Here is a 144,179-nt window from a genome sequence, read left to right as displayed (position 1 = left end):
GTATCCCAGTGAACCTTTTTGGATTTTTGTTTTTGTTTATTTGTTTGAAACAGGGTCTGGCTCTGTCACCCAGGCCGGAGTGCAGTGAAGTGATCTCAGCTCAATGCCACACCCCCTTCCCGGGCTCAAGCCATCCTCCCACCTCAGCCTCCTGAGTAACTAGGACTACGAGTGCATGCCACCAAGCCTGGATAATTTTTGTGTGTATTTTTTGTAGAGACAAATTTCACCCATGTTGCCCAGGATGGTCTCAGATTCCTGGGCTCAAGCAATTCTCCCACTTCAGGCTCCCAAAGTGCTGGGATTACAGGCATGAGTCACCGCACCCAGCCTCCAGTGAACTTTTAAAGATTTAATGACTGTTCTTTTTTTAAATGTGTGGTAGAATTAGACATAGACACTCTCTGGGCCTCAGCTTTTCTTTGAGGTTACTATTATTATTGTTACTAATTCAGTCTCCTAACTTGTCGATTCTGATTCTCCATTTGTTCTTGAGTTAGTTTTGGTAGTTTGTGTCTTATGAGGCATTTGTCCCTTTCATCAAAGTTACTTAATTTTTAACATGAGTTTGCTTCTGCTATTCTTTCACTATTTTATTTCTTTATAAAAGGTAGGTAGTAATGTCTTCTCCTTTTACTGATTTTAATATTGGAGTGATTTTTTTCTTCAACTCTCATTTTATGTATTAGACCAATTAAAGGTTTGTCGATTTTGTTAAACTTTAAAACACCTTTGGTTTTGATATTTTTCTAACTGTTTTTAGAGTTCTCTTTAATTAATGTCTACTCTAATCTTCACTTCCTTCCTTCTGCTTGCATTCATTATATTTCGTTTGCCTTTCTGTTTTTCTAGATTTTTAAAGTAGAAATTGAGGTTACTTATTTGAGACCTGTCTTTTTATTAATAGGGGCATATATAACTATAACTGTATCTCTAAACAGTGCTTTTGCTGGGCATGGTGGCTCATGTCTGTAATCTCAATCCTGATGTTTTGGGAGGCCCTCGTAGGAGGGTTGCTTGAGGCCAGGAGTTCAAGACCAGCCGAGGCAGCACAAGGAGATCCCCATCTCTACAAAAACAAAAACAAAAAAACCCACAATGCTTTAGTTGCAGCACATAAGTTTAGCATTTAAATTTTTTTTATATATCAAGGCAATTCTTTCGCCTATGGTTATTTCCATGGCCTGTGTGATATTTCAGAATATTCTGTTGTGTTAGTCCATTTTATGCTGGAAAAGACAAAAGTCTCATCTAGGAACTGCAGAGACAAACACACCCCTGCAGACACATTGGGTTTACCCCCACTGAGTTCTGCATTAAACTTCTGACCTACAGATCTGTAAGGAAATATGTTTCTGTTGTTTTAGGGCACCCTATTAGTTACAGAAGCAATAGGAAATGGATACAACTAGTTTTGGCAAACAGGACCTGTATCGTGGTGTGTTGGGTTTTGAAGACCATCCACAGGCTCCATGACAAACCTTGGGACTCACAGAACTCATAAAAGCTGTTCTCCTAGTTGTGGTTTTTGTTGCTTTATTGTAATGTGATCACATACGTTAAACATCAGCAGAAAGAAAGGCCCATGACGAAGTCTGAGAGACATCGGGGCAAGCTTCCAGGCACCCTCTCCAGAGTCCGTGTGGACAAACACAATTCCCAGCATGTGTGTGTGACAACACGAGTGTAGTGTTTCAACCAAGGAAGTTACATGAGGCCTTGATGCGCAGGGCTGTCAATGGGGGTCAGGCATGTAGACATGCAGGGATGCAGTGTGAACACTTGGACCCAGCAGGCACCAAGCCAGCTGCTCCTCTGACCAGCTCCAGGGATGGCTCTTTACCCACATCCATCCCACCGCCCCCAGCCCTGCTCACTTTGCTCCTTGTGAGGTGCATGAGAGGGTGGAAAAGCTGTGGCTTTTGCGGAGCCATTCTTGTAATCTTCCCTCAATCAAGGCCATTTTGTGTCATGATCACGTGACTTTGTGGTGTTTGCATTTGCAGGTGATACCCAGTGAGGAAAATGGCTTCTCTTGAATGTGAGCTTTTGGTAGCGTGGACCACCTGAGCCATTCTGGGGGCAGGAGGCACCCCCTTTATGTTGGTGGAAGCTTTATTGGTTGAAATCGTCACTGCCAAACTGGTGAGGGGAATATGTTGAGTATCTCAGAAGTCCAGACCCTTTGAAGTACTTGAGAACATGAATGAAACAACAGAGCTGATCTCTTAGATGCTCGTCTCTATCATGAAAGTTCTTCTGGGAAAATTCAAAAAGAAAGTGGAAAAATACACCCTTTTCAGTCTGCTTTTTTATGGATGGAGCATCCTGGCCCTTTAGGTCCAAAGCCAGTCATCAGGCAACCCCTGCCAAGGACACATTTATGGAAATATTGAGCTTGTTTGCCATCACAGAAGGGACTTTTCTGAGGACTAAATCCAAACTGGGACATGAAGCACCCCACAAAGACAGTCACCACTTTGCCACACTTGTCTATGTGGCCTCTTGATGTCAGTGTCCTGACTGGGAGGGCAAAACTTCCCTGCACTTCAGTCATTTTTCATGGACTGAGGAATGCAGGTGGGTTTGACACAGGAGCGATTCCTAAGAAAAGAATGGCCCAACTTTATTCCTCAGCCTGAGGATATCAGTAGGAATAGGACAGACTTTGCAGCCTCTATATATCTTGTTCCAGAGACAAGACACCAGAAAACAGACCATACTTTTACCCATGGCTGAAATAGTCTTCCAAAATGGCATCCCAGAAAATCTACTTCTGGATAGTACAACACGCTATTTGTTTAGGATGATAATATAGGTGACATCATTCAAACGGAAACTTGGAAATGATCCTTAACATTGCAAAATCATGTCTTTTGTTTCATCGGACATCTCCTTGGATAGGAAAAAATGGCTGGGGCAAGGAAACCCACAGGGAAGAATTTTTGGGAACTGTGCTCACCTGTGCAGGTGCTTCCTCCCTTTGGGGTCTCTGTATCAAACTTAGTTCCAGCACCCCGACACTGTTTGGATCAGGTGGGTGGTGGATTACATTAATCAGGGCAATCAAGTAAGGAACTGGATTTCACCACAAGAGTTTTTTTTTTTTTCTTTCTTTTTTTCAAAACTGTGAAATTTAGGGCTTGGATAGACTTAGGAGATTTACAATTTAAGGGGAAAAAAGGACTCTGAAAAGCAGACTGTGACTGTAGCTGGTAATAATAGAGTAAGAGGTAGTAGAAGTCTTCTCACCATAAACCATAAGAGGAAGGACACAGTAATAAAATACAACTCTTTAGAACACCAGAAATTAGGCCGCTCATGACTGTGATCCCGCAGATAGAGTGAGAATGAGGCCAGCCCTGTGATCACCCTGGTGTTCTGCCTGAAGCAATTCCCAGACTACACCTCAAGTGGTAAGAAGAACAGGCTGGTCTCGCGGCACTGATTTCAAATCTTGCAACTGAAATGACTGGTGTATCAGCAGCAGAGTAGGAGAGAAGAGGCAGCCAGGCAGAGAAAAGGCCCCACATATATGCACAGGGTCCCCTGGCCTTCGGATGCATCTTAAGAAATGTAAAAATAATTAAACTTCATAAAGTAAACAAAAAACTGCTATCAAAGAATTAACTTCCATTGGTGGATAGTAACCCAATAAATGACTAGAGCTCAGATGAAACAGAGACTTCCGGGTTTTCACCCACTAGAGTGGAAAAAGCCTATTGAACCCAGCAGCTGAACGGGCAGGAAGGCTAAAGTAGACATAGCATGTAGGCTCCCTTAGAACAACTGTTAGGAATAATGAAAAGCAGTCCTCTAAAGGATCAAGCTGAAAGGCACACACAGTACAGGACAAATCATAGCAGCATTAAAAGAAAGACCATAAATCAGCCAGGCGCAGCAGCTCATGCTTGTAATCCCAGCACTTTGGGAGGCTGAGGCGGGCGGATCATGAGGTCAGGAGATCGAGACCATCCTGGCTCACACAGTGAAACCCCGTCTCTACTAAAAAACACAAAAAATTAGCCGGACGTGGTGGTAGGTGCCTGTAGTCCCAGCTACTCGGGAGGCTGAGGCAGAAGAATGGCATGAACCCAGGAGGCGGAACTTGCAGCGAGGCCACTGCACTCCAGCCTGGGTGACAGTGCGAGGCTCCGTCTCAAAAAAAAAAAAAAAAAGAAAGACCATAAATCAGAAATATGCAACATAATATTAAAATAATCCAGACTGCATAAAAGTAATTAGATGTTTAAAGAAGCATAAAAATATATTTTTATCTCTGGGGAAATTTATTTGATTTGTATTATTTTGTATAATGTACATATTAATATACATTATATAATATATAAATGATTTATACACATCTTATTTGTATGTATGTTATATACTTACAATTATATCATCAATAAATATTTATAAATAAATATCAAAATATTTGTTAGACATCTGGGGTACTGCAAATTAAAATACCAAGACAACAATAGGCTCCTATTAGAAAGCTTAAAATTCAATATACTGACAACAGCAGATGCTTTACAGGATGTGAAGTAACAGGAATCCATGCATTGCTGTGAGAAGTGAAAAATGCTATGGCCACTTTTGAAAACAGGTTAGCAGTTTCTGACAAAGTTAAACAAATTCTTAACATGCAATTCAGAAACAACATTCCTAGATATTTACCTGCATGAGATGCTTGCATCACACAAGAACCTGCACAGAAATGTTGATAGCTGCTTGGAACACAATTGCCAAAACATGAAAAGAGTGAATCCTTAAATAGGTGAATGGGATACACAAGCCCTGATAATGCATACAATGAAATGTCATTCTGCAAGAAAAAGGTGTTATAAGGCCACAAGAAGACATGGAGGAAGACTATATGCATATTGCTAAGTGAAAGAAACCAATCTGAAAAGGCTGGAATTGTGAGGGGAGCAGCAGGGAGGGGCATGAGTCCTGAGCACTAGCCCCAGCCCAGGGTCCACGTGTCTCCTGAATCCACCAGATGGCGCTGTGACCTAAGCACCTGCTCACCTGCTCAAGCTCCCCAGCTCCGCAGATGTGAGCCCCTTTCCCCCTGCATCTGGCAGGTGTTTCTGTGCCCTCTCTGGGTCCCCTCCTTCCTACAGTCTTTCTTTTCCTCAGCTGAAGATCGTACTGAGGTCGAAGGTGGGGCTTGCACCACCTCTAAAATGGGGAAGATTTGCATGGGGATTTCCCACCCTGAGCATTATAGTGAAAGATAAGAAGGGCTGGTGGCTCATTCCTGGCTGTGGCTCAGGAAGCAGAGCCTGGAGCGTCTCCACCATGGCCTGGGCTCCACTCCTCCTCACCCGCCTCGCTCACTGCACAGGTGGCTGCCCGCAGGGAATTCAGGGAGGGCTCCTGGATATCACCTGGGATGATGACCTCTGCCTTCTCCCTGGGAACCAGCCTGACCTGTCCTCACTGATCTCTGTTTTGCTTCCTCTTGCAGGGTCTTGGGCTGAGGTTGTGTTCACTCAGCCCCATTCTGTGTCGGGGTCTCCGGGGCAGACGGTCACCATCTCCTGCACCCACAGCAGTGGCAGCATTGACAACAGCTATGTGTACTGGTACCAGCAGCGCCCGGGCAGCGCCCCCACCACTGTGATCTACAATGATGACCAAAGACCCTCTGGGGTCCCTGATCGGTTCTCTGGCTCCATCGACAGCTCCTCCAACTCTGCCTCCCTCACCATCTCTGGACTGAAGTCTGAGGACGAGGCTGACTATTACTGTCAGTCTTATGACAGCAGCGGTTATCACACAGTGCTCCAGCCTCATGGGGAAGTGAGACAAAATCTCCCCTGAATGTCCCTATCTTGATCTGCCCTCAGCCTGTCCCCACCAGCGAGGGCTGCATTTTCCTGTCTCCTGCTTGAACTTTGGAGTTAAAATTTTCTGTTCATAGTTCCTGTATTTTCTTTCCAAAACACAAATATATTCTCCCAAGTCTTGAAGGGTAATCCTCTAATCCCTTTGTGATCACTTCATGGAACACACGTAGTTCAAAACTGTGTTTCTAAACATCGGCGCTATTGACACTGTGGGCTGGATCATCCCTTGTGATGAGGGAAGCTCTCTGCATTACAGTTCATTTAGAAACATCTTTTGTGTCCACAAGTCAGACGCCAGTAGCAACCTGCTCCCTGTCATGACAAACAATAATGAATCACTATTTCCCTATATGCCCAGGGAGGGTCACACTAGTTTGAGAACAGGAGAACGTGCAAAAGCTGCATCTATTAAGAAGGCTTTGGCAGGGAATCCCATTCATGCCAGTCAGCTGGACATGAGGCTGCAGGCATTAGCTCTCTGCCTCTGCTTTCCCATCTGGTAGGAAAACAGGTGCCTAGAACTCAAATTACGGTCTCCGTGGATGGATCATGTTCTGCGCAAAATGGGGTCAGAAAACCCATTACCTATTCAAATGGAATCTTCTCTCACCCACTGTGGAGTATAACTTTTGGCAAACCAGATGTGCCATACATACTTTAAATTTTTAGAGAAAGTTCATGAAAATATATAGACCTATCTTTATTTATTCTTCTAGAGAGTACCTCTCAAGCACAGGATACAAAGATGAATAATAATCTAACACAGGTTCTTGTATCCTCAGAGTTTAGATTTTAGAATATATGAGACGACAAACAAGAGCAGTCACAGAGCTGAGTGGACAATGATGTCCTTCCTTTTCCCATAGGGCTGGATCAAATTTGGTCCCACCTCTACTTTTTTACCCTCGAACCTACAGTGTCCAGTACACCCCCACTAAATACATGTGGATGTCTAAATTTAAATTACCTGAATGAGATTAAAAATTATATTTCTCAGTCCCACCGGCTGTGTTTTAATTGCATCATTAACTCACGTGCCCCGTGGTTCCCATGCCAGAGTGCAGACACCGGACATTCCCATCATGGCAGAGGATCTTACTGGACGGTGCTGACTTGGACAATTTACTTAGCATAACTTTACCTCTGTTTCCTCACCTTCAAAATGGGAATCAAGTAAGACTCTAACTTATAAATAATGGGCAACACCCCTCTTTGTTGGAAATGCATGTCATGCCTTCTCACCCTGCTGTCCTCAGGCTTGGCCATGTGACTAGCTTTGGCCAATGAGATAAAGAGACAGGACATGGCTCATTTCTGAGCAGGAGGCGGGAGACAGGCTGGTGCTTTTCCAAGTTCTCCTGTCTCTCCGACATGACGTCATCAGGGTTCTCAGGAGAATTTGGTTTGCCGGCCCACATCCTGGAGTGAAGATGGAGTAAACCAGAGCCACAGCCAGTCACTGCCTGGGACAGCAAGGGGTGCCATGCAGCAGCTCCTTCAGAGGTCTGATGGGTGTGCTCTCAGCGGGAACCAGCCATCGGGCTCCCAGTGTGGGTCCTACTGCCCGATGTTCCCTCGAGCCCCTGGGAGTGCCAGGCCAGGCACTTCCCATCTTTCATTTTTCAAATAAACACCCTAAAATGACAGACTTAGGGCACAGGCTTGGGCTGAGACAGTCAGGGGAAGAATAGATTTACACGAAGGCCACTTCCCTCCCCTAGGGTATGGGCAGCAACCAAAGCAACTAGAGGTGTTCTGTCTACGCGAAGAATCTCAGAAGGTAGAGCCCAGTAGTGCCCTGCCATGGCTTGGACCCCTCTCCTCCTCTCCCTTCTCACTCCCTACAGAGGTGCCTGACCCTTCAGATTCTAGGAACATGGCCCAAGGAGGACGCAGGAGCTCTGCCCTTCCCCAGGTGCCCAGGCTATGCTCTTGGCTGGAACTCCAGAATCACCCTCCCTGTGTCCTTCTCTTCTTTACTCCGGGTCCTGGGCACTACCTGGGCTGACCCAGGAAGCCTTGGTGTTAGGGTCTCTGAGTCAGATGGTCACCATCGCCTGCACTGGGAACAGCAACAACACTGGATACAATGGTGCTGACTGGTTGCAAGTTTCTTGGTGCTGCCTCCAAACTCCTCATGTACGGTAGCACCGATCAGCCTTCAGGATTCTGGCTCTGTTCTCAAGCTCTCATTCAGGCAACAGAGCCTCCTTGACCATCTGCGGGCTCAGCCTGAGGATGAGACTGATTATTATTGTTCAACTTTGGGCAAAAGCATGAACACTCACACAGTGCTCCAGACACACGGAAAACTGAGACACAAACCCGCCCTCTGCTTCCCTGAGTTGTCAATCATTCACTGTAATAGCCTGTGAACAACAGCAGCTGAAGGATCCATTTCTCTGTCACCTTTTCCCTAAGAATTGAGGGGTCTGATGCTGTTATGTCAGCCATCACTTAATGTAAACTGCAACAAGGCCCACTCTCGCCCTGTCCTCACAGGTCCACTAGAACGCCGGGAGCTGTGGCACTCCCCTGAGTCTCTGGTGAGGAAATTGTCCCGCAAGCACACACCCAACTTTGCAAGCCATAGTCTAGGCACATTGCAGACCACAGTGGGATGAAGAACTTCACGTCTCCAAAAAGTAGGCCTGGCCCTTGCCCATGGCTCCTGAGATGCCTTCTCTAAGCCCCCAAGGACTCTCCTACCTGTTAGGAGTTTCTGTGTTTGCTTGGAGACCTAGGACTGGTCAGATGGTGACAGCATAATGTGATACCGGCTGGGGTCTTTGGCCCAACCCCAAGGGCCTTCTGAATAAAGAGCCAAAAATAAAAATAAAGATTACAGTAAAGGAGATTTGTCAAATTATTTATACTTATTTAATCTTGGTGATAAGTGTGTGAAGATTCAATATAATATTCTATTTATATACATGTTAAATTTTTGTTTTTCTAAATGCCTTAAATAATGAGAGTTTCTAAATTCATTCCTCTTATGGTACTTTTATATTTACTGTTACTGATTTCTAGTGAGTTTTTAAATTGGCAAATTACATAGTTTATTGGTTAGAAATCATTCAGGATAAATAAAAATTCTTAAGATTAAGCACCAATAAGTCAATACTAGATTATAGTCAGCATATTAGTTATCTATTACTGTGTAACGAGCAGCTTAAAACAACCCAAATTCATCACTTCACAGTTCCTGCAGGTCAGGAGTCTGGGTATGGTTTAGTTGAGTCTCTTGCTCCAGCCTCACAAGGCTGCGGTCAGGATGCCAACTGGAGCTGCAGGCTCAGCTAAAGCTTGACTGAGAAACGTCTGCATCCAAGCCCCTTGGTTACTGGCAGAACTCAGTTCCTTGGGGCCTGCTAGAGCCAGGGCCTTGGTTTACGGTGATTGCTGGTGGGAGGTCACTCTCAGTTCCTATTACATGGCCCTCCCCAGCGTGTTCACGTGCTTCCTCCAAGCCAGTAAGGGGAAGTTTCCTTGCAAGAAGCTGCTACAATCTTTTGTGATATAATTACATATATTCCATCATTGTCATCATATTCTATTTATTAGAAGTAAGTCGTAGGTCCTGCTCACACTCAAGGGGATGAGATTCCTGGTGAACCTTTACTTTGAAATTATAAATCTCTCAAAAACACAGATCCCATTTATGTGAACTATATTAGCTGAACTCAGTGCTTGCAATCAAATGTTGTAATAAATATGTATGGATTCACAGTGAAAACATGAATGGCAAAGACCAGACTCATGCGCTCCACAGGGGCAATCAGGGAGCAGCTGCTGAGGGCCCAGAAAGTGTGTTCACAGATGGAGAAATCCCATAGAAACTGCAAATCTGGATGGATGTGGGCAGAGGGAGGTGGGCCCTGTGGTCACTAATGTGGACTCAGCAGCTGTGTCCTCTCTGTGTGTGGTCTGTGTGGCTCTACCATCTGCCTCCTCCCAGGTCCTTCCCTTCAGATAAACAGGAGCCTTGCTGATCCTGCATCCAGTTGTGCCCAGCCTCAGACTCTGAATACGTGGAGGAGAGAGAGACGTTGCAAGGAAACACATTTGCATAAGCATCCCCTTCTTTGGGGGACAAACGGGCCAGGGATAAGAGAGGCCTGAGGCAACCCAGGTCCACGTGGGTAGGGCCATAGAAGCCTACGTCCACCATGGCCTGGGCTCCTCTTCTCCTTGTGCTCCTCTCTCACTGCAGAGACACTTAGAACCCATGAGTGTCTGTGTTTCCAGGTTCTGTCTCCCAGACTGTTCCCTCTTCCCACGCAGCCTCCCTCCCTCTCTGCACCTCTGGGAGCACCAGCCAGACTCCTGCACCCTGCACAGAAGCCTCAATACTGGTATCTATGCAATACACTCTCATCAGCAGAAGCCAGCGAGCCCTTCCAGCTATCTCCTGACCTACTACTCAGACTCAAATATGTACCAGGGCTTCAGGCTCCCCAGCCACTTCTCTGGATCCAAAATTGCCTCGGATAATGCAGAGCTTTTGCTCATCTCTGGGCTGCAGCCTGGGGATGAGGCTATTACTGTGCGATCTGGTACCATCCTGACTCTCAGAATTGCACAGGAAGATGGGGAAACGTAACACAAATACAATCTCTGCAGGTGCTAGCTTATGATGGTTATTTTATGAATGTTAACAACATGTATTTCTACTATTACAAAAAGTAAATATCCATGTGAAAAACTGTCATCCAATATTTCATCAAATAAACACAAAGTAGTTTTAAAACTTCTAATTGAATGCAACCATACAATTGCAAGAGTCTGAGAAGAATTTTACCCTAATGTATATAGGATGCTGACGTTCAATCACACCCAGCAGGCAGCCTGCACTGAAGGGTCTCGTTCAATCTGTCCCTGAGCTGACTGATTTGGGTCAAGCCAAGCTTAGTTTGAAAAGTCTAAAAAAAAAAAAATCGAAGTAAAACTTAAGTACTGAAAGAATCCTGTTCTGGGTCCACATGACTTCCTTGTATCTGAGGAAGGGGAGGTGAAGGATGCTGGTGGAAAGTTACAGGAACCAGAAAGGGTGAGCCAAGGAGCAAGCACAGCTGCAGTCAGGGAAGAGGCACAGACCCGTGCAAGACACACGGCTCTGGGGCTGATGGGCAGAGTGTGGGTGCAGCTGGCCTGGGGCTGAGCATTGCTGAGCTAAAACCGTGCTGTCACCTATAACATGGACCTGGGGTGACATGGATCTGCTAGGGCTCTTACCCAAGCATTGTCTCTGTCATCTCACCTGGGTGATGTGTTTCTTATTGTCATCTCAGAGGTAACAGCTCAGTTGTCATCTTATTTCTATCAAGGCTGTCAACTGTTTGGGTAAAGGACATGACTCACATTGTAAATGATGAACTTGGCCAGGTGCGGTGGCTCACACCCGTAATCCCAGCAATTTGGAAGGCTGAGGTGGGTGGATCACTTGAGCTCAGGAATTGGAGACCAGCTTGGGCAACATGGCAAAACCCAGTCTCTACAAAAAATAAAATAAAATAATTAGCCACTTGTGGGGCTGTACACCTGTGGTCCCAGCTACTCAGGAGGTGGAGGTGGGTGGATTGTTTGAGCCTAGGAGGTTGAGGCTGCAGTGAGCCATGATTGCACTCCTACACTCCAGCCTGAGTAACAGAGCAAGACCCTGTCTCAAAACAAAAACAAAAAAACAAAAACAAAACAAAACAACAACAACAAAAAAAGCAAAAAACTGATGAAGGCTAATCAAGGTCTAAGGCTTTAAATGTGAACTGTATCTTAAAAAATACCCTCACGGACACATCTAGAATTCTGTTTGAGTGTATGACTGGGTTCTGTGGCCTACCTAATTTGACACACAAAATGAACTGTCATATGGAAAGATTTGAGGCAGCTCTGCCTTCTCTTTGGGTCCTCAGGAGGAGGGTCATGGGTGTCCCCATCCTGCCTGGGTGCCCTCTTCCTCACTGTCCTCGCACATGACCCAAGCACAGGCCCCCGCATGCCTCTCTCCCAGCTCTGCCATGCCAGGGTGGACCTTCCCCTGTGTTCACAGGTCTTTGCATTTCTCTGTGCTGGTCCAGTCTCCTGCAGGGGCTCAGCCCCCAGGACAGAAACCACCATCTCCTGCCCTTGGAGACACAGCACTGGACACAACGGTGTGATTTTGTCACATCAGCGCCGGGGGTGTCTCAGTAGAAACCCAGATCTGTTAAAACCACCACACGCCTCAGACCCAGGCTCTCTCTTTTGTTCCACATCACCCTTCCTCAGCAGCTGCTGGCTCCCACCTGGGGAGAAGCCGAACATCACCGTCCAGCACAGCACACAGGCCGTCCTCCTCTGGGACCCAGGCCTGGGGAATGAAGTTCCACCTCCTTGAGCACCCACAGCCACTCTCCTCCCCAAGCAGTGCTGACTGTAGAGACTTTGCGTTTTCCCCAGAGTTTCCTCATTTGACCAAGTGAGTTGGAAGCTGGGCTCCGTACATCTTCCCCCACACACAGAGTGCAGGGGCAGCCAGGGCTTTGTCCTCAGTTGTATTTAGAATTTGGGATTCCTACAATCAGTGACTCTCTCCTTTTTGCACTTTCTCCCTCATTTTCCAGCCTCTCTTCCAGCCACAAACTTTTACCTCAAGTGAGTTAAGCTCCAGACAAAATGAGCAGGGCCCCAGCCCTCTCCTATCTCTGTTATCAATACTTTTTAGGTTCCTGTTTCCAGGCTGGGCTGCCTCATCCATTTTCAGTGCTGGGCTCAGGTCTAAATACATCATCTCTAGCAGGAAACGCAGAGACAGAGAAAAACGAAATGGCCCCAAACAGAAGGCACCAGGCAGAAGCCGTAGATGTGTGGGACCTGTGAGTGACTGCCTCACTGGCTCCCAGGCTAGTAATAAATGCTTCCTGCGGATCCTTTGCATCCTCTCCCAGGAGGAGGCTGACCGTGATGACTAGACACGGGACAGTCTTGACACAGTCCTTGGACCCTGGAGGAGGGGACACTCAGCCTCCCCCATTCTCCCTGTGTGTCCCTCATTCTCTGGTCATGTCTGTGTCCAGCATCACCTCAGGAGACCCTGCTCTTGTCTCATATCTGCTGCCAACACCTAAGGATCTGAGGCCCTGTCAGGAGTCTGTGGCTTGAAGCATGGCTGAGGCACTCCTGACAGCACATCCTCAGCCTGGTCACCTCTCCACGGGCAGCGACTTTATGCTTAGGGCACAGAGCCCTTCAGGATAAGCAATGAAATGGTCAGAGGGAGGATGACACCAGCTGTGCCTGGGTCAGCAGTTAAGAACCTACAAAATTCGGCTGGGTGTGGTGGCTCACTCCTGTAATCCCAGCACTTTGGGAGATTGAGGTGAGCGGATCACCTGAGGTCAGGAGTTCGAGACTGGCGTGGCCAACATGGCAAAACCCCATCTCTACTAAAAATGCAAAAATAAAGACAAAAATTAGATGGGCGTGGTGGCACGCACCTGCAGTCCCACCTACTCAGGAGGCTGAGGCGCAAGAATCACCTGAACCTGGGTGGTGCAGGTTGCAGTGAGCTGAGATCCCACCTGGGCAACAGAGCCAGACTCCGCCTCAATTAAAAAAAAAAAAAGAAAGAAAAAGGACCTATAGAATCCAACCACAGGAAGCCATGGAATCTCCTCCCAGGCTTGCATCTGTCAAGAACCCAAAGCTATACCTGCTTTTCCCTGTCTGCCCCCAGCCCCAGGCTGGCATCCCTCTTCTTGCCCTTTGAGGCCATGAGCCATCACCTTCTAACCTGGTCTGCTGGGCGTGACCCTCAGCTGTAGCTAAACATGCTCCCTGCTGGTCTCCTGCCCTCCGGACCCCAGGTTCCCTGGTGAGGGCTGATCTTCCTGGAGGAACAGGAAACCAGGGGGAGATGCTGTTCTGAGCAGAAATACACTCAGGATGGAGGGAGGTGAAGAGAGCTGGATGTCTGTGGATCCTTGAGCTCCTGTGTGAGACTGCCAGGGTGTGGTTTGTTACCCAGATCAGGGGACACCTAAACAGTTGATGAGGGCAGAAGACAACAACCCTCATTTCTTAATCACTCAGTTACAGCGCCAGCCTAAGCCCCGTGTGCTCCTTGGGAGATTCTGAGTACGAGAAAAGGGAATGAAGATCGCTGGCTGTGCTGGGACTGAAATCAGATGATCAATGATCAAACCACACGGAACTCCCCAGAGCCTCCCTGCCATGGGTCTGTTCTCAGCCTGGCCCCACCATGGAGGGTCGCCCTTTCCTGACAGGTTGAGCAGGACTTGTCTGCTCAAGACTTTCTGAGTTTTCTTTCCTTTTTTCTTTTTCTTTTTCTTTTTTTTGAAACGGAGTCTCGCTCTGTCGCCCAGGCTGGAGTGCAGTGGCGTGATCTCGGCTCACTGCAAGCTCCGCCTCCTGGGTTCATGCCATTCTCCTGCCTCAGCCTCCCGAGTAGCTGGGACTACAGGCGCCCGCCACCACACCCGGCTATTTTTTTTTTTTTTTTGTATTTTTAGTAGAGACGGGGTTTCACTGTGTTAGCCAGGATGGTCTCGATCTCCTGACCTTGTGATCCTTCCACCTCGGCCTCCCAAAGTGCTGGGATTACAAGCGTGAGCCATTGCGCCCAGCCACACCTGGACCCTGAGTTTTCTTTTCAAAATACCAATTTCTTCTTCCACATCTGATGGCTGATCTTCCAATATATTCACAATCTTTGGGGTGATATAGTCTAAAGCAGGGTTTCTGACCCCCACACTGTTGGTATTCTGTGGTTGGAGCTGTTCTGCTCATGGTAGGAGGGGTTTATGTAGGGGGTAGCAGCATCTCTTGCCTCTACCCAGTAGTTTCCTGTAACACCTTCCTCTCAGTTCTGACAACAAAACTGTCTCCAGATGCTGTTAAATGCTCCCTGCCTGGAGGGAAAAATCAGCCCACACGGACTGTCCATCACGGACACAGGGAAAGGAGGATGGATGAAGGAGAGGTAGGTTCCCCATCGGGGGTGAGTCTCAGACATCACAACTGGGTCTGCCACATCAGCCCAGTGGAGACCACTCAGTTAAAGAGCTTCCCTGAGCATCAGTAGTCTCTGGCCTGAGGACTAACCTGATGACCACCGCCAGTCCTAGGACAGCAGGCTGATGCTCCCACAGGGCTCCAGGCCCACAGGGAAGTGAGACAAGCTCCCTTTTCCTCCTGTTCCTGGAGATGAGCTAAGTCCTGGCCCGTGGCTTCTGCTGCTGCTGCTGTTCCCATGGGCCCAGGGGCATTTATGGCCCCTCCTGGGGATGGAGGTTCCTCCTCTCCTTCTGTCCTCAGAGTCACACAGCTTCATAGTAAAAGGACTTCCAGGAAACAGAACATCTTGCTTCCTGCAGCTTAGGATATAGGGTCTCTCTGCACTGAAGTTCATGGTCTGAGGCAGCAGGTGCAGCTCTGACATCTGAGACCCACCTCTGATGGGGAACCTGTGTCTCCATCCTCCTCCTTTCCCTATGTCTATGATTTTCCAGAACAGTGTCTTTCTCTTTCTCTCATTGATCCTCAGTGAATTCCTGTATTTTTTTCATCCCAGACTATTCTTTTTAAGTAAAATTCTCTTCACGGAGACATACAATAAGCCGCCCATACCTTTAGTGTCAAGTTGGACACATACTGACATTTTCGACTATTCTCAAAAACTTCCCACCACTGAGCCATCCAATCTGTGCCAAACTCCAGCAGGGCCTCAGAACCTTTCCATCCACCCTCCCTTCCTCTAGCGTCCTCCTAAACAGCCAGAAACATGCCCTCCTTCACTGCCGTGTGGTTTCCTTTCTTACAGTTTATAGATGGACCCACGCATCCTCCTCCCATGTTCTCAGCTGATCTGACTCCACCTGCTTCTTCTGAGAGTCACTCTGTTGGTGAATTTCATTCCACACCATAAAGGGCTTATTAATAGCTTTCTAGGTGGTTCCTAGCTCCTTTTGAGACAATTTTTTTCTTCCATGATCATTTCTCCATTAAAAAAACCCTAGATTATATTCATTTCATCTCATTTAAGCTGTATGTATTTTTTCTTGAGCTCCTAAAAGTGCAGAGTCGGCTTGGTGCTGGGTCTTCTGTCTGGAGGGGTCTCAGCCTTGTGGCCTCTCGTGGCTCAGCACGAACCAGTGCTGACACTCCCAGCGAGGGTCTATGTAGAAACACAGAGGTCCATCCCTGCCTGTGCATCCACATTATATCTTCCTTACTACAACTGCAGCCTTTCCGCTGTCTGATCGATTTTTTAATTGATTGCTTTATTGTATATGTTGAAGGTATACACAATGATTTTATGGGATACACATAGTTAAGAGTTTACTAGAGTGACACAAATGAACATGATCCTCATCTCACATAGTTACCCAGTTTTGGTATTTTTGTGGCAAGAGCAGCTAACATCTCATTTTGTCTGAATCCCATATGCAGTACAATTTTAGTGCCTAGAGTCATTATACGTCCTTGGAGGAAGCACTGATGCTCATCAAAGAACGGGATTCATTAGATCTCTGGACCTGCTCAGCTTGCGTATCAGCTACATGGTGTCTTCTGACCTACACTGCCCGTTTCCTACCCTTCCCCCGTTCACTGTTCTGTTCTCCAGCTCTGTATGTTTGAGTTGACTGACAGTATTTTTCGGTTCTTGAGCTTGTGGCCTTCTTTAATCCTGACAACAGCTCTCTTGCTACTTCCCAGGGAGTGGATCCTGAACTGAGAGGGGGTGCACGTGTCCTGAGATAGGTCCCCAATTCATCAAATGAAAACAACGTAGGACAGTTATCATTGATTGAATTCAGTAAAACTGATGCAGAATGAATATGTGTGCCCTCCATATAATGTTGTTTATTTGAAATTCATTTAAGTAGGCATCCTATAGTTTATCTGGCAACGTCACACAAGTGTCACAGCCTGGAGGAGGCAGAGCTGGGCCTGGGCTCCCCGCCTGACACTAGGTCTAGGTTGTCACCCTCTTTATCAGGGTTTATCTGACACAGCTACCCCAAGCAAGCACGTCAGCCAGCACTAAATGCACGAGATATGATTCCCATTCAATGGCACCTACTCATTTCCCCAATTCATCATTTTATTGCCCTTCAAGTCTGCAGACTCAGGTTCTCCCCAGGGGCTGCCACAGCTTGAGCTCCGGACCAGGGACCCCGTGTGCTGTCCCAACCAGATGCAAGGGGCTCCTCATTCCTCTAACGGGGTGTTCCTCCAGGGGTGCATTGGGAGCTCAGGACACTCAGCCCAGCTCTCCCTCTGTCCAGTGAGAAACCAGACTCCAGGGTCCATGGTGTACTGGAGGCCGGTGGGCTGGGAGCAGGGGGAGACCCAGCCTGAGTGCCCAGGCCTTCCAGGACAGGGCTTGACAGCCTGGAAGGGGGACCACACTCTGAGTAGGGGACAGGAAAGTAGGACGCAGTTCTGGGAACAGCTTTCAGTTCTGGTGGCCACCCTGTTACCGCACTGGCCTCCCAACACTGTTGCTCATCAGAGAATCTCCTCCAGGGCGGGGGAGTTCCCAGGACTTCCCTAAAGATGACAGAGTGAGTTGGACAGGTGTATCACAGGCAGGAGCCCCGTGCACAACTGTAAGGATAGAGGCATCTCAACAAAGGCCTCAGTTTGCTCTTTTCTGGAGGAGGAAATAGACAAAAGCAGGAGAGAAGCTGAGGGACTCGGTGGGTGTGGGCCCTGGAGCAGCGCTGGGTTCTGTGTCCTGTCCCTGAGGGTTCTGTGGGTGATCATACCTGGGAAGCCAGCCCCTGTTACAACCCTGTGTCATCTGCTCGCTGGGCTCAGCTGCTGTGTCCTCATAGCGCACCTGGGCACCCCTAGCCTGGCCTTCTCCCCCCACCTGGGTAATGTGTTCAGGGGACTGTCAGTACTCAGGGCCTGTGGAGGGGCTGGGAGACAAGGGGAGGAGCTGATGGGCACGACAGGATGTCTCCACACCATTTTCTTTACTCTAAAACCTACTAAAGGGAACTCAAGGGCCACCCATAGAAGTCCAGCTGGTCCCTGACATTTTGGAGGCACAATAGATTGACACCTGATCAATCTTAAGACTAGGAGGCTACTGGCAAGTGATGGTCACAGTGACAAATGAACCAGCTACATTGGGAGCTCACTCTATCCAACTCTGGAGCAAATGGTTGGACTCCCTGTAACTGTCACCCATGCGAACCACGCAAACCTGGGCCTGGCCCCTCATCCTATTGCTTCTGATTCTGTTCCTCTCCCTCTGCCCTCTTTTGACTTCTTGATCAAGTCTGAGTCCAGTGTGGCAGGGGGACAGTTCCATCCAAATCAACATCTATTTAGAGTAACAGCTACTAGAGTTTGAAACCAAGTCCTCAGTCGCACCCAAGTTATGGACATCTGGGGCCTCTCCCCATGGCCTCTCCTCCTCCTTGACCTCACTCATACAGGTGACAACTGCTGGGAGTCAGGTGGGGTGACCTTTGGCTTATGAGACACACAGGTGTCCCTTTTCCTCCTTTACCAGGCATCCTGTAAGCTGTGACCTCAGACTTTGCATCGTATGTCACCCTGTCCTGGGTCTGAGGTTCAGTGGCCCCTCTGTGCTGACTCAGAGGTCTTCAGTGCCTGGTCATCTGGTCAGAGGGTCACCCATGCGTCTCCCCAGAGCACCAGCAATGTGGCTGCTGTGATGGGAACTGACACCAGCAGCTCCCAGGAGCATCCTTGACCTGTGGGGATGAATGGTCCTCAACCCTCAGGCTCTAGACCAGTCCTCAAGTTCCAGCCTGGCAGCTCAACTCCTGCTCCAAGTCCTGGGAGAAGAGACAGACCCCCATTCCCCAGCCCAGCCCAACCCCAGGTGTCACTGTCCTGCCTGTGTCTGTGAGTCCACTGCCACTTCTGTCCCCAGCCCCTGAGTGGGGGAAGGTCTCTGTTACCTGAGGATGTGTGAAAGTGCCTCAGAGGTTTTCAGCTGGGTCAACCTAACACAGCAATATCCTCCTGCTCTCGGCCAAAACCCAGCTTGGGAAAAATGGTAAGGAGAGAAGAAAGTGTGCTTAAATTCTGAGAGGTCCAGAGGTGAAAATTATTTTGAGCCCTGGGGCTTGGGATCCAGGCTCAGACCAGCTCCTGAGAACAACCTGGCCAGGCCCAGTTGCCTCTGTACATCTCCCAGGTACATGCCTTCTGTTTTTACTTCTGCCTGCCAGGGACTTCTAGTTTCAGCACAAAAATGTTGAAACATAAATACAATAAAATCTTAAAAGAAGCCAGATAAAATTCTAAACTAATTATATTTTATGTAATAACTCGATGTAATTCAATACTGGTTTGTGATTTTCAAAATATCAGAAAATTAAAATGTGTGTGTGTATCTGGAGGCACTCTGCTACATTTCTGGGTCATAAGGAAGTCACAGGCTCTGGAAGCCTCACCTGGTGCAGAAGCAGGCAGGGACCAACAAGCCTGAGGTCTCAGAGAAGGGCAGGTCCCTAGTCTTCAACCCTAGGTCAGGGAGCACTCCCTGTGGGCCTGAACAGGGAGAAGCTCCTGGAACATGATGGGTTCAGGATGTGCGCTGAGGGACAGGGAAAGTTCTGGAACTTGTGCAAAGAAGATTTACAAGTGCTTTTCTATGGTTTTATTTTGGGACCAGGAAAAGATGGCTCATATCAAATTCCTAAGCTACGTCCTGAGGCTTTGTTCTTAAATTGCCACAAAGGATCATATTACAAATAACTTCAACAATTATTATTGTAGGCATTTTTGTGACAAATGTCTTTTCCATATTAAACCATTGGACACTGAGGCTCAGGGAGTTGGAATCACTCACTCAGCCCCAGTCCTCCAGGCTAAATGAGTCTTGTATTTCCTATGCTTGAGCTGAGCTTCTCAGTACAGGACAGGGGCTGCCCCCAGGGCGTGCACTCACCAGCTCCACCTGGATGACCACCGAGTCCAGGGAGCGACCCCTCTCCTTTCATCACCTGGAATCTCATTCTCATCTTTACACAGGTCTTCCCCAGTGTCTCACTGACAGTAACCCTGTGTGTTACAGACGATAGTTCAGGACCTTTTGATCCCAGGGTCCTTCCAGGACAATCTCATCCTGATGCAGTAGTGAGGAAGGACTGGGGAGGCCACGCTCAGGGTGCTCAGGAAACCTCACACACAGGACCCTGGAGGAGGCCCTGGGGTGCCCAAGACAAAGCCAAAATGGACAGAGAATTCCTCTAAAGGGAGAATAGTGAGATGTGGTCTTGTTACACTTGGGACACACGGGCACTACTGCCCTCAAAAAAAAGCTCAAATTCAACACGGAGCCCCCATTTCACTTCTGTCTCAAGGTCTTAGGACAGTAGACCTAGGGCTGAGGCTCTTCCAAGAAAACAGGACTGGTCTAGACTCATAAGGGGAAGGACTCCCAGGGATGGAGGGGACATGGGTGTCCTTGTGGGCCACACTTTGCCGATGTCCTCAAAGAGGCTCAGCCAGCCCTTACCTCAGCACCCTTACTAATCTTAGTGCCAGTCCTTGGGGACAATTCCGAGGGGCAGAAGCCCCTGTTGCATACCCAGATGTGCCTGCTCACTGATCTGTCATATGGTGAGGTTCTGACCACAGGAGCATGCCACGCAGATGTACTTGAGCCAACTGCTGGCCCCTGCCTGATTTGCCTCTGCACAGAACTCACTGCATATGTCTTCTGAGACTGCTGGGAAGAAAGAAAAGCAGAAGTCAGAGGCGCCCTGTCTGCTAGAGTCTGCACACTGCGTCTGTCCACCCAGAAACCTGGCTGTTTGGGCTCCAGTGGAAAGGCTAGTTGGCATCCAGATCTCAGCCCATCCTCTGGGCATCAGCAGGGCTCCTGGCCCACCCTACTCACCCATGCCCAGGAGCTTCCAGGAGCCCAACGAAAAGGCAGGGAATTGGCCTTTTCTTTTCTCATCAAGTAGATCATTGTCCTGGCCCAGCGATCAAATGAGCCTTCAGGGTTGCAACCCCCATGTCCCACAGCAAAGCTCTCTCACATATGAGAAGGCAGGGGCCACTGCGTCTGGCAGTAGAGCCCTCTGCTATGGAGCTGGAGCACTGGGTCAGAGAAAAGCATGTCTGAAGGTAAAGGTTTTGCTGGGGGTGTGTGTGCGCATGTGTGGGTGTGCGTTTGCGTGTGCATGCTCATGGCAACCGCACATCACCCTGAGAGTAAGAAAAACATTTCTTTTTTTAAAAACTGAAGAGTTTGACACCCAGCAGTGTGCCAAAGGGCACACAGGACACCTCTGACTCCTGTTTTTCTTTCTTCCCAGTAGTTACACTCACGCTGACTTGGCTTTACGTTGTTGTAGCTGTTGCCTCTGAATGGGCAGAGTGGCAGCTTCTAGGGCTTGTTTTTCATATTTGCCATCACCCCACTTCTCTGAGAGGATCATTTATGAGAATATACTGTCCACTGTGGAGAAAGGGCGTCCCCTAGACCAGCCTGACCATGAGTTTTGGCTGCAGGTGGAGGCCAGCCCCCAGCCTCCCTCGCTCTACCCAGTGCCTACTCTGGGTTCTGAATCCAAACCAGCAGTGTCTTGGGTGAGTTTTCTGGGCAGCTCAACCTGGCTCAGACTGAGCAGAAGGGAGGGCAGGGGCAGGGGCTGTCACACCACACTCAGGTCTTGAAAGTAGAAAGGCTGTCTTGGCGGACAGATGTGTCCATTTGGGCAGGTGTGTCCTGGTGGGCAGGCATCTCTTGGTGGGCAGGTGTGTCCTGCTGACAGGTATGTCCTTGGACAGGTGTGTCCTTGGGCATGTGTGCACTGGTGGGCAGGTGTGTGGGGGGTTGGTGTGTCCTGATGAACAGGTGTGTCCTGAGTAGACAGGTGAGTCCATGGACAAGTGTATCCTTGGGCAAGTGTATCTTGGTGGGCATGTGTGTCCTGGCAAGCAAATTTGTCAGGGTGGGTAGGTGTGTTTTTGGGTAGTTGTGTCTGGGTGAGCAGGTGTTATCTTGGGTAGATGTGTCCTTGGGCAGGTGTGTCCTGGTAGATAGGTGTGTTCTGGTGGATAGGTGTGTCCTGGGGAGCAGATGTGTCCTGGTGGATGGCTGTGTCCTGGTGGATAGGTGTGTCCTGGTGGATAGGTGTGTTCTGGTGGGTAGGTGTGTCCTGGTGGGTAGGTGTGTTCTGGTGGATAGGTGTGTCCTGGTAGATAGGTGTGTTCTGGTGGATAGGTGTGTCCTGGGGAGCAGATGTGTCCTGGTGGATGGCTGTGTCCTGGTGGATAGGTGTGTCCTGGTGGATAGGTGTGTCCTGGTGGGTAGGTGTGTTCTGGTGGATAGGTGTGTCCTGGTGGGTGGGTGTGTTCTGGTGGATGGGTGTGTTCTGGTGGGTAGGTGTGTTCTGGTGGATGGGTGTGTTCTGGTGGGTAGGTGTGTTCTGGTGGATGGGTGTGTCCTGGTGGATGGGTGTGTTCTGGTGGATAGGTGTGTTCTGGTGGATAGGTGTGTCCTGGTGGATGGGTGTGTTCTGGTGGGTAGGTGTGTTCTGGTGGATAGGTGTGTTCTGGTGGGTAGGTGTGTCCTGGGGAGCAGATGTGTCCTGGTGGATGGCTGTGTCCTGGTGGATAGGTGTGTCCTGGTGGATAGGTGTGTTCTGATGGATAGGTGTGTCCTGGTAGATAGGTGTGTTCTGGTGAGCAGGTGTGTCCTGGTGGATGGATGTGTCCTGGTGGATAGGTGTGTCCTGGTGGATAGGTGTGCCCTGGTGAGCAGGTGTGTCCTGGTGGATGGGTGTGTCCTGGTGGATAGGTGTGTCCTGGTGGATGGATGTGTCCTGGTGGATAGGTGTGTCCTGGTGGATGGATGTGTCCTGGTGGATAGGTGTGTTCTGGTGGATAGGTGTGCCCTGGTGAGCAGGTGTGTCCTGGTGGATAGGTGTGTCCTGGTGGATGGGTGTGTCCTGGTGGATAGGTGTGTCCTGGTGAGAAGGTGTGTCCTGGTGGATGGGTGTGTTCTGGTGGATAGGTGTGTTCTGGTGGATGGATGTGTCCTGGTGGATAGGTGTGTCCTGGTGGATAGGTGTGTCCTGGTGGATACGTGCGTTCTGGGGAGCAGGTGTGTCCTGGTGGATAGGTGTGTCCTGGTGGAAAGATGTGTCCTGGTGGATAGGTGTGTCCTGGTGGATAGGTGTGTCCTGGTGGATAGGTGTGCCCTGGTGAGCAGGTGTGTCCTGGTGGATAGGTGTGTCCTGGTGGATGGGTGTGTCCTGGTGGATAGGTGTGTCCTGGTGAGAAGGTGTGTCCTGGTGGATGGGTGTGTTCTGGTGGATAGGTGTGTTCTGGTGGATGGATGTGTCCTGGTGGATAGGTGTGTCCTGGTGGATAGGTGTGTCCTGGTGGATACGTGTGTTCTGGGGAGCAGGTGTGTCCTGGTGGATAGGTGTGTCCTGGTGGAAAGATGTGTCCTGGTGGATAGGTGTGTCCTGGTGGATAGGTGTGTTCTGGGGAGCAGGTGTGTCCTGGTGGATAGGTGTGTCCTGGTGGATAGGTGTGTCCTGGTGGATGGATGTGTCCTGGTGGATAGGTGTGTCCTGGTGGATAGGTGTGCCCTGGTGAGCAGGTGTGTCCTGGTGGATGGGTGTGTCCTGGTGGATAGGTGTGTCCTGGTGGATAGGTGTGTTCTGGGGAGCAGGTGTGTCCTGGTGGATAGGTGTGTCCTGGTGGATAGGTGTGTTCTGGTGAGCAGGTGTGTCCTGGTGGATGGATGTGTCCTGGTGGATAGGTGTGTCCTGGTGGATAGGTGTGTTCTGGTGGATGGATGTGTTCTGGTGGATGGGTGTGTTCTGGTGGATGGGTGTGTTCTGGTGGATAGGTGTGCCCTGGTGAGCAGGTGTGTCCTGGTGGATAGGTGTGTCCTGGTGGATAGGTGTGTCCTGGTGGATAGGTGTGCCCTGGTGAGCAGGTGTGTCCTGGTGGATAGGTGTGTTCAGGGGAGCAGGTGTGTCCTGGTGGATAGGTGTGTTCAGGGGAGCAGGTGTGTCCTGGTGGATAGGTGTGTTCGGGGGAGCAGGTGTGTCCTGGTGGATAGGTGTGTCCTGGTGGATAGGTGTGTTCAGGGGAGCAGGTGTGTCCTGGTGGATGGGTGTGTTCGGGGGAGCAGGTGTGTTCTGGTGGGCAGGTGTGTCCTTGAGGAGCTGTAGTCAGGTGGGCAGGTGTGTCCTTGGGCAGGTGTGTCGGGGTAGGCAAAGGTGATGGAGCAGGGAGTCAGAAGGACTCAGTGATGTCAGGACAGGGACGATGACCTGTCCAAACGAAAATAGCGGAGGTTGACTCTGGGTACCATGGGCTTCTTATTCTCTGGAGTTTTGACTGCTCTATTGTGAACACTAAGACCTGGCAGAGGGGAAGGAGCCTTCCACCTGAGGTTGGGAACTGCCCACTTCTGGCTAGAGAGTCAGATGCTTTGTAAACAGTTCAGGTGTTCCCTGGACATCCACAGATGTTTCCTAAAAGACCAAGTGCCCAGCTGGCCTTAGAGTCAGGGATTTCAGGAGGTGGCTGCTGAGTGCAGGGATGCACAGAAGCTGCTGTGGAGTTCACTGTGCGTCTGTGCCCCATCACCCCCAAAACCACGCCCCTCCTGAAGCCCATGGGGAGCTGCCGTGGCAGCCCCAACCTACAAGTGACAAGTCTGAGCAGATACGGCCCAGCTCTGCCAGACACCTCAAAGGACTAATCTGGAAACAGTCTGTGAACCCAGGAGCCTCAATTCTGAGATTCCTTTGCTGTTTGGGGACTTTGTTATTCACGCCAAGAGGAAGATGAAATGGGTCTAATTGTGAAAGAGAGGAGATAGACCAGAGAGAGCCAGGTATAGCCTGGGCAAGACAGGGATGGAGAAAGGCATGGATGGGGATACAGGGAGAGATGGCTGAAAGAGCCTGCCAGGGCACAGGAGTGTTCTCCTGCCCAGCCTCTGTCCTCAGTTGCCAACATCCGGAACCTCAGGAGGCCGAGGCCAAGGGCGTCCACCCCCTCGTGCACAAGCCTCCATGATCCCAGTGCCTGACCCTCAATACTCAGCGCGTACTTTCCTGGGTTCTTAGCCATCTCAGGGCTAATGCAAGAGTTCTTTTGGTGCAGGGTGTGAGGAGAAGGTAAATGATACTGTGAGCTATCACAGTCGTTGCATGGGCTTCTCCTGGCATGTGGCTGACAAGGGTGTTAACTTCACCTTGACTTCCAGGGCTTGGGACCTGTCTCCCCTGGAATAACAATCTGCATTACTGGCTGGCTCTCCAACCACTATTTTAAGTGCTTCAAAGCTCTTCGCCATCCAGGTATGCAGGTATGTGGGTGTGAGTGTGTGCATGTGCATGCGTGTGCACCTGCACGTGTACGTATGTATATGTGTGTTCATGTATGTTTGCTTGTCCTAGGGGAAAGGGGGTGAGCCGCACGGGAGGCAAAATCCAACAGGAAGAGGAAATTGAAACAGAGGCCGGTTCCCTCTCAAAACTCCTAATGTGGATTCTGTGTCATGTCAGGACTGCTGGAAGAGAACCAAGGCCCCTTCCATCCAGCCCCACATCTGAAACCTCAGTGTCTCTGATCCAGCCAGGCACAGCAGCAGGCCTTGGAACCCACACTGTGCACTCAGACAGCCAACCTCCAGAGTATGCACCATCGTGCTCTGTGGAGCACACACTACCGTGCTCCCAAACAACCAGTGTATTGTTGAACGCATCACATCCTTGGGAATTGCTTTTGGGGGGACCGATCCTCCATTCCCTTAAGGCCCCCCTCACCTTGCAGAATAAGCCTCTCTTTTGCACACGACGGCCCTGAAAGTATTTGCATGTAGCCTGAGTCCTAGCCCTCTACGTGCCGGGGTAAACACCTGTAGCTCTCTCAAGTGTGTCTGAAGAAGGACATGGCTGGTTTTTCATCCTCATAGGACAGCGTTCTGGAGCCCTGGTGTGTCCCTGTCCCTCTAGGGGTGCAGAGGCCTGGAGACCAGAGACAGCAAATCCCCCAGGGGTCCTGGTCCCGAGTACCCGCCCATGCTTCTCTGCTCTGCAGGTGGGTCCCCTCTCCAGCTTGACAGCCTCTCCTCCCTTGTCACTCCTGTTTCCCAGGCCATTTCTCCTCATCCCTGGAAGAGGCTGGTCCCCAAACCCTGACAAATTGGATGGTCATAGGGTGGGAGTTACACCTGGTAGCTCCTAAAGGGAGAAGTTTCACTTCTTCCTGGTGGGTTCCTTGGGGTGACTGAGGTGGTGTTGGTTAACTCCTTCCTTCAACGGAGGGGAGCCTGTGAGGGGAGCCCAGGAAAGCCAAGAGAAGCCCTGGTCTCAGGGTCCAATCAGCAAGGGTGCACTGGGAGGAAGCATGGTGGGAGGGGTGTGCTGGGAGGAGTGAGCTGGGAGGGTACACCGGGAAGGGGCTGGGAAGGGTGTGCTGGGAGGGGACTGTGTGGGGTGCACTGGGAGAGTTGAACTGAGGGGGTGTGTGCTGGGAGGGGTGTACTGGAAGGACTGCGTTAGGAGGGGCACGATGGGAGGGGGCTGGGTGGGGTGTGTTGGGAAGGGTGAGTTGGGAGGGGGCTGGGAGGGGTGTGCCTGAAGGGGTGAGTTGGGAGGCAGTGTGCTGGGAGGGGTTCATTAGGAGGCATCTGGGAGGTGGTGCACTGGGGAGGGGTGCACTGAAAGCTGGAAGGTGGTGCACTGGGAAGGGTGCGTTGGGAGGAGTGTGCTGGGAGGCGGCTGGGAGAGGGCAGGGCCTGTGTCTATTATCACAGTTAGGCTGCTAGCAGAGAGCTTGGACAGAGCCTCAGAAGCTGCTGCTTTTCTGTCTCAGACCAGAGAAATGCTCCTGTAGTGGCCCTGGGCCCATTCATTGTTCTGGTCTGGCAGGTGGCTGCAGGCCTGGCTGCTTGTGCCTGTCTGTCTCTGATTCCAGAAAAGACAGATGGCTGCACAGACCGCTGCTTCCTCCTGCCACCTTTCCTCTCCTCTCTCGCCTTCCTCCCCAGGGTCTCTGTGCACTCAGGGACACGCTGGGTGCGATCAAGGACCCTCATTCATCGCCACGGATCTATAAGCTGGGTATTGTGTTGCCTCATTTTGCAGAAGAGGACATGGAAGCCCCTAGATACACAGCTGCCCCAGGAGCAGGGCCAGCTACCAGCCCAGGCCTCTGGACTCCAGAGCTGTGCCATCAGCTGCTGCCATGCCTGCTCTCTGGAGCTGACTCAAGGACTGGAGGGAGTGTGCCAGCGCGCTATTCTGAGAGCCACAGGATTTCCCATGGTCTGGACTCCACAGAGCAGGCCTGAGCAGTCTCAGGTCCCGGTCCCTGCTTCCTTGGGAGTGAGACTTGCCAGCACCCATGATGGCAGTGGCGGGTTGTCCAAAGCGGCAGTTGCCACGGCTCCGGCTGCAGTGGGGCGCGGGCGCAGGCTGTGGGTCCGCCGGTGCGGGGTCCCAGTCACCCACCGGCGAGGAAACTGCACGGTCCGCTGCGGAGGGGACCCGGGACGGAGATGCGCCCAGGACGGTGTCGCGCTTGTGCTCGGAGCGCAGGGGCCGGGCCCCGAACACGAAAGCGGACCTGTGGCCTAGCTTCAGTGGCCCGGGGTGGGGAGCCGGAGTCGTCCGCTTCCCAGACCCGGCCACCTACGCGGCCGCTGCGCCTTCCCTGCCGTGGGAGCCGGGTTCCTGTGCCCAGGTGGGAGACTTCAGCGCGGGGCCACCTGAGGCTGCGTCCCCAGGATCCAGTCCGCATTGGAGTGACCGCCGAGCCTGGTGCTCCCCGCAGCAGCCAGGTCCGGGGCCGCAATCCATTCCCGGTGGCGCTCCCTGGCAGAGTCGCCAGCCAAGCCCGGCTGCAGCCGGGATCTTGTGGCGATGTCGCCCCCGCTCCGGACTCCCGCCCGGGCCCAGCAAGGGCTTGGAGCCCTGCCCCAGGCTGCAAGGCGGCAGAGAGGGCAGCGGGGGCAGCTGTGGGAGCAATGGCGGCAGTGGGTTCTCTGTTCCCCACGTCCCCAAGGCAGCCGATTGTACCACCTCTGCCCTCGCACCGCCGGGCAAGATCCTCTCCAGGCCCTGAGCCTCCGCGGCAGCCTCAGCCTCGCTCCCTGCCGTGCCCCTGGAGCTCTCGAGCACCTGGCCAAGGCGCACTCGGCATTCGCGGGACCCGCCCTGGGAGCGGCAAGTTCGTGTTGAAGTGGCCAGGGCCGTCGTGCCACTTGCACCTCGCTCGCCGCCACTGCGGGGAGATACAGAGAAGGTGCAAGGCCGGCCGGCAGAGGCTGTGCACGCTGTGCAGAGCCGGGGACAGGAGGGAGCTCCGCCCCTGCCAGTTGGCAGGGCTGGAGTTGCCCAGGCACTGCTGCAGCCACCCCGGTCTCAGTTGTGAGCCCAGACCTCCTGGTGCTCTCTGGGGGAGAGGGCCACCCCCCATCACAGCAGACTCAGGGATGTCTGCTGCCACTGCCTGGCATCTCCCTGCTCCTGGGCTGGCTTACATCTCAGAGAGGACCAAGCCCAGGCCCTGTTGCAGCCCTAGGCTCAGGGCAGTGTTGACACGCTGGCCTCCTCCTATCTCGGTCCCTCCAGTATTTTAGCCCTGACACCTCCAAGGTCATCTGGGAGCCTCTTGGGGCAGGGCCTGAGGCCTGGTGTGGTCTCCGTGGCACAGGAGACGCCAAGACGGATGAGAAGCGGGAAGACAAATGCATGGATGAATGCAGAGCACCTGACCCAGGCTGCATTGTTCACTTCTATTCACACGAAACCAGTGAATGCAGGAGACAGCCAGAGAGAGGAGATGGTCCAGCCACGGTGTCTCTTCGTGGAGGTCACTGTGTCCTCGGGGCTGCATCTCTCTCCAGATTTGGAATTCCACTCCCTGCCTGATTGCTGCTTGAAAGCCTGGTTCTGAGACTGTTTGGTGCTGAGCCTCAGGAATTCTAGAACCTCCAAAGCATACTGCCCTCCTGCCCACTCTTTCCCCCTCAGCCCCCCTGCCAGCTCTCTCAGCCCATAAATCATCCTCATCAGAAATGCGGAGTTGTGAAGCAAAGTGATAGAAAAATTCTCAAGTTTGATAAATGTTTTGCACATCATTTGAGGTTTTCTGAACTTCTAATTTGTGAGTGCTCTGCTGGGCTTGTCCTCTACCTTTAGTGGGCATGGCTGGCCACCAGCCCCGTCCAGGGTGTGTTTGCAGACAGGAACACCGAGTCATCTGTGGCAGTTCGCCTGATGGATTCTGCGCAGGCAAAAAGGAGCAGAGCCCTGGGAGGCTTCCTCCTTGGTTCTGTGTCCTGCTGCTGCCACGCAACTCCCAAGAAGCTCACGGTGTGGTGCCCACCTCTTACAGCCAGGAGTTAGTGTGAGCCACGGGGAGAGTCACCCTAACCCCCTTTGTTTAAGGAGCCATGAGGTGATTCAGAACAAGGAGCCCTAGCTGTGAAGCCCTGTCCATGGGCACATGTGTGCGCGTGCGCACGCGCGCACACACACACACACACACACGTTGTAATTTATAGCATCTATGAATAGCCAAAACAGAAAGTCCATTCTTGTGATGGAAGGAGGTGGGGGAGAGGCATTCTGGAAACACCTTGGCCTGGTGCAGACATAAAGCCTGGGTGAGCTCATAAATCCCTCATCCTGATGGTCATGATGCCGCTGGGTGGTGATGTGACCCAGTGCTAACTAGAAATGTGGCAGATGGGATAGGGCCACTGCCAGGCATGCAGCAGGCTTGGAGCCCACCTGCTTAGGCTGAGGAGGAGGTGGGAGAAGGAAAAGAAAGGAAGGCGGTTGAGAGGGTTGGAGTAAAGGGGGAGGGAGGGAGAGAGAGAGAGAGGAGAGAGAGGAGGGGGGGGAGAGAGAGAGAGAGAGAGAGAGAGAGAGAGAGAGCTGTTGCCAGGAAAAACAGGCAATTCTTGGAAACCATTTCTCCAAGATGGAAGCCAGCCTCTCTCTTAAGCTCATGGAGAGAGACAGAGAGCAAGCGTGGGCTTTTTGGGGCTTGTCCGTGGAAGAAGCTGGAGGGTGACGCTCTTAGCCCCTGGCTGGCCATGGTTATTTTGGACGGTCCTCAGGCAGTGGTGCGTGTGCCAAGGGAGAGATGAGGGCTAGAGTCCCAGGATCTCATGAGCCCCAAAAGCACGACCCAGATTCCGGGTGCTGCAAGAGGAAGCTTGCAACCTGATAGGACTCTGATGGCAGAGGAAAGACCAGGACACCTGAAGTTGATGCCTGGGGGCTCTGCTCCTATGTCAGGGCTGGGCAGATCTGAGGACCGTGGTGTGTTAGAAAACAAGTCACAAAATTCTGCACTTTATAGCATCTTGGGGCCATAGACACCTTCAAAGATCTGATGAAAGCCATGGACCAGAAATTACTGAAATACCCAAACGTGTGAATGCCCAGGGGTTCACAGACCCTCTACCTCCAAAAGACTCAGACATCCGGATGCTGTACAAACATCTCAAGGTTCACAGATTATTTCCGTCTCAAATACTCAGACACCCAAATGCCATGGTGCTAACGGAGTGCACAGACTGTGTCTCCCAAATACCCAGACCCCAGATGCTGTGGAGCTTCAAGGGAGTGCATAGCCCTTAGCACTGAGGCCAGAGACGAGGCTACAGAGTTCTGCCCTCTCTGCTGTTGGGTTTCCTCTTAGTTCTCTCCCTCCTTCTTCTTCTTCTTCATTCCCTCCTCTCCTTCCTGCCTATTCCTATTTCCTTTCTTCTTTGAGCTGCAGCTCCACATGGGCAGGGAGCGGCCCTCTGAGCAACATCTATGAACATTGAAGAAAACTTTGGTTGAGATGGCAAAGCAGAGACAAGTTTTGGTTCTGATCATGCACAACCCCTGAGGCCCCTCAAGGTTCCCTGGGGTGGCACTTACACACCCTGACCTCACATCAGCAATAGACAGGGGCCACACAAGCCCGGGCCTTGAGGCTGTGCTGTGCTGCCTGCTACAGGAGCCAGTCCCTGCCCCTCCCTGCAGCCTGCACACAGCGTGCCCCAGGTGTGCCCCCAAACTCTGCCCCGTCACCCCTCTCCCTGCAGCCTGGGGGTGTTGAGGGCTGCGCCTCCTCCCTGGCACATGGCTGACCCCTCATGGCATGTCTGTGGTTTGGCTTGTCACCCGTGGGCTGCAGCTCTGACCATCAGAAATAAATGGGTACATTGGTGACTTAACCTCACGCTCTGCATCTACAGGGAAATGAGAGAATGAAATACAGGCTCATGCAAACACAAAAACCCCTTGAGGTGATTGACAGTGAGTGGGAAGAACAGGGTCTGTAGAAACCTTAGCACCAGCAGCCCATGGGGTGGACCAAGTGGGCAGTGCTCTGTCTTGGGAAGAGTACAGGCAGGTCTTGGTGGCCATCTCTCCCTCCAGGTGCTTCAGAGACCGGACTCTGAGTCACACATGGCCTTCCAGCCCTGGACTTGTATAATTCTCATATTGACAATGTAGGGGTTGTCTGGAGTCCTGCCACAGTTTCCTCTTTGGAACCAGAAAGCCTCTTTTCTGCTTTCCAGCTGCTTGGAACCCCATGACTGCACGCAGACATGGTGAGCTCTGAGGAACTCAGAGCCCTTGGCAGCTGTTGAAGACATCCTGAAGAACCCCTGCGCCCAGCCTGGCCTAAACCCTGAAGGTGCTCAGCTGTGTGTCTGTGGCAGCCACTTCAGGCCATTGGTGGGGGCGCCTGCTGCTTCCTCGCCTGGCCGCAGCTGCTCATTCACTCCAGAATCTCCCTACCACAGGAAGAGCAGAAGCGGGATCCTTTCCTGGGTCTTCTGGATAAGCAAGAAGTACAGGCACCTCTGGCTCTTTGGGAAACCTTCAGTGGGTGCCTCGGGACCGCTGAAGAGACAGACGAGCCTTCACGGTGAGTAGGAGAGGGGCACCGAGCAAACAGGCTCCATGGTGCAGCTCTCCCTTAAATAATGCCCCTGCCTCCCGCTGCAGGGCTCAACCTCTCTGGTCTAGAAGGTCTCAGATGTGCACAAGTCCTCCAGGAGAAAGCCCAGAGTTACACAGAAGGACTTTGACTGAGCCTCGGGGTTCCTCCTCAGAGACCCAGGCCAGCTACTAGGTGGCTGCTGAGTGAGGCCTGTGTATGGGGAGTGCCTGGGCCTTTCTCTGGGGCACGTGGGTCCAGGGAGCCTTCGTCTCTGCCACACATGCTGGGAGCAGCTTGTGGTGTAACATGTTTTACCCAACAAGTTGTTTATAAACTGGATTTCAGTAATGGGGATCCCAGTTCACAGCTGTGTCATTTTTAAAGGTACCCTGCATTATGGTCAAGTGGAATGCTTTTCACAAAGGGGGTGTCCTGTGTGCCATTACCTGGTTCTGCTGGTTTTGGCTTGGGGACCCCAGAGCAGGCAGAGAAGGGTCTTGTGTTGATGAGGATGTGCAGGTCTCACTGGGGCAAGTCAAGGCAGCAGCACCATTGAGAAAGTGGCCCTAGTCCCTGGCAGTAAGTGGTTGGGGCTCCAAGATCCAGCCCTGGCACTCCCGGTCTGTGGAGGAGGTGTGGGGCCAGATGTGATCATGAGAGCACAGCCTGAAGAGAACATTGCCCTTTGTGGCTCTTAGGAGGAGACCCAGGGCATAGATCAGTGACAAGAAGATGACCTGGGAAGATGTGGGCCCTGGAGCCCCAGAGGGCCTCTGTCTGTCCCGAGGATCACATGACAACCATAGTCAGGGTCCTCTATCCTCTGGCGCTCACTCTTTCGCTGTTGTCCCTCCCAGAGTCTCTGGGTGTCCATGTTACACCCTTCTCTGGGGTCTTTTTTCCAGCACCAGCTCCAGGAGCAGGTTCACACTGTGTGCCCAGAGTGGGGCTTGCGTGGCTGAGTGGAGAAGAACAGATTTATAAGAAGAGCTCTCTGCCCAGGGTGTGGGGGGGGAGTGATGAAATGTGGGCATTTGGGCTCCACTAGGGGCCTCGGGGAGCAAGCCTGGAGAGGTTTCCCACAGCCTGGACTCCTCCTTTCAATCTGCTCCCCTCCCTCTCCTCACTAGGGCTCAGGCAAGGTGAGGGCTCAGGGCTGCTTGAAGAGCCTGCATAGACTCAGGGTCTCCAGCTCATTCATTGTTCCCAAACTCTGTAAGGGCTATCTTTGAAATTGCCCTGGGCACATGGAAATAGATGCTCCTACAATTAAGAGATTAGGGTCAATTCGCCCCTTGAAAGGTGTTAGTTGCCTCTCAGTGCCTGAGTGAGGAGGGAGAATTAGGAATCAGGAGCCCACCCGGGGCTCCCTTCTCCTCACTCTCAAAATTGTACGTGGTGTCTACATTGCCCTGGAGTTTATGCCTGAGATTGGTGAATAGTTTTAATTAGTTTATTGTTTTCTCTTTGCAATCTATGTGAGTGAGGGACTGACAGGAAGACGGAGGCCCAGAGGGAGAGGCTGGGCTCTAGGGCAGGTCCTGGCAGTCTGGGCTCAGGCTTTGGTCAGCCAGGGAGAAGAAAGAGGGGGCAGTTCCTGGTGCCTTGGAAGGAGGCGCTGCCCTGTCCCTGTAAGTTGCCTGCTCTGCTGCCCCCAGGGGAGGCTCTTCAAGGAGACCAAGCTCCAGGAATGCCCTGTAAACCACACAGTGAGCTGGGCAGGTGAGTCCAGCGGGAGGAGGGCTGTGTGGAGACCTGTGGCTCAGGTGCTTAGTGGCGTGGATACTGCCCAGCCCCATCCTTTTTGGGGAGGACAAAGTTGGCACTAGAGGAGACAGGATGCATAGGTGCATCTGGGCCTCAGGCAGCAGGGGCACCATGGCCTGTGCCGTGGATCCCAGCTGGGAGCCACCTGCGACCCTGAGCTGGATCCCTCTGTCCCTGCTCACTGTGACCAGCAGCTTTGCCTCATAGGTTCTTGGAAAGCCATAGAACAGCCCCACCCAAGTCCAACCCCTCCCAGGGTCAGCTTTTCAGGTAGGGGTTAGAGTCAGGGCTTGGGTAGCCCAGGGTGGGAGGCTGGTTTGCATGAAGCATTCCCTCTCACCCGTGGCTGATAGAGGGAGTAGGAGGGCCTTGGGCAGCCCAGGCCCAGCTGAGGGTCCTCAGGATGCAGAGCTGTGTGAGGGTCCCCACCATGGCCTGGGCTCCTCCCCCTCTCTCCCTTCTCATTCACTGCACAGGTATCAGGGCTGTGGATGAAAGGAATGAGGGCTCTAAGTGTTCCCTTTTCCACTGACCCACCTCTTTTCATCTTGTGTCTGTCCAGATATCAAGGTTCTGGGCCCTGTCTGTCCTGAGTTAGCTGTGTACAGTGTTCAAGTCTATGGGGCAGATGAGTACCAGCTCCTGTACTGGAAGCAGCAGCAAGGCTGGGTGTGGGTCTGTGTCCTGGTACCAGCAATTCCTGGCAGTTCTCCCAAACTCCTCATCTATGACACAGTCATCAGTCTGCACAGGTCCCAGTCTGGTTCTTGGGCGCCCGGTTGAGGATCACGGCCTCCCTGAGCATCTCTGGGCTCCAGGTGGAGGACAAGGCTGATTCTTATGCTCCGATTGGGACACAAGCATCCATGCTCATGCAGTCCTACCACTCAGTGGAAAAGTGGGAGAAAAACCTGCTGCCTGCCCAGGGAAAAGGCATCCCTGTCCAGCCCCGCCCCTTGGCCAAGTCCGCTGATTAACACTGCGTGGTCACATTTTAGAGTTTCAGATCCACACAAGTGAACATAGTCTAGAAAATGCATCCCTCTTCTCTCAATTCTACCCACACATTCTACTCTTAGCAGCAGTACACAGTCATATGGCCTCATATTGAGAAAAATGCATCCATACCAGGGTCAGGCTGGCCTGGGAGCCAGTCTGTGATGGGTCAAGACAGGACTAGGGACAAAGAGTCCACTGTGTCTGACCCAGGACAGTCGGCTACCAGAGGCCTGTCCATCCATAGCATTCACTGAGAATCTACTGTGTGCCAGGCTCAGGGTGAGGGGCTTAGGACACAGGGAGGACAAGAGCAAAAGGGTTCCTGACCTCATGGAGCTGACAGCAGGTAGTAGAAGAGAAAAGACAATCAAGTAAAAATATCGATGCAGTAAGATGCCTTCACAGTGAGGAGAGGAGGGCTTAGGTGGGGAAGGGTAGAGAAGTCATTAGAGGGTTGGACAAGAAGGACACAGGATCTGAGTAAAGTCTGTGAAGAAAAGTCCAGATGCCTCCGAGAAGGTGGACAAGGAGGTGGGAAGCACGAAGGCAGTAGGACCAGCTGAGGTCACTGGGAGAGAATGGTCAGATTTAGCGTGTGTTTCTGGGGAAGAGGCACTGAAGCCTGGGGGAGGGGAGAGGCTCAAGGCTGGCCTTAGACCTGAATGGGTCTTGTGTTTGGTAGTGTGATCGTTTTCCCAATGTTGATTCTACCCATTCATGAGGATGGGATGTGTTTTTATTTGTTTGTGTAATCTATGATTTCTTTCAGCAGTGTTTCGTAATTTTCTTTGTAGAGGTCTTTCACTTCCTTGGTTAAGTATATTCCTAAGTATTTTTCTTTTTGCTGCTATTTGTAAAAGAGGTTGAGTTCTTGATTTGATTCTCAGCTTGGTTGCTGTTGTACCACAGAGCTTCTGATTTGTGTAGCTTCATTTCATATTCTGAAACATCGCTGAATTCATTTACCAGTTCTAGGAGCTTTTTGGATGAGTCTTTAAGGTTTCCTAGGTTATGTTCATATTATCAGCAAACAATGACAGTTTTACTTCCTCTTTACCAATTTGGATGCCCTTAATTTCTTTCTCTTGTCTGATTGCTCTGGCTAAGACTTCTTGTACTATGTTGAACAGAAGTGGTGAAAGTGGGCACTCTTGTCTTCTTCCACTTCTCAGGGGAAATGCTTTCAACTGTTTTCTATTCAGTATAATATTGGCTGTGGGTTTGTAATAGAGGACTTTTTTTTTACCATAAGGTATGTCTCTTCTATGCCAGTTTTGCAGAGGGTTTTAATCATGAAGTAATGCTGGATTTTGTCAAGTGCTTTTTCTGCATCTATTGAGATAATCATGTGATTTTTTTTCCTGTTTATGTGGTATATCACATTTATTGACTTGTGTATGTTAAACCATCCCTGCATCCCTGGTAAGAAACCCACTTCATCCATGGTGGACTATGATTTGATAGCTGTTGGATTTGGTTAGGTAGTATTTTGTTTAGGATTTTTGCATTTATATTCATCAGTGGTATTGATCTGTAGTTTTCCTGTTTTGTTAGGTCCTATTCTCATTTTGGTTTTAGGGTGACACTGGCTTCATAGAATAATTTAGGAAGGATTCCCTCTTTCTCCCTCCTGTGGATTACTGTAATAGTCATGGTTCTCCAGAGGGACAGAACTAATGGAATATATATATGAGTTTATTAAGTATTAACTCACATGATCACGAGTCCCACAATAGGCCGTCTGCAGGCTGAGGAACAGGGAGAGCCAGTCCAAGTTCCAAAACCAAAGAACCTGGAGTCCGATGTTCAAGAGCAGGAAGCATCCAGCACAGAAGAAAGATGTAGGCTGGGAGACTAAGCCAGTCTCTCTTTTCACATTTTTCTGTCTGCTCTCTTTTCACATTTTTCTGTCTGCTTGTATTCTAGCCATGCTGGCAGCTCATTAGATGGCACGCACCCAGATTAAGGGTCCGCCTTTCCCAGCCCATTGACTCAAATGTTAATCTCTTTTGGCAACAGCCTCACAGACACACCCAGGATCAATACTTTGCATCCTTCAATCCAGTCAAGTTGACACTCTATATTAACCATCATAATTAGTGTCATAGACTTGGTACCAATTCTTTCAATGTCTGATAGAATTCAAATGTGAATCTCTCTGGTCCTGGACTTTTTTTGGTTGGCTTTTTAAATTATCCTTTCAATCTTGCTGCTTTTTATTGGTCTGCTCAGAGTTTCTATATCCTCCTGGTTTGATCTAGGAGGGTTGTATATACATAGAAATCTGTCCATCTCTTCTAGGTTTTATAGTTTGTTTACACAGAGGTGTTCATAGTAACCTAATATAATCTTTTATATTTCTGTGGTATCAGTGGTAAAATCTGTTTCATTTCTATTTGAGCTTTTGTGGATCTTCTCTCTTCTTTTCTTGGTTAATCTCATTAATGGTCTATTAATTTTATTTATCTCTTCAAATAATCTATTTTTGTTTTATTTATTTTTTGTATTGTTTTTCTTTCAATTTTATTTTGTTCTGCTCTGATATTGTTATTTCTTTTTTTCTGCTGGGTTTGGGTTTGCATTGTTCTTGATTCTCCAGTTCCATGAGGTGTGACCTTAAATTGTCTATTTGTGCTCTTTCAGACACGTTCATGTATGTATTTCATGCGAAACTTTTCTGTAAGCACTTCCTTTGCTGTATCCTGGAGGTTTTGATAGGTTGTATCAAGATTTAGTACAACTACAACCTTACTATTGACCAACATTTTTTAATTCTTGAGAGTGTGACCTCATTGAATCCTGACAACAGCTTAATGATTGCTTTTCATGCAGTAGGCCCTGGTTAGAGAGGGAGTGCTTGTGGCCTGGAGGTAGGATTCTGCAATTTATCAAATAAAAACACTGGAGGTCAAATTTGAATTCAGTAAAACAATGACAAAGAATTAGTATGTGTGTCTCCCACACGATATTTTTCATTTGAAATACAAACTTACCTGGGTGCCCTGTAGTTTATCTGCCAACTCCTCACACGGTTCAAATCCTGGAAGAGACAGAGCTGGGGCTGGCCTTCTCTTCCTCATGCCAGGTCTATGAGCTGAACCTCAAAGACAGAGTTTCTCTAACACAGCTACCCTCACGTGAGCACCAGTTAGTAGTAAATACACAGTATATGATTCCCAATCAATAATGCCTACTCACTTCCCTAATTCTTCTTTCTGTTATTCTTCAAGTGTGCAGACTCTGGACCTCCCCAGGGGTTGCTACAGCCAGAGTTCTGGATGAGGGACCTCGTAAGTTTTTCAAAACCAGACGCAAGGGTGCTCCTTGGTCCCCACACAGCGGGGCTTAAGCCAGGGGTAAATAAATAACATGTAAGAGACAGAAGGGCTCAGCCTGCCTCTCCTTCTGCCCAGTGAGAGACCAAACTCCAGGATCCTTTTGATGCTGAAGGTGGATGGGCTGAGAGCAAGGGGATACCCACCTTGAGAGCCCAGAGCTTCCAGGACAGGACTTGGCAGTCTGAAAAGGGGCCACAATCTTGAGTGGGGAAGAAGCAGGCATCTCTGGGCACAGGCCTGCATTTATGGTGGCTTCCCCTTCACCAAACTGGGCTCCCTGCTCTGATGTCTGTCAGAGAATCCCCTTCAGTGAGACCAAGATCCAAGGACTTTACTAAAAATAGCAGCATGGACCGGACAGATATGTCATGGCACAGGAATTCTGTTCAGAGTAATAAGTACAAATGCAGCTTAACAAGGGCCCTCACAGTCATATCTTTCATGCAGAAGAAAATAGACAAAGGTAGAGAGAAACTGTAGGGGTCAGTTGGTCTGCTACTGGGGCAGCACTGTGTGCTGTAGGCTTGTCCTTGAGGGGTCTACAGATAAGAACAACTGGGAAACCATCCTGCTGTCACCCTGTATCATCTGCTCACTGCTCACTGGGCTCAACTGCTGTGTCCTCACAGGGAACCAGATTCAGCCAACCTGGCCTTCTCCACCCCACCTGGGAAATGTATTCCAGTGACTGTTTGGACTGAGGTTCTATGAAGGGCCTGGCAGACAAGAAGAGGGGGCTGATTTGAGTGAAGAAAGCATTGCACACCCTTTCCTTTCATCTAAAACCCATTAATGGAAACTCTGGAACATCCATAGAAGTCTAGCTGGTCTCCTAAATTTGAGAGTTATGAAGGTTTCATTCCTGATCAATCTACAGGGAGAGGAGCCATAGGCAGCAGGTGGTCAGAGTGAGGGAGAAACTGGCTTCCTTGAGAGACTTATCAACACAGCCACTAACTCTGGGACAAATGGGGTCACTTGCTGTAACAGTCAACCCAAACTACTCACAGGAGCCCGAGCCTAGTCCCCTTGAGCCTAGTCCCCTCACCTTATTGCTTCTGATTCTGGTCCATGCTTCTGTTTTCCCTGGACTCCTTGCCCATGTCTGAGTCCAGGGTGGCAGGGGTAGCTCCATCCCAGTCAACATCTACAGAGAAGTCTACATCTACAGCTACTATGGCTTGCAGCAGAGTCCACAGGTAAACCCATGAGGGCCTCTTCTGCTCCCCAATCCCCTCACACAGGTGACCACTACTGTGGGTCTGGTGGAGTAGCCCCCTGGCCCCTGGAGAACACAAGATATTTATTCATCTCTAACAACAGGCATATAGTTTAGGGGGTATGAGTGGGTGTGGAGCAGAGTTGCTCTTCCAGATGCAAAGCAGTAAGACTAAGGCTACAGAAAATCATTTCACAAAACTCCACACCCTTTCATGGTAAAAACACTCAACAAACTATGAACAGAAGGAAACTACGTCAACATAGTAAAGGCCATCTATGAAAATCCCACAACTAACATCATATGCAATCTGAAAGACCAAAGGTATGTTTTTGCTATATCTATCAGCAGCAAAACAACAATGCACATTTTCACCACTTCTATTCAAAACAGTATTGGATGACCTAGCTGGAGCAATTAGGCAAGAGAAATAAACAGAATAAAAATTAGAAATAAAAAGTAAAATTATCTCTGTTTTCATTTGACTTAATGTCTATGTAGAATACCCTTAAAAGTCACACACACACACACACACACACACACACACACACACACTTTGTCAGAATGATTAAATGTATTCAGTAATGTTTTAGAATTAAAAAAACACCATGTTAAAACATATCATGGCTGGGCATGGTGACTCATGCCTGTAGTCCCAGAATTTTGAGAGGCTGAGATGGGAGGATAGATTGAGGTCAAGAGTTCAAGAACAGCTTGGGCAACAAAGCAAAACCCTGTTTCTACAAAGAGAGAGAGAGAGAAAGAGAGAAAGAAAGAGAGAGAAAGTAAGGAAAGGAGAAAGAGACAGAGAGACAAAGGAAAGAGAAAGAAAGGAAAGAAAGAAAGAAAGGACAGAAAAAGAAAAGAAAGAAAAAGAGAAAGAAAGAAAGAAAAAGAAAGAAAGAGAAAGAAAGAAAGAAAATAAATCTCTTACATTTCAATACTTATGCAAACAGGAAACAACCCAAAACAAAATTAGGACCCACACCCATTAGGATGGCTTTACCAAAATAATAGAAAATAACAAGTTCTAGCAAGGATGTATAGAAATTGTAACTGTTATGTATTGCTGGAGGGACCATAAAATTATGCATCCACTGTGGCGGCCTGGATGACAGTTCCTCAGAAAACTAAACACAGAGCTACCATTTTATCAGAATATTCACTTCTGGGCATGTGCCTCAAAGAATTGAAAGCAGGATCTCAAAGAGAAAATTGCACACCCTTGTTCATAGCAGCATCATTCACAATAGCTAAAAGGTGGAGGCAGCCCAAGTGTCATCTATTGGATAAACAAGATATAGTATACACACACAGGGGAATATTATTCAGCCTTAAACAGAAAGTTCTGACCCATGCGATGGCATAGATAAACCCTAAAGACATGATGCCAGCAGAAATAAGCTGGTTTCAAAAGGACAAAAGTTGTTTGCTTGCCCTTATATGGGGTATCTAGTGTAGTGAAATCCATAGAGACAAGAAGTGGAATGATGTTTTCCAGGTATGAAGTTTTGGTTTGGGAAGATGAAAAATTCCTGGAGATGAATGATGGGATTGTGGTTGTACAACAATATTACTTTACTTAATGACACTGAAGCATATGCTTGAAGGTGGTTAAAATAATGTATTTTGTGTTTGAATAATTTACCACAGTCAAAAAGAAAAAGATTAATATTTGAAGCAGTTTCTCTACTTCCAAGAGCAATAAAAATATAGAGGACTAGGAGAGTGTCCACGACACCCTTCCTTCTGTGCCAGCCCCACAGCACCCTAACAGACAAATAGAGTTGAAGGTGCCTCATTGCAGGTGACACAAAATAACATGAGAAAGTCTAGGAGTGGCCATGGTGGTAGTGGTGGGTGCCTGACCCAGTCCAGGAGCAGCTGCTAGTGCAACAAGGACCAAAGAAGGGGAGATGAAGCTGGCAGTAGTGGTAGCAGCCTCTCAAGCTGGAGAGGGGCATCTGCTCTCCTATGAAAATGGTTCATACTTGATATATCTGGCAAAGATAAGTCATCCTGTCTACCTTTCATGACCAACTACAGTTTTCATTGCAATGTACATCATGATAGTGGCATATTTCATCCAAAAGCAAGCAAACATGAAGGAAATGTCCTTTAGTGCTTTGGTCAACCTGGCATGGCAGTCCCCAACACAAGACGAATATTACACCATTTCTTGATAAATACTGGGAGTGCATGATGACCATTCAGACACCTGGGAAATGACTAGGCTGAATAACATTGTTAAAACAATGAGTAAAGAAAGAGATTTATTCTTGGTAAAGAAACACCTGGATCCAAGGAATAAAGACCTGAAAGAAGATCGCCCAAGATGTGGACTTTTGGATCAGGACCTTGGTAACACTGATCCTATTTATGGACAACCAAAAGCAAAGCAGTGCCTGGTCTGTGAGTAGGAATCTGAATGGGGGAACTGAACAGGAAGCAGCAGAAAAGAAGAAGAGACACTCAGTGCAAACAGCAGGATGAGATCTCAGAGAACACCAAGAAGGCCCAGAGGGACCCTTTGTTTTCTGCTCAGTGCCTTGCCCCTTACACCTTTTAAAACACCCACTTAACAAAGATGGCTACTGGTATACTCTGACTGAGCCTGATCCACACACCCTTGATCCTCAGAAGGTTGAAGACTGCTAAGCAGGAGAACTTATTCCTGAAGACCTCCACAGTGACTGCTTCTGTGAACAGGTTTTGTTAGCCTAACATGATTGAGCTCCCCAGGTAAAGATCTCCAATGGCCAGCTGGCTGACTGCAGTTGGGAAGAAGGGCTACTCTAGGATGCAGGCCTCTCATGGAGTATGGAAAGGGACATGGTACTTTGAAATCACCAAGGATGACTTGTCACCAGACACCACTGCCAATGGGATTGGTTTCAGCCCTAAGGTAACCATCAATCTCCCTTAGGTTATGATAAATTTAGCTATTCTTGGCAGAGCAAAAAGGAACCAAGTTCCACCAGTCCACAGACAAACAGTACTCTTCTAGCTATGGACGAGGACAGGTCCTGGGATTTTATATTAACCTTCCTGAAAACACAGAGACAGCCAACTTATTGTCTGATACTTACAAAGACAAGACTTTTAAAAGTTCAAGAATTATTTGTATTTTGAGAAAAAAGACTTTTTGGCTGAAGCACAGAAGAGCCTAAAACAGATTCTGCACAGTAAAATAATATTTTATAAAAATGGTGTCAATTAAGATGTTGTTTGAAAAGATATTTTTGAGGGGGTTGGTTTCCAGCCATCTCCCGGGAAAACAGTTGCATGGTTTGCATTAACTTTGGACTGTGCTGTAAGTATCCTTCAAAGGATCTCACTTACTTCCCTATTAGTGACATAGGCTGGGATGCTGTGGTAGAGGACACTCTGGCTGAAGTCTTGTATCTCCGGGAGACAGAAGTGGATGGGAGGCACAGTCCTCCATGGGAACCCTGAATAGTTCCCTCCTTCTTCTCAAATGTGGATTTCTGGGGAGTAATACTAGATGGCTTTTGTTGTTGTTTTTGAACTGTCTCAAACGTTCTCTCAAAAATTCTGCAGAATATAGCCTATCCACTTAGCAAGTTAAAAGGCTGAATAAGACTGTGAGAGATGCCCTGCTCATCATCATTCTTCTTCCACTTCCACTTCCTGCTCTTATATTCTGTGCGATAAGCCAACAGCTACTGATCCCAACATCTTGTAATCCCTCTGGACTGCATACCTTGCCAGCTGGCACTTTTTATCTTACTGTATTTTCTAAGGAGTGAATAATCTTGTCCAAATAACTAACATATCTAAAGACATTTCCATCTGTGGGCACTGATTCCATGCTATCTAGTTTCCAAGGAAGTGGTGAGCCCGTTTCTGAGAACACCTGAAATCAATGACTGTCCCTTCCAAACCAAAAAGTGATATCCTTTTGGTATGGGTTTGGTTTTGTTATTAATTTTAAAACATACCTTTGAAGACTTAGATCTCTGAAACTATTAGATTTCTAGAAGTGTAATTGTGAAAGAAGTTTGCTTGCATCATTAACAAAATGAAAAACTCTTCCTAAATAAAATTTGTTTTGAAGTTAAAAAAAAAGAATAATGTGAGATTGGAACCTGGGAGGACTGAAGATTCCCAAGAGCACTCTCAGTTCTGAAGCTGATTGTAAGATAAGGGCTAACAACAGCCCTTCGCTTCTTATGATTCCCTGGAAGGACTCACATAACTCACTGAAAACTGTGACATTCATTAATATAATTTTTTCTACAGTGAAATAATACAGATTAAAATAATTCAAGGGAAGAGGCACATGGGCAGAGTTCAGGAGAATTCCAAGCACAAGCATCCAGTTGTCCTCTCCCAGTGGAGTAATAGACGATGCTGCATTCTGCTGGCAACAATGTGTGATTCTATGTAGGAAGCATCGCCAACCAGCAAAGCTCACCCAGGCATGGTGTCCAGAAAATTTTTGAGTGATGGGGTGGGTGAGAGTGGGGTTGTTATGTAGACCTTGATGATCATCCTCATGGTTCACTTGAGTTTCCACTGAATTGACAATGAAACTTCAACCTTTAACCTTTGGTCATTTTCTTTTTAAAAATTCTCTAAAGTAAATTATTTAAAAAATTCTCACTTAAACGAGCTGTTTATCCAATATGAGGCTCCACACAAATAGTTTCAAAGAGTCAGTAGGTCATTAAAACAATTATTTAGTCATTCAAACCATTCGGATAATAATGAACACCATGTAGCACTAAAATCGAATTACAGTCACGGGGGCAGGATTTCAGCTACAGCAAGAGAAAGTAGTACAAATGGGAATGAGCAAAGAATAGACAAGTAGTGGGTGTGAATTAGCCTCGGAAATATTGTGGCGATGTCCAAAGATAAAAATTAATTTGCTAAACAAGTGAAAGACCATGCATTCTCAGTCCAGGAAAGCCACCAGGGGGCGGTCGGGGTCTCTTGGATTATAAGAAGCTTAAGAGGTTCAAACTGAATGAACCCTGCACAGTTGCTCACTGACTCATGTAAATGTTAGAGCAGCTGCTTCCTCCCACAGGGCAAATCCACAGCACACAGCCACCCTGGGCTGGCCCCTTATAGGGTAGCTGCTCTCAGGGCTGTGGACCTAGGTGGTGGTAAAGGCAGTAAAGATTTGCATACAGCAGCACACAACACACCCCCTCCCTGTCGAGAGCTCAATAGGAGATAAAGAGCCATCAGAATCCAGCCCCAGCTCTGGAGCCAGGGATCCCTTCCAATACCAGCACCATGGCCTGGACTCTGCTCCTCCTCCAGTTCCTCCTCACTTGCTGCCCAGGTTAAGAGAGATTTCAAATACCAGCCTTTGGAAGGATCCTTGTGTCTCCCTTTCTAATTTCTAACCTGTGTCTGTTTTTTTGTTTCAGGGTCCAATTCTCAGGCTGTAGTGACTCAGGAGCCCTCACTGACTGTGTCCCCAGGAGGGACAGTCACTCTCACTTGTGGCTCCAGTGCTGGAGCAGTCACTGGGAGTCATTATCCCTACTGGTTCCAGCAGAAGCCTGGCCAAGCCCCTAGAACACTGATTTATGATACAAGCAACAAGCTCCCTGGACCCCTGCCCGGTTCTCAGGCTCCCTCCTTGGGGGTAAAGCTGCCCTGACACTGTCAGGTGCGCAGCCTGAGGATGAAGCTGAGTATTACTGCTGGCTGCACTATAGTGGTGCTCAGCACAGTGACAGACTCATAAGAGGAACCAAGACATAAACCTCCCTAGGCCCTTGTGATGTGGAGATCACATGATCAGACACGCCAGCTCTCATGGCAGCTTCCATGTGGACCAGCCATAGAAAGGGGAACGGAAGGATTTGAATTGATTCCTATTTCCGCTTAAGCCCTGAAGTGTAGGAAATGTAAGAATGATTTGGGAGTAACTGGATCTAGAAAAAAAATAAAGAAGAGTTAATTTACATTCCAAAAAGAACCTTAACAGCTGGATCAGATCTAAAGGCTGAGTCTAAATGGATTTCCTCCAGAAAAAAGCATCTTCAAAGTATGGGCTTTCTGAGCTAAGAGCAAAGGGAAGAAACTATTCGTTTTGTATATTACCAAAGTTTGTTTTATTGAGTTACTTTCAAAGCAATACATGCCTATTATATAAAATAAAACTATTAAAAACCACCAAATTCACTTCCCAGCTATCTCATCTCAAACAATCAAAATCAGTACGTTTCTTCATTGGGATGCATTCTTTCATTTTTGTTCTCAATATTTCCGCAAAGGTGATCAAACTTTTGTGCTTTTTTTTTTTTGGTTTTACACATGATTTGAGGGTACGCTAATTTGCAGTTTGTCCAGGCCCCTCCCAGGCATTTTTATTCACCCTTCTCTTTACCTCCTTTCATCCCTGCCTCCTTCCCAGGGCAGGCTTCCAGGCCTGTGGTGTCTGCTGCTCTGTCTCCATCACAAACAGAGCGGTAGGGAGGTTATCTGATATTGAAGTTCCCTCCCCATACTCAGTTGTCTGGTTCCCCTTAGGAATTCTTCTGGGTGATGAGAAGGTTCTGTTTTATTTCTGCCCTACAGTAAGACCCCAGCCATTTGTGAGGCCAAGGAGATTGAGCTCATTCTGTTGAAGCAGGATTATATATAACACATGTATTGAAATAACATCATCAACTTTTGAACAAGTCAATCCATTCTTCAGAATTATAGAAATGCATGTCTCTCAGCTGTCAGCAATGGGCTTCAGATCCCTAGAGTGATGAACTTGTCAGGGCAGGGTCAGCCACATGAAGATGTTTCTTTACAATTAGTGACTCTATTCAAGGTTTTCCCCTGCTGAGATCCAACCTCCATGTGATTGTTTATTCTTGCTCTTGTTTTCTGTCTTGTCATTGCTGTAGCTACAGAGCCCAAAACACTGCCTGGCACTAAGGACAGACTCAATACATGTTTGTTAAATATGTGAGTTCTCCTATACTGGAATCCTCAAAAGACGTACAGATCTGAGATCAATATAATAATTTTTTAAAAAATTCTGGATATTTTGTGTTTGAAATTCCAAGTTCATTCAAAAGAAGATATTAAGTATGAAGTTTTGTCTTTGGATTTGGTTATCAGGAGAAGGATATGGATATGCAAATACATAGATATCACACATACCTCCCATGGCCCAGAGACTTGAGAGCTCAGCTGGTCTCTGCAGCTGCCAATCACAGCATCTGTTCACTCATTTATGGTCTGATTCCCATGGATCCACATATGCTGGATCCTATGGGTTCATGTGGAGAAAGTGGAGAGGGCGTGATGGGCTTTCCCAGTCCTGCTTAAAAAACCACAGGAAGTAAGTAGATGATGAAGCAAATTCTGGGGACAAAATCTCTCAAGAGCAAATAAACTGCAGAACATGGGTGAGTTGGGAAAATATCTAGCAATATTTATATAGCTAAGAAGTTTTACATTAGATATCCTTCAACACAAAGTTAATTACAGAGCTTTCTATCAGCCATACGATCAATGCAATTCAAACATTCAACTCATCAGTCCCAAGTCCCATAATAGACTTTGATGGGGAAATTCTTGAAGGAAGAATGATGGGTTTATGAGCTCTGTGTCCACAGAAGAGATATTTCTGCACTAGGAGGAGTGGGTAAAGCCATTAAATAATTATGATTGTAGGTGTCCATCTGTACTTTATTCTAATCCAATATGCAATGCTGTGAGTCCTGCATCTGCAAATTGTAGCATTCATTGTACTTCCTTCAGTCTCCCAATTATTACAATAAATTAATTTTAAACATAAAGGATTAAAAGACAAATCTATTAATGTGAGAGTCCTTGGAATCTGTTGCTTTAATGTACAAGAATTATGGAGCACTTCAAATGTATATATTTGTTAATTTATGTGCCAATGATATGATATTGCTTCGTTGATCTGTTGGAAAAATCATCCAGCGAGGGAGTAAGTGGATGGGTAAAATGGGTTGAAAAATTAAACAAGATGAATTGCATTGATGATGGTCAAAGTTGGCTCATGGGCACAAACAATTCATTAGAAAATTCTCTGTATATTTGTATGACTCAAAAGTTTCCGTGCTAACCAGTATTGAAATTATCCTTGCTTGTGATGAGATGTTTATGTTCTCCTTTTAACAGGTGTACAACGTGGACAAAATGTAAGCTTACACTGTGACTTCAAGTAGGAGCCCATCTTCTCCAGCAGGCAGAGGAGAAGCTGGTGTGGCGAATGTGGAAAAGACAGCTCAGGTTTTCCCAGGAAAGACAAGTGAGTGAGCCTGGGGCCCTAAAAGCAAGGGCAGGGGCTGTGAGTTGGGCTGTGGGGGTGTGCAGGGGCCACAGTGTGAAGGACAGGGGGCTGAGACCTCAGGGTTCAGGTTTTATAATAACAACGAGGAGTTACTTAAGGGTCTTTAGCCAGGGAGTGCCCTGCCTGCCCCATCTGAATGAGAGGGATGTCTCCAAATGCCTTGAGGAGAGAGTGCCTGAGAAAAGTGACTGATCCTGATTCTAGATTATTCACTAAACACCTTGTGAGTCTAGAAATCCTGGGGTCATTTGCACAGTTAGCACAAGAGTAGACGTGGCTACACTGAGAAGTGGTGGTCTCTGCCTTTGTCTCCTCAGACATTCAACTCATTTGCAAGAGAGCTTGTGGGTATAATACATACTGATATTTCTAATTAACCGAAAACACCTAGTAAAAAAATACAAGTGGTAATATCACAATACAATTTGTATAACAGCTAGAACAATTTCTTGACTAAAAAATATGACACCACTGTGCAGAAAATGATGTTTTACTTAGGGAGATAACGGCTAATTTCATAAAATAGTGAAATATGTCACACTGCTCACTGACAAAGGTAAGTCTAGCAAATCTATTAGTTTTCCTGTATCACAAAATTGAGTCAAATCTTTATACAATGTAGGAAACAGTTGTAAATATGACTTTTGCTGAATTGCTGCCTTTAATGTGTTTTGGATCCTTTATTTTTCCTGGAAAATTTTCACTATTCACTGTCTTTTTGAACAGCCCCTAGCTGCCCTTCAACCTGGCTCCTTAGCTGACCCATTTTCCATGATGCCCACTCCGATGGCACATGCGGCAAATAGATTTTTCTAAAATGCCCTTTTGGGGTGCTGACACCTTTAAAAGTTATGTATGTACAAGTCTACACAACCCACAGACCAAGACTGCTTCTGGGAGTGAGAAATCACAGTAATAATGAATAGGATGAGAGAAGCAGTGTCTAGGAATCAGACCATGCATATGTGAATACAGACAGTGACTGGAGAGCTGCGGAGACCAGCGGGGTTCTGAGGTCTCTGAGCTGTGGGAAAGTGCCTGTCCTGGGACCAGTGTTGGATGTTGTGGGGCTGCCCTGTTTTTGCTACATGGCTGCTCAGTAAAGACCATTCACTCAAAGAAATCCAGGCCTGGGAGCGGGGCCCTGTGTTCACTGATGGGGACTCAGCAGCTGTGTCCCCTCTGGCCTGGCAGAGCTCCCTGAGCAGGGACCTGTGTATGGTCTCAACAGGTGCTTCCTCCCAGGGCCTTGGAAAAAGAAAAGCAAACCTTCCTCCTGCCCAGTCTGCAGAGTGAGCTGAGCTGCATCCTCAGGGCTCAGGGAGGGGCTGGGCAGTCCCTGGGTGGAAACACATTTGCATGAGCAGCCCCTCCTCTGCAGAGGGTGGGAAGAAAAGGAGGCCTGGGGCAGCCCAGTCCCACTGTTGGGGTAAGAGGCTGTGTCCAACATGGCCTGGACTCCTCTCTTCCTCCTGCTCTTCTCTCACTGCACAGGTAGGAATAGGCTTCACAGACCAGGGCCAGCCACCCAGCCTGATTCTCACTCTTCTGGCAAAGATCCCTGAAAAACTTGACCCTGGTTTCTGCCTTAGCACCCAATAATGTCTGTGTTTGCAGGTTCCCTCTCCCAGCCTGTGCTGACTCAGCCGGCCTCCCTCTCAGCATCTCCTGGAGCATCAGCCAGTCTCACATGCACCTTCAGTGGTGGCACCAATGTTGGTGACTACACTATACACTGGTACCAGCAGAAGCCAGGGAGTCCTCCCCGGTATCTTCTGAAGTACAAATCAGACTCAGATAAGCACCAGGGCTCTGGAGTCCCCAGTCGCTTCTCTGGATCCAAAGATGCTTCAGCGAACGCAGGGATTTTACGCATCTCTGGGCTCCAGTCTGAGGATGAGGCTGACTATTACTGTGCCATTGGGCGCAGCAGCGCTTCTCACAGTGACACACACAGATGGGGAAGTGGGACAAAATCTCACCCTGCTCTGGGTCTTGCTCAAGCAATTTTTAAATTTTAAAATAACCGGCCTAGGGACAAACTACATTTGGAAGTACTTCCCAGTTGCTAAAGGCTCTTCTCTCAATTTCCCATCCATCCTTCTGAAATCTCAGTAAAACAAAACAAAATCAAAGCAGCTGATGACCCTGAAGTGTTGGCTGCTTGTCCATGTGTGCTGACACCAGTGCCTGTGGAGCTGGGCTTTTGTTTTGAAAGAAGCAAAATGAGGCTTTCCTAGTTCGCATCATGGTCAGAGCCTGGGGACATGGTAGCAGGTGAACAGTCCCCTGCAGCATGGACTCTGTTCTTCCAGTGTACAAGCAGAGACCTCCCCTTCCATCCCCAATAGTTTATTCTCAGGGCTGTCTGAGGTTTGCTGTGTCCCAGGAACAAGGCCCTCAAATATGAAATGCTGCCTGAGGAGACAGGTCAGGGAGGAATTCCGGATAGAGAGCTGACCTGGCTCAGTCCTGGAAACCTGCATTTCAGTGGAAATGTCAGGAGATGGGGTTAGGTCTGAAGGTAACTGGGGGCCTGAGCCCAGTAAACCTCTATGTAGGACATGAGAGAGTCAAGGGGAGGCTCCGCCATGGCTGAGACGAGGCTGAGGCTGCTCCTTGGCCACGGGGGAAGTAGTTCGCGGGGATGTGACTTTCCTGCAGCTCATCCCACTCAGGACCACGGGGACTGCTGAGGGTGGGTTTCCTGATCTCTCAGGGGCTGACTGTGTTCTCTTCTCCTCTCTTACTCCATTGGAGCTTCTCACTGAGTCAGGGTCTAGTGGTGAGTCTGTGGAATATCTGGGTACAGAAACTGCCCAATCTTTGCTTCAAGTGACTCCTCCCCGGAAAACTCTTGAGGAGCCCCCACCTCAAAGTCACCTTTTTCTGCATGGGTAGCAGCAGAAACATTGGCATTTCCATGGAAATGGCTACGGAGGTCTCCCAGAGACAGCCCCTAAGTTTATGACCTAGGACAGCAGTGATGGTCCCTCAGGGGTCCCAGCCTGATTCTCCTGCCCTGGGTTTATTCACACAGCCTCCTAGACCACCTCTGGGCTCCAGTCTGAGGACAGGCTGGTTATCAGTGTCACACAGCTGCACCCTGACTCTGTTACCAAGGGTTCCTGTCCCATGGAGAAGTGAGAGATCCGCCCCACTCATCCTCTCTCCCCGTCCCTCCTTTATCCCTGCCTGTGACCAACGCCAGTTCATGCCAAGGCTTCTGCTGTCGGTTATATTAGTGAAAGCGGAGCAAGAGTTCAGTGACAATAACTCCTTTTCTTACTGGTCTTCCCAGTGGACAGAGAATCAGTTTGTTTCAAGAAGCAAAATAAGCTGCCCACACATGGTGGGTGGGGATGCGGTGGAAATGACAAGAAACAATCCAGCCTGGCTGGGCACGGCGGCTCACGCCTGTAATCCCATCACCTTGGGAGGCCGAGGCGGGTGGATCATCCTAGGTCAGGAGTTTGAGAGCACCCTGGCCAACATGGTGAAACCTTGCCTCTCCTAAAAATACAAAAACTAGTTGGGCATGTTGGCTGGTGCTTGTAATGCCAGCTACTCGAGAGACTGAGGCAGGAGAATCACTTCAACCCGGGAAGCGGAAGTTGTGATGAGCCGAGATCACGACACTGCACTCCAGCCTGGGCAACAGAGAGAGACTCCGTCTCAAAATAAATAAATAAATAATAAATAAATAAAATAAAAGAAGAAAAGAAAGAATCCAGGCTGTGTGACCCAGAAGTCCAGTAGCCCTTGGCCTGGTCCCACAGGTGTCCCCTCCTTTTGGTGCAGGTATCCTGGCCATTGCCTGAGCTCTGAAACTGTGGGAGCGATGACAGCAAAGGAGAGTCCAGCCTGTGGGACCCACAGATGTGAGACAGGAAGTTGGATGCTTAAGAAAACGTGGGCTCAGCATTCTGAAAGGGCTGGATCTGGCTTGGCCTAGAGCTGGTGTAGAAGAGAAGCAAGAGAGATGCTCAGCCTCAGGTGGCCCAGGCCCAGCGGTCCTGTCAAGGGGCTGAGCTCTCTGCAACATGGATATCCTGCAGAGACATCCTCGGGGAGGCTGTGATCCCAGAGTGATGCAAAAATGCTAATGGAAGTGAGCAGGACGTGGCTTATGGGGGAGGAGGAGATGGGTGTGGGATCAGTTGTGATAAGGAGGGTGCAGCCTGAAGAGGAGACTGTCCATTGCGACTCATAGGAAGAGGAGGCCTGGGGCCTAGAGCAGTGACAAAAGGAGGACCTGGAAGGACCTGGGCCCTCAAGACACACAGGTACTGGGGTTTTGTTCTGTCTCTGAGGGTCCCTGAGGAGGATCACATACAAAATCTATGGTCAGTGCCCTCTTTCCAGGGTTCACTGTCCCAGCTGTTGTCCCTCCCGGATCCTCTGGGTGTCCAGTTTCCTTAGCTGTGGACCTGTTCTTCTCTCTGCCCTCAGCCTAAGAGCTGGTGGGGCATCCACCAGGAAGTGCATCCATGGGCGGGGAGGGGGCCATGGGCAGCCTTGTCCTGTATGTGAGACACTGCCCAGCCTCGGTGACCCCCTGTTCATTAAAGTGGGAGGAAAGGAAAACAAAATTCTCTGTGACCACCTATGCATCACCAAAGAAACCGCAATGAGAAGGAAACAGGAAGCGAAGCCCAGATCTAATAGCTAATTTCTACTTGGAAATAAATAAAACTTAATATGCCTGATGTGTTATGTAAACACAACAAACACATTTTTAAAACTATAAACATTATGTAAAGGAACATGGCTCACACTAAAAGGAACATTTAAAGTAATGACACGCTTGAAATGTGATCCCAAAACACAGCATACATTTTATTTCAGTTCCATATATGGACTGGTTTTATTTAAATGTCAATATTAGATTTCACTATTGCACTGTTTAAATGGAGCATTTAAAATCTTACTGTATTGCAACTTATATTAACATAACCATCCTGCTGTTTTTCTGTATTCCCTTAAAATTCCCTAAACAAATATTTATTACGATCCCAGGGTGTATCAGGCCAGAACTCCCGCAGTCACATATACAATCTGTCTCATTTTTCATTTTCATAAATAGAGTTATCTTTTTCTTCAGTTTATTGTTTTTAATGTATCATATTCTAGATGTCATCACACATCAAAGATAAATCATTTCTATCATCTTTAAGACATGCCCAAAACACTCATTACTGAATTCGAACCATATTATTTCCTAAACATCCCAGTTGGAATGGTTGATCCTAAAGGCTACCATGTGTCAGGCTCACCTGAGTACAGACTCTGGTCAAAACAAGTTAGCGTTTTAATTCTTCCCATCTTCAAATACTGAGCATATTTGCTTTTTTTGCTCTTAAGCGAAACACTGCAAAGTCATTTGCCAGGATCTCCTGCAGACTGGCATTCAGTGATGGAGAACAGACTCCTGGGTGAGATCCCTGGTCAAAGAAACCAGATGACTATGACTGCAAGTCTGCTAAGGAAGAGAGGGAACAAAGATTTACCAGCATAACCCTCTGAGAATGTACCCCGGGCATCGTGGAGGGAAGAGCTGCTGACTACCCAGCACTGCAGAATCCACAGAGGAAGGAGAGCTCTGGCCACCAGGGAGGAGCGACATGAGAGCAGAGAACCCGGTGTCTCCACAGTTGAGGAAATGAGTCCATGGGGCTGGTCAGGGCTCTCGATTTCATTCTGACATGAGAGGACTTCGGGTAGTCACCACCTGAGTCCTATACAGTGAACAGCCAGGGAGCCATGGACAGATTCACCCCTGAGGAACCCAGGAGAACGTGAAGTCTGGCCTGAGGTCATGTAAAAAAGACTCAGGGGGCTGCCTGGCCTGGCCCTGATGGAGAGGGCGGTGGACAGAGCAACCGGGAGGGAGGGGTGTCTCTGAGAGGCTCTGGTCACCTTGTCATACAATGGTGGTGTACAATGTCGCACAATGGACACGAGGGGGCGCCAGCGCACCATTCCTGAGAAGACTGGGTGTGATGAAAGCAGGACCAGCGTCCACTGTCCTGTTTGGTGCCCTATGCTTAGGGCTCATAGATGCGAACTCTCTACCCCCTGGGACCACACGGCCCCACCCCTGCCACTCCCTGACATCCTCAGGCAGAGGAGCTTGACCCAGGGCCCAGGGTGGGATCAGAAAGCTGGAGGATCTGATTTGCATGGATGGACCCTCCTTCTCTCAGAGTATAAAAAGGGGAAAGCAGAGATTTGGGGAAGCTCTGCCTCAGCTGTGAGCACAGAAGGCAGGACTCGGGACAATCTTCATCATGACCTGGTCCCCTCTCCTGCTCACCCTTCTCATTCACTGCACAGGTGCCCAGACACAGGGTCGGGGGAGGGGTCCTGGAAGCCCATGAGGCCCTGCTTTCTCCTTCTCTCTCTAGACCAAGAATCACCATGTCTGTGTCTCTCCCGCTTCCAGGGTCCTGGGCCCAGTCTGTGCTGACGCAGCCGCCCTCAGTGTCTGCGGCCCCAGGGCAGAAGGTCACCATCTCCTGCTCTGGAAGCAGCTTCAACTTCAGGAGGTATTATGTGTCCTGGTACCAGCAGCTCCCAGGAGCAGCCCCCAAACTCCTCATCTATGATGTTAATAAGCGACCCTCAGGGGTTTCTGACCGATTCTCTGGCTCCCAGTCTGGCACCTCAGCCACCCTGGGCATCAGTGGACTCCGGCCTGAGGATGAGGCCGATTATTACTGCTCAGCATGGGATAGCAGCCTGAGTGCTCACATGGTGTTCCAGGCCAAGGGGGAACTGAGACAAGAACCCCCTTCCTCGTCTGCCAGGAGGGTGAGTGCCTGCAGCTGCTGCTCACGCCTGACCTGTAGCTTCTGCTGCTGCGGCTTCCCCCATGGGCCTAGGGGCAGCCAGGGCCCTCCTAGGAGTGGAGGCTCTACCACTTTTGTCCTCAGAGTCAGGAACAGGGACCCCAGGAAACAGAATATCCTGCTCCTGCAGCTTGGATCACAGGGTTTCTGCACTGAAATCCTGGGCTGAGGTGGCAGGTCCAGCTGTGTCTTCATAGACCTTCCTGTGCCTCCCCATGCTGTGGGGAGGGGGTGAGGAGGTGTGGGCCTTTGAGCTTCACTAGAGCCCAGAGGGTGACAATGTGCTCCCCGAGACCTGGACTCCTTCCTTAACCCTCCTCCTATCACTCTCCTTACTGTAGCTATGGCCAGATGAGGGCTTGAGGCTACTTGAGGACTTTGCTCAGCCCAGGGGCTGCATCCCAGGCATTGTTTCCATCGCCTCTCAGTGCCCCAATGAGGAGAAGAAAGAGTTAGAAATCAGAAGCCTACCCAAGGCTCCCCTCTCTCCTCTCTCCCAGCCTCCCCCTGGCTTCCTCCTTCCACAGAATTACAGAGGAGGCAGCCACAGAAAACAAGGGGAGGTCCAGTAATTCTATTAGGCAGCAGAGCCAGGCAGTTCCACCAGATGATGAGGGGAGGTGGAAGAGGTTTCCAGGACCAGAAAATAGTGAGGACCCTCTTTCTAAAGTGAGGAGCGGTGGCATAAACTGAGGCTCAGATGGTGGACCAGATCTCCTGAGCCATCTACTCATTTTTTCTTCTGTTGCAGTTTGAAAAAGAATAGGATAAGAAAATTCCTTTGAAGAGATAATTTTCCTCAGATAAGAATTCTTAGAGGACTGTTGCCCACTCAGGCATTGAGGGGAGGCTGAGTCTCACTCTCAGATCAAAGAAATTGGGGGCTTTCAAGGAAATTAGTTAGGACTGAAGTTCCCAGACTGACATCTAAGACTTATGTCCTCGTAGCAGAGCCCAGTACTGATACCAAAATGGATGAAGGCTTACAGATAAGTCTAGAATATTCTAGTTCACACTGACTTGTGGAAAAGACAATCAAGTAAAAATATTGATGCAGTAAAACAGCATCGCACAGTGAGGAGAGGAGAGCTTGGGTGGGGGAGGGTAGAGAAGCCATTAGAGGGTTGGACAAAGAGGACACAGGATCTGAGGTAAGAGTGTGAAGACAATTCCAGATGCTTCAGAGAAGATGGACAAGGAGGTTGGAAGTGTGAAGGCCATGGGACCAGCTGAGGTCACTGGGAGAGAGCGGTGAGATTCAGTACTGGTTTCTGGGGAGGAGGGACTGAAGCCTGAGTCAGGTGAGAAGCTCAAGGCCGGCCTTAGTCTTTGACCGGGGCACAGTGATCACACAGTTTGGTGGGGGGTGGGGTCCTTCAAGTTAGAGGGGGTTGCAGGAAGCCTTGAGTTCATCCTCACAATGAAAACTTAGACAAAAGCTCCCTAGCCTTGTTCAAATGTGTCACGTGACTTTTTCCTCCCCACATGGCAAACGGGAGAGGAAAACATATCTCTGAGATATATGACATGTCAACTCTCCATAACCTCTCCTGTCCCTGGCTGAATTCCTATTTGGAAACAAAATGGCTCCCCAGTTTAGCATATGCCATCCTCACTGAAAAAGTTCCAGAATGAGAAACATCTGCCCTCCCTGAACAGCTGGTCTGGAATCTCGGCCTTAAGGACAACCAGAGGAAATTATTCATGCCGTCTCCCATGACAGCATCATGGTGAACAGAGAGCATATCTGATGGGTTTGGGCCACACACTGTCTGTCCCTAATATTGCAGCTGGGGACTCTTACATGCTGAACTCAGGGCTGGAAAATCTGAGATCCAGACACTACAGGAAAAGGCAAAAGCAGGAGCTCTGCCTAAGTAGCCCCACTGTGTGAATCACTGTACCCTCCACCCTCATCTTTAGTTCATAATGGGTATTGTCTTGTGAAAACTGAGAGCTGAGCTGGGACACAGACAAGAGAGTCTCTGTCTCAAAAAATTCCATCATGGGATCCCTGACCTTTGTGATATTCCTTTCACAGATCAATTCCATGCCAAAACACATCCATGCCCATCAAGGAGGCATTGATAGGAGAATCAGGCAGCCTCAGGAGAAACAGAAAGCAGATAAACATCCTCATGTTGGCCTCCAAAGCCCAGAGGAAAAAAAAGGGAGAACAGTAGTAGTTCATGAAGCCACACTAGAGGCCACTGATCACCATCACCTCGGCACCTCTCCTCCGTCTGTCCCTCTTCAAGTGAGGACCAGACTCAGGGAACAGCACCTGCACCTCCCACTCTGTCCCCACACTGCACAGGGAGCCTCCTTCTGCTCTCATCTCAAGGTGGCTGCTCCCCCAGGTTAGCCGTGTCACTGCTGAGAGTCTTCCGTCAGTCCTGGTTCCAGGGTCTGGGGTCAATGGCAAACTGGCTTTTACTCAGGTGTGACCCTGCCCCTTCAAAAGCCGGTTAAACTATAAAAGCCATAACTGAGCTCTCCTGCTTTACCCAAACTTTAGATTCTTCTTCTCAGTGTCCTTCTAGAAAGTGCTGTCTATACCCAATAATATCATGTTATTTCCTCAGGTCTAGAGCCATTTCATTTCCAAAATTCTATACTCACACTTATGTTCTCATTTCCTGTCATGGCTCATTTTCCACTCAGCAGCTAATGATGCCAACCATGTATCTACAGGCCATTGTCACAAAAAAGAGAGATGGCAGGGTTCTTAAATAAATAGAGGGTTAGCAAAGAAAAGTTTCACTACCTCTTAGGAATTCCTCCAAGATCTAAGAAAATTAATTCCAGAGCTTCAAGAATTTACTCCTCAGAAACAACAGCATGAATACATTCAGTAGTGAATGTTCTTGGTCTTCTCAATGAATAAACCTCTGATAGGTCCAGAGTATATGTGTCAAAAAGGTAATGGCATAACTTTCAGAAAGATGTATTATTAAATTACATCAACAATTTTAATCAGAATGCATATTTCTGAAAAAAAGAAAAAGCAGTATGATGGTAAAAAAAAAAAATGTAAAGAAAGCCTTTTAAAAACACAGTGCTTATAGTCCACCAGGATAGCACCTGTGGGGCAAATTTTCTTTGCTGAAGATGCACTGTGTTTTTGAATAATAGCAAGATAGCATTGAATATGATGTCTTCTTTCACAGCAATCTAAAAATTAACACGATCCCATTTGTATGAAATATCCAGAAATATACCTGTACATGTGGACATTCCCATCACACACCTCCCATCCAGGCTCTCCTAAAGTGGAATCTCCTCTTTTTCTGCCCAACCAGTGAACAAGCTCCTGGACTTGGGGAATAAAAGTACATCTTCTTGGATTTCTGAGGACTTGCCCTGCCAGGGTGCCTTTCTCAATCACAGTCGCTCCTTCCTGGGAATCCACTTCTCCTAGATCCTGTTATTTATCTAATGTTATTCATTTGTATCTACTTCATGGACTTCTGTACATCTTCACCTGAAACCCAGGAATCTTCAGGTCATGCCCATATTCCCTTCGTTCTCCTGTACTCCCTTCTTCCATCTTTCCCTAGGATGCCACCTAGTGGAGATCTCTTCTCAGACCCTGGAGCGCAGCAGGGACTTCTCTGGTCTCTGCCCCAGGGATTAAGAGGGTGGAAGGGGGGACTCCTGTGCCCCTCCTATGCCTGTGTTTTCATCAGGGCAGCTGCACAAGGTAGGGATTAGGCTGCCTAGATCAACATGGCAAATCCAACCCTGCGCTCTATGCCCAGCACAAGATACGTGCTCAGTAACTATCTGACAGAGACCTTCCTCTTATCACATGGGCCACATTATACTGGCCCCAGGATGGGGCTGACCTGGGAGAGGTAGCTGTGGACCTGCTCCTCACTCTGCCCTCACCCTAAGAGCTGATGGGGCATCCACCAGGAAGGGTATTCCTGGGCAGGGAGGGGGTCATGGGCAGCCTTGTCCTTTATGTGAGGCACGGCTCAGCCTGGTCACAAGATCCAGATGACTATGACTGCAATTCTGGGGAAGTAGAGAATGAAGATTGACCAGAATAACCCTCTGGGAATGTTCCCTGGGCATCCTAGAGGGAAGAGCTTCCCTTCTACTCAGTGCTGTAGGATCCACAGAGGAAGGAGAGCTCTGGCCACCAGGGAGGAGCCACGTGGGAAAGTGAGTCCATGAAAGTCGGTCCCTGGTCTGGGTTTGATTCTGACCTATGAGGACATTGTGTAGTCACCACCTGAGTCCTCTATAATAAACAGTGAGAGCGCCACAGACAGATTCACTTCTAAGGAGGTCAGTAAAGTGGGAGAACTGCCCTGAGATCACAGGGAGAAGACACAAGCACCACCTGGCTTCCCTGAGAAGGGGCAGTGGACAGAACAGAGCAGAGGCAGCAGTGTCTCTAGAGGCTCTGGTCACAACGGTTTGTCTTGGTCTGGACACCAGGGGGTGCTTGGAGACCATTCCTGAGAAGACTGGGGTGATCAGAGCAGAACCAGCCACCTGCCCCGCCTGGTGTCCTCTGCTCAGGGCTCACAGCTGCATCCTCCCCAGCCCCTGGAACCACACAACCCCACCCCAGCCACCCCCTGACATCCTCAGGCACAGGGGCCTGACCCAGGGCCCAGGGTGGGATTAGAAAGCTGGGGGTCTGATTTGCATGGATGGACCCTCCCACTCTCAGAGTATGAAGAGGGGCAGGGAGAGATTTGGGGAAGCTCTGCTTCAGCTGTGGGCACAGGAGGCAGCACTCAGGACAGTCTCCAGCATGGCCTGGTCTCCTCTCCTCCTCACCCTTCTCATTCACTGCACAGGTGACTGGATACAGGTCCAGGGGAGGGGCCCTGGGAAGCCTATTGATGATTGGTTTCTCCTGTTGTCTCTAGAAGCAGAATCATGATGCCTGTGTCTCTCCCACTTCCAGGGTCCTGGGCCCAGTCTGTGCTGACGCAGCCGCCCTCAGTGTCTGGGGCCCCCGGGCAGAGGGTCACCATCTCCTGCACTGGGAGCAGCTCCAACATTGGGGCGGGTTATGGTGTGCAGTGGTACCAGCAGCTTCCAGGAACGGCCCCCAAACTCCTCATCTATGACAATAATAAGCGACCCTCAGGGGTTTCTGATCGATTCTCTGGCTCCCAGTCTGGTACCTCAGCCTCCCTGACCATCACTGGACTCCAGTCTGAGGACGAGGCTGATTATTACTGCCAGTCCTATGACAGCAGCCTGAGTGCTCACACAGTGCTGCAGGCCTGGGGGAAACTGAGACAAGAACCCCCTTCCTCCTCTACCAGGAAGGTGAGCACTCAGCTGATGCTGCTCAGGCGTGGCCTGTAGCTTCTGCTGCTGCAGCTTCCCCATGGTCCATGGGTATCCAGGGCCCTGCCTCAGAGTAGAGATTTCTCTTTTTTTCTGTTCTGAGAATCATGCACAGCAGCTCCTTCCTAGGAACAGGGCCTCCAGGGAAGAGAACACCCAACTCTTTGCACCTTGGGGCACAGGGCCTCCAGACTGAAGTCCTGGGCTGAGGTGATAGGTCCAGCTGTGTCATTACAGACCTAACTCTGATGCAGAACCTGTGTCTCCATCATCCTCATTTCCTGATTTCTAGAAGTTCCCAGACTGTTGGCTTTCTGTCCCTGCTTCTCAGGGTGAATCCCTTGGCTTCTTTCCTCACCAGCCCATTCTTTTTAATAAAACCCTTTCCAAGGAGGAATAATGTACATATGATAAAACACGTATATTTATAATATGCCATTGCACCCATGTTGGCATGTTTCTGGATCCTTGAAAGCATCACCACCACCGAGCTATGCAACCTGTGACCAACCCCAGCAGCTCCTCATGACCCTTTGTCATCACCCTTTCTACCCCAGTGCCCTCCTGGGAAGCCACAGATCTTCCCCTGTCATTAGTGTTTGGTTTTCATTTGTGGAATGCATCAGAGTTCTCAAACGTTATCTTGCCATTTGTTGAGGCTTCTTTCACTCTGCACACTTGTTCTGAGATTCTCCCTGTTGTTGCTGAATTGCATCTCATCCCATAAAGGGTTCATTAGTACCTTTCAGGGTCCCCAGCCACTTTGCCTTTCATGCCCATTCCTGCCTTTGTATATACACACATATATAACCCAGGGTAGCCTATATTCCCTTTTCTCTGATTTTTAAAAATTCAATACATTTCCTGGGGCCCCTAACAGTATTGAGTCCTGTAGGTATTTAATGTTCTCTCTCTGGTGATTCTCAGCTCTGCTTGCATCTTATGCTATTACATACTCACTTCTCGCCATTATTCAACAATTTTGTTTTATTCTCTTGGTTTTAAATAGGTAATACACAAACAAGATGCCTCATGAGAACTATAGAAAGCATCTCCCCCTCCTACATCCTGTCTCCTGGCCTGTTGGTTTCTCTCAGCTGAAGTGACCAGGGGTGCTGATACTTATGTTCCCTCCCAGCCAGGGTCGGTGTGTAGAAACAAGGGTGTCTGTCTGTGTCTGTGTGGGCAACCACACTATGTTTTCTTTAGTACAACTACAGCCTTACTATTGACAAACAACTTTTTAATTGCTGAGACTGTGACTTCATGTAATCCTGACAACAGCTCTATTATTGCTTTTCAGGCAGTGGTCCTGATTGCAGAGGAAGTGTTTGTGGCCTGGAGATAGTGTTTTCTAATTTATCAAACATAAACACTGGAGGTCAGTTCAATTTGAATTCAGTAAAACAGTGATGAAGAATTGATATGTAGGCTGGGTGCTGTGGCTCATATCTTAATCCTGGCACTTTTGGAGCCAAGGCTGATGGATTGCTTAAGGCCAGAGATTGAGACAAGTCTGACCAACGTGGTGAAACCCCATATCTCCTAAAAACACAAAAATTAGCTGGGCCTCATGCCATATACCTGTAACCCCAGTGACTCAGGAGGTTGAGGCATGAGAATCACTTGAACCCAAGAGGCAGAGGTTGCAGTGAGCTGAGACCGGTCCACTAACTCCAGGTGGAGTAACAGAGTGACACTCTGACTCAAAAGAAAAAAACAAACAATCAGTATATGTATCTCCCAGGCAATATTATGTATTTAAGTATAAACATAACTGGGTACCCTTTAATCGATCTGGTAACTCCACACAGTGTCACAACCTAGAAGAAGCATAGCTGGGGCAGGCCTCCCCTTACTGATGCTGGGTCTAGGGGCTTAACTACAAATGCAGAGCTTCTCTAAGAAAGCTACACTCAAGTGGGCACACCAGTTAGCATGTAATACATGTAATATAACTCCCAGTGAATGATGCCTACTCACTTCTCTAATTATTCTTTTTATTATCCTTCAAGTCTGCAGATTCAGGGCCTCCCCAGGGATTGCTTCAGCATGAGCTCTGGAGAAGTGATCTCATGTCCTGTCACACCCAGATGCATGGGGCTACTCAGTCCCCACACACACGGGCTTCAGCCAGGGGTGCATAAGTAACATGTGAGAGAGAGAAGAGCTCAGCCTGCCTCTGCCTATGTCTAGTGAGAGACCAACTTCGGTTTCATTTGATGCTGGAGGCTGGTGAGCTGAGAGCAGAGGAGAGACCAACCTTAGAGTGCAGGGCTTTTAGGAGACAAATTGGGAACCTGGAAATGGGCCACACTCTTGAGTGAGGAAGAAGCAGGCAGCTGTGGGCACAGCCCTGCATTCCTGGTGGCTTCCCCTTCATCAAGCTGGGCTCCCTGCTCCAACGTCTGTCAGGGAATCTACTTCAGGAAGGTCGAGATCTCAGGACTTTACTACAAATAGCAGTAGATCAGGCAGGTATGTCGTGGTTCAAGAGTTCTATGCACAGCAATAAGTACAGATGCATATTCACAGGGGCCCTCGCAGTTGTCTCTTTTGGAGTGGAAGAAATGAAGAAAGGCAGGGAGAAACTGAAAGACTCAGTGGGTCTGGGCCTGGGGCAGCACCGGATGTTGTGGGCTTATCCCTGAGAGGTCTGCAGGTGACCATAGCTGGGAAGCCAGCCCCTGCTGTGACCCTGTGTCATCTGCTCACTGCTCACTGAGCTCAGCAGCTGTGTCTTCACAGGAAGCTGGGTGCAGCCAGCTTGGCCTTCTCCACCCCGACTGGAAAATGCAGGCAGGTGACTGTCAGGATTGAGATCCTATGAAGGGTCGGGAGACAAGGAAAGGGGGCTGATTTGAATGAAGCAATCATTCCGCACTTTAAGAAAACTAAATCCCATTAATAGAAATTCTGGGGCCATCCAAACCTGATCAATCTAAAAGAGGGTTTATCAGTTGGAGGTGGTCAGAATGAGGAAGAAATGGGCTTCCTTGAAAAAGTCATCAACATAGCCACCAACTCTGGGACAAATGGCGTGACTCCTTATAACTGTCACCCCATATTACCCACAGGAGCCTGAGTCTAGCCCGCACCCTATTGTTTCTGATTCTGGTCCCAAAAGGGTCCTGTTGTTCCTGAACCCTTTGCCTGTGTCTGAATCCAGGGTGGCAGGGGTAGCCCCATCTCAGTCAACATCTATAGAGAGGTAACAGCTACTATGGCTTCAAGCAGAGTTCTCAGTTTTACCCGTGAGGGCCTCTTTTGCTTCCCCACCCTCTCACACAGGTGACTACTGCTGTGGGTCTGGTGGAGTGGCCCCTGGCCTCTGAAGGACACAAAGTATTCCCTTCCTCTCTAACACCAGGCATATAGTGGAGAAGGTATGGGTGGGTGTAGAGCAGATTGGCTTTTCCAGATGCAAAGCAGTAAGACCCTGGCTACAGAAAAATTATTTCACAAAACCCCACACCCTTTCACGACAAAAACACTCAGTGAATTATGAATAGAAGGAAATTACCTCAACATGGTAAAGCCTATCTATGAAGTTCCCACAGCTAGCATCATATGCAATCTGAAAGACTGAAGATATTTCCTGTAATTTCAGGAACAAAGCAAGGATGTGCACTTTCACCACTTCTATTCTTCTATTCCAGATAGTATTGGAAGACCTAGCCAGAGCAATCAGCCAAGAAAAAGAAATAAACAGAAAGGAAATTAGAAATGAAAAAGGAAAACAATCTCTGTTTTCAGATGACATAATCTCATATGGAGAAAATCCATAAAACTTCCACCAAAATAACAAACTCCTCTGAGCAGAGGGACCATGTTCTAACCCGATGCAGGGAAGCTAAGAACCTTGATAGAAGGTTACAGGAACTGCTAACTGGAATAATCAGTATAGAGAGGAACATAAATAACCTGATGGAGCTGAAAAAGGCAGCACAAGAACTTTGTGAAGCATACACAAGTATCAATAGCTGAACCAAACCAGTGGAAGAAAGTATACTAGAGATTGAAGATCAACTTAGCGAAATAGGTGTGAAGACAAGATAAGAGAAAAAGGAATGAAAAGGAATGAACAAAGCCTCCAAGAAATAAGGGACTATGTGAAAAGACCAAACTTACAATTGATTGCTGTACCGTAAGTGAAGGGGAGAATGGAGCCAAGTTGGAAAACACACTTCAGGATATTATCCAGGAGAACTTCCCCAACATAGCAAGACAGGCCAACATTTGAATTCAGGAAATACAAAGAGCATCATTAAGACACTCCTCGAGAAGAGCAAGCCCAAGACACATAATCGTCAGATTCGCCAAGGTTAAAATGAAGGAAACAATATTAAGTGCAGCCAGAGAGAAAGGTCAGGTTACTTACAAAAGGAAGCCCATCAGACTAACAGCGGGTCACTCTGCAGAAACCCTAGAAGCCAGAAGAAAGTGGAAGCTAATATTGAACATTCTTAAGGAAAAGAATTTCCAACCCAGAATTTTATATCCAGCCAAACTAAGCTTCATAAGTGAAGGAGAAATAAAATCCCTTACAGATCAGCAATTGCTGAGGGATTTTGTCACCACCAGGGCTGCCTTACAAGAGGTCCTCAAGGAAGCACTAATTATGGAAAGGAAAAACGGGTACCAGCCACTGCAAAAACACACCAAAATGGTCTCCTCTTCCCCTCAGTGATGCTATGAAGAAACTGCATCAAGTAATGTGCAAAATAACCAGTTAAAATCATGATGACATAATGAAATTCCCACATAGTAATATTAATTTTAAATGTAAATGGACTAAATGTCCCAATTAAAACACACATACTGGCAAATTGGATAAAGAGTCAAGACCCATTGTTGTGGTACATTCAGGAGATCCATCTCACGTGCAAAGACACACATAGGCCCAAATTAAGGGAATGGAGGAATATTTACCAAGCAAAGGGAAAGCAAAAAAAAAAAAGCGGGGTTTATCCAGTCTCTGATAAAACAGACTTTAAACTAACGAAGATCAAAAAAGACAAAGAAGGGCATTATGTAATGGTAAATGGATCAATGCAACAAGAAGAACTAACTATGCTAAATATATATGCACCCAATACAGGAGCACCAAGATTCATAAATCTTGAATCTTTGTGTTCTTAGAGACCTGCAAAGAGACTTAGACTCCTAGGCAATAATAGGGAGAGTCTTTAATACCCCAATGTCAATATTAGACAGATCAATGAGACAAAAAATTAACTAGGATATTCCATCCTTAGAAAACCCCATCATCTCAGCCCAAAAACTCCTTAAACTGATAAGCAACTTTAGCAAAGTCTCAGGATACAAATCAATGTGAAAAATTCACAAGTATTCCTACACACCAGGAATAGACAAGCAAACAGCCACAACATGAGTGAACTCTCGTTGCCAATAGCTACAAAGAAAACAAAATACCTAGGAATACAACTTACAAGGGATGTGAAGGACCTCTTCAAGGAGAACTACAAACCATTGCTCGAGGAAATAAGAGAGGACATGAACTCAGCTGTGGACCCAGTGGACCTATAGATATATACGGAACTCTTCACCCCAAATCAACAGAATATACATTCTTCTCAGTGCCACATAGCACATATTCTAAAATCACCCACATAATTGGAAGTAAAACATCCTCTGCAAATACAAAGGAATGGAAATCAAAACAAACACTCTTTCAGACCACCGAGCAATCAAATTAGAACTCAAGATTAAGAAACTCACTCAAAACCACACAACTACAGGGAAATTGAACAACCTTCTCCTGAATAACTACTGGGTAAATAATGAAATTAAGACAGAAATAAAAAAGTTATTTGAAACCAGTGAGAAGAAGGAGAGAGCATACCAGAATCTCTGGGACACAACCAAAACAGTGTATAGAGAGAAATTTATAGCACTAAATGCCCACATCAGAAAGCAGGAAAGATCTAAAATTGACATCACATCACAATTAAAAGAATTATAGAAGCAAGAGCAAACAAATTCAAAAGCTAACAGAAGACAAGAATTAAATAAGATCAGAGCAGAACTAAAGGAGATAGAGACATGAATACCCTTCAAAAAACCAACAAATCCAGGAGCTGTTTTTTTTGAAAAGATTGACAAAATAGATAGACCACTAGCTAGACTAATAAAGAAGAAAAAAAGAAGAATCAAATAACAAAATAAGAAAGATAAAGGGGATATCACTACTGATCTCCCAGAAATACAAACTAGCATGAGAAAATACTACAAACACCTCTATGCAAATAAACTAGAAAATCTAGAAAAATGGATAAATTCCTGGACACATACACCCTCTCAAGTCTAAATCAGGAAGAAACTGAGTCCCTGAATAGACCAATAACAAGTTCTTGCATTGCGGCAGTTATTAATAGCCTACCAACCAAAAGAAGCCCAGGACCAGAGGGATTCACAGCTGAATTCTACCAGAGGTACAAAGAGGAGCTGATACCATTCCTTCTGAAACTATTCCAGACAATAGAAAAAGACTCCTCTCTAACTGATTTTATGAAGCCAGCATCATACTGATATCAAAATCTGACAGAGACACAACAACAACAAAAACAAAAACAAAAAGGAAAATTTCAGGCCAATATCCATGATGAACATTGATGCAAAAATCCTCAATAAAATACTGGCAAACTGCCGGGCGCGGTGGCTCAAGCCTGTAACCAGCACTTTGGGAGGCCGAGACGGGTGGATCACGAGGTCAGGAAATCGAGACCATCCTGGCTAACACGGTGAAACCCCGTCTCTACTAAGAAATACAAAAAAAAACTAGCCGGGAGAGGTGGCGGGCACCTGTAGTCCCAACTACTCCGGAGGCTGAGGCTGGAGAATGGCGTGAACCCGGGAGGCGGAACTTGCCGTGAGCTGAGATGGGGCCACTGCACTCCAGCCTGGGCGACAGAGCCAGACTCCGTCTCAAAAAAAATAAAATAAAATAAAAAAAAAATTACTGACAAACTGAATCCAGCAGCACATCAAAAATCTTACCCAATACAATCAAGTTGGTTTCATCGCTGTGATGCAAGTCTGGTTCGACATACACAAATCAATAAATGTAATCAGAACTAAAAACAAAAAAAATAAACAGAACTAAAAACAAAAACCATATGATTATCTCAATAGATGCAGAAAAGGCCTTTGATAAAATTCAACTTCTCTTCATGCTAAAAACTCTCAATAAATTAAGTGTTGATGGAACATATCTCAAAATAATAAGAGCAATTTATGACAAACCCATAGCCAATATCATACTGAATGAGCAAAAACTGGAAGCATTCCATTTGAAAACCACCACAAGAAAAAGATGCCCTCTCTGACCACTTCTATTCAACATAGGATTGGAAGTTCTGCCAGGGCAACCAGGCAAGAGAAAGAAAGAAAGCATATTCGAATAGCAAGAGAGGAAGTCAAATTGTCTCTGTTTGCAGATGACATGATTGTTTAGTTAGAAAACCCAACCATCTCAGCCCAGAAACTCCTTAAGCCGATAAGTAACTTCGACAAAGTCTCAGGATACAAAACCAATGTACAAAAATCACAAGCATTCCTACACACCAGAAATAGACAAGCAGAAAGCCAAATCATGAGTGAACTCTCATTCACAATTGCTACAAAGAAAATAAAATGCCTAGGAGTACAACTTACAAGGGACTTGAAGGATCTCGTCAATGAGAACTACAAACTACTGCTGAAAGAAATAAGAGAGGACACAAATGAATGAAAAGACATTCCATTCTCATGGATAGGAAGAATCAATATGATGAAAATGGCCATATTGCCCAAAGTAATTTATAGATTCAATGCTATTCCCGTCAAGACACCACTGACTTTTTTTGCAGAGTAGAAAAATACCACTTTAAATTTCATATGGAACCAAAAAAGAGCCCATATAACCACCACAATCCTAAGCAGAAAGAACAAAGCTGGAGGCATCACACTACCTGACTTCAAACTACACTACCAGGCTACAGTAGGCAAAACAGCATCATACTGGTACCAAAACATATATATATACACACACATACACACATATATATGTACACATATCTATATATATACACATACACCAATGAAACAGAACAGAGACCTGAGAAATAACACCACACATCTACAACCATCTGATCTTTGACAAACCTTACAAAAACAAGCAATGGGGAAAGGATTCCCTATTTAATAAATGGTGCTGGGAAAACTGGTAGCCATAGGCAGAAAACAGAAACTGGACCACTTCCTTATACCTTATACAAAAATTAACTCAAGATGGATTGAAGACTTAAATGTAAAACACAAAACCATAAAAACCCTACAAGAAAACCTAGGCAATACCATTCAGGACGTAGGCATGGGCAAATACTTTATGACTAAAATACCAAAAGCGATTGAAACAAAAACTAAATTGACAAATGGGATCTAATCAAACTAAAGAGCTTCTGCAGAGTAAAAGAAACAATCATCAGAGTAAACAGGCAACCTACAGAATGGGGGAAAATTTTTGCAAGATACCCTTTTGACAGAAGTCTAATATTTAGAATCTACAAGGAACTTAAACAAATTTATGAGAAATAAACAATCTCATCAAAAAGTGGGCTAAGGATATGAACGAACACTTCTCAAAAGAAGACATTTATGCAGCCAACAAACATGAAAATAGCTCATCATCACTGGTCATTAGAGAAAGGCAAATCAGAATCACAATGAGATACCATCTCACACCAGTTAGAATGGCGATTATTAAACAGTCAGGAAACAACAGACGCTGGTGAGGCTGTGAAGAAATAGAAATGCTTTTACACTGTCGATGGGAGTGTAAATTAGTTCAACCCTTATGGAAGAGAGTGTGGGGATTCCTCAAGGATCTAGAATCAGAAATACCATTTGAGACCAGTAATCTCGTTACTGAGTATACACCCAAAGGACTATAAATAATTCTACCATAAAGACACATGTACATGTATGTTTATTGTAGCACTATTTACAGTACCAATGACTTGAAACCAACCCAAATGGCCATCAATGACAGATTGGATATAGAAAATGTGGCCTATATACACTATGGAATAGTATGCAGCCATAAAAAAGAATGAGCTCATGTTCTTTGCAGGGAAGTCATCATTCTCAGCAAAGTAACACTGGAACAGAAAACCGAACACTGCATGTTCTCACTCATAAGTGGGAGTTGAACAATAATACATGGACACAGGGAGGGGAGCATCACACGCTGGGGCCTGTTGGGGGGTGGGGGGCAAGGGGAGGGAGAGTATTAGGACAAATACCTAATGAATGCAGCGCTTAAAACCTAGATGACAGGTTGATAGGCGCAGCAAACCTATCACATGTATACGTGTCACATGTATATCTCTGTAACAAACCTTCACTTTCTACAAACATGTATCCCAGAACTTAAAGTAAAATAATTAAATAAAAAAATAAAATAAAAAAGTCCCACCAAAAAAACCTGTTAGAACTATGAAATACATTTGGTAATATTTCAGAATACAAACTCAAGACATAAAACCATCTGATGGCCAGGTATGATGGTTCATATCTGTAATCCCAGCACTTTGAGAAGCTGCAGTGAAAGGATTGTTTAGGATCAGGAGTTCAAGATCAACATGGGAAATGAAATGAGACACTGTCTCTCCAACAAATAAAAATAAAAAGTTGGGGGGGGGGGGGGTTCTTGTATTTCTATATTTAATCAACCAAACTGGAAGCAATCAGACAGGACACAACCCAAAATTAAATTAAGAAAACAATTCAATTTACAACAGTATCAGAAAGAATAAACTAGTTAAGAATCAGGAAGGGGAAAGACTCTTCTATACAGAAAACTATAAAACATTGCTAAAAGAGATTAAAGAATACACACATAAATGGAAAGAAAACCTTTGTTCAGGTATTGAAAAATTTGATATTGTTAAGAAATCAATACAAACCAAAAGAAATCTACAGATTCATTTCAATCTCTATCAAAATTCCAATTACATTTTTTTGCAAAAGTACAAAAAAGTAATTCTAAAATTTATATCGAATATCACAGGACCCCAAATAGCCAAAATAATCTTCTAAAAGAAGAACAGTGTTGGAGATTTCACACTTCCTGATTTTAAAACATACTACAAAGCTATACCAATTAAAGCAGAGTGGAATAGATAGACAGACACAGAGACAAATAGAAGAGAATTGAGCACTTGAAAAGAATCTCTTCGTCATATGGAAAAATGATTTTAAACAAGGGTACCAAGAACATTCAGTGGGGAAAGGACAGATTCCATAAAAAATGTTTTTGAGAAAACTGGATATCCACATGCAATTGGGAAATGGATAAAGACCCAAATGGAAGAGCGATCACTATAAAAATCTTAACAGAAAATATTAGGAAGAAGTTTCACAACATTGGGTTTGGAAATGATTTCTTGTATTTGATGCCAAAAGCACAAGAAAAAATAGAAGAATATAGATAAAGTGGATTTCAGCAAATTGTAAAACTTTTGTGCATCAAAGGACACTATCAGCAGAGTGAAAATGCAAATCATGGAGTCAGAAAATATTTTGCAAATTTTGTATCTGATAAGGGGTCCAGGATATAGAAAGAATTCCTACAACTCATCAGGAATAACAAAAATAGAAACAATCTGATTAAAACATGGGCTCCTGACTTGAATGGATATTTTTCCAGAGAAGATCAACAAATGGCCAATAAGCACATGAAAAGATGCTTAGCATCACTAATCATTAGAGAAATGCAAATCAAACCACAATAATATACAACTTCACACCCACTAGGATGGCATTACCAAAATAATAGAAAATAACAAGTTCTAGTAAAGATGAGTAGAAATTGTCACTGCTAATGCAGTGCTGGGGAAACTATAAAATGATGCATCCACTGTGGAAGCCTTATGGCAGTTCCTCAAAAAATTAAACGTATAATTACTATTCTAACAGAATTTTCATTTCTGGGTATGTGCCTAAAAGAATTGAGAGCAGGATCTCAAGGAGAAATTTGTACACCCTTGTTCATAGCAGCATTGTTCACAATAGCTAAAAGGTGGAGGCAGCCCAAATGTCTATCTGATGGATAAATGGGATATAGTATACACACACAATAAAATAGTACTCAGCCTTAAAGAGAACGTTCCGGCCCATGCTATGGCACGGATAAACCTTAAAGACATCATGCCAGCAGAAATAAGCTGGCTTCAAAAGAACAAACATTGTTTGATTACCCTTATATGAGGTACCTAGTAAAATCTAGGTGACAAGAAGTATAATGATTATTTCTCAGGTCCTCAGGGTGGAGAGCTGGTGGAGAATGGACAGTTATTTGTTTTTTGTTTAGTTATTTTTACTTTGTTTTTTTGGAGACTGAGTCTTTCTCTGTCACCCAGTCTGGAGTGTAGTGGCACAATCTTGGCTAACTGCAACCTCTGCCTCCTGAGTTCAAGCGATTCTCATACCTCAACCTCCCAGGTAGCTGAGATTACAGGCATGCATCACCACGTTCAGCTAACTTTTTGTATTTTTTTTAGTAGAGATGGGTTTTGTCATTTTGTTCAGGCTGGTCTTAAACTCCTGGGCAAAGGCCCAAAAGGAGATGATGCGAGATTGGGACTTTTGGACCAGGACCTTGGTAACATTGGTCTTATTTATACAACAACAAAAAGCGACCTTGTCCCCATTCAGGGGCAATCTGAATAGGGAACTGAAACAGGAAGGAGCAGAAAAAAGGAAAAGAAGCTCAGTGCAAACAGCTGAATGGGGAGATCACAGGGACCACCAAGAAGACCCAGGGCTTTCTGCTCAGTGCCTTCAGTCTCATACACCTTGGAGCACCCATTGAACAAAGATAACTACCAGTATATTCTAGCTGAACCTGATCCCCAGGCCCTTGGTCCTCAGAAACTTGAACTTGACTGTTGAGTAAAATTCCTTATTCCTGGAGACCTCTACAGAGGCTGCTTATATGAACAGGTTTTGTTAGCCTGATATGATTGGGCTCCCCAGTTAAAAGTCTCCAATGACTGGCTGGCTGACTGTGGTTGAACAGAAGGGCTACTTTACGGTATGGGATTCTCATGGGCTACCTTGATATCACCATGGATGAGATGCCAGCAGACACTGCTGCCAGACTGGGTTGGTCCCAGTCTTTAGGTAGCTGTCAAGCTCCCTTAGGTTATAATACACTTAACTATTCTTGGGAGAATTAAAGGGAATGAAGCTCCACCAGTCCGTTAGCAAACACTACTCTTCTAGCTATAGACAGGGAGACATCCTGGGATTTTACATGAATCTTCCTGAAGAAACAAAGACAGTCAAGTCTTTGCCTGATACTTACAAAGATAAGGCCTTGATAAAGTTCAAGAATTATTTGTATTTTGAGGAAAAAGACTCTGTGACTAAAGCAGAGAAGAGCCTAAAAGAGACTCCCCAGAGTGAGGTAAGATTTTATAAAAACGGTGTCAGTCAAGGTGTGGCTTACAAAGATATTTACAAGGGGCTTTACTTTCCAGCAATCTTATTATCAGAAAACAACTGCATAATTTCCATTAACACTGGACAGTCCTTCAAATGTCCTCCAAAGGATCTCTCTTACTGCCCTATAGAGTGACATGGGCTGGGATGCTGTGGTAGAGCACACTCTGGCTGGTGTCTCGGTGCTAGAAATGGATTCAATCACTGGACAAGAAGGTCCATCAGGGGCAAACATAAGGACACTGAGGGTCATCTTATTCTTCCTGCTTTCTCTCCTTATTCGCTGTATCATAGGCCAGCCTATCCTAGCTCAACTGTCCACAGATCTCTCTCTCTCTCTCTCTCTCTCTCTCTCGTGTGTGTGTGTGTGTGTGTGTGTGTGTGTGTGCATGTGTGGATCAAACATTTTCATTCAAAAGTTCAAGCCCTTGTTGCATCATGTGACAGTGCTACCAAACATGAAGAAAATGTTCAAAGGACATAAAATAGAGAACACATGATCCAAAGTTATTTCTGATCCCAGAAAATAATGGCACACAATCAACATGAATAGTGTTAGATATCAAAATTATAGCACAATCTCATTTGCTTTTACCATAGATTCAAACTCTCTTTAGCATATTGGCAAGCAGAATCCATGTTCTACTGACACGATTCCCCTTGAACAGCATGAAAGAATTGGACTGAGAGCAGGACATTTCTCAGGTCTCTGGAGGATATGTAACATGACTGTTGGAGAGAATGCACATAGGAAGAGATAGGGAATTAAGTGTCAAGTGCCCCAACAGAAGGCTGTCAGTGTTTGCTTCTGACACATTGTTGGGGAGAAAGGTGGAATCACAGGACACACTGCCATGGGACCCACGAGACTTGATACTGCATCCCACAGTGGGCAGCCCGCATCAACGTGGCCATCCAGGGATAGAAAGACGGCCACAGAAAGCTTTCACCTGCTCAAGCAGCATCTCCCCAAGAGCCAGCATGGGTGCTGTCTCTGCTCTGCTTCTTCCTGTACTGAGTTCTCCCTCATCCAGTTTCCCAATCTCCTTCTCCACTGGTTACCAGGGGCCAGGGGAGTGGGGAGGGGAAATAAACATTTTAAGGGTACAAACTTTTCACTTGGGATTATGAGAAGGTTATAGAGATTGATAACTGTATCACTTTTTTTTTAAGAGATGGTGTCTTGCTCTGTCGCCCAGGCTGGAGTGCAGTGGTGCTGTGATAGCTCACCGCATCCTTGAACTCTTGGGTCTACGCAAGCCTCCTGCCTCAGACTCCTGAGTAGCTGGGACTACAGGTGCAAGCCTCCATGCCAGGCAATTCTATCACATTGTGAATGTACTTACGACCGCTGAATTTTACAATTAAAAGTGATTTAAAAGGCACATTTTATGTTGTGTATATTTTATGACAATTAAAATTATACTTGTTCAAATGCCAAAATATATACAATGTTATACTCATAAAATTGTTCTTTTCACGCTTGTCTATCCTATTCTGACTCATTCTCATCAGTTAAAAAAGTACTCTAATTACTGGTCGTTATGGACTAAAATTGTCCATAATTCACGTTGAAGCCTTAACCCCCAATGCAACTGTATTTGGAAACAGAGACTTACAGAGGGTAATTAAGATGAAATGAGATCATAAGGACCAGTAACCTCATAAGAGGAGGAGATTAGGAAATGGACACAGTGAGAAGGTGATCATCTACAAGTGTGGACACATCTTCAGTTTGTTTGGAATAACAGTTGAAGGGCTCGCCTATCCTAGAATGAAAGTTGGAACAGGTGCCTTGGGCAGGCTCCAGGATTAACTGATCTAGTCATTGCATCCTACTGTGGGACCCCAGAGGGAAAGAAGCACTGTAGAGATTCCTGAGACATTAGAAATGGAGCCTGAGAAGCCTCCAGGACAGCCACTTGGCCTCCAGGTGAAGCAGGGGCCCAGGGAGACCTTGTCTGAGCCCTGAGTGTGATGCAGCACCTGGCCACTAGGGGGAGGCAAAGCCTGTGAATACTAAGGGACCTGAGCTCTTGCTCTGAGCCCTGTGCTTGTTAATCATCAGCCCTGGGAGGGAACCGATTTGCATGGAATGTGATGCCCCTGCCCCCCAGTTCTTCACTGAGGAAATAAGAGGCTTTGGGGGCTCAGGCTCAGCTGAGAGACTGAAGAACCCAGCATTGCAGCATCTCCGCCATGGCCTGGGCTCCTCTGCTCCTCACCCTCCTCAGTCTCCTCACAGGTCAGGGTGGGCAGTGGGCTGGGCCCCCAGAAGGACTCCCACCTCCCAGCCCCCAGCTTCCCATCCCTGCTCTTCCTGCTCCAACAGCTCATCAGCCACCCACCAACAGGAGCCCTCATGGCTGTCTGTGTTTCCAGGGTCCCTCTCCCAGCCTGTGCTGACTCAGCCACCTTCTGCATCGGCCTCCCTGGGAGCCTCGGTCACACTCACCTGCACCCTGAGTAGCGGCTAGAGTAATTATGCGGTGGACTGGCACCAGCAGAGACCAGGGAAGGGCCCCCAGTTTGTGATGCGAGTGGGCACAGGTGGGATTGTGGGATCCAAGGGGGATGGCATCCCTGATCGCTTCTCAGGCTCGGGCTCCGGCCTGAATCGGTACCTGACCATCAAGAACATTCAGGAAGAGGATGAGAGTGACTACCACTGTGGGGCAAACCACGGCACTGGGAGCAGCTTCGTGTAACCCACAGTGACACAGGCAGAGTGGAAGTGAGCCAAAAACCTCCCAGCTGATCTGCTCTGTCCACACTTCCTTCCCGCTGGCCTGACTCACAGTTCAGAGGGCGGTCTCCTAACTCTGTATTTAGTTTTCACCTTCCTAGACATTTTGGAGTTCTAATTCACAGCATATGATTCCTGTGTGTAAATATTTTCTACAGAACTTTTGGAACATTGAAGTTTGCACATGAACATTTGGAGTTTTTTGCCACTCACCTGTCCCCGATGGGATTTAAATTTCCAGGTTGTAGAGCTCCTCACAGGTGCATTTACAGGGAAATCACTGTGACCAGCTCCCACTACCTTTGTCCATATTCCACATTTGTGAGCTGCCTATACAATGATGGGAACTGACAATTTCCCTGGAGACACAAGGCCTTCACCCTGACTCACAGGGTCACGTAATCAACATGGACTACAGCCGTCTCCAATCACCTCCATGTGCACAGAGTTCTCATGGTGCATGTGCTTGGCTCTCCTAGAAGAGAGAATTGACACACACTGAAGATAGGAGAATGTGAGCCTGCTCTGTATCTGAGATTCTGGGAGAGCCCCCCATTGCCTTTACAGAATGAATTCCTTCACATGCAGGGAGAGAGCTCTGGTGGAATCACTCTGCAGTGCTTCCTGATGACAAACACCTGGATTGAGGTCACATTTCACAGGTGAAGGGCATAACCCTCCACAAGCCTACCTCCACTACAGACTCCAGTTCCCAGGCTTTAAGCCTGAGGACCCTTGTAGACAACCAAGATGGACCTGTGACCAGCAGGAGCAATGGGTAACTGTCCCAGGCCCTGCCTGGGGGCTCCTCACAGCTGGGTGAGGCCCACTGGCCACAGGCTGGCAGAGGCCGATCTGCTCCCCGTGCTCACTGATGAGACTCAGCACCCTGGTGTTCTCAGGGTCCAGCAAAGCCTCTTGGGCAGGGTCCTGTGCCTGCTCCCAACAGTTGCTCCCTCGAGGACCCTCCTGGGCCCACACTCAGAGCAGCTCCTTCCTCAACCTCCTCTGTCCTCATGTCCCCTCTCAGATTCCTGAATCAGTAATCAGGCAGGGTCTCATCTAGCCAGAAGGGAGGGAGTGGATTTGCCTGAACAGCTTCTTATTTTCCCTGGGGGCAGAAGGAAAAATAGACAAGCCTGGGGAAGCCCAGCCCCATTGTGAGGTCCAGGGGCTGTGCCCACCATGTCTTGTTGCCTGAACTCCTCTCATACCCAATCCTTGGTCTATGTTTATAGACTCAATGAAAATACCTTCCTTTCTACTGCCTCTTAATGCTAACAGAATCATTTTGTTCCCTGAGCACAAATAGCCTTCCGGGTCTCTGGGTGGGATGACAACTAGAGCAGAAGTCCAGCATGCACGGCCCTCTTCCTGGCCCATACGTGGCCCTGCTCTTAGTCCAGTCTTTGCTGGTCACTCCCTGAACTCTGAAACGTCAGGGAAGTTGAGTTTCTCTTTCTCTTGAGATTGTACTCTTGCGGAGCTCCTGAATTCCCAGGTATAGGGTGACCCCTCTGCATTAAGGACATGGCTGTCAGACTCATCCCTGGTTTACTTCCTCAGATTTAGGTCTCTGAGTTCTAAACAGTTTCCCTGTTTCTTTAGTTGATATTTTGGTTGATATTGCCCTTTGTTTCTTCAGGTTGATGTTATGTTGCGTAATTACATTGGTTGATTACATTGAGTAAATATATGCTTGTAGATAGAAACATTATAAACTCTTCCCCCATTAAGCTCTAAATAAACTTGTTTGGGTGCCAATGTACCAATGTTGGTAAAAAGGTCTTGACCCTTTTTTTTTTTTTTTTTTTTTTTTTTGCAGGAGCAGAGGAGAATCTGAAAAAAAAAAAAAGAGAGTGAGAAGTTCACCTTATAATGCTGTTATTTTCAAATAAACCCTCCTACTTTAAAAATTTACACAACTAGACCTATACTGAAAATATTTTCGAATATATCAGATATTAAATATATCTGCATGTGTCACTGTGGAGATGGCTGCTTCCTCTACCACAGAGCACAATAATACTCAGCCTCATCTTCAGCCTAGGCCCCTGTGATGGTGAGGGCAGCCTTGTCTTCAAGCACAGAGTTTGACAATCAAGTGGGGACCCCATGCAGAGATGGGGACGTGAGACACACCCACCCTGGCTCAGCGTCCCCCTGTGCTCCTAACATCTCCATCTTCCTCACACAGAGGCTGTATCTGGCTAACGTGGGCCCATGATGCTCATTCTCCAGGACCCAAGAGAAAGTGGTCGAATATATTCTTCCAGCTGCAAAATTGTTTATTTTTAACCCTCCATGTTATTATAACAATGTGTTCATAAAGCACAATACTAAGATCTATCATCAGTTGCACAGTTATGAGTTATTTATAGGAGTGGCAAAATAAGAAGTTACACACACACACACACACACACAGATTCAGGCAGGCCAGCATTTAATTACCAAGAGCAAAGTTTGATACTGTAGTGACACAACACAACGATGATGCTGTGTATAATGATAAACACAGCAATAGACCTATAAAGATTTGAAGAAACATAATCGAAACAGGGCAAAAATCTCCCGCTCACCAAATTTTAGAAAATTCTAAAACAAAATAAAAATTTTTAAAACCCCTCAAAACTGAGTTAATTTATAAAATATAATACAAAACATAAAGTTGACATAAATGAAACACTCTTCTTACTCAGGAAATGCAGCTTCTTTCTCCGCAACTTAATCTAGTGTACCAAAACCGAGCCTCCCTGTTTGCTGAAGGAAAACGTCAGCATCACAGCAGTAGAAAAGCACCGGCCTCTCTACCCACAGTGCATCTTCCCTCCAGAGACTCCGCAGGACTCTGCAGGGGGTCCTGAGGGCCCTGAAGTGGAGGCTCTGTGATGGGAGGGGGCACGGATGGCACAGGGCAGGAATGTGTGCAGCGCAGGAATGTTACAGATACAAGCTCCATTCTCTCTAAAACAAGCCTGTCTTACGTGATTTATCTTTATTCTTCTCTACAAAATAAATAAATAAATAAATAAAGCCACAAAGATAGCTGCAAAGAAATATGTGAAATTGTGCAAGGCTAAGATAACAAAGAATATGGGAGGAAAAAGTAATTATGACATCTTCTATCAAAACATTTTAGTCCAAGCGTGGTGGCTCATGCCTGTAATCCCAGCATGTTGAGAGGCCAAGGCAAGAGAATCACCTGAGGTCAAGAGTTCAAGACAAGCCTGGGCACAGTAAGAGACCCCATTTTTATTTTTTAAAAAATGGAACACCAGAAACAGATAAACAGCACTCTTCATTCCTAATTAACTTGACAGGGTAAAAATTCGGAAATCATTTCCAAAAAGCTCAGATTTTGAGGTTAAAAGGAGAGGAAGAAAACCATACAGGAAACGAGGGCTTTGGTCAAGGCTCTTAACAATGAAGAGCAGGACCTCTGAGTCCCTGCCACAGCCACTATACTCTACTGTGTGCTCACACACCACATTAGATGAATGTAATTATGTGATACCCAGGTCCTCCTTCAAGAAAGGAGTATTCGACTCTGCTGTTGGGAGACCTCAGTGGACAGCGTCAAGCTGTCAGTAGCTTATGGGTTAGCCTGAGCTGCAGAGCAGCCTCAAACAAGGCACTCACCTGCCAGGTATAATGGATTAAGTAGTGTGATTCCAAAATTCACACCCACCTGAAACCTCAGAACATAATCTTATTGGGAAGTGAAACCTTATTTGCAGATGAAATTAGTTAAGATGAGGTCATACAGGATTAGGAGGGACCCTAAATCCAAAGACTCTTGTCCTTATTAGTACAGAAGATGACACACAAACATACATAAAGCAAAGTTGGCCATGGGATGATGAAGCCAGAGGTTGAAATGATGAAGTTACAAGCCAAGGAATGCCAAGTGTTTCTGGGAGGCAGCAAAAATTACAAGAAGCAAGCATTCTTTTCCAGAGACTTCAATGTGAGCATGACCTTGTTGTTATCTTGATTTCCGATCTTGCACATCAGAGTTGTGAAACAATAAATTCCTATTGTATTAAACCATACAATTTGTGGTTACTTACTATAGCTACTATAGGAAAAAATACAGTAACAAATGACATAATGACCAATAAATAGTTAGGAATGTAGATGCCCCTCTGGACTTTATTCTAATTCCATATGCAATGCTGTGAGTCCTGCATCTGCAAATCTTAGCATTCATCGTACTTCCTCCCACTTCCCAATTTCTACAGTAAATTAACTTTAGACATGAATGATTAAAAAACAAATCAAGTAGTGTGGGAGTCCTTGGAATGCGTTGCCTTAAGTCACAAGGATTATGGAACACTACAAATGTATATATTTGTTATTTTATGTACCAATTATCTTTTACTGCTCCATTGATCTGTTGTAAAAATCATCTAGGGAGAGAGAAAGTTGATCGGTAAAATGGGTTGAAAAATTAAACAAGATGAACCATATTGATGATGGTCAAAGTTGGCTGACGGGTGCAAACAATTCATTAGAAAATTCTCTTTATATTTGCAAGACTCAAAAGTTTCCATGCTAACCAGTGTTTAAAATATCTTTGTTTGTGATTGTTCTGCTTTTAACAGGTGTATAATGTGGACAAAATGTAAGCTTACACTTTGACTTCACATAGAAGGCCATCTTCTCCCGACAGGCACAGGAGAAGCTGGTGTGGAGAACGTGGAAAAGACAGCAGCTCAGGGTTTCCCAGGACAGAGAAGGGAGTGAGCCTGGAGCCCTAAAAGCAAGGGCAGGGGCTGTGAGTTGGGCTGTGGGGGTGTGTAAGGGCCGCAGTGCGAAGGGCATGTTTCAGAAGCTACAGGATTTGGATTTTATAACAAGAATGGTGAGTTACTGAAGGGGTTTAAGCCAGGTAGTACCTTCCCTGCCTCATCTATCTGAAAGGGATCTCTCTCCAAATACCTTGAGGAGAGAGTGCTTGAGAAAAGTGAGGGATCCTTATTCTAGATTATTCATTAAGCACCTTGTGAGCCTAGAAATCCAGGGGCCACTTGCACAGTTGGCACAAGAGTAGACGTGGCTACATTGAGAAGTGATGGTCTCTGCCTTTGTCTCCTGAGACATTCAGTACTTGCCAGAGCACTTTGCAGGTAAAATAAATACTGATATTTCAAATAACCTGAAAGCATCCAGTAAAAAAAATAAAGGTGGCAATATCAAGATATAAACAAATTGTATAACATCCAGGACAAATTGTTTACCAAAAAATAGGACACAACTGTGAAGAAAGTGACGTTTTACTTAGGGAGATAGTGGCTAACTTCATTAAATAGAGAAATATGGTCACACTGCTCACTGGTAAAGAAAAGTCTACAAAATCTGTGAATGTTCCTACATCACAAAACTGAGTCAAATCTCTATAAAACATACGAAACCATTAGATAGACAACTTTTGCTAAATTGCTGCCTTTAACATGTCACGGATCATTTATTTTTCCTGGAAAATTCTCATTATTCACTGTCCTTGTGAACAACCCCTAGCTGCCCTTCAACCTAGCTCCTCAGCTGACCCCTTATTCATGATGCCCACCCTGATGGCACATGTGGGCAATTAGATGTTTCTAGAATGCCATGCCGGGGTGCTGACAGCTTTAAAAGTTATATATATATATGGCTGCGTATCCCACAGACAAAGACAACTTCTGGGAGTGAGAAATCACAGTGATAATGCACAGCATGAGAGAAGCAGTGTCTAGGAATCAGACCATGGATATGTGAATACAGACAGTGACCGGAGAGCTGCGGAGACCAGCTGGGTTCTGAAGTCTCTGAGCCATGGGAAAGTGTGTGTTCTGGGATCAGCATCAGATCTTTTGGAACTGCCCTGTGGTTCCTACACAGCTTCTCGGTAAGGACCATTCACTCAAAGAAATCCAGGCCTGGGGGCTGGGCCCTGTGTTCACTGATGGAGACTCAGCAGCTGTGTCCCCTCTGACCTGGCAGAGCTCCCTGAGCAGGGACCTGTGTACGGTCTCAACAGGTGCTTCCTCCCAGGGCCTTGCAAGAAGAAAAGCAAATCTTCCTCCCGCTCAGTCTGCAGTGAGCTGAGCTGCATCCCCAGGGCTCAGGGAGGGGCTGGGCAGTCCCTCGGTGGAAACACTTTTGCATGAGCAGCCCCTCCTCTGCAGAGGGTGGGAAGAAAAGGAGGCCTGGGGCAGCCCAGTCCCACTGCAGGGAAAGAGGCTGTGTCCACCATGGCCTGGACTCCTCTCCTCCTCCTGCTCCTCTCTCACTGCACAGGTAGGAACAGGCCTCAGAGACCAGGGTCAGCCACCCAGCCTGATTCTGACTCTTCTGTCAAAGATCGCTAAAACATGTGACCCTGGTTTCTGCCTTAAAACCTATAAATGCCTGTGTTTCCAGGTTCCCTCTCACAGCCTGTGCTGATGCAGCCAACCTCCCTCTCAGCATCTCCTGGAGCATCAGCCAGACTCACCTGCACCTTGCGCAGTGGCATCAATGTTGGTAGCTACAAGATATTCTGGTACCAGCAGAAGCTAGGGAGTCCTCCCCGGTATCTTCTGAACTACCACACAGACTCAGATAAGGACCAGGGCTCTGGAGTCCCCAGCCGCTTCTCTGGATCCAAAGATGCTTCGGCCAATGCAGGGATTTTACTCATCTCTGGGCTCCAGTCTGAGGATGAGGCTGACTATTACTGTACAATTTGGCACAACAATGCTTCTCACAGTGACACTCACTGATGGGGAAGTGGGACAAAAACCTCACCTTGATCTGGGTCTTGTTCCATAACAGTTTTTAAATTTTGAAATAACCAGCCTAGGGACAAACTACATCTGGAAGTACTTTCTAGTTGTAAAAGGCTCTTCTCTCAATTTCCCATCCATTCTTCTGAAGTATCGGTAAAACAAAACAAAACCAATGCACCTGATGACCCTGAAGTGTTGGCTGCGTGTCCATGTGTGCTGACACCGGTGCCTGTGGAGCTGGACCTTTTTTTCTTGAAAGAAGCAAAATGAGGCTTTCCAAGCTCACATCATGGTCAGAGCCTGGGGACATGGTAGCAGGTGAACAGTCCCCTGCAGCATGGACTCTGCTCTTCCAGTGTACAAGCAGAGACCTCCCCTTCCATCCCCAGTAGTCTGTTCTCAGGGCTGTCTGAGGCTCACTGTGTCCCAGGAACAAGGCCCTCAAATATGAAATGCTGCCTGAGGATGCAGGTCAGGGAGGAATTCCAGATACAGAGCTGACCTGGCTCAGTCCTGGGCACCTGCATTTCAGTGGAAATGCCAGGAGATGGGGTTAGGTCTGAGGGTAACTGCAGACCTGGGGCCAGTAAAGCTCTGTGTAGGACATGAGAGAGTCAAGGGGAGGCTCCGCCATGGCTGAGACAAGGCTGAAGCTGCTCCTTGGCCACAGGGGACGTAGGTCCCACGGATGTGACGTTCCTGCAGCTCATCCCACTCAGGACCACGGGAACTGCTGAGGGTGGGTTTCCTGATCTCTCAGGGCCTGACTGTGTTCTCTTCTCCTCTCTTACACCATTGGAGCTTCTCGCTGAGTCAGGGTCTAGTGGTGAGTCTGTGGAATATCCCGGTACAGAAACTGCCCAATCTTTGCTTCAAGTGACTCCTCCCCGGAAAACTCTTGAGGAGCCCCCACCTCAATGTCAACTTTTACTGCACGGGGAGCAGCAGAAACACTGGGCATTCCTTCCCAGAAAGAGCACCTACGTTTGTGACCTAGGACAGCAGTGATGGTCCCTCAGGGGTCCCAGCCTGATTCTCCTGCTCTGGGTTTATTCACACAGCCTCCTGGACAACCTCTGGGCTCCAGCCTGAGGACAGGCTGTTTATCAGTGTCACACAGCTGCATCCTGGCTCCATGTTACCAAGGGTTCCTGTTCCATGGGGAAATGAGAGAAGATCTGCCCCACTCATCCTCTCTGCCCGTCCCTCCTTTATCCCTGCCTGTGACCAACACCAGTTCATGCCAAGGCTTCTGCTGTCACTTGTGTTACTGAAAGCAAAGCACAGGTTCAGTGACAATAACTCCTTTTTTTACTGGTCTCCCAATGTAAAGAGAATCAACTTGTTTCTAGAAGCAAAAGGAGCTGCCCACACATGGTGGGTGTGGATGAGGTGGGGATGACAAGAAAGAATCCAGCCTGTGTGACCCAGAAGTCCAGGAGCCTTCGGCCTGGTCCCAAAGATGTCCCCTCCTTTTGGTGCAGGTATGCCGACCATTTCCTGAACTGAAACTGTTGGAGAGATGACAAGAAAGGAGAATGCAGCCTGTGTGACCCAGAAACCCGAATGTGAGAGAGGAAGTCTGATGCTTAAGAAAACGTGGGCTCAGCATTCTGAGAGGTGGCATGACCTAGAGCTGGTGTAGAAGAGAAGCAAGAGAGATGCTCAACCTTAGGTGGCCCAGGCCCAGCGGTCCTGTCAAGGGGCTGAGCTCTCTGCAACATGGATATCCTGCAGAGACATCCCTGGGGAGGCTGTGATCCCAGAATGATGCAAAAATGCTAATGGAAGTGAGCAGGGGATGGTTTATGGGGGAGGAGGAGATGGGTGTGGGGTCAGATCGGGTAAGGAGGGTGCAGCCTGAAGAGCAGACTGTCCATTGTGACTCATAGGAGGAGGAGGCCTGGAGCCTACAGCAGTGACAAAAGGAGGACCCGCAAGGACCTTGACCCTGAAGACACACTGGGGTTTTGGTCTATCTGTGACGGTCCCTGTGGAGGATGACATAAAAAATCCATAGTCAGTGTCCTCTGCCCAGCGCTCACCATCCCAGCAGTTGCCTCTTCCTCCCAGAGCCTCTGGGTGTCCAGGTTCCTTAGCTGTGGACCTGTTCTTCTCTCTGTCCTCAGCATAAGAGCTGATGGGGCATCCACCAGGAAGTGCATCCGTGGGCGGGGGGGTGGGGGGGCATGGGCAGCCTTGTCCTGTATGTGAGACACCGCTCAGCCTCCGTGACCCCCTGTTCATTAAAGTGGGAAGAAAGGAAAACAAAATTCCCTGTGAACATCTATGCATCACCAAAGAAAAAGCAAGGAGAAGGACACAGGAAGCGAAGCCCAGATCTAATAGCTCGTTTCTACTTGGAAATAAATAAAAATATGCTTGGTGTGTTATGTAAGCACAATAAACATTTTAAAAACTATAAAAATTATGTAAAGAACTTGGCTATCACAAAAAGGAACATCTAAGATAATGACACCCTTGAAATGAGATCCCAAAATATAGCGTACATTTTACTTCAGTTACATATATGGATTGGTTTTATTTAAATGTCTATAATAAATCTCACTATTTGGTTGTTTAAATGGAGCATTGAAAATCTCAGTGTGGACGGGTGCGATGGCTGACGCCTGGAATCCTAGCACTTTGGGAGTCTGAGGTGAGCCAATTACAAGGTCAGGAGTTCGAGACCAGCCTGGCCAACATGGTGAAACCCCATCTCTACTAAAAAAATACAAAAATTAGCCTGGCACAGTGGCACACACCTGTAATTCCAGCTACCTGGGAAGCTGAGACAGGAGAATTGCTTAAACCTGATAGGCGGAGGTTGCATTCAGCTGAGATGGCACCTCTGGACTCTAGCCTGGGCAACCGACCAAGACTGTGTCTCAAAACAAAAAAAAAATCTCATTGTACTGGAACTGCCTGGTGATACATTCACCAGTGTAAATATCAACATCACCATCCAGCTGTTTTCCTCCATCCCCATAAAATTCCTCAAACAAATACTTGTTAAGAGTCCAGGGTGTATCGTGCCAGAACTCAAGCAGTCAAAGACATAATCTATTTCATTTTTCATTTTGATTAACAGAATTATCTTTTTTCTTAAGCTTATTGTTTTTAGTTGATTAGATTCTAGATGTCATTACAGATCAAAGATGAATAATTTCTATCACCTTCAAGTCACCCCCACCACACTCACTACTGAATTTGAACCATAACTTTTCCCTGGAAATCCTAGTTGGGGGCTCGATGCTAAGAGCTATCACATATCAGGCTCACCTGAGGACAGACTCTGGTCATCAAACCAAGTTAAAATTTTAATTCTTCCCATCTTCAAAGACTGAACATCTTTGCTCATTTTGCTCATAAGCAAGACCCTCCAAAGATATTTGCCAAGATCCCCCACAGACTAGCATTCAGTGCTTGGAGGACAGACTCCTAGGCAAGATCCCTGGTCACAGTATCCAGATGACTGTGACTGCAAATCTGGGGAAGCAGAGGGAGAACAAAGATTTACCAGAAAAACCCTCTGGGAATCCCTCCCCAGGGCATCCTAGAGGGAAGAGCTCCCTTTCTCCTCAGCGCTGCAGGATCCACAGAGGAAGGAGAGCTCTGGCCACCAGGATGGAGCCACATGAGAGGAGAGGACCCGGTGTCCCACACAGGTGGGGAAGTGAGTCCATGGGGTCGTTTCCCGCTCTGGGCTTGATCCTGAAATAAAAGGACTTTGTGTAGACATCACCTGAGTCCTCTACAAAGTACAATCAAAGAACCATGGACAGATTCACTCCTGAGGAGTCCAGTAGAGCGTGAAGACTGCCCTGAGGTCACAAGAAGGAGACACAGGTGCCACTTTACTGAGCATGGACTTGAGAGAGGGGGCAGTGGACAGAATGGGGGGAGGCAGTGGTGAATTTCAGCGGCCCTGGTCACCTGATCATAGAATGGTTTGCCTTAGTCTGGACACAAGGGGGCGCTTGGGGACCATTTCTGAGAAGACTGGGCTAATCAGAGCAGAGCCAGGCACCTGCCCTGCCTGATGTCCTCTGCTCAGGGCTGACAGCTGTGTCCTGTGTCCTCCCCACCCTTTGGGACCACAAAGCTCCACCCCTGCCACTCCCTGATATCCTCAAGCCCAGGAGCCTGGCCCAGAGCTCAGGGCGGGGTCAAAAAGCTGGGGGTTCTGATTTGCATGGATGGACTCTCCCCTTCTCAGAGTATGAAGACAGGGAGAGATTTGGGGGAAGCTCAGCTTCAGCTGTGGGTACAGAAGGCAGGACTCAGGACAATCTCCAGCATGGCCTGGTTCCCTCTCGTCCTCACCCTCTTCACTCACTGTGCAGGTGACAGAATTCGGGGCCAGGAGAGGGGTGCTGGGAAGCCCATGGGGCCCTGCTTTCTCCTCTTTTCTCCTTGTGTCTCTTGTCAATCACCGTCTCTGTGTCTCTCTCACTTCCAGGGTCCTGGGCTCAGTCTGTGCTGACTCAGCCACCCTCAGCGTCTGGGGCTCCCGGGCAGAGTGTCACCATCTCCTGTTCTGGAAGCAGCTCCAACATTGGAAGTAATGATGTGTACTGGTACCAGCAGCTCCCAGGAACGGCCCCCAAACTCCTCATCTATTATAGTAATCAGCGACCCTCAGGGGTCCCTGACCGATTCTCTGGCTCCAAGTCTGGCACGTCAGCCTCCCTGGCCATCAGTGGGCTCCGGTCCGAGGATGAGGCTGATTATTACTGCGAAGCATGGGATAGCAGCCTGAGCGGTCCCACAGTGCTCCAGGCCCAGGGGGAAGTGAGACAAGAACCTCCTTCCTCCTCTGCCAGGAGGGTGAGCCCCCGGCAGCTGCTGCTCAGGCCTGGCCTGTGGCTTCTGCTGCTGTAGCTTCCCCCATGGGTCCAGGGGCATCCAGGGTCCTGCCTGACAGTGGAGGCTCCTCCTCCCCTTTAGTCCTCAGAGTCAGGACCAGGGCATCCAGGAAACAGAACATCCTGCTCCCTGCAGCTTGAAACACAGGGTGTCTGCACTGAGGTCCTGGGCTGAGGTGGCAGGTCCATCTGTGTCATCACAGACTCACCTCTGATGGCAATGTGTGTCTCCATCATCCTCCTTTTCCCATTTCCTGGAGTTTCCGGAGTGGTGTCTTCCTCCCCCCACTCCCTACTGTGAATCCCTGTGCTTCCTTTCTCCCTAGCACATTCTTTTTAAATAAAATTCTTTTCATGTAGGAACAATGCACATCTAATAAACCACCCAGATTTATAATAGGAAACTAGACAAATTTTGACATTTTTCTCATCCTTGAATACATCACCAGCAACAGGGAGCTATGCAACCTGTGACTAACCCCAGCAACCCCTCATGGCCCTTTGTCATCTCCCTCCCTTCCCCAGTGCTCCCCTGTGAAGCCACAGATCTGTCTCTGTCACTATTGTTTCGTTTCTGTGTTCTGGAATGTATCAGTGTTATCAAACATTATCTTTCCATTTGTACTGGCTTTTATTCACTCTGTAAACTTCTTTTGAGATTCTTCCTGTGCTTGCTGAATTGTACCCATCCCACAGAGGGCTCATGACTACCTTTGAGGGCTGTTACATTGCTTATTCCTGATTTTGTTTATTTATATTAAAGTTTGAATTTATCATCCATCAAAATGAAACTCTTGGAGTGATGTTCATCTCAGGTGACAGGAGAGTATGTGATGGCTTGTCGGGATTCTTGCTTCTTCATCTCTTGCCTCTGGTTCTCTCTATAGTGGAAGAGGTTCTCATATACTATTTATTTACTTATTTATTTATTTGGGTTTTTAAGGATTTTGGTGTTTTTTCTCTTTAATTATTAATTATTTTTTATTTTAATAGGTTTTTAGGGAGCCGGTAGTGTTTGGTTACATAAATAAGTTCTTTAGTTGTGATTTCTGAGATTTTGGTGCACTCATCACCCAAGCACTGTACAGTGGACCCGGGGAGTAGTCTTTTATCCCTCACCCACCTTCTACCATTTCCTCCCAGTCCCCAAAAGTCCATTGTATCATTGTTATGCCTTTGTGTTCTCATAGCTTATCTCCCACTTACGAGTGAGAACATACCATGTTTTATTTTCAATTCCTGAGTTACTGCACTTAGAATAGTTTCCAGTTCCATCCAGGTTGCTGTGAATGCCATTATTTTGTTCCTTTTCATGGCTGTGTAGTATTCCATGATATGCATATATATATACCATTTCCTTTATCCACTTGTTGATTTATGGGCATTTGGGCTGGTTCCATGTCCTTGCCATTGCAAATTGTGCTGCTATAAACATGCATGTGCAAGTATCTTTTTTGTACAATGATTTCTTTTTCTCTGGGTACATGCCTAGTCGTGAGATTGCTGGAGCAAAGGGTACATCTATTTTTAGTACCTTAAGGAATTTCCACCCTGTTTTCCATAGTGGTTGTAGTAGTTTACATTCCCACCAACAGTGTAAAAGTGTTCTATTTTCACCACATCCATGCCAACATCTATTATTGGCCACTCTTGCGATATTCAGGTGGTTTTATATTGTGGTTTTAATTGGCATTTCCCTGATCATTAGTGATGCTGAGCATTTTTCTTTATGTCTGTTGGCCATTCATATATCTTCTTTTAAGAATTGTTTATTTATGTCCTTAGCCTACTTTGTGGTGAGATGGTTTAGTTTTTTCTTGATAATTTGTTTGAGTTCTTTGTAGATTCTAGACATTAGTCTTTTGTTCGATGTATAGATTGTAAAGATTTTCTTCCACATTGTGGGTTGTCTGTAAACTGTGCTGATTATTTCTTTTGCTGTGCAGAAGCTTTTTAGTTTAATTAAGTCCCATCTATTTATCTTTGTTTTTGTTGCATTTGCTTTTGGGTCCTTGGTCATGAAGTCTTTGCCTAAACCAATGTCTAGAAGGGTTTTTCCAATGTTACCTTCTAGAATTTTTATGGTTTCAGGCCTTAGATTGAATTATTTGATTCATCTTGAGTTGATTTTTGTATAAGAGGAGAGATGAGGATCTCGTTTTCTTCTTCTACATGTGTCTTGCCAGTTATCCCAGCACCGTTTGTTGAACACGGTGTCCTAGAGTATAGTTTGAAGTTGGGTAATCTGATGCCTCTGGATTTGTTGTTTGTTGTTGTTGTTGTTTGTTTGGTTTTTTCTTAGTCTTGGTTTGGCTATGCAGGCTCTTATTTGGCTCCATATGAATTTTAGGATTGTTTTTTCTGGTTCTGTGATAAATGATGTTGGTATTTTGATGGGAATTGCATTGAATTTGTAGATTGCTTTTGGTAGTATGATGATTTTCACAATATTGATTCTACTCATTCATGAGCATGGGATGTGTTTTTATTTGTTTGTGTCATCTATGATTTCTTTCAGCAGTGTTTTGTACTTTTCTTTGTAGAGGTCTTTCATCTCCTTGGTTAGTATTTTTATTTCTTTGCAGCTATTTGGAAAAGGGGTTGAGTTCTTGATTTGATTCTCAGCTTGGTCGCTGTTGTTGTATAGCAGAGCTGCTGATTTGTGTACCTTAATTTTGTATCCTGAAATATTGCTGAATTCATTCACCAGTTCTCAGAGCTTTTTGGATGAGTCTTTAAGGTTTTCTAGGTATACGATCATATTATAAGCAAACAGTGACAGTTTGACTTCCTTTTTGCCAATTTGGATGCCCTTAATTTCTTTCTCTTGTCTGATTGCTCTGGCTAAGACTTCCAGTACTATGTTGAACAGAAGTGGTGAAAGTGGACACTCTTGTCTTGTTCCAGTTCTGAGAAGAAATGCTTTTAACTTTTTTCTGCTCAGTGTAATGTTGGCTGTGGGTTTGTAATAGAGAAGTTTCATTAGCATAAGGTATGTCTCTTCTATGCCAATTTTGCAGAGGGTTTTAATCATGAAGTGACGCTGGATTTTGTCAAGTACTTTTTCTGCATCTATTGAAATAATCATGTGATTTTTGTTTTTAATTCTGGTTATGTGGTATATTACATTTATTGACTTTGTATGTTAACCCATCCCTGCATCCTTGGTAAGAAACCCACTTCATCATGGTGGACTGTGATTTGATAGCCATTGGATTCAGTTAGCAAGTATTTTGTTTAGGATTTTTGCATCTTTGTTCATCAGGGATATTGGTCTGTAGTTTTCTTGTTTCATTACGTCCTTACCTCATTTTGGTTTCAGGGTGACACTGGCTTCATAGAATAATTTAGGAAGGATTCCCTGTTTCTCCATCCTGTGGACTAGTGTATTAGTCAGTATTCTCCATGGGGACAGAACCATTGGTATATATATATATGTGTGTGTGTATATCTATGAGTTTATTAAGTATTAGCTCACGTGATCACAAGTCACACAAGAGGCCGTCTGCAGGCTGAGGAACAGGAGAGCCAATCCACGTTCCAAAACTGAAGAAACTGGAGTCTGATGTTCAAGGGCAGGAAGCATCCAGCACAGGAGAATGATGTAGGCTGAGAGACTAAGCCAGTGTCTCTTTCACATTTTTCTGTCTGCTTATATTCTAGCCGTGCTGGCAGCTGATTAGCTTGTGCACACCCAGATTAATGGCGGGTGTGCCTTTTCCATCTCATTGATTCAAATGTTAATCTCTTTGGCAAAACCCCCATAGACACACCCAGGATCAATACTTTATATCCTTCGATCCAATACAGTTGACACTGGATATTAACCATCACAATTACTGTCATAGACTTGGTATGAAATCTTCTTTCAATGTCTGATAGAATTCAAATGTGAATCTGTGTGGTCCTGTACTTTTTTTGGGGGTCGACTTTTTAAAATTATTATTTCGATCTCACTGCTTCTTTTTGGTTTGTTCAGAGTTTCTATATTTTCCAGGTTTAATCTAAGAAGGTTGTATATATTCAGATATTTGTCCATTTTCTCTAGGTTTTTCAGTTTATGTGCATATTATCTTTTGTATTGTTTTTTGTTTCAGTTTTATTTAGTTCTGGGTTAATCTTTGTTATTTCTTTTCTTTTTCTGAGTTTGGGTTTGCATTGTTCTTGATCCTTCAGTTCCATGAGGTGTGACTTTAGATGTCTGTTTGTGCACTTTCTGGATTTTCAATGTAAGTATTTAATGGTAAACTTTTCTCTTAGCACTTCCTTTGCTGTATCCTAGAGGTTTTTATAGGTTGTATAGAGATTTACTACAACTGCAACCTTACTACTGACTAATAGCTTTTTAATTCCTGAGAGTGTGACCTCATTGAATCCTGACAACAGCTTTATGATTGCTTTTCATGCAGTAGGCCCTTGTTAAAGAGGTTGTGCTTGTGGCCTGGAGGTAGGATTCTGCAATTTATCAAATAAAAAAACACTGGAAGTGGGTTAAATTTGAATTCAGTAAAGCAGTGACAAAGAATTAGTACGTGTTAGTATCTCCCACACAATATTTTTCATTTGAAATACAAACTTACCTGGGTGCCCTGTAGATTATCTACCAACTCCTCCCAGGGTTCAAGGTCTGTAAGAGGCAGCGTTGGGGCTGGCCTCCTCTTACTGACGCCAGTTCTATGAGATGACCCTCAAAGACAGAGCTTCTCTAACACAGCTACCCTCAAGAAAGCATGTCAGTTAGCAGTAAATACACGATATGAGATTCCCAACCAATAATGCCTACTCACTTCCCTAATTCTTCTTTCTATTATTCTTCAAGTGTGCAGACTCAGGACTTCTGCTGGGGTTGCTGCAGCCAGAGTTCTGGAAGAGGGACCTCATAAGCCTTTCAAAACCAGATGCAAGGGGACTATTCGGTTCCCATACAGTGTGGCTTAAGCCAGGTGTAAATAAGTAAGAAATAGAAGAGCTCAGCCTACTTCTTCCTCTGTCCAGTGACACACTAAACTCCAGGGTCCTTTTGATGCCAAAGGTGGGTGGGCTGAGAGCAGGCAGAGATCCACCCTGAGAGCCCAGATCTTCCAGGACAGGACTTGGGAGTCTGAAAAGGGGCCACACTCTTGAGTGGGGAAGAAGGAGGCATCTCTGGCCACAGGCCTGCATTTCTGCTGGCTTCCCTTCACCACACTGGGCTCTCTGCTCTGATGTCTATCAGAGAATCTCCTTCAGTTAGACTAAGAGCCCAGGACTTTACTAAAAATAGCAGCATGGACCAGAAAGATATGAAATGGTACACGAATTCTGTGCAGAGCAAAGAGTACAAATGCAGCTTAACAAGGGCCCTCACAGTCATATCTTTGGTGCAGAAGAAAAAGACAAAGGCAGAGAGAAACTGAAGGGCTCAGTAGGTCTAGGACTGGGGTAGCACTGGGTGCTGTAGGCTTGTCCTTGAGGCATCTACAGGTAAGAACAACTGGGAAACCATCCTCCTGTGACCCTGTATCATCTGCTCACTGGACTCAGCAGCTGTGTCCTCACAGGGAACCAGATTCAGCCAACCTGGCCTTCTCCACCCTAGCTGGGAAATGTATTCCAGTGACTGTCTGGAGTGAGGTTCTATGAAGGGGCTGGCAGACACGAAGAGGGGGCTGATTTGTATGAAGAAACCATTGCACACCCTTTCTTTTCAACTAAAACCCATTAATGGATACTCTGGGGCCACCCATAGAAGTCTAGTTGGTCTCCTAAATTTGGGCGTTATGAAGGAGTCATTCCTGATCAATCTACAGGAAGGGGGGCCATCAGCAGCAGAGGGTCAGAGTGAGGGAGAAACTGGCTTCTTTGAGAGACTCATCAACACTGCCACCAACTCTGGGACAAATGGGGCACTTGCTGTAACAGTCACCCCAAGCTACTCACAGGAGTCTGATCCTAGTCCCCTCACCTTACTGCTTCTGATTCTGGTCCATGCCTCTGTTTTCCCTGGACCCTCCGCCCATGTCTGGGTCCAGGGTGGCAGGGGTAGCTCCATCTCAGTCAACATCTATAGAGGTGTAACTACTGTTACGGCTTCGAGCAGTGTCCACAGTTCTACTTATGAGGGCCTCTCCTCCTTCCCCATCCCCTTACACAGGTGACCACCGCTGTATTTCTGATGGACTGACCCTTTTTCCCTGGAAAACAAAACATATTTATTCCTCTCTAACACCAGGCATATAGTGGAGGGGGTACAGGTAGGTGCGAAGCAGAGTGGCTTTTCCAGGTGTAATGCAGTAAGACCCTGGCTACAGAAAATCATTTCACAAAACTCCACACCTTTTCATGGTAAAAACACTCAACAATCTATGAGTAGAAGGAAACTACCTCAACATAGTAAAGACCAACTATGAAAATCCTACAACTAACATCATATGCAATCTGAAAGATCGAAGATATATTTCTGTAATATCTATCAGCAACAAAGCAACAATGCACATTTTCACAGCTTCTATTAAAAACAGTATTGGAAGAAAAGGCAGAGTAATTAGGCAAGAGAAAGAAATAAACAGAATAAAAATTAGAAATAAAAAGTAAAATTATCTGTGCTTTCATTTGATTTAATGTCATATGTAGAATAACCTTAAATTCCCACAAAAGCAAACTTTGTCAGAATGATTGAATGTATTCGGTAATGTTTCAGAATACAAAAATCACCATGTAAAATTATCTCATGACTGGGCATGGTGACACATGTATATAATCTTAGCACTTGGAGAGGCTGAGGTAGGAGGTTTGCTTGGGGTCAGGAATTCAAGACTAGTCTAGGCAACAAAGCAAGACCCTCTCTCTACAAAGGAAAGAAAGAGAGAGAGAGAGAGGAAAGAAAGAACGAATGAAAGAAAGAAAGAAAGAGAAAGAAAGAGAGAGAGAGAAAGAATGAAAGAAAGAGAGAAAGAAAAAGAAAGAAAGAGAAAGAAAGAGAAAGAAAGAAAGAGAGAGAAAGAATGAAAGAAAGAAAGGGAAAGAAAAAGAAAGAAAGAAAGAAAAAAGAAAGAAAGAAAGAAAGAAAGAAAGAAAGAAAGAAAGAAAGAAAGAAAGAAAGAAAGAAAGAAAGAAAGAAAGATCTTATATTTCAATACTTAAGCAAACTGGAAACAACCCAACAAAATTAAGAAAACAAGTCAAATTATACCACCAATAGAAAGAGGAAAATACAGCTGGGCACAATGGCTCATGCCTGTAATACCAGCACTTTGGGAAGCCGAGTTGGAGGGATCACCTGAGTTTAGAAGTTCAAGTCCGGCCTAGCCAATATGGTGAAAACCAGTCTTTACTAAAAAAAAATTAAATTAAAAATAAAAAGCTACGTGTGGTGGCACATGCTTGTAATCCCACCTACTCAGGAGTCTGAGGCACAAGAATCACTTGAGATTGGGAGGCAGAGGTTACCATGAGCCAAGATCCTGCCTCTGTACTCCAGCCTGGACAACAGAGTGAGACACTACCTCAAATAAACAAATAAATGAAAATAAAAGAGTAAAACACTTAAAAATAAAGTTAATCAAAGAGGTGAAAGACTTTACATTGAAAAGCACATAACATTGCTACAAGAAATTAAAGACTACATAAATAAATAGAAAGAAATCTCTTGTTCATGTATTGGAAAACTCAATATTGTTAAGCTAGCAATACAAACTAGAAGGATTCTGCAGATTCTTTGCAATCTCTATGAAAATTCCAATATTTTTGGAAGAATAGAAAAAAATTAATTCAAAGATTTATATAGTATATGAAGAGAACCTAAATATTCAAAATCATCTTGTAAAGGAACAGTGTTGGAGGTCTCACACTTACTGATTTCAAAACATAACACAAAGCTACACTAATCAAAACAGAGTGGTACATATAGGCAGACACACCAACAAATATAAAAGAACTGAGTGACTATAAAGAAACTCTTAGTTACATGGTCAAATAATTTTAAGCAAGGTTGTCAAGACCATTCAGCAGAAAAAGGACAGTCTTTTTCACAAATGTGCTAGAAAAAAATGGATATCCACCTGGAATCTGGAAATGGATCAAAGACCCAATAGAAGAACCAAAACTATCAAAATCTGAAAAGGAAACCTTAGGGAGAAGCCTCAGAATATAGGGTTTGTAAATAATTTCTTAAATATGACTTTAAAAGCACAGAAAAAATAGAAAAAGAAGAACATAGATAGATTGGATTTTATCAAATTTTAAAAGTTATGTGTATCAAAGGACACTATCAAAAGATCTAAAATTCAAACCATAGTAAAGATTATTGCAAATTTTGTATGTGATAAGGGATATGGGGTATAGAAAGAATTCCTGCAACTCAACAGTACTACAAAAATGGAAACGATCTGAACTAAACACAGCCAAGGTACTTGAGTAGGTATTGAGTAGATTCTAAAAAAGGTCTACAAATGGCCAATAAGCACATGAAAAGATGTTCAGCACCACTAATCATTAAGCAAATGAAGATCAAAATGAAAGCAAGCAAGCAAGCAAGCAAGCAAGAAAGAAAGAAAGAAAGAAGAAAGCAAGCAAGCAAGCAAGCAAGCAAGAAAGAAAGAAAGAAAGAAAGAAAAGAAAGAAAGAAAGGAAGGAAGGAAGGAAGGAAAGAAAAGAAAAGAAAGAAAATCTCTTACATTTCAATACTTAAGCAAACAGATAACAACCCAAAACAAGGGACCCACATCCATTAGGATGGCTGCACCAAAATAATACAAAATAACAAGTTCTAGCAAAGATGTATAGAAATTATAATTGTTATGCATTGCTGGAGGGGCTATAAAATGATGCATTCACTGCGGTGGCCTTAATGACACTTCCTCAGAATACTAAACACAGAATTACCATTTTATCAGAATTTTCACTTTTGGAAATGTGCCTCAAAGGTTGAAAGCAGGGTCTCAAAGAGAAAATTGCACAACCTTGTTCATAGCAGCATCATTTACAATAGTTAAAAGGTGGAGGCAGCCCAAGTGTCATCTAATGGATAAACGGGATATAGTATACACACACAGGGGAATATTATTCAGGCTTAAAAAGAGAGTTCTGACCCATGCAATGGCATAGATAAACCCTAAAGACATAATTCCAGCAGAAATGAGCTGGTTTCAAAAGGACAAAAGTTGTTTGCTTGCCCTTATATGGGGTATCTAATGTAGTGAAATCCATAGAGACAAGAAGTAGAATGCTGTTTTCCAGGTGTGAAGTTTGGTTTGGGAAGATGAAATTCCTGGAGATGAATGGTGGTACTGTGCTTATACAACAATGTGAATTTACTTAATGACACTGAGGCATACACTTGAAAATGGTTAAAATCATGTATATTGTGTTTAAATAATTTACCACAGTCAGAAAGAAAAACATTTATAATCAGTGCAGTTTCTCTACTTCCAAGAACAATAAAAACATACAGGAATAGGAGAGTGTGCCTGAGAATCCAGGGCACCCATCCTTTTGTGCCAGCCCCACAGATCAATAGAGCTAACAGATCAATAGAGCTGGAGGTGCCTCATTACAGGTGACACAAAATAACATAATAAAGTCTGGGAGTGGCCATGATGGTAGTGGTGGGTGCCTGACCCAGTCCAGGAGCAGCCACTAGTGCAACAATGGCCAAAGAAGGGGAGATGAAGCTGGTGGCAGTGGTAGCAGCCTCTCCAGCTGGAGAGGGGCATCTGCTATCCTATGAAAATGGTTCATAGTTGATATATCTGGCAAATATACATCAGCCTCTCTACCTTTCATACCAATCACAGTTTTCATTGCAATGTATGCTACAGTTTTCATTGCATTGCATGTCATCATAGTGGCGTATTTCATCCAGAAGCAAGCAAACATGAAGGAAATGTCCCTGAGTGCTTTGGTCAACCCGGAATGGCAGTCTGCAACACAGGATGAATATTATGCCATTTGTTGATAAATACTGGAAGTGCATGATGACCATTCAGACACCTGGAAAATGACTTGGCTGACTAACATTGTTAAAACGATGAGTAAAGAAGGAGATTTATTCTTGGTAAAGAAACACCTGGATCCAGGGTGTAAAGACCTGAAAGATGATTGCCCAAGATGTGGACTTTTGGGTCAGGACCTTGGTAACATGGATCCTGTTTATGGACAACCAAAAGCAAAGCAGTGCCCTGTCTATGAGTGGGAACTGGAATGGGGGAACTCAACAGGAAGCAGCAGAAAAGAGGAGGAGCTCGGTGCAAACAGCAGGATGAAATCTCAGGGAACACCAAGAAGTCTCAGAGTGACCCTTTGTTTTCTGCTCAGTGCCTTGCCCCTTACACCTTTTAAAATACCCATTTAACAAGGAGGGCTACTGGTATATTCTAACTGAGCCTGATCCACACACCCTTGGTCCTCAGAAGGTTGAAGACTTCCAGGCAGGAGAACTTATTCCTGGAAACCTCCACAGTGACTGCTTCTATGAACCAGCTTTATTAGCCTAAGATGATTGAGCTCCCCAGGTAAAGATCTCCAATGGCCAACTGGCTGTCTGTGGTTGGAAGGAAGGGGTACTCTATAAGGCCTCTCACGGGGCATAGAAAGGGACCTGGTACTTTGAAATCAACATAAATGAGTTGTCACTAGACACTGCTGCCAGACTGGATTGGTCTCAGCCCTGAGGTAAACATCCATCTCCCTTAGGTTATGATAAATTTAGCTATTTTTGGCAGAGCGAAAAGGAACCAAGTTCCACCGGTCCACAGACAAATATAACCTTCTAGCTATGGACAGGGAGATATCATGGGATTTATATTAATCTTCCTGAAGACACAAAGACAGCCTAGTTATTGTCTGATACTTACAAAGATAAGGGTTTGATAAAGTACAAGAATTATTTACATTTTGAGGAAAAAGACATTTTGGATACAGCATAGAAGAGCCTAAAGAGATTCTGCATAATAAAATAATATTTTATAAAAATTGTGTCAATTAAGATGTTGCTTAAAAAGTTATTTTTGAGGGTGATTGATTTCCAGCCGTCTCCCAGGAAAACAGCTGCATGGTTTGCATTAACTTTGGACTGTGCTGCAAGTGTCTTCCAAAGGATCTCACTTACTCCCCTATGAGTAACATGGGCTGGGACGCTGTGGTAGAGCACACTCCTGCTGACGTCTTGTATCTCCTGGAGACAGAAGTGGATGGGAGGCACAGTCCTCCATGGGAACCCTGAATAGGTCCTTCTTTCTTTTCAAATATGGGCTTTCTGGGGAATGATACTGAATGGCTTCTGTTGCTGTTCTTTTTGAACTGTCTCAGATGTTTTCTCAAAGATGCTACAGAACATAGTGTATCCATTTAGCAAGTTAAAAGGCTGAATGAGACTAGGAGAGATGCCCTGCTCATCATCATTCTCCTTCCACTTCCAGTGACTGCTCTTATTTTGTGTGTCATAAGCTAACAGCTACTGAATCCAAGACCTTGTAATCCCTCTGTAAAACTGGTGCTGTGCTGCATACTTTGCCACCTGGGACTTTTTAATCTTACTTCATTTTCTAAGGAGTGAATTGTCTTGTCCAAATAACTAACATATTTAAAGACATTTCCTTCTGTGGGCACTGATTCCCTGCTATACGTTGTCCAAGGAAGTGGTGAGCCTGTTTCTGAGAACACCTGAAATCAGTGGCTGTCCCTTCCAAACTAATCAAAAAATGATTGCCTTTTGATGTGGGTTTGGTTTTGTTATTAATTTTAAAACATACCTTTGAACACTGACATCTCTGAAACTACTAGACCTCTAGAAGTGTAATTGTGAAAGAAGCTTGCTTGCAGCTTTGACAAAATGAGAAACTCTTCCCAAATAAAACTTGTTTTGAAGTTAAAAAAAGAATAATGTGAGATTGGAACCTGGGAGGTCTGAAGATTCCCAAGAGCACTCTCAATTCTGAAGCTGATTGTAAGATAAGGGCTCCCAACAGCCCTTTGCTTCTTATGATTCCCTGGAAGGACTCAAATAACTCACTGAAAACTGTGACATTCATTAATATAATGTTTCTATAGCAAAATAATACAGATTAAAATAACTCCAGGGAAGAGGCACATGGGCAGAGTTCAGGAGAATTCCAAGCACAAGCATCCAGTTTTCCTCTCCCAGTGGAGTAACAGGCAATGTTGCATTCTGCTGGCAACAATGTGTGATTCTATGTAGGAAGCATTGCCAACCAGCAAAGCTCACCCAGGCTTGGTGTCCAGAGGACTTTTGAGTGATGGAGTGGGTGAGAGTGGGGTTGTTATGTAGACCTTGATGATCATCCTCATGACTCACTTGAGTTTCCACTGAATTGACAATGAAACTCCAACCTTCCATCTTTGGTCATTTTCTTTTAAAAAATTCTCTAAAGTAAATTATTTAAAAAATTCTCACTTAAACCAGCTGTTCATTTAATATAATGCTCAACATGAATAGTTTCAAAAAGTCAGTTATGTCATTAAAACAATTGTTTAGTCATTCAAACCATTCAGGTAACAACACCACGTAGCACTAAAATCGAACTAGTCACAGGGGCAGGATTTCAGCAACAGCAAGAGAAAGTAGTACAAATAGGAATGAGCAAAGAATAGACAAGTAATGAGTGTGAATTGACCTGGAAAATATTGTGGCGATGTCCAAAGATAAATCCATAGTTATTTGTTAAACAAGTGAAAGACCACGCATTCTCAGTCCAGGAAAGCCACCAGGGGGCGGTCGGGGTCTCTTGGATTGTAAAAGGCTCAAGAGAGTCAAACTGAATGAACCCTGCACAGTTGCTCACTGACTCATGTAAATGTTAGAGCAGCTGCTTCCTCCCACAGGGCAAATCCACAGCACACAGCCACCCTGGGCTGGCCCCTTATAGGGTAGCTACTCTCAGGGCTGTGGACCTAGGTGGTGGTAAAGGCAATAAAGATTTGCATACAGCAGCACACAACACACCCCCTCCAAGCAGAGAGCTCAATAGGAGATAAAGAGCCATCAGAATCCAGCCCCAGCTCTGGAGCCAGAGATCCCTTCCAATACCAGCACCATGGCCTGGACTCTGCTCCTCCTCCAGTTCCTCCTCACTTGCTGCCCAGGTTAAGAGAGATTTCAAATACCAGCCTTTGGAGGGATCCTTGTGTCTCCCCTTCTATTTTCTAACATGTGTCTGTTTTTTGTTTCAGGGTCCGATTCTCAGGCTGTAGTGACTCAGGAGCCCTCACTGACTGTGTCCCCAGGAGGGACAGTCACTCTCACCTGTGGCTCCAGCACTGGAGCAGTCACCAGTGGTAACTATCCAAACTGGTTCCAGCAGAAACCTGGACAAGCCCCCAGGGGACTGATTTACAATACAAACAGCAAACACTCCTGGACCCCTGCCCGGTTCTCAGGCTCCCTCGCTGGGGGCAAAGCTGCCCTGACACTGTCAGGTGCACAGCCCGAGGACGAGGCTGAGTATTACTGCTTGCTGTACTATAGTGGTGCTCAGCACAGTGACAGACTCATAAGAGGAACCAAGACATAAACCTCCCTAGGCCCTTGTGATGTGGAGATCACATGATCAGGCATACCAGCTCTCAAAGCAGCTCACATGTGGACCAGTCATAGGGGAAGGGAAGGGTATGAATTGATTCCTATTTCTGCTTAAGCCCTGAAGTGCAGGAAATGTGAGAATGATTTGGGAGTTACTGGATCCAGAAAAAAACAAACAAAAAAAAAGAGTTAATTGTTTTCTATTCCAAAAGGAACACTAACAGCTAGATCAGATCTAAAGGTTGAGCCTAAATATATTTCCTCCAGAAAGAAGCTTCTTCAAAGTATGGGCTTTCTGAGCTAAGAGCAAAGACAAGAAACTATTCTTTTTGTATATTACCCAAGTTTGTTTTATTGAGTTACTTTCAAAGAAATACATGCCTATTATATAAAATAAGCATATCAAAAACCACCAAGTTCACTGCAAAGCTATCTCATCGCAAACAATCAACATAAGTACATTACTTCATTTGGAAGCATTCTTTCATTATTGTTCTCGATATTTCCACAGAGGTGATCAAACCTTGTGCTTTTATTTTTTCCTGATTTTACACATCTTTTAAGGTTAATTCTTCAAAAGGATAAAATATTTGAATCATTTTTAATTTTAAAAAATTTTTTATTATACTTTAAGTTCCAGGGTACATGCGCACAATGTGCAGGTTTGTTAATTTTATTTTGATTTGAGTACCAATAAAAAAATACAGTTATATAGGAAATTCCAATTGTTAGATTTTCAGACAAAGATGTGATATTGTGTTATTATTAAAACATGCCTGGTTATTTCTGTAGATTTAGTGCAGTTAGGGAAAATGCCTGCAATTTTCCATGCAAAGCCTAGAGTACATTATGCCTGACTTCACAACACACAACCTAGAGAAACAAGGGTTTCCAGCTCATGTTTGCTGGAGCATAATAGATTCGGTACCAGGCACAATTTATATGCAAAACTATTTCAATGTCTTCATGCATGTGTTGGAACAGTACATCTCAAACTCTATTGTGCATACAAATTATCCGGGGAGCTTACAAAATACAGTTTCTGATTGAATGAGTATGAATTGCTGATGCAGTCTCTGCATTTCCAAAATGTGCCTGCCACAGAAAATCCACATATATGTTTCAATAGTAACAAGTCCAGCCAGGAGCAGAGGCTCACGTGTGTAATCCTAGCACTTTGGGAGGCTGAGGCAGGAAGATTACTTGAGGCCAGGAGTTTGAGACCAGCCAAGGTCAACAGAGCAAGATCTTTTCTCTATGGTTGTATTTTTTTAACATGAAAAAGGAATTAGCTGGGTATTGTGCTATAGGCTTGTAGTCCTACATACTAAGGAGGCTGAGGCAGGAGAAGAGCTTTAGCCCAGGAGTTAAAAGCTCCGGTGAGTCATGATCATGACACTGTACTCCAGCCTGGGTGGCAGAGTGAAATCTGGTTGCTAGTAATAATAATAATAATAATAAGTTCATAAGAACAGTATAAAATAAAGAGAAACCTTGGCAGACAAGAGCTTAAGGAAAATCTCTGACATAGGGAATGAATGAGCTTGGATGATAGAAGCACCCACACTCCATGGAGGGAGATGACCAGGGAGGACAGCGGCAAAGCTGGGAGAGGCTCCCCTTTCTTTACAAACAAAAACAAAAGCAAACAAACAACAAAGCTGACCTCCCCTCTGGCTCCCGTCCAACATTCTTACTGGCTTCTCTTCCATTCTTTTCTATAGTGTGGCCCATCCTTATGCTCCCCCTTCCGCATCTCTGATTCCTGAATTCCCTTCTTGGGGCTCTCTCCTGTTCCTACCACCACTTCTCCCCTCTGACTTCCTGAGCTAATTATCAAGGGTTTTATAACAGAAAACTCATTGCATTTTTCTAGATCTGTCCTTGACAGTTGACACTCATATTTTTATTCTCTTTCTGAACTTCTCTGATACTCTTAGTTTTGAAGAAGCCTGAAGTTTTGGCTGATTCTCTTCCTTCACCTCAGCCGGTTCCTCCTCCTTCTCCTTCCTGGGCTTCTCGGTACTTCCAGTGAATCCAGTGAACCACACAAATATGCTAATCAATTCTCCCCAACTCCCACCACTCTGTGTTATGTGCTGATCTAGCGAGGAATTAAATAGGAAGAGAGACCCTTGGGTTTCTGTGCAGCCTGGGAAGTGAGTTCACGGCTAGACTCAGCTGGGACACCAGACACCTGGTGCCTGTTAATGGTTAGTGGTCCCGGGGTCCTGCAGCAGCTGTGTCCTCCCAGGGTGCCTTGAGAGTCACTGACCACGCTCTCCTACCTCCCACTCACTCTCCTCGAGGAGGACAACCAGACTTAGCATCCTTTGTGAGGAGTACAGCCAGAGATCAGCATAGATTTGCATTCAGTCCTTTCCTCTAAAAGATGCCACAGAAGAAGGGCTGTTCTGCCTAATCTGTGTGGCTCAGGAAGCAGAGTCTAGAGAAATCTCTACCATGAAGTAGACCCCTCCTCCTCTCCTTCCTCATTCTGTGCACAGGTGGTCAGGGACAGAAGGCAGGGACTGGCACTGGGAGGATCAGAGCTCTGCCTTGCTCCCCTGGCTCATGGAACCACCTCCCACATCCTGTGTTTCTCTCCTGACTCTCAGGGTCCTGGGCAGTCAGGGCTCACTTGGTAGCCTGCACAGTCTGCCTGTGATGAAACCAGTCACCATCTCCTGGAAGCAGCAGCAAAAAGGTTCTTGGAATTGTGTCCTGGTACCAACAATGACAGGAAAGTGCCTCCAAACCTCAGGTTTATAGAAGCACATATCTGCCTGCAGGGATCCAGGATGGATGCTCAGGCTACCAGTTTGGCAAGGAGGCCTTCCCAAGCATCTCTGAGCTTCAGGCTGAGGACAACACTGATCTCAACTGTTGGCTTCAGACAGCCCCCTGGAGGCACTGTTTGTGCTGCGGTCTGTGGGAGTGAGACAGGAACATGTCAGGTCTCCTAGGAGTATAACCTAACTGCAGCACCACATACAACCAGGACAGCAGGGCTGTTTACCATTTGTGTGCGTGTTTGCTGGTGCTGCTGCTAACCAGGGTCCAGGGCTCAGATTAGGGACAGTGATCTAGAGAATGCTGCTTTGTTTTCTCAGGGCCAGACTTCAGAGAGAGCCCTTAGCCACAGCATTGTCAGACTGCCTCAGAAGAATCAGAAAGTCCTTGATTTCTGGAACAGGCTGCCCTGGGAACAGAGTCATGATAGGCCAGGGCAAGCAGGGACAGAATCCAGCTGAGTCTGTCTCAGGCACATGCACTAATAAAGATCTCTGTTTTTCCTTATTGTTTATTGACCACCTATTATGTATGAAACAGTTGTAAATATAACTTTTGCTGAATTGCTGCCTTTAACATGTTTTGGATTCTTTATTTTTCCTGGAAAATTTTCATTATTCACTGTCTTTTTGAACAGCCCCTAGCTGCCCTTCCACCTGACTCCTTAGCTGACCCATTTTCCATGATGCCCACTCTGATGGCACATGTGGGTAAATAAATTTTCCTAAAATGCCCTTGTGGGGTCCTGACACCTTTAAAAGTTATATATGTACAAGTCTACACATCCCACAGACCAAGACTGCTTCTGGGAGTGAGAAATCACAGTAATAATGAATAGGATGAGAGAAGCAATATCTAGGAATCAGACCATGCATATGTGAATACAGACAGTGACTGGAGAGCTGCGGAGACCAGCGGGGTTCAGAGGTCTCTGAGCCATGGGGAAGTGCGTGTCCTGGTACCAACATCGGATGTTGTGTGGCTGCCCTGTGGTTCCTACACGGCTGCTCAGTAAGGACCATTCAATCAAAGAAATCCAGGCCTGGGAGCTGGGCCCTGTGCTCACTGACGGGCACTTGGCCGCTGTGTTCCCTCTGGTCTGGCAGAGCTCCCTGAGCAGGGTCCTGTGTATGGTCTCAACAGGTGCTTCCTCCCACGGCCTTGCAAAACGAAAAGCAAATCTTCCTCCTGCTCAGTCTGCAGAGTGAGCTGAGCTGCATCCCCAGGGCTCAGGGAGGGGCTGGGCAGTCCCTGGGTGGAAACACATTTGCATGAGCAGCCCCTCCTCTGCAGAGGGTGGGAAGAAAAGGAGGCCTGGGGCAGCCCAGCCCCACTGCGGGGAAAGAGGCTGTGTCCACCATGGCCTGGACTCCTCTCCTCCTCCTGCTCGTTTCTCACTGCACAGGTACGAAAAGACCGCAGAGACCAGGGCCAGCACCGCAGCCTGATTGTGACTCTTCTGGCAAAGATCCCTGATCAACTTTACCCTGGTTTCTGCCTTAGCACCCATTAATGTCTGTGTTTGCAGGTTCCCTCTCCCAGCCTATGCTGACTCAGCCGGCCTCCCTCTCAGCATCTCCTGGAGCATCAGCCAGTCTCACATGCACCTTCAGCGGTGGCATCAATGTTGCTGGCTACTACATACACTGGTACCAGCAGAAGCCAGGGAGTCCTCCCCGGTATCTTCTGAGATACAAATCAGACTCAGATAAGGGCCAGGGCTCGAGTCCCCAGCCGCTTCTCTGGATCCAAAGATGCTTCGGCCAACACAGGGATTTTACGCATCTCTGGGCTCCAGTCTGAGGATGAGGCTGACTATTACTGTGCCATTTGGCGCAGCAGCGGTCCTCACAGTGACACACACAGATGGGGAAGTGGGACAAAATCTCACCCTGCTCTGGGTCTTGCTCTGTAACAATTTTTAAATTTTAAAATAACTGGCCTAGGCACAAACTACATTTGGATGTACTTTCTAGTTGTTAAAGGCTCTTCTGTCAATTTCCCATCCATTTTTCTGATGTCTCAGTAAAACAAAAACAGATCAAAAGGAAACCACCTGATGACCCTGAAGTGTTGGCTGCGTGTCCATGTGTGCTAACATCAGTACCTGTGGAGCTGGACTTTTTTCTTGAAAGAAGCAAAATGAGGCTTTCCAAGCTCACATCATGGTCAGAGCCTGGGGACATGGTAGCAGGTGAACAGTCCCCTGCAGCATGGACTCTGCTCTTCCAGTGTACAAGCAGAGACCTCCCCTTCCATCCCCAGTGGTCTGTTCTCAGGGCTGTCTGAGGCTCACTGTGTCCCAGGAACAAGCCACTCAAATATGAAATGCTGCCTGAGGACACAGGTCAGGGAGGAATTCCAGATACAGAGCTGACCTGGCTCAGTCCTGGGCACCTGCATTTCAGTGGAAATGCCAGGAGATGGGGTTAGGTCTGAGGGTAACTGCAGACCTGAGGCCAGTAAAGTTCTGTGTAGGACGTGAGAGAGTCAAGGGGAGGCTTCACCATGGCTGAGACAAGCCAGGGCTGCTCCTTGGCCATGGGGGAGGTAGGTCCCAGGGATGTGACTTTCCTGCAGCTCATCCCACTCAGGACCACGGGGACTGCTGAGGGTGGGTTTCCTGATCGCTCAGGGGCTGACTGTGTTCTCTTCTCCTCTCTTACACCATTGGAGCTTCTCGCTGAGTCAGGGTCTAGTGGTGAGTCTGTGGAATATCCCGGTACAGAAACTGCCCAATCTTTGCTTCAAGTGACTCCTCCCCGGAAAACTCTTGAGGAGGCCCCCATCACAAGGTCTCCTTTTTCTGCATGGGGAGCAGCAGAAACATTGGCATTCTCATGGAAATGGCTACGGAGGCCTCCCAGAGACAGCCCCTAAGTTTATGACCTCGGACAGCAGTGATGGTGATTCAGGGGTCCCAGCCTGATTCTCCTGCCCTGGGTTTATTCACACAGCCTCCTAGACCACCTCTGGGCTCCAGTCTGAGGACAAGCTGGTTATCAGTGTCACACAGCTGCACCCTGACTCTGTGTTACCAACGGTTCCTGTTCCATGGGGAAACGAGAGAAGATCCGCCCCACTCATCCTCTCTGCCCGTCCCTCCTTTATCCATGCCTGTGACCAACACCAGTTCATGCCAAGGCTTCTGCTGTCGGTTATATTAGTGAAAGCGGAGCAAGAGTTCAGTGACAATAACTCCTTTTCTTACTGGTCTTCCCAGTGGACAGAGAATCAGTTTGTTTTAAGAAGCAAAATAAGCTGCCCACACATGGTGGGTGGGGATGCGGTGGAAATGACAAGAAAGAATGCATCCTGGCTGGGCACCGCGGCTCACGCCTGTAATCCCATCACCTTGGGAGGCCAAGGCGGGTGGATCACCTGAGGTCAGGAGTTCGAGAGCACCCTGGCCAACATGGTGAAACCTCATTTCTACTAAAAATACAAAAATTAGTGGGGTGTGGTAGCTGGCCCCTATAATCCCAGCTACTCAAAAGACCGAGGCAGGAGAATCCCTTGAACACGGAAGGCGGAGGTTGCAGTAAGTCAAGATCATGACACTGCATTCCAGCCTGGGCAACAGAGAGAGACTCCTTCTCAAATAGATAGATAGATAGATAAAAATAAAAATAGAAAGAAAAGAAAAAGAAAGAATCCAGCCAGTGAGACCTAGAAATCTAGGACCCTTCAACCTGGTCCCACAGGTGTCCCCTCCTTCTGGTGCAGGTATGCTGGCCATTTCCTGAGCTCTGAAACTCTGGGAGCAATGACATAAAAGGAGAATCCAGCCTGTGGGACCCACAGATGTGAGACAGGAAGTCTGATGCTTAAGAAAACATCGGCTCAGCATTCTGAAAGCTCTAGATATGGCTTGGCCTAGAGCTGGTGTAGAAGAGAAGCAAGAGAGATGCTCAGCCTCTCGTGGGCCAGGCCTAGCTGTCCTGTCAAGGGGCTGAGCTCTTTGCAACATGGATATCCTGCAGTGACATCCTTGGGGAGGCTGTGATAACAGAATGATGCCAAAATGCTAATGGAAGTGAGCAGGGGATGGTTTATGGGGAAATGAGGAGATGGGTGTGGGGTCAGATGTGGTAAGGAGGGTGCAGCCTGAAGAGGAGACTGTCCATTGTAACTCATTGGAGGAGGAGGCCTGGAGCCTACAGCAGTGACAAAAGGAGGACCTGGAATGACCTGGGCCATCAAGACACACAGGGACTGGGGGTCTCTGTCTCTGAGGGCTCCTGAGGAGGATCACATTTAAAAAAATCCATAGTCAGTGTCCTCTTTCCAGAGCTCACTGTCCCAGCAGTTGCCCCTTCCTCCCGGAACCTCTGGGTGTCCAGGTTCCTTAGCTGTGCACCTGTTCTTCTGTCTGTCTTCAGCCTAAGAGCTGGTGGGGCATCCATCAGGAAGCACATCCATGGGCAGGGAGGGGGCCATGGGCAGCCTTGTCCTGTATGTGAGACACTGCTCAGCCTCAGGGACCCCCTGTTCATTAAAGTGGGAGGAAAGGAAAACAAAATTCACTGTGACCATCTGTGCATCACCAAACAAAAAGCAATGAGAAGAAAACAGGAAGTGAAGCCCAGATCTAATAGCTCGTTTCTACTTGAAAATAAATAAAACTTAATATGCCTGACGTGCTATGTAAACACAATAAACACATTTTTAAAACCATAAAAATTATGTAAAGGAACATGGCTTACACAAAAAGGAACATTTAAAATAACAACACCTTGAAATGCGATCCCAAAACACAGCATACCTTTTATTTCAGTTCCATATATGGACTGGTTTTATTTAAATGTTTGTATTAGGTTTCACTATTGCATTGTTTAAATGGAGCATTTAAAATCTTACTGTATTGCAACTTACATTAACATAACCATCCTGGCTGTTTTTCTGTATTCCCTTAAAATTCCCTAAACAAATATTTATTAAGATCCCAGAGTGCATGATGCCAGAACTCATGCAGTCACAGACATCACCTGTTTCATTATTCACTTTGATCAACAGAATTATGTTTTTTGTTAAGCTTGTTGTTTTTAGTTTATTAGATTCTAGATGTCATTACAGATCAAAGATGAACAACTTCTATCATCTTTAAGCCACCCCCACCACACTCACTACTGAATTTGAACCACAATTTTCCCCTAGAAATCCAGATTGGAGGCTCGATAGGAAGAACTGCTACGTATCAGGCTCACCTGAGGGCAGACGCTGGTTAAACCAAGTTGAAGTTTTAATTCCTCCCATCTTCAAAGACTGAGCATCTTTGCACTTTTTGCTCATAAGTGAAACACTACAGAGTCATTTGCCAGGATCCGCTGCAGATGGGCATTCAGTGCTTTGAGTACAGACTCCTAGGCAAGATCCCTGGTCACAGTATCCAAATGACTATGACTGCAAATCTGGGGAAGTAGAGAGAGAACAAGGATTTACCAGAAAACCCTCTGGGAATTCCTCCCCAGGGCATCCGAGAGGGAAGAGCTCCCTTTCTCCTCAGCGCTGCAGGATCCACAGAGGAAGGAGAGCTCTGGCCACCAGGAAGGAGCCACATGAGAGGAGAGGACCCGGTGTCCTACACAGCTTCTCTCATGGGTCCAGGGGCATCCAGGGCCCTGCCTGAAAGTGGATGCTCCTCCTCCCCTTCATTCCTCATGGGGCCGGTGCCTGCTCTGGGCTTGATCCTGACAAAAGAGTACTCTGTGTAGACACGACCTGAGTCCTCTACAACGTACAGCCAAAGATCCACGGACAGATTCACTCCTGAGGAGTCCAGTAGAGCGTGAAGACCACCATGAGGTCACAGCAAGGAGACACAAGTGCCACCTTACTGGGCCTGGACCTGAGAGAGGGGGCAGTGGACAGAACAGAGGGAAGGCAGTGGTGTAAATGAGAGGCTCTGGTCACCTTATCATAGAATACTTTACCTTGGTCTGGACACCAGGGGGCGCTTGAGGACCATTCCTGAGAAGATGGGTTGCTAAGAGTGGTACCAGCCACCAGTTTTACCTGTTGTCCTCTGCTCAGGGCTCACAACTGTGTTCTCCCCACCCTCTGGGACCACACAGCTCCACCCCTGCCACCCTCTGACATCCCATCCTCAAGCCAAGGAACCTGACCCAGGGCTCAGGGTGGGGTCACAAACCTGGGGGGTCTGATTTGCATGGATGGACCTCCCCCTCTCAGAGTATGAAGAGAGGGAGAGATTTGGGGGAAGCTCAGCTTCAACTGTGGGTACAGAAGGCAGGACTCAGGACAATCTCCAGCATGGCCTGGTTCCCTCTCGTCCTCACCCTCCTCACTCACTATGCAGGTGACAGGATTCGGAACAGGAGAGGGGCCCTGGGAAGCCCACGGGGCCCTGCTGTCTCCTCTTTTCTCCTTTCATCTCCTGTCAATCACCACGTCTGTGTCTCTCTCACTTCCAGGATCCTGGGCCCAGTCTGTGCTGACTCAGCCACCCTCAGCGTCTGGGGCCCCCGGGCAGAGTGTCACCATCTCTTGCTCTGGAAGCAGCTCCAACATCAGAGGTAATGGTGTACACTGGTACCAGCAGCTCTCAGGAACGGCCCCCAAACTCCTCATCTATAATAATAATCAGCGACCCTCAGGGGTCCCTGACCGATTCTCTGGCTCCAAGTCTGGCACATCAGCCTCCCTGGCCATCACTGGTCTCCAGTCTGAGGATGAGGCCGATTATTACTGCGAAGCATGGGATAACAGCCTGAGCGGTCCCACAGTGCTCCAGGCCCAGGGGGAAGTGAGACAAGAACCCCCTTCTTCCTCTGCCAGGAGGGTGAGCCCCCGGCAGCTGCTGCTCAGGCCTGGCCTGTGGCTTCTGCTGCTGTAGCTTCTCTCATGGGTCCAGGGGCATCCAGGGCCCTGCATGAGAGTGGATGCTCCTCCTCCCCTTCATTCCTCAGAGTCATTAGCAGGGTGTCCAGGAAACAGAACATTGTGCTCCCTGCAACTTGGGACACAGGGTGTCTGCACTGAAGTCCTGGGCTGAGGTGGCAGGTCCAGCTGTGTCATCATAGACCCACCTCTGATGGGGAACCTGTGTCTCCATCATCCTCCTTTTCCCATTTCCATGAGTTTCCAGAGCAGTGTCTTCCTCCCCCTTCTCCTCAGTGTGAATCCCTATGCTTCCTTTCTCTCCAGCCTATTCTAAGTAAACTTTTCCCATATAGGAATAATGCACATCTAATAAACCACCCATATTTATAATAGGAAATTAGACAAATTTTAGACATTTTTCTGGTCCCTTGAAAACATCACTACTCCCAGGAGCTATACAACCTGTGACCAACCCCAGTGGCTCCTCATGACCCTTGACCTCTCCCTCCTTCCCTCCCCCAGTGCCCTCCTGGGCAGCCACAGGTCTGCCTCTGTCACTACTGTTTCACTACTGTTCCAAAAAATTCCTATTTTCTGGAATGTATCAGTGGTATCAAACATTATCTTCCCATTGGTTGAGGCTTCTTTCACTCTGCACACTTCTTTTGAGATAATACCTGTTGTCACTGAATTGTACCCATCCCATAGAGGGCTCATTACTATCTTTGAGGGTCCTTAGGCCATTTTTTTCTGATTTTATTCATGTATTTCTTTTAATGTTTGAATTTACTGTTCATCAAAATCAAACTCTATGGGTGATGATCACCTAAAGTGACAGGACAGTCTGTGAAGGCCTGTCGGGATTCTTGCTTCTTCACTTCTTCACTTGGTTCTCTCTATAGTAGAAGAGGTTCTCATCTTTTTTTAATTTATTTCTTTACTTCTTTATCTGTGTTTTTAAGAGTTTTAGTGATTTCCCTTTTTTAATTATTTTTAAAATTTGTTGTTTTATTTTAGTAGGTTTTTGGGGAACAAGTGTTGTTTGGTTCCATATATAAGTTCTTTAGTGGTGATTCTTGAGATGTGGTGCACTCATCACCCAAGCAGTGTACACTCCATCCAATGAGTAGTCTTTTATCCCTCACCTCCCTCCTATCCTTTTCTCTAAGTCCCCAAAGTCCATTGTATCATTGTTATGCCTTTGGATTCTCATAGCTTATCTCCCACTTATGAGTGAGAACACACCATGTTTTGTTTTCCATTCCTGAGTTACTCCACTTAGAATAATAGTCTCCAGTTCCAGGGGTGCCCAAGATGGCCAAATAGGAACAGCTCCAGCCGCCAGCTCCCAGCATGAGCGACACAGAAGATGGGTGATTTCTGCATTTTCAACTGAGCTTTGAAGAGAGCAGTGGTTCTCCCAGCACAGAGATTGAGATCTGAGAAAGGACAGACTGCCTGCTCAAGTGGGTCCCTGACCCCTGATAGCTCAACTGGAAGACATCCCCCACTAGGTGCAGTCTGACACCTCACACCTCACACAGCTGGGTACACCTCTGAGACGAAGCTTCCAGAGCAAGAATCAGACAGCAACACTCGCTGTTCAGCAATATTCTATCTTCTGCAGCCTCTGCTGTTGATATCCAGGCAAACGGGATCTGGAGTGGACCTCAAGTGAACTACAGCAGACCTGCAGCTGAGGGTTCTGACTATTAGAAGGAAAACTAACAAACAGAAAGGACACCCACACCAAAACCCCATCAGTACATCACCATCAGCAAAGACCAAAGGCATATAAAACCACAAAGATGGGGAAAAAGCAGTGCAGAAAAGCTGGAAATTCAAAAAATCAGAGTGTATCTCCCCCTCCAAAGGAATGCAGCTCATCACCAGCAATGGAATAAAGCTGGATGGAGAATGACTTTGACGAGTTGAGAGAAGAAGGCTTCAGTCGATTCAACTTCTCAGAGCTAAAGGAGGAACTACGTAACCAGCGCAGAGTAAATAAAAACCTTGAAAAAAGAATGGATGAATGGATAACTAGAATAATCAATGCAGAGAAGACCATACAAGAACTGATAGAGATGCAAACCATGACACAAGAACTACGTGATAAATGTACAAGGTTCAGTAACCAACTCGATCAACCAGAAGAAAGAGTATCAGTGATTGAAGATCAAATGGATGAAATGAAGCGAGAAGAGAAGTGTAGAGAAAAAAGAGTAAAAAGAAGTGAACAAAGGCTCCAAGAAATATGGGATTATGTGAAAAGACCAAATGTAAAGGACCTCTTCAAGGAGAACTACAAACCACTGCTCACTGAAATAAAAGAGGACACAAACAAATGGAAGAACATACCATGCTCATGGATAGGAAGAATCAATATTGTGAAAATGGCCATACTGCCCAAGGTAATTTATAGATTCAAAGCCATCCCCATTAAGCTGTCAACGACTTTCTTCACAGAATTGGAAAAAACTGCTTTAAAGTTCATATGGAACCAAAAAAGGACCCGCATTGCCAAGACAAACCTAAGCCAAAAGAAAAAAGTTGGAGGCATCACGCTACCTGACTTCAAATAATACTACAAGGCTACAGTAACCAAAACAGCATGGTACTGGTACCAAAACAGAGATATAGACCAATGGAACAGAACAGAGCCCTCAGAAATAATACCACACATCTACAGCCATCTGATCTTTGACAAACCTGACAGAAACAAGAAATTGGGAAAGGATTCCCTATTTAATAAATGATGCTGGGAAAATTGGCTAGCCATAAGTAGAAAGCTGAAACTGGATCCTTTCCTTACTCCTTATACGAAAATTAATTCAAGATGGATTAGAGACTTAAATGTTAGACCTAAAACCATCAAAACCCTAGAAGAAAACCAAGTAATACCATTCAGGACATAGGCATGGGCAAGGACTTCATGTCTAAAACACCAAAAGCAAAGGCAACAAAAGCCAAAATTAACAAATGGCAAGTGTATAATGACTTCTTTTTTACATATGTAAAACCTTTTTTACATATGTAAAAAAATTCTGCCCCATGCTATGCTGATTCAGAAACTTCCTGCTCCCAGTATCTCCTTAGGGCACTGACTTTATATTGGCTGCCAGCAGACTTGTCCTGGGGTTTCTCGTTTGTCTAGTCAGTTTCACTTCCTCTGCTCCAGCAGACCTTCTTCACTCATGTCCCTGTAAGTCACCATTCAGAAGCCACTTGTGTTGGCTACTATGGGACTGAACGAAGGAGGGTGAGCACAGAAACGAAGACAAAGACAAAATGATCTGTTTTAAAGAAGAGGTCAGAGGGCTCCTTGCTTCTAGTGAGCAAAGATCCTGAGCTTCTGCAGCCCTTCGTATTTATTAGGTAGAAAGAGCAGGCAGGAGGAGGTAACAGTTGGTCAGCTGCTTGATATATCACAGGCTTATGTGATTGCTTTCTTTGTACAACAGGCTTTAGATGTACCCACAGATAATCACAAGAAACACTGTGCTTGGGGTGTGACTGCTCTTAGCATTCCTTCTGTTGGCAGAGACAGTTTGTCAGCTTGCCAACAACTTGCATTCTGGAGAACAGTTTGCCGCTTTCTCCAGTGGTATACTGAGTTGGTCACGACCCTCATTCTTTCGGCCTCCAACAAGTGCCTAATCATCCAGCCATATCATGGGCTACAGCCTATGAATTAGTATATAATCACACCTCTGCAGATTTCTCCCTCCATGCAAAGAGCACAACCAGGTGTACTCGAAGTTCTGCCAACTGGGAAGATTTCCCTTCACAACTGTACTTCAGGGATGTCCTGGAAAGGGGCTGCAGTGCTGCGGCAGTCCACTTTCAGGTGGTGCCTGCATATCGTGCAGATACATTTGTGAACCAGGTCCTAGTCTTCTCTTTCTCTGTCAGCTGATCATAGTGAACTCCCTTTGAGACCTCCAGTGCAGGCTGGGGAATAGAAAGCAAGGTGGCAGGAGTGAAGGCCACAGACATTTGTGCCATTTCGCCATGTAACTTACTTGTGCCTTCAGGACCTGCTCGAGCCCGATCATGTATATACCACTTCCATTTAATGATGGAATGCTGCTGTGCATGATCCACTTTATGGCTAAATGGGTTAGAAAGCATCCAGTTCATGACAGGCAGTTCAGGTTGCATAGTGACTTTAAGATGCATAGTCAAATGTTCAGTTTCCACCAAAGCCCAGTAATAGGCCAAGAGCTGTCTCTCAAAAGGAAAGTAGTTATCTGCAGAAGATGGCAGGGCCTTGCTCCAAAATCCTAGAGGCCTCCACTGCGATTCACTTATGGCGGCCTGACCAAGGCTCCAAGTAGCTTTGCTATCTGCCGCTGACACCTCGAATACCATTGGATCTGTTGGGTCCAATGTCCTGGACCTGTTGCAGAGCCTTCTCCTGTTCTGAATCCCATTCAAAACTGGTAGCCTTTTGGGTCACTTGATAAATGGACTGGAGTAACACACCCAAATGACAAATGTGTTGCCTCCAAAATCCAAATAGGCATTGTGCCTTTCTTGGTTGTAGAAGCGGCTAAATGCTGCGACTTATCCTTTACCTTAGAAGGAATGTCTCAACAGGCCCCACACCACTCGACACCTAGAAATTTTACCGAGGTAGAAGGTCCTTGAATTTTAGTCAGACGTACCGCCCATCCTCTTGCATGCAAATGTCTCACCAACAAGTCCACTGTGTTTGCTACTTCTTGCTCACTGGATGCAACCAGCACAATGTCATCAATTTAATGGGCCAGTGTTATATCTTGCAAAAGAGACAAGCAATCAAAGTCTCTTTGAATAAGATTTTGACACACAGCTGGAGAGCTCATCTACCCGTGAGGTAGGACAGTAAAGGTATATTGCCTGGCCTTGCCTGCTGAATGCAAATTGCTTCTGGTGGGCCATGTGGACCGGAATGGAGAAAAAGACATTTTCCAAGTCAATGGCTGCATATGAGGTGCCAGGAGATGCATTAAATTGCTGAAGCAAGGAAACCACATGTGGTGCAGCAGCTGCAATTGGAGTCACCATTGGCTAAGCTTCCAATAATCCACTATAATTCTCCAAGATCCATCTGTCTTCTGCACAGGTCAAATGGGAGAGTTGAAAGGGGATGCTGTGGGAATCACCACCCCTGCATTTTTCAAGTCCTTGATGGTATCACTAATCTCTGCAATCTCTCCAGGGATGCAATATTGTGGTTTTTTTCTCTCTCTCTTTCTTTCTTTTATGGAGTTTCACTCTTGTTGTCCAGGCTAAAATACAATGGCAGAATCATGGCTCACTGCAAACTCCATCTCTGGTTTCAAGCAATTCTCCTGCCTCAGCCTCCCGAGTAGCTGGGATTACAGGTGTGCACCATCACACCCTGCTAATTTTTTGTATTTAGTATAGATGGGGTTTCCCCATGTTGGTCAGGCTGGTCTCGAACTCCTGACCTCAGATGAGGTGATACACCCTAAGATCCAGCTTATGTGGATCTTTTCTCTTCTTTTCTTGGTTAATCTCACTAATGGTTTATTAATTTTATTTCTCTTTTCTAAGAATTGGTTTTTGTTTCATTTATCTTTTGTATCATTTTTGTTTCAATTTTATTTAGTTCTGGTCTGATATTGTTATTTCCTTTCTTCTGCTGGGTTTGGGTTTGCATTGTTCTTGATTCTCCATTTCCATGAGGTGTAGCCTTAGATTGTCTATTTGTGCTCTTTCAGACTTTGTGATGTACATATTTAATGCCAAACATTCCTCATAGCACTGCTTTTGCTGTATCCCAGAGGTTTGGATAGGTTGTATCAAGATTTAGCACAACTGCAACCTTACTACTGGCCAACGGCTTTTGAATTCCTAAGAGTGTGACCTCATTTAATCCTGACAAGAGCTTTATGATTGCTTTTCATTCAGTAGGCCATGATTAGAGAGGAGGTGCTTGTGACCTGGATGCAGGGTTCTCCAGTTTATCAAATAATAACACCAAAGGTCAGTTAAGTTTGAATTCAGTAAAATAATGACAAAGAATTAGTACGTGTAACTCTCACACAATATTGTTCATTTGAGACACAAACTTACCTGTGTACCCTGTAGTTCATCTGCCAACTGCACACAGGGTTCAAAGGCTGGAAGAGGCAGAGTTAGAGCCGGTCTCCTCTTCCTGATGCCAGGTCTATGAGCTGAACCTCAAAGGCAGGGCTTCTCTAACACAGCTACCCTCAAGTGAGCACCTCAGTTAGCACTAAATACACGGTATATGATGTCCAATCAATAATGCCTTCTCACTTTTCTAATTCTTCTTTCTATTATTCTTCAAATATGCAGACTCAGGACCTCCCCAAACATTGTGAGAGCCAGGATTCTGAATGAGGGTACTCATATGTCTTTCAAAACAAGATGCAAGGGTGCTCCTTGGGTTTCAGATGAAAGGAAATGGTGTGTAATGGTTTATTCATTCAAATCAACTTCCTCTTCTTATCTCCCAGTCCCTTCATAGAACCTCTGTCCAGACAGTCACCGGAATACATTTCCCAGGTGGGGTGGAGAAGGCCAGGTTGGCTGAATCTGGTTCCCCATGAGGACATAGCTGCTGAGCCCAGTAAGCAGTGAGCAGATGATACAGGGTCACAGCAGGATGCTTCACATGTCCTTATCCATAGACCTCACAAGGAAAAGCCTACAGCACCCTGAACAGGTATCTCTTTCATTTCAAATATGGACGTTCTGGGGAATAATACTGAATGGCTTTTGTTGTCGTTTTTGAATGGTCTCAAATGATTTCTCAAAGATTCTACAGAACATAGCTGATTCATTTGGCAAGTTAAAAGGCTGAATAAGACTGTGAGAGACTCCCTGCTCATCATCATTCTTCTTCCACTTCCAGTGACTGCTCTTATTTTCTGTGTCATAAGCTGATAGCTACTGATCCCAGGATCTTGTAATCCCTCTGTAAAACTGGTGGCGTGCTGCACACTTTTCCAGTTGGGACTTTTTATCTTACTGTACTTTCAGGAGTGAATTATTCACAGGAGTGAATAATCCTGTCCAAATAACTAACATATTCAAAGACACTTCCTTCTGTGGGTGCTGATTCCATGCTTTCTGTTTTCCAAGTAAGTGGTGAGCCCATTTCTGAGAATACCTGGAATCAATGGCTGTCCTTTCCGAAGCAATCTAAAAGTGATTTCTTTTGGCATGTACTTGGTTTTGTTATTGACTCGAAAATGTACCTTTCAACACTGAGATCTCTGAAACTACTAGATCTCTGCAAGTGTGAATGTGAAAGAAGCTTCCCTGCAGCTTTTACAAAATGAGAAACTCTTTCCAAATAAAACTTGTATTGAAGTTAAAAAAGAAAAAGGATAATGTGAGTTTGGAACCTAGGAGATCTGGGGCTTCACAAGAGCACTCTCAATTCTGAAGCTCATTTTCCAGTCAGGGCTCCCCAACAATCCTTCACTTCCTATGATTCCCTGGTAGGACTCACATAACTCACTGAAAACTGTGACATTCATTAATATAATTTTTCTACAGCAAAATAATACAAATTAAAATAATTCAAGGGAAGAGGCACATGGGCAGAGTTCAGGAGAATTCCAAGCACAAGCATCCAGTTGTCCTCTCCCAGTGGAGTAATAGGCAATGTTGCATTCTGCTGGCAACAGTGTGTGATTCTATGTAGGAAGCATCGCCAACCAGCAAAGCTCACCCAGGCTTGGTTTCCAGAGGATTTTGAGTGATGGGGTGGGTGAGAGTGGGATCGTTATGCAGACCCTGTTGATTATCCTCATGGCTCACTTGCGTTTCCACTCAATTGGAATTGACAATAAAATTTTAACCTTCAGGCTTTGTCATTAGAAAAAAAAATTCTCTAAAGTAAATTATTTTAAAAATTCTCAAACGAGCTGTTTATCCAATATAAGGCTCAACACAAATAGTTACATAAAGCCAGTAGGTCATTAAAACAATTAATTTACTCATTCAAATAAAAATGAACACCATGTAACACCAAAATCCAATTATAGTCTCAGGGGCAAGATTTCAACAACAGCAAGAGAAAGTAGTACAAACAGGAATGAGCAACAATAGACAATTAATGGGTGTGAATTGGCCTGGAAAATATTGCAGCAATGACCATAGATAAATCAATCGTTATTTGTTATACAAGGGAAAGACCACGCATTCTCAGTCCAGGAGAGCCACCAGGGGGCAGTCTGGGTCTCTTGGATTATAACAAGCTCAAGAAGGTCAAACTTAATGAACCCTGCACAGTTGCTCACTGACTCGTGTAAATGTTAAAGCAGTTGCTTCCTCCCACAAGGCAAATCCACAGCACACAGCCACCCTGGGCTGGCCCCTCACAGTGTAGCTGCTCTCAGGGCTGTGGACCTAGGTGGTGGTAAAGGCAGTAAAGATTTGCATACAGCAGCACACAACACACCCCCTCCCTGTGGAGAGCTCAATAGGAGATAAAGAGCCATCAGAATCCAGCCCCAGCTCTGGAGCCAGGGATCCCTTCCAATACCAGCACCATGGCCTGGACTCTGCTCCTCCTCCAGTTCCTCCTCACTTGCTGCCCAGGTTAAGAGAGATTTCAAATACCAGCCTTTGGAGGGATCCTTGTGTCTCCCCTTCTAATTCATAACATATGTCTGTTTTTTGTTTCAGGGTCCAATTCTCAGGCTGTAGTGACTCAGGAGCCCTCAATGACTGTGTCCCCAGGAGGGACAGTCACTCTCACCTGTGCTTCCAGCACTGGAGCAGTCACCAGTGGTCACTCTCCACACTGGTTCCAGCAGAAACCTGGACAAGCCCCCAAGACACTGATTTATAATACAAACTACAAACACTCCTGGACTCCTGCCCGGTTCTCAGGCTCCCTCCTTGGGGGTAAAGCTGCCCTGACACTGTCAGGTGCGCAGCCTGAGGATGAGGCTGAGTATTACTGCTGGCTGTACTATAGTGGTGCTCAGCACAGTGACGGACTCATAAGAGAAACCAAGACATAAACCTCCCTAGGCCCTTGTGATGTGGAGATCACATGATCAGACACGCTGGCTCCCAAGACAGCCTACATGGGGAGCAGCCATAGAAAGGGGAAGGAAAGAGTCTGAGTTGATTTCTATCTCTGCTTGTGCCTTGAAGTGGAGGAAATGTGAGAGCGATTTGCTGTAATTGAATTAGAACAAGAAAAAATTGTTTTATATTAAAAACAAAAAAACAGAAACAGCAGGTTCAGATCCAAAGGCTGAGTCTAAATACATTTCCTCCAGAAAGAAGCTTCTTCAAACAATGGGCTTTCTGAGCTAAGAGCAAAGAGAATAAACTCTCTATGTATATATTATTCAAATTTATTTTACTGAGTTACTTTCAAAGTAATACATGACTATTATATAAAATCAAAAAGTATCCGGCCACTGCACTCCAGCCTGGGTGACAGAGCGAGACTCCGTCTCCAAAAAAAAAAAAAAAATCACCAAGTTCTCTGCTAAGCTACCTTATCGCAAGCAATCAGAATAAGGACTTTTCTTCATCTGGATGCATTTTTTTATTTCTGTTTTTATTATTTGCACAATGGTGATTAAACCTTGTGCTCATTCCTCTGGTTTGATGCACCTTGATGCCCTTGTCATTTAAAGTTAACGTAGGTAGTGTTCCATGTGTTTAAAAGGATAAAATATTGTAATAGTTGATCATTGTATTTTGAACTGAGTACCAGTGAAGTATTTTAGCTTTTAGGTCATTCCATTTGTTTGCTAGTCAGACAATGACATTATATGATGTTGTTATGAAAACACTCTGGGTCATTTCTGTGGATTTTGTGAGGTCAGAGAAAATGCCTGTGCTTTTCAATGGAAAGCCTTGAGTACATGATTCCTGACTTCCCAATGCACAAAATAGAGAAACAAAACTTTCCTGCTCATGTTAGGTGGAGCATAATAGATTCAGGTATGAGGAACAATTTATATCCCAAACTACATACAATGTCTTCATGCGTGTATTAAAAGCGCAGTTCTCAAACTCTCTGATACCCTTAGTTCTGAAGAAGCTCAAAGTTGGCTAATTCTTTTATATTTATATATATATATTTTTTTAGCTCAGCCAGTACTCTCTCCTGATTCCTGGGGTTTCTGCATTTGCAGTGAAGCCAGTGAACCACACAAATAGGCTGATTCTTCCCAAGCTCCGGCACTGTCCCTCATGTGCTGACTGAGTGAGGAATCAAATAGGAAGAGAGACCCATGGATTTCTGGCAGCCTGGGAAGTGAGTTCACGACTGACCTCAGCTTGCAAATCAGACACTGGTCTCCTTGTTTCCCTTTACTGTTGATTGGGTTCAGCAGCCGAGTCCTTTCAGGTTTCCTGGACAGTGATGGGAAAACACTCTCCCAACTTCCAACCACCCGCTCCTCAAAAAGAATAACCAGACTCAGCATCTTATGTGAGGGGCACAGTCAGGGGTCAGGATAGATTCGCTTTAAGTCTCCTCCTCCAAAGGAGGCCAGGGAAGAGGCGTTGTTCCCCCTAATCTGTGTGGCTCAGGAAACAGAGCTCTAGAGGCATCTCCACCATGGCCTGCACCCCCTCCTCCTCACCCGCCTCAGTCGCTGCACAGGTGGCTGGAGACAGGGAGTCAGGGACTGGCACTGGGAGGACCAGGGCTCTGCTTTGCTCCCCTGACTCACTGAGCCATCTCCCTCACCCCGTGTCTCTCTCCTGACTCACAGTACTGGGCAATCAGGGCTCATTTGGTAGCCTGCACCATCTGTCTGTGGCTAAACCAGTCACCGTCTCCTGCACTGGTAGCAGCAGCAATAAGGTTCTTGGAATTGTGACCTGGTACCAACAATGACCAGGAAGTGCCTCCAAACTGCTGATTCATAGAAGTAAATATCTGAGTGCAGGGATCCAGGACGGATTCTCAGGCCACCAGTCTTGCAAGGAGGCCTTCCTAAGCAGCTCTGGGCTTTAGGCTGAGGACAAGGCTGATCACTCCTGTTGGCTTCAGACAGCCCCCTGGAGGTCCAAACAGTGCTGCAGTCTGGGGAAGGGAGTTGGGAACACACCAGGTCTCCTAGGAGCATGACCTTCCAACAGAATCTCCCACAACCAGGACAGCTGGTCTATTTACCATTTGTGTGGATGTTTCTTGGTGCTCCCACTAACCAAGGCCCAGTACTCAGTTCAGGGACAGTGACCTAGAGAATACAGCTTTGTTCTCTCAGAGCCAGGCATCAGAGGAAGCCCTTAGTAACAGCATTGTCAGACTGCCTCAAAAAAATCCGATAGTCTTTGATTCCAGGAAAAACCTGCCCTGGGGACAGACTCAGGATGAGTCAGATTAAGCAGGGACAGAATCCAGCTGGGTCTGCCTCAGGCATGTGCACTAATGCAAAGGTCTGTTCATCCTTATTGTCTACTAAACATCTACTATGTGTCAGGCTTAGGAGAGAGCTCAGGATGCACAGTTTACAAGACAGACAAGGTTCCTGTCTTTACAGGGATAATGCCTCACAGAAGAGTGAGCACCAACAAAAATGGGAAGAGGGGATATTGTGAGATATACAAGAGGTGACGTGAGCCAGAAGATGGTGAGCAACAGGAAGCCATTAGGAGGTTGGAAGCAAGGAAGACAGACTCTGGTTTGAGATTCAGGAGGAAAAGTTCAGTTTCTCTAAGGAAGATGAAAAGAGGGGACAGAGTGAAGGCAGATGGTCCAGTTAGGACATGGTGGCGTTGTACACATGAGAGATGAGGTCTCTGCAAAGTAATGTGGCAGATGAGCAGAGACAAATGTGTGTGACCCACACCATGGTGAGAAGGACTAGAGGAAAGAGGCGAATGGTTGAGGCCCTAAGTGTGTCCTTGTGATGGAAACCTGAAAACAGCCTGTAGCTGTGATCGAGTGTGTCACGCTCCTCTTCTCTCTGGAAAGCTCACAAGACTCAGGACTCATAGCTGCCCTTCCCTGCTCTTCAATAACATTAATGTGAACCATCACTTTTCACACGTGAAAAGAGACCTGGTTAATTTCTTCATATATATATACGTGTGTGTGTGTGTATGTGTGTGTGTGTATAAATATATATATGAAGCAAATATGTATATATTTGCTGTTTTTATTTATATTATTCTTAATTCTTTTTTTTATTACACTTTCAATGCTAGGGTACATGTGCACAACGTGCAGGTTGGTTACATATATATACATGTGCTGCATTTAGCTCACCGGCTACTTTGCATGCAATCAAACCACCTCTCTAGTTATTTTCTATGGAGCAAAAGCCCCAAGGGTCAGGACAGAGCATTGTAGAGCACGTGGGATGATGCCCTTCACACTCAAGGGGCTGCTGTTAAAGCTCACGATCAAACCTCCCAGAGCTCTATCAGAAACCATGAGAGCTGAGGTGTCAGTGCTGAAGTAGCTGATTTGGGAGAACACCGATTTGCAGTCTGTGCAGGTGCAAGAGACTGAGGACTGAGGCCCAGCACAGGCAAAAGGCTCCCAAGCTGTCATTATGGGGCAGGGTGTTTGTGGCTTCCTCAGCGATAGGTGGGCGTAAAGGTCAATTAAAAAGCCAGAGAGCAGTGGAAAGAAAGGATTCTGGGTCCGGGCAAGAAAAGGAGGTCCAACCCCTGCCCAGGCATCCTTATTCACCCTTCTCTTTACCTTCCTTCCTCCCTGCCACCTTCCCGGGGCAGACTTCCAGAGCTGTGGTGTCTCCGCTGCTCTTTCTCCATCCCAAAGGGAGCAGTAGGGAGGTTATGTGATGACAAAGCTATCTCCTCACACTCAGCTGTCTAGTTACCCTGGGGAATTCCTCTGGAGGATGGGAATATTCTGTTTTACCTGTGACCTACAGTAAGATCCCAGCCATTAATGAGGCCAAGAATAATGACCGCATTCTGTTTACACAGGATTATTTATAACACACATAGTCGAATAACACCATCAAGTTCTGAACAAGTCAATCCATTCTTCAGAATTATAGAAATGCAGGTCTCTCAGCTGTCAGCAATGGGCTCAAATCCCCAGAGTGAGTAACTTGTCAGGGTGGGATCAGCCACATGAAGATGTTTCTTTACAGTTAGTGACTCTGTTCGCTGTGTTTCACCTGCTGAGATCCAACCTCCATGAGATTCTCCATTGTAGTTTTTGCTGTTTTCTGTCTTGTGATTGCTGTAGCTACAGAGTCTTAAACACTGCCTGGCGCTAAGGACAGACTCAATACATGTTTAATAAACATGTAATACAATGTATTGTGTTCACCTACATTGGAATTCCAAAAAGAAGTACTGATCTGAAGTCAAGATAGTAATTTTCAAAAAACTCTGGATATTTTGTGTTTGAGATTCCAAGTTCATTTAATAGAAGATATTAAGTGAGAACATTTTCCTTTGGATTTGGTTGACAGGAGAAGAATATGGATATGAAAATACAAATGTATCACATGTACCTCCCCATGGCCCAGAGACTTGAGAGCCCAGCTGGTCTCTGCAGCTGCCAATCATGGCCTCTGTTCACTCATTTATGGTCTGATGTCCATGGATCCACATATGCTGGATCCCATGGGTTCATGTGGAGAAAGTGGAGGGGGTGTGATGGGCTTTCCCAGTCCTGCTTAAAAAACCACAGGAAGCAAGTAGATCATAAAGCAAATTCTGGGGACAGAAAACCCTCAAGAACAAATAAACTGCAGAATACGGGTGAGTTGGAAAAATGTCTAGTAATATTCATATAACTAAGAAACTTTACATTAGATATCATTCAACAAAATATTCCTTACAGAGCTTGCAATCAGCCATATGATCAATGCAATTCAAACAATAGACTCATCAACCTTAAGCCCCATAGTAGACTTTGATGAGGAAATTATCAAAGGAAGAATGATGGGTTTATGAGCTCTGTGTCCACAGAAGAGATATTTCTGCATTAGGAGGAGTGGGTAAAGCCAATAAATAATTAGAAATGTAGGTGCCCATCTGGACTTTATTCTAATCCAATACGCAATGCTGTGAGTCCTGCATCTGCAAATCTTAGCATTCACTGTACTTCCTTCAGTTACCCAATTCCTACGATAAATTAACTTTAGACATGGATGATTAAAAAACATCAATTAATGTGAGAGTCCTTGAAATCTGTTGATTTAATGCACAAGAATTGTGGAACACTTCAAATGTATATATTTGTTAATTTATGTACCAATGATATGATACCTCTTCATTGATCTGTTGTAAAAATCATCCAGTGAGGGAGTAAGTTGATGGGTAACAGGTGTTGAAAAGTTAAACAGTATGAACCAAATTGATGATGGTCAAAGCTGGCTGAGGGGTACAAACAATTCACTAGAAAACTATCTGTACATTTGTAGGAATCAAAAGTTCCCATGCTAACCAGTGTTGAAAATATCCTTGTTTGTGATGAGATGTTTATGTTCTTCTTTTAACGGGTGTACAATGTGGACAAAATGTAAGCTTACACTGTGGCTTCAAGTAGAAGCCCATCTTCTCCCAACAGGGAGAGGAGAAGCTGGTGTGGAGAACGTCGTAAAGGCAGAGAAGTTGGTGTGGAGAATGTGGAAAAGACAGGAGCTCAGGGTTTCCCGGGACAGAGAGGTGAGTGAGTCTGGAGCGCTAAAAGTAAGAGGAGGGGCTGTGAGTTGGGCTGTGGGGGTGTGCAGGGACCACAGTGTGAAGGGCAGGCTGCAGAGGCCTCAGGGCTCAGGTTTTATAAAAATGAGGAGTTACTGAAGGGGCTTAAGCCAGGGAGTGCCCTCCCTGCCTCATCTGAATGAGAGGGATCTCTCCAAATGCCTTGAGAAGGAGTGCCTGAGAAAAGTGAGTGATACTGATTCTACATTATTCACTAAAGCACCTTGTGAGTCTGGAAATCCAGGGACCATTTGCACAGTTAGCACAAGAGTAGACGCGGCTACATTGAGAAGTGATGGTCTCTGCCCTTGTCTTCTCACTTGCAAGACAACTTTGGGGGAAAAATACATACTGATCTTTCTAATAAACTGAAAACATCCAGTCAAAAAATACATATTTCAACATCACAATACAAACAAATTGTATAAGATCTAGGACAAATTCTTGACCAAAAAATATGACACAACTGTGTAGACAATGACAAGTTTTACTTAGGGAGCTAATGGCTAACTTCATAAAACAGAGAAATACGTCATACTGCTCACTGGTAAAGGTAAGTCTACCAAATCTATTAATTTTCCTACATTACTAAATTAAATCAAATCTCTATAAAACATACAAAACGATTGTATGTGTAACTTTTGCTGAACTGCTGCCTTTGAAATCTGATGGATCATTTATTTTTCCTGGAAAATTCTCATTTTCACCATCCTTTTAAGGAGCCCCTAGCTTTTCTTCAACCCAGCTCCTCAGCTGACCCCTTTTCCATGATGCCCACCCTGATGGCACATGGGCAATTAGATTTTTCTAGAATGCCATGCAGGGGTGCTGACACCTGTAATAGTTATATATGTACATGTGTGCACATCCCACAGACCTAGACTACTTCTGGGAGTGAGAAGTCACAGTAACAATGCACAGCATAAGAGAAGCAGTGTCTAGGAATCAGACCATGGACATGTGAATACAGACAGTGACTGGAGAGCTGCAGAGACCAGCTGGCTTCTGAAGTCTCTGAGTCATGGGAAAGTGTGTGTTCCGGGACCAGCATCGGATGATGACTATTCACTCAAAGAAATACAGGCCTGGGGGCTGGGCCCTGTGCTCAATGATGGGGACTTGGTAGCTGTGTCCCCTCTGGCCTGGCAGAGATCCCTGAGCAGGGACCTGTGTATGGTCTCAACAGGTGCTTCCTCCCAGGGCCTTGCAAGAAGAAAAGCAAATCTTCCTCCTGCTCAGTCTGCAGAGTGAGCTGAGCTGCATCCCCAGGGCTCAGGGAGGGGCTGGGCAGTCCCTGGGTGGAAACACATTTGCATGAGCAGCCCCTCCTCTGCAGAGGGTGGGAAGAAAAGGAGGCCTGGGGCAGCCCAGTCCCACTGCAGGGAAAGAGGCTGTGTCCACCATGGCCTGGACTCCTCTCCTCCTCCTGCTCCTCTCTCACTGCACAGGTAGGAACAGGCCTCAGAGACCAGGGTCAGCCACCCAGCCTGATTGTGACTCTTCTGTCAAAGATCCCTAAAACATGTTACTCTAGTTTCTGCCTTAAAACCTATAAATGCCTGTATTTCTAGGTTCCCTCTCACAGCCTGTGCTGACTCAGCCAACCTCCCTCTCAGCATCTCCTGGAGCATCAGTCAGACTCACCTGCACCTTGCGCAGTGGCATCAGTGTTGGTGGCTACAATATACACTGGTACCAGCAGAAGCCAGGGAGTCCTCCCCGGTACCTACTGTACTACTACTCAGACTCAAATAAGGGCCAGGGCTCTGGAGTCCCCAGCCGCTTCTCTGGATCCAAAGATGCTTCGGCCAATGCAGGGATTTTACTCATCTCTGGGTTCCAGTCTGAGGATGAGGCTGACTATTACTGTACGACTTGGCACAACAATGCTTCTCACAGTGACACTCACTGATGGGGAAGTGGGACAAAAACCTCACCCTGATCTGGGTCTTGTTCCGTAATAGTTTTAAATTTTTAAAATAACCAACCTAGGCACAAACTACATTTGGAAGTACTTTCTAGTGTCAAAGGTGCTTCTGTCAATTTCTCATCCATTCTTCTGAAGTCTCAGTAAAACAAAACAAAACCAAAGCACCTGATGACCCTGAAGCGTTGGCTGCATGTCCATATGTGCTGACACCAGTACCTGTGGAGCTGGACTTTTGTTTTGAAAGAAGCAAAATGAGCCTTTCCAAGCTCACAGCATGGTCAGAGCCTGGGGACATGGTAGCAGGTGAACAGTCCCCTGCAGCATGGACTCTGCTCTTCCAGTGTACAAGCAGCGACCTCCCCTTCCATCCCCAGTTGTCTGTTCTCAGGGCTGTCTGAGGCTCACTGTGTCCCAGGAACAAGGCCCTCAAATATGAAATGCTGCCTGAGGACACAAGTCAGGGAAGAATTCCAGATACAGAGCTGACCTGGCTCAGTCCTGGGTACCTGCATTTCAGTGGAAATGTCAGGAGATGGGGTTAGGTCTAAGGGTAACTGGGGGCCTGAGGCCAGTGAACCTCTATGTAGGACATGAGAGAGTCAAGGGGAGGCTCCACCATGGCTGAGACGAGGCTGAAGCTGCTCCTTGGCCACGGGGGAAGTAGGTCCCAGGGATGTGACTTTCCTGCAGCTCATCCCACTCAGGACCACGGGAACTGCTGAGGGTGGGTTTCCTGATCGCTCAGGGCCTGACTGTGTTCTCTTCTCCTCTCTTACACCATTGGAGCTTCTCGCTGAGTCAGGGTCTAGTGGTGAGTCTGTGGAATATCCCAGTACAGAAACCGCCCAATCTTTGCTTCAAGTGACTCCTCCCCGGGAAACTCTTGAGAAAACCCCCATCTCAATGTCAACTTTTACTGCACGGGGAGCCGCAGAAACACTGGGCATTCCTTCCCAGAAAGAGCACCTACGTTTGTGACCTAGGACAGCAGTGATGGTCCCTCAGGGGTCCCAGCCTGATTCTCCTGCTCTGGGTTTATTCACACAGCCTCCTGGACAACCTCTGGGCTCCAGCCTGAGGACAGGCTGTTTATCAGTGTCACACAGCTGCATCCTGGCTCCGTGTTACCAAGGGTTCCTGTTCCATGGGGAAATGAGAGAAGATCTGCCCCACTCATCCTCTCTGCCCGTCCCTCCTTTATCCCTGCCTGTGACCAACACCAGTTCATGCCAAGGCTTCTGCTGTCACTTGTGTTACTGAAAGCAGAGCAAGAGTTCAGTGACAGTAACACCTTTTTTTACTGGTCTCCCAATGGAAAGAGAAGCAACTTGTTTCTAGAAGCAAAAGGAGCTGCCCACACATGGTGGATGTGGATGAGGTGGGGATGACAAGAAAGAATCCAGCCTGTGTCGCCCAGCAGTCCAGGAGCCTTCGGCCTGGTACGAAAGGTACTGCCTCTTTTGGTGCAGGTATGCTGGCCATTTCCTGAGCTCTGAAACTGTGGGACAGATGACAAGAAAGGAGAATGCAGCCTGTGTGACTCAGAGACCCAAATGTGAGACAGGAAGTCTGATTCTTAAGAAAACGTGGGCTCAGCATTCTGAAAGATCTAGATGTGGCTTGGCCTAGAGCTGGTGTAGAAGAGAAGCAAGAGAAGTGCTCAGCCTTAGGTGGCCCAGGCACAGCGGTCCTGTCAAAGGGCTGAGCTATCTGCAACATGGATATCCTGCAGAGACATCCCTGGGGAGGCTGTGATCCCAGAGTGATGCAAAAATGCTAATGGAAGTGAGCAGGGGATGGTTTACGGGGGAGGAGGAGATGGGTGTGGGGTCAGATGGGATAAAGAGGGTGCAGCCTGAAGAGGAGACTGTCCATTGTGACTCACAGGAGGCAGAGGCCTGGAGTCTAGTGCAGTGACAAAAGGAGGACCTGGAAGGACCTGCACCCTGAAGACACACAGGGACTGGGGTTTTGGTCTGTCTGTGAGGGTCCCTGTCGAGGATCACACAAAAAATCCATAGTCAGTGTCCTCTGTTCTGGGTTCACTGTCCAGGTGTTGCCCCTTCCTCCCGGAGCCTCTGGGTGTCCAGGTTCCTTAGCTGTGGACCTGTTCTTCTCTCTGCCCTCAGCCTAAGAGCTCATGGGGCATCCACCAGGAAGCATATCTGTGGGCAGGGAGGGGGCCGTGTGCAGCCTTGTCCTGTATGTGAAACACCGCTCAGCCTCCGTGACCCCCTGTTCATTAAAGTGGGAGGAAAGGACAACAAAATTCCCTGTGACCATCTATGCATCACCAAAGAAAAAGCAAGGAGAAGGAAACAGGAACCAAAGCCCAGATCTAATAGCTCGAAATAAATAAATAAAAGAAATAAATAAAACTTAATATGCCTGATGTGTTATGTAAGTACAATAAACATATTTTAAAAACTATAAAAACTATGTAAAGGAACATGGCTATCACAAAAAGGAACATTTAAAATAATGTCAGCCTTGAAATGCGATCCCAAAATATAGCATACATTTTACTTCAGTTACATATATGGATTGGTTTTATTCAAATGTCTATAATAAATCTCACTATTTGGTTGTTTCAATGGAGCATTTAAAATCTCATTGTGGCCGGGCGCAGTGGCTCACACCTGTAATCCCAGCACTTTGGGAGGCCGAGGGGGCCAATCACAAGGTCAGGAGTTCGAGACCAGCCTGGCCAACATGGTGAAACCCCGTCTCTACTAAAAAAATACAAAAATTAGCCAGGCATGGTGGCATGTGCCGGTAATTCCAGCTACTTGGGAGGCTGAGGCAGGAGAATTGCTTGAACCTGGGAAGCGGCGGTTGCATTGAGACAAGATTGCACCACTGCACTCCAGCCTGTGCAACAGACCAAGACTCTGTCTCAAAAAAAATAAAAAATCTCATTGTACTACAACTGCCAGATGATACATTCAGCGGTATAAATATCAACATCACCATCCAGCTGTTTTCCTCCATCCCCATAAAATTCCCGAAACCAATACTTGTTAAGAGTCCAGGGTGTATCGTGCCAGAACTCACGCAGTCATAGACATCATCTATTTCATTTTTCATTTCAAACAACAGAATTACATTTTTTCTTAACCTTATTGTTTTTAGTTTATTAGATTCTAGATGTCATTACAGATCAAAGATGAATAATTTGGCCGGGCGCGGTGGCTCACTCCTGTAATCCCAGCACTTTGGGAGGCCAAGGCAGGTGGATCACCTGAGGTCGGGAGTTCAAGACCAGCCTGACCAACATGGAGAAACCCTGTCTCTACTAAAAATACAAAATTAGCCAGGCATGGTGGCGCATGCCTGTAATCCCAGCTACTCGGGAGGCTGAGGCAGGAGAATTGCTTGAACCCAGGAGGTGGAGGTTGTGGTGAGCTGATATCGTGCCATTGCACTCCAGCCTGGGCAAAAAGAGCGAAACTCCATCTCAAAAAAAAAAAAAAAAAAAAAAGATGAATAATTTCTATCATCTTCAAGCTACCCCTACAACACTCACTACTGAATTTGAACCATAAGTTTTCCCTAGAAATCCTAGTTGGGGTGCTCGATGCTAAGAGCTATCACATATCAGGCTCACCTGAGGACAGACTTTGGTCATCAAACCAAGTTAAAATTTTAATTCCTCCCATCTTCAAAGACTGAACATCTTTGCTCTTTTTGCTCATAAGTGAGAACCTCCAAACACATCTGCCAAGGTCCCCCACAGACTGGCATTCAGTGCTTGGAGGACAGACTCCTAGGCAAGATCCCTGGTCACAGTATCCAGATGACTGTGACTGCAAATCTGGGGAAGCAGAGGGAGAACAAAGATTTACCAGAAAATCCCTCTGAGAATCCCTCCCCAGGGCATCCAAAGGAAAGAGCTCCCTTTCTCCTCAGTGCTGCAGGATCCACAGAGGAAGGAGAGCTCTGGCCACCAGGATGGAGCCACATGAGAGGAGAGGACCCGGTGTCCAACACAGGAAGGGAAGTGAGTCCATGGGGCCGGTCCCCGCTGTAGACTTGATTCTGAAAGAAAACGACTTTGTGTAGCCATCACCTGAGTCCTCTGCAATGTACAACCAAAGAACCATGGACAGATCCACTCCTGAGGAGTCCGGTAGAGCGTGAAGACTGCCCTGAGATCAAAGGAGGGTGACACAGGTGCCACCTTCCTGGGCCTGGACTTGGGAGTGGGGGCAGTGGACAGAATGGGGAGAGCAGGGTGTATCTCAGAGGCTCTGGTTACCTGATCATAGAATGGTTTGCCTTAGTCTGAACACTAGGGGGCACTTGGGGACCATTTCTGAAAAAAGACTGGGGGTGAACGGAGTGGAACCAAACAACTGCTCTGCCTGTTGTCCTCTGCTCAGGGCTCACAACTGTGTTCTCCCCACCCCCTGGGACCACAAAGTGCCACCCCTGCCACCTCCTGACATCCTCAAGCCCAGAAGCCTGACCCAGGGCTCAGGGCGGAGTCAAAAACCTGGGAGGTCTGATTTGCATGCATGGACTCTCCCCCTTTCAGAGTATGAAGACAGGGAGAGATGTGGGGGAAGCTCAGCTTCAGCTGTGGCTAGAGAAGACAGGACTCAGGACAATCTCCAGCATGGCCTGCTTCCCTCTCATCCTCACCGTCCTCACTCACTGTGCAGGTGACAGGATATGGGACCAAGAGTGGGTCCCTGGGAAGCCCATGGGGTCCTGCTGTCTCCTCTTGTCTCCTTTTGTCTCTTGTCAATCACCATGTCTGTGTCTCTCTTGCTTCCAGGATCCTGGGCCCAGTCTGTGCTGACTCAACCACCCTCAGCGTCTGGGGCCCCCGGGCAGAGTGTCACCATCTCCTGTTCTGGAAGCAGCTCCAACATCGGAAGTAATTATGTATACTGGTACCAGCAGCTCTCAGGAAAGGCCCCCAAACTCCTCATCTATAATAATAATCAGCGACCCTCAGGGGTCCCTGATCGATTCTCTGGCTCCAAGTCTGGCACGTCAGCCTCCCTGGCCATCAGTGGGCTCCAGTCCGAGGATGAGGCTGATTATTACTGCTCAGCATGGGATAGCAGCCTGAGCGGTCCCACAGTGCTCCAGGCCCAGGGGGAAGTGAGACAAGAACCCCCTTCCTCCTCTGCCAGGAGGGTGAGCCCCGGCACCTGCTGCTCAGGCCTGGCCTGTGGCTTCTGCTGCTGTAGCTTCCCCCATGGGTCCAGGGGCATCCAGGGCCCTGCCTGACAGTGGAGGCTCCTCCTCCCCTTTAGTCCTCAGACTCAGCCACAGAGTGTCCAGGAAAAGGAACATCCTGCTCCCTGCAGCTTGGGATTCAGGGTGTCTGCACTGAGGTCCTGGGCTGAGGTGGCAGGTCCATCTGTGTCATCACAGACCCACCTCTGATGGGGAACCTGTGTCTCCATCATCCTCCTTTTCCCATTTCCAGGAGTTTCCAGAGTGGTGTCTTCCTCCCCCTGCTCCCCAGTGTGAATCCCTGTGCTTCTTTTCTCCCCAGTCCATTCTGTTTTAATAAAACTCCTTTCATGTGGGAATAATGCACATCTAATGAAACACCCAGATTTATAATAAGAAAGTAGGAATAATGCACATCTAATGAAACACCCAGATTTATAATAGGAAAGTATACACATTTTGACATTTTTTTGATCCTTGAATACATCACCATGAACAGGGAGCTATGCAATCTGTGACCAGCCCCAGCAACCCCTCATGACCCTTTGTCATCTCCCTCCCTCCCTTCCCCAGTGCTCTCCTGTGCAGCCACAGATCTGCCTCTGTCACTATTGTTTGGTTTCCATTTTCTGGAATGTAACAGTGTTATCAAACATTATCTTTCCATTTGTTCTGGCTTCTTTTACTCTGCAAATTTCTTTGGAGACTCTTCCTGTGCTTGCTGAATTGCACCCATCCCATAGAGGGCTCACGACTACCTTTGAGGGCCGTTAGGTTGATTATTCCTGATTTTGTTTATTTATTTTAAAGTTTGAATTGATCATCCATCAGAATGAAACTCTTGGAGTGATGTTCATCTCAGGTGACAGGAGAGTCTGTGAGGGCTTGTCGGGATTCTTCCTTCCTCATCTCTTGCCTCTGGTTCTCTCTGTACTGGAAGAGGTTCTCATATTTGATTTATTTACTTACGTATTTATTTATTTGGGTTTTTAAGGATGTTAGTGTTTTTTTCTTTTTAAATACTAATTTGTTATTTTAATAGGTTTTTAGGGAACTGGTGGTGTTTGATTACATAAATAAGTTCTTTAATCATAATTTCTGAGATTTTGGTGCACTCATCACCCAAGCAGTGTACAGTGTACCCAGGGAGTAGTCTTTTATCCCTCATCCCCCTTCTACCATTTCCTCTGAGTCCCCAAAGTCCATTGTATCATTGTTATGCCTTTGTGTTCTCATAGCTTATCTTCCACTTATGAGTGAGAACATATAATGTTTTGTTTTCAATTCCTGCATTACTGCACTTAGAATAACAGTTTCCAATTCCATTCAGGTTGCTGTGAATGCTATTATTTTGTTCCTTTTTATGGCTGCGTAGTGTTCCATGATATGCCTATGTATAACATTTCCTTTATCCATCTGTTGATTTATGGGCATTTGGGCTGGTTCCATGTTCTTGCAATTGCAAATTGTGCTGCTGTTAAACATGTTTCTGCAAGTATCTTTTCTGTATAATGACTTCTTTTTCTCTGGATATATACCTAGTTATGAAATTACTGGATGAAAGGGTACATGCATTTTTAGTTCCTTAAGGAATCTTCACCCTGTTTTCCATAGTAGTTGTACCAGTTTACATTTCCACCAACAGTGTAAAAGTGTGTTTTTTTTTTTCACCACATCCATGCCAACATCTAATATTGGCCATACTTGCAGTATTAAGGTGGTATTGTGTTGTGGTTTTGATTGGCATTTCCCTGATCATTAGATGATGCCCTGAGCATTTTTCTTTACGTCTGTTGGCCATTCATATATCTTCTTTTAAGAATTTTTCTTTACATCTTAGCCTACTTTTGAATGAGATTGTTTAGTTTTTCCTTGATAATTTGTTTGAATTTTTTGTAGATTCTAGACTTTAGTCATTTGTTGGATACATAGATTGTGAAGATTTTCTTCCACTCTGGGTTGTCTGTTAACTGCAAATTGGTTCCTTTGCTGTGTAGATGCTTTTTAGTTTAGTTAAGTCCCATCTATTTATTTTTGTTCCTGTTGCATTTGCTTTTGGGACCTTGGTCATGAAGTCTTTGCCTAAACCAATATCTAGAAAAGTTTTTCCAATGTTATCTTCTAGAATTTTTTTGGTCTCAGGCCTTAGATTTAAGTCTTTGATTCATCTTGTGTTGATTTTTGTATAAGCTGAGTGATGAGAATCCAGTTTTATTCTTCTGCATTTGGCTTGCCAATCATCCAGAACCATTTGTTGAACAGGGTGTCCGAGAGTATAGTCTGATGCCTCTGGATTTGATTTTGTTGTTGTTGTTCGTTTGTTTGTTTGTTTGTTTTTTATTAGTCTTGCTTTGGCTATGCGGGCTCTTTTTGGGTTCCATAAGAACTTTAGGATTGTTTTTTCTAGTTCTGTGATAAATGATGTTGGTATTTTGATGGGAATTACATTGAATTTCTAGACTGCTTTAGGTAGTATGATCATTTCACAATATTGAGTCTACCCATTCATGAGCATGGATGTGTTTTTATTTGTTTGCGTCATCTATGATTTCTTTCAGCAGTGTTTTGTACTTTTCTTTGTAGAGGTCTTTCATTTCCTTGGTGGGGAATAGTCCTAAGTATTTTTTATTTTTGCAGCTATTTGGAAAAGGGGTGAGTTCTTGATTTGATTCTCAGCTTGGTTGCTGTTGTGCAGCAGAGCTACTTATTTGTGTGTCTTAATTTTGTATCCTGAAATTTTGCTGAATTCACTCACCAGTTCTCAGAGATTTTTGGATGAGTCTTTAAGGTTTTCTAGGTATACGATCATATTATAAGCAAATAGTGACAGTTTGACTTCCTCTTTACCAATTTGGATGCCCTTAATTTCTTTCTCTTGTCTGATTGCTCTGGCTAAGACTTCCAGTACCATATTGAACAGAAGTGGTGAAAGTGGGCATTCTTGTCTTGTTCCAGTTCTCAGAAAATGAAAATGCACTTTGGGAGGCCGAGACGGGCAGATCACGAAGGAGATCGAGACCATCTGGTTAACTGTTCAGTCTCTACTAAAAAAAAAATGCAAAAAACTAGCCGGCTGTGGCGGACTGTGCCCAGTGGAGGGGCTTGGCGTCATTACCATGCACTCCAGTTGACAGCGCGAGACTCCGTCTCAAAAAAAAAAAAAAAAAAAGAAAATGCTTTTAAATTCTATGTTCCAATTTGCAGCAGGGAGGGCTTTTTAATAAGCCATGAAGCCATGCTGGATTTTGTCAAATACTTTTTCTGCATCTATTGAAATAATCATGTGATTTTTGTTTTTAATTATGTTTATGTGATATATTACATTTATTGACTTTGTATGTTAAACCCTCCAAGCATCCTTGGTAAGAAACCCACTTCATCATGGTGGACTGTGATTTGATAGCTGTTGGATTCGGTTAGCAAGTATTTTGTTTAAGATTTTTGCATCTATGTTCATCAGGGATATTGGTCTGTAGATTTCTTGTTTCGTTACGTCCTTCCCTCATTTTGGATTCAGGGTGACACTGGATTCATAGAATTATTTAGGAAGGAGTCCCTATTTCTCCATCCTGTGGATTAGTGTATTAGTCAGTATTTTCCAGAGGGACAGAACTAATGGAGTTTATTAACTATTAGCTCACAGGATCACAAGTCCCACAATAGGCTGTATGCAGGCTGTGGAGCAAGAAGAGCCAGTCCAAGTTCCAAAACTGAAGAGTTTGGAGTCCGATGTTCAAGGGCAGGAAGCATCCAGCACAGGAGAATGATGTAGGCCGGGAGACTAAGCCAGTCTCTTTTGCACATCTTTCTGTCTGCTTATATTCTAGCCATGCTGGCAGCGGATTCGCTTCTGCACACCCAGATTAATGGCGGGTCCGTCTTTCCCAGCTCCTTGACTCAAATGTTAATCTCTTTGGCAAAACCCCCACAGACACACCCAGGATCAATTCTTTGTATCCTTCAATCCAATAAAGTTGTCACTCAATATTAACCATCACAGTTACTGTCATAGACTTTGTACCAATTCTTCTTTCAACGTCTGATAGAATTCAAATGTGAATCTGTCTGGTCCTGGACTTTTTTGGGGGTTGACATTTAAAAATTATTGTTTCTATCTCACTGCTTGTTATTGGTCTGTTCAGAGTTTCTACATCTTCCTGATTTAATCTAGGAGGGTTGTGTGTAGTTAGATATTTATTCGCCTTCTCTAGGTTTTTTAGTTTATGTGCATATTATCTTTTGTATTGGTTTTGTTTAATTTTATTTAGTTGTGGTCTAATCTTAGTTATTCCTTTTCTTCTGCTGAATTTGGATTTGCATTGTTTTTGATCCTCCAGTTTCATGAGGTGTGACCTCAGATTTTCTGTTTGTGCTCTTTCAGGCTTTTTGTTGTGTGTATTTAACACTAAACTTTTCTTTTAGCACTGCCTTTGCTGTATCCTGGAGGTTTTGATAGATTGTATCAAGATTTAGTACAACTGCAGCCTTACTATTGACCAACATTTTTTAATTCCTGAGAGTATGACCTCATTGAATCCTGACAACCGCTTTATGATTGCTTTCCATGCAGTAGGCCCTGGTTAGAGAGGGAGTGCATGTAGCCTGGAGGTAGGATTCTGCAATTTATCAAATAAAAACACTGGAGGTCAAATTTGAATTCAGTAAAACAATGACAAAGAATTAGTGTGTGTTAGTATATCCCATACAATATTTTTCTTTGGAATACCTGGGTGCCCTGTAGTTTATCTGTCAACTCCTCACAGGATTCAAGACTTGGAAGAGGGAGTGTTGGGGCTGGCCTCCTCTTACTGATGCCAGTTCTGTGAGATGAACCTCAAAGACAGAGCTTGTCTAACACAGCTACCCTCAAGAAAACAAGTCAGCAGTAAATAAATGATATAAGATTCCCAATCAATAATGCCTACTCACTTCCATAGTTCTTGTTTCTATTATTCTTCAAGTGTGCAGACTCATGACCTCTGCTGGGGTTGCTGCAGCCAGAGATCCGGATGAGAGACCTCATAAGCCTTTCAAAACCAGATGCAAGGGCACTACTCGGTTCCCATACAGTGTGGCTTAAGCCAGGGATAAATAAGTAAGAAATAGAAGAGCTCAGCATGGCTCTCCCTTTGTTCAGTTATTGGGGGAAAACACCCCCATTATTTCAATGTGGGTTCCTTTTATTTTCCCTAAGTGTCAGCTGGTCTGAGAAATAAAGAGAAAGAGGACAAAGAGGGGAATTTTACAGCTGGGCCACTGGGGGTGACATCACATATCAGTAGATCCATTATGGCCCCTGAGCCACAAAACTGCAGGTTTTTATTAAGGACTTTAAAAGGGGAGGGGGTGTATGAACAGGGAGTAGGTCACAAAGATCACATGCCTCAAAGGGCAAAAAGATCACAAGGCAAAGGGCAAAGTCAAAACCTCCTGATGAGGGTCTATGTTCACATATTGTCTTGATAAACACCTTCAACAATAGAAAACAGAGAACCGGCCTGACCTTGATTTCACCAGGGTGGGGTTTTTTCCCACCCTAGTGAGCCTGAGGGTACTGCAGGAGACCAGCATGTATTTCAGTCCTTATCTCAACTGCAGAAGACAGACACTCCCAGAGTGCCTCTTTATAGACCTTACCCCAGGAATTCATTCCTTCCCCAGGGTATTAACTATTAATATTCCTTGTTTGGAAAAGAATTCAGCCATATCTCTGCTACTTGCATGTCTGTGTATGGGATCTCTGCAAGAAGAAAAATATGGCTCCATTTTGCCCCGCTCCACATGCAGTCAGACCTTATAGTGGTCTTTATTTATACCCTGAAAATCACATTATTCTGTTCTTTTTCAACGTGCACTGATTTCATATTGTTCAAATACACATATTTTACGATCAGTTTATACAATAGTGGTCCTGAGGTGATGTACATTTTGAGCTTATGAAGATAATGAGATTAAGAGATTAAAGTAAAGACAGGCATAATAAATTATAAAAGTATTAATTTTGGGAACTGATAAATGTTCATGAAATCTTCACAATTTATGTTCCTCTGCTGTGGCTCCAACTGGTCCCTCCATTAGGGGTCCCTGATGTCCCACAACATCCAATGAGACACCAAACCCTAGGGACCTTTTGATGCTGAAGGTGGGTGGTCTGAGAGTAGGGAGAGGTGCACCCTGAGAGCCCAGAGCTTCCAGGACAGGACTTGGCAGTCTGAAAAGGGGCCACACTGTTGAGTGGGGAAGGAGACATCTCCAGCCACAGGCCTGCAATTCTGCTGGCTTCCCCATCACCAAACTGGGCTCTCTGCTCTGATGTCTGTCAGAGAATCTCCTTCAGTGAGACTAAGATCCCAGGACTTTACTAAAAATAACAGCATGAACCAAACAGACATGTAATGATATGGGAATTCTGTGCAGAGCAATGACTATAAATACAGTTCAACAAAGGCCCTTACTCTCATATCTTTCATGCAGAAGAAAAAGACAAAGGCAGAGAACAATGAAGGGCTCAGTAGGTCTGCTACTGGGGCAGCACTGTGTGCTGTAGCTTGTCCTTGAGGGGTCAACAGATAAGAACAACTGGGAAACCATCCTGCTGTGACCCTGTATCATCTGCTCACTGCTCACTGGGGTCAGCAGCTGTGTCCTCACAGGGAACCAGATTCAGCCAATTTGGCCTTCTCCACCCCAGCTGGGAAATGTATTCTAGTGACTCTCTGGACTGAGGTTCTATGAAGGGACTGGCAGACAAGAAGAGGGGGCTGATTTGCATGAAGAAACCATTGCACCTTTTCCTTTCATCTAAAACCCATTAATGGATACTCTGAGGCCACCCATAGAAATCAAGCTGGTCTTCTAAATTTGGGAGTCATGAAGGAGTCATTCCTGATCAATCTACAGGAAGGGGGGCCATCAGCAGTAGGAGGTCAGAGTGAGGCAGAAACTGGCTTCTTTGAGACTCATCACCACTGCCACCAACTCTGGGACAAATGGGGTCACCTGCTATAATAGTCACCCCAAACTACTCACAGGAGTCTGAGCCTAGTCCCCTCACCTTATTGCTTCTGATTCTGTTCCATTCCTCTGTTTTCCCTGGAGCCCTTGCCCATGTCTGAGTCCAGGGTAACAGGGGTATCTCTGTTACCAGTCAACACCTATACAGAAGTAAGAGCTACTATGGTTGAAGCAGAGTCCACAGTTGTAACTATGAGGGCCTAACCTGCTCCCCCATCCCCTCACACAGGTGATCACTGCTGTGTTTCTCATGGACTGAGCCTTTTCCTCTGGAAAACACAAGGTATTTATTCCTCTCTAACACCAGGCATATAATGGAGGGGGTAGGGGTGGGTGTGAAGCAGAGTGGCTTTTTCCAATGTAATGCAGTAAGACCCTGGCTACAGAAAATCATTTCACAAAACTCCACACCCTTTCATGGCAAAAACACTCAACAAACTATGAATAGAAGGAAACTACCTCAACATAGTAAAGGCCATCTATGAAAATCCTACGACTAACATCATATGCAATGTGAAAGACCAAAGATATGTTTCATAATATCTATCAGCAACAAAGCAACAATGCACATTTTCACTGCTTCTATGAAAAACAGCATTGGAAGACCCAGCTAGAGTAATTAGGCAAGGGAAAGAAATAAAATTAGAAATAAAAAGTGAAATTATCTCCATTTTCATTTGATTTAATGTCATATGTAGAATACCCTTAAAAGTCCCACAAAGGAAACTTTGTCAGAATGATTAAATGTATTCGTTAATGGTTCCGAATACAAACATCACCATGTAAAATTATCTTGTGGCTAGGCATGGTGACTTATGCATATACTCCTAGCACTTTGAGAGACTGAGGTGGAAGGATTGCTTGGGGTCAAGAGTTCAAGACCAGCTGGGCAACAAAGCAAGACCCTGTCTCTACAAAAAGAAAGAGAGAGAGAGAGAAGAAAGAAAGAAGAAAGCAAAGAAAGACAGACAGGAAGAAGGAGAAAGAAAGAAAGAAAGAAAGAAAGAAAGAAAAAGAAAGAAAGGAAGAAAGAAAGAAAGAAAGAAAGAAGGAAGGAAGGAAGGAAAGAAAAGGAAGAGAAAGAAAGAAAATAAATCTCTTACATTTCAATATTTGAGCAAACAGGAAACAACCCAAAACAAAACCAGGACCCACACCCATTAAAATGGCTTTACCGAAATAATAGAAAATAATAGGTTCTAGCAAAGATGTATAGAAATTATAACTGTTATGTATTGCTGGAGGGACCATAAAATAATGCACCCACTGTGGCGGCCTTGGTGACAGTTTCTCAGAATAATAAACACAGAATTACCATTTTATCAGAATTTTCACTTCTGGGAATGTGCCTCAAAGATTGAAAGCGGGATCTCAAAGAGATAATTATATACCCTTGTTCACAGCAGCATTATTCACAATAGCTAAAAGGTGGAGGCAGCCCAAGTGTCATCTATTGGATAAACGGGATATAGTATACACACACAAGGCAATTATTATTCAGCCTTAAACAGAAAGTTCTGACCCATGCGATGGCATGGATGAACCCTAAAGACATGATACCAGCAGAAATAAGCTGGTTTCAAAGGATAAAAGTTGTTTGCTTGCCCCTCTATGGGGTATCTAGTGTAGTGAAATCCATAGAGGCAAAAGGTAGAATGATGTTTTCCAGGTATGAAGTTTTGGTTTGGGAAGATGAAAAATACCTGGAGATAAATCGTGGTACTGTGCTTATACAACAATGTGAATTTACTTAATGATACTGAAGCACACACTTGAAAATGGTTAAAATATCGTGTTTTGTGTTTGAATAATTTAACACAGTCAAAAAGAAAAAGATTTATATTCGGTGCAGTTTCTCTACTTCCAAGAACAATAAAAGCAAACAGGACTAGGAGAGTGTGCCTGAGTCTCCAGGACACCCTTCCTTCTGTGCAAGCCCCACAGCATCTTAACAGACCAATAGAGTTGAAGATGCCTCATTGCAGGTGACACAAAATAACATGAGAAAGTCTGGGGGTCACCATGATGGTAGCAGTGAGTGCCTGACCCAGTCCAGGAGCAGCCACTAGTGCAACAATGGGCAAAGAAGTGGAGATGAAGCTGGTGGCAGTGGTAGCAGCCTCTCTAGCTGGAGACGGGCATCTGTTGTCCTATGAAAATGGTTCATAGTTGATATATCTGGCAAAGATATGTCAATGATAGTGGCATATTTCATCCAGAAGCAAGCAAACATGAAGGAAATGTCCCTCAGTGCTTTGGTCAAAATGGCATGGCAGTCCCCAACACAGGATGAATATTATACCATTTCTTGATAAATAATGGGAGTGCATGATGATCATTCAGACACCTGGGGAAATGACTAGGCTGACTAACATTGTTAAAACAATGAGGAAAAAGGAGATTTATTCTTGGTAAAGAAACACTTGGATCCAGGGAGTAAAGACCTGAAAGAAGATTGCCCAAGATATGGACTTTTGGATCAGGACCTTGGTAACACGGATCCTGTTTATGACAACCAAAAGCAAAGCAGTGCCTGGTCTATGAGTAGGAATCTGAATGGGGGAATTGAACAGGAAGCAGCAGAAAAGAGGAAGAGGAGCTCAGTGCAAACAGCAGGATGAGATCTCAGAGAACACCAAGAAGGTCTAGAGTGACCCTTTGTTTTCTGCTCAGTGCCTTCCCCCTTACAACTTCTAGAACACCCAACTTTTAGAACAAAGATGGCTACTGGTATATTCTAACTGAACCTGATCCACACACCCTTGGTCCTCAGAAGGTTGAAGACTTTCAGGCAGGAGGACTTATTCCTGGAAACCTCCACAGTGACTGGTTCTATGAACAGGTTTTGTTAGCCTAACTTGATTGAGTTCCCCAGGTAAAGATCTCCAATGGCCAGCTGGCTGTCTGTGGTTGGACGGAAGCGGTACTCTATAAGGCCTCTCACGGGGCATAGAAAGGGACCTGGTACCTTGAAATCACCGTAAATGAGTTGTCACCAGACACTGCTGCCAGACTGGGTTGGTCTCAGCCCTGAGGTAAACATCAATCTCTCTTAGGTTATGATAAATTCAGCTGTTCTTGGCAGAGCAAAAGGGAACCAAGTTCCACCAGTCCACAGACAAACAGTACTCTTCTAGCTTTGGTCAGGGAGACATCCTGGGATTTATATTAATCCTTCTGAAGGCACAAAGACAGCCAAGTTATTGCCTGATACTTACAAAGATAAGGGTTTGATAGAGTACAATAATTATTTGTATTTTGAGGAAAAAGACATTTTGGATAAAGCACAGAAAAGCCTAAAACAGATTCTGCACAGTAAAATAATATTTTATAAAAATTGTATCAATTAAGACGCTGCTTAAAAAGATATTTTTGAAGGGGTTGATTTCCAGCCGTCTCACTGGAAAACAGCTGCATGGTTTCCATTAACTTTGGACTGTGCTGTAAGTGTCTTCCAAAGGATCTCACTCACTCCCCTATGAGTGACATGGGCTGGGATGCTGTGGTAGAGCACACTCCTGCTGACGTTTTGTATCTCCTGGAGACAGAAGTGGATGGGAGGCACAGTCCTCCATGGGAACCCTGAGTAGGTCCCTCCTTCTTTTCAAATATGGACTTTCTGGGGAATAATACTGAATGGCTTCTGTTGCTGTTGTTTTTGAACTGTCTCAGATGTTTTCTCAAAGATGCTACAGAACATAGCATATCCATTTAACAAGTTAAAAGGCTGAATGAGACTGTGAGAGATGCCCTGCTCATCATCATTCTCCTTCCACTTCCAGTGACTGCTCTTATTTTGTGTGCCATAAGCTAACAGCGACTGAACCCAAGACCTTGTAATCCCTCTGTAAAACTGGTGCTGTGCTGCATACTTTGCCAGCTGGTACTTTTTATCTTACTTTATGTTCTAAGGAGAGAATTGTCTTGTCCAAATAACTAACATAGTCAAAGACATTTCATCTGTGGGCACTGATTCCCTGCTATACGTTTTCCAAGGAAGTGCTGAGTTTATTTCTGAGAACATCTGAAATCAGTGGTTGTCCCTTCGAAACCAACCAAAAAGTGATTGCCTTTTGGTGTGGGTTTGGTTTTGTTATTGATTTTAAAACATACCTTTGAACACTGACATCTCTGAAACTACTAGGTCTCTAGAAGTGTAATTGTGAAAGAAGCTTGCTTGCAGCTTTGACAAAATAAGAAACTCTTCCCAAATAAAACTTGTTTTGAAGTTAAAGAAAAGAATAATGTGAGATTGGAACCTGGGAGGTCTGAAGATTCCAAAGAGCTCACTCAATTCTGAAGCTGATTGTAAGATAAGGGCTAACAACAGCCCTTCGCTTCCTATGATTCCCTGGAAGGACTCACATAACTCACTGAAAAATGTGACATTCATTAATAAATTTTCCTACATCAAAATAATACAAGTTAAAGTAATTCAAGGGAAGAGGCACATGAGCAGAGTTCAGGAGAATTCCAAGCACAAGCATCCAGTTGTCCTCTCCCAGTGGAGTAATAGGCAATGCTGCATTCTGCTGGCAACAATGTGTGATTCTATGTAGGAAGCATCGCCAACCAGGAAAGCTCACCCAGGCTTTGTTTCCAGTGGACTTTTCAGTGGTGGGGTGGGTGAGAGTGGGATCATTATGCAGACCCTGTTGATCATCCTTATGGATGACTTGAGGGTCCACTGAATTGACAATAAAACTTCAACTTTCCTCCTTTGGTCATTTTCTTTTTAAAAATTCTCTAAAGTAAATTATTTTAAAAATTCTCACTTAAACCAGCTATTTATTTAATATGAGACTGCACACAAATAGTTTCAAAAAGTCAGTAGGTCATTAAAACAATTGTTTAGCCATTCAAACCATTCAAATAACAATGAATGCCATGTAGCACTAAAATCGAATTATAGTCACAGGGGCAGGATTTCAGCAACAGCAAGAGAAAGTAGAACAAATAGGAATGAGCAAAGAATAGACAAGTAATGGGTGTGAATTGGTCTGGAAAATATTGCGGCAATGTCCACAGATAAATCAATAGTTATTTGTTAAACAAGTGAAAGACCATGCATTCTCAGTCCAGGAAAGCCACCAGGGGGCAGTCTCGGTTTCTTCGATTATAAGAAGCTTAAGAGGTTCAAACTTGATTAACCCTGCACAGTTGGTCACTGACTCATGCAAATGTTAAAGCAGCTGCTTCCTCCCACAGGGCAAATCCACAGCACACAGCCACCCTGGGCTGGTCCCTTACAGGGTAGCTGCTCTCAGGGCTGTGGACCTAGGTGGTGGTAAAGGCAGTGAAGATTTGCATACAGCAGCACACAACACACTCTCTCCAAGCAGAGAGCTCAATAGGAGATAAAGAGCCATCAGAATCCAGCCCCAGCTCTGGAGCCAGGGATCCCTTCCAATACCAGCACCATGGCCTGGACTCTGCTCCTCCTCCAGTTCCTCCTCACTTGCTGCCCAGGTTAAGAGAGATTTCAAATACCAGCCTTTGGAGGGATCCTTGTGTCTCCCCTTCTAATTTCTAACCTGTGTCTGTTTTTTTGATTCAGGGTCCAATTCTCAGGCTGTAGTGACTCAGGAGCCCTCACTGACTGTGTCCCCAGGAGGGACAGTCACTCTCACCTGTGCTTCCAGCACTGGAGCAGTCACCAGTGGTCACTCTCCACACTGGTGCCAGCAGAAGCCTGGCCAAGCCCCCAGGACACTGATTTATAATACAAGCTTCAAACACTCCTGGACTCCTGCCCAGTTCTCAGGCTC

General features: G+C 46.1%; 3 pseudogenes and 8 gene segments (V, D, J or C); all 11 read left to right on the top strand.

Moving 5' to 3' along the window:
* The first annotated feature begins 5,246 nt into the window (after positions 1–5,246).
* LOC126929774 (immunoglobulin lambda variable 6-57-like) lies at positions 5,247–6,222 on the top strand. The segment is given in 2 exon segments: positions 5,247–5,353; positions 5,477–6,222. Coding segments are annotated over 2 exon segments (402 nt in total).
* A 34,917-nt stretch (positions 6,223–41,139) lies between these two features.
* LOC126929698 (set1/Ash2 histone methyltransferase complex subunit ASH2-like) lies at positions 41,140–42,575 on the top strand (annotated as a pseudogene).
* A 1,746-nt stretch (positions 42,576–44,321) lies between these two features.
* LOC126929759 (immunoglobulin lambda variable 7-43-like) lies at positions 44,322–99,995 on the top strand. The segment is given in 3 exon segments: positions 44,322–44,423; positions 99,523–99,547; positions 99,635–99,995. Coding segments are annotated over 3 exon segments (402 nt in total).
* On the top strand, positions 74,279–75,073 carry LOC126929775 (immunoglobulin lambda variable 9-49-like; annotated as a pseudogene). Its single transcript, XR_007717259.1, has 2 exons — positions 74,279–74,349; positions 74,487–75,073. The product of XR_007717259.1 is annotated as an immunoglobulin lambda variable 9-49-like (transcript).
* LOC126929761 (probable non-functional immunoglobulin lambda variable 5-48) lies at positions 81,069–81,608 on the top strand. The segment is given in 2 exon segments: positions 81,069–81,129; positions 81,253–81,608. Coding segments are annotated over 2 exon segments (387 nt in total).
* LOC126929745 (immunoglobulin lambda variable 1-47-like) lies at positions 85,835–86,498 on the top strand. The segment is given in 2 exon segments: positions 85,835–85,945; positions 86,062–86,498. Coding segments are annotated over 2 exon segments (468 nt in total).
* Positions 99,996–108,988: 8,993 nt separating the features above from the next.
* On the top strand, positions 108,989–109,632 carry LOC126964066 (immunoglobulin lambda variable 1-44-like). The segment is given in 2 exon segments: positions 108,989–109,095; positions 109,211–109,632. Coding segments are annotated over 2 exon segments (468 nt in total).
* Positions 109,633–118,123: 8,491 nt separating this feature from the next.
* LOC126964065 (immunoglobulin lambda variable 7-46-like) lies at positions 118,124–118,633 on the top strand. The segment is given in 2 exon segments: positions 118,124–118,205; positions 118,293–118,633. Coding segments are annotated over 2 exon segments (390 nt in total).
* A 6,888-nt stretch (positions 118,634–125,521) lies between these two features.
* Positions 125,522–126,197, top strand: LOC126929760 (probable non-functional immunoglobulin lambda variable 5-48). The segment is given in 2 exon segments: positions 125,522–125,725; positions 125,849–126,197. Coding segments are annotated over 2 exon segments (387 nt in total).
* A 4,488-nt stretch (positions 126,198–130,685) lies between these two features.
* LOC126964064 (immunoglobulin lambda variable 1-47-like) lies at positions 130,686–131,448 on the top strand. The segment is given in 2 exon segments: positions 130,686–130,871; positions 130,988–131,448. Coding segments are annotated over 2 exon segments (612 nt in total).
* A 9,039-nt stretch (positions 131,449–140,487) lies between these two features.
* LOC126964063 (set1/Ash2 histone methyltransferase complex subunit ASH2-like) lies at positions 140,488–141,997 on the top strand (annotated as a pseudogene).
* Positions 141,998–144,179: the final 2,182 nt, after the last annotated feature.

The sequence above is a fragment of the Macaca thibetana genome, chromosome 10, assembly GCF_024542745.1.
Source record: "Macaca thibetana thibetana isolate TM-01 chromosome 10, ASM2454274v1, whole genome shotgun sequence".
Lineage (NCBI taxonomy): Eukaryota > Metazoa > Chordata > Mammalia > Primates > Cercopithecidae > Macaca > Macaca thibetana.
This window is presented reverse-complemented; position numbering and strand designations above follow the sequence as displayed.